The 144,179-nt window shown below is 36.3% G+C and overlaps 2 protein-coding genes across 3 annotated transcripts; one reads left to right on the top strand and one right to left on the bottom strand.

Moving 5' to 3' along the window:
* Positions 1 to 2,022: 2,022 nt before the first annotated feature.
* Positions 2,023 to 16,230, bottom strand: LOC149828554 (uncharacterized). The gene is made up of 6 exons (XM_090016875.1): positions 15,876 to 16,230; positions 15,490 to 15,607; positions 12,627 to 12,711; positions 11,758 to 11,843; positions 2,498 to 2,552; positions 2,023 to 2,365 (listed from the first exon to the last, which is right to left on the bottom strand). The coding sequence occupies exons 1-6, from the start codon at positions 15,939 to 15,941 to the stop codon at positions 2,317 to 2,319; spliced, it is 459 nt and encodes a 152-aa protein (XP_089873001.1). The 5' UTR covers positions 15,942 to 16,230; the 3' UTR covers positions 2,023 to 2,316.
* Positions 16,231 to 54,589: 38,359 nt separating this feature from the next.
* On the top strand, positions 54,590 to 111,366 carry LOC149828553 (ELF3-like protein 2). 2 transcript variants are annotated; one of them, XM_090017644.1, is made up of 4 exons: positions 54,590 to 55,086; positions 95,908 to 96,884; positions 109,986 to 110,037; positions 110,150 to 111,366. In XM_090017644.1, exons 1-4 carry the CDS (start codon positions 54,850 to 54,852, stop codon positions 111,188 to 111,190), a joined length of 2,307 nt encoding a protein of 768 aa, XP_089873770.1. In that variant the 5' UTR covers positions 54,590 to 54,849; the 3' UTR covers positions 111,191 to 111,366. The 2 variants fall into 2 exon arrangements, with proteins under 2 accessions (XP_089873770.1, XP_089873771.1); XM_090017645.1 differs by having other exon boundaries at positions 54,972 to 55,086; positions 95,975 to 96,884.
* Positions 111,367 to 144,179: the final 32,813 nt, after the last annotated feature.

The raw sequence follows: 144,179 nt of genomic DNA, 5'->3' as shown, positions 1-144,179 counted from the left end.
TGGATATCGGATCCTGGATCGGCTCTCGTGCCAACTCTGTCGTCATTTTGGTATCAAAGCTTTCGTTGTCGCCATTAGATACGGCCGCGAAATTGCCCCTAAAATAGGTGTCGAACCGATATTGCTGCCCTTATTCTAGCTAAAAATACCTACATTCTGAGTACTTGCACCAAAAATCAGGAAAATTTGTCTAAATAACATAAAAAGAAAATTATGTTATCACGCAACCATAATTGCAATAATCTGATAAGCGATTGGGGACATATGCTTTTGGGAATGCAAACTAGTCAGTTGGTTTTCAAAACAGAAAAGTGTTGCCACCTGATTTTGAACCGAAAAAATGGCAACCCTAGAGGGGCTTCCTGTTCCGACTCAAAACTGAATGAATGCATATCTAACTCTTAGCTTTCCAACAAGTCAAAAAATATGAATTTTTGACATAAGAAAACTGAGATATTGCTGAAAATGCAAAACTTTTTAGTGAAAATTAGTCACCAAAATTATTGTTTTCTATTGTTTGGATACTGTAAATGAAGAATCCAACGACGATCCGAACATGACAAACGAGTTCGAATGTAGGAGCCATCAAAACTCAAGAAAATTTACGAAAGACAACAAATATGAAAATATTAGTTAGATCTAATCTTTAAAAATATATAAATAAAATTAAATACAAAAAGAAATAAGAACCAAGTCTCACATCGAGCTTAGGTAGCCTTTTCTACAATGTTGACAAGTACAAAAGAGCACGGGAAGCACCTCGGCTAGGCGCAGACTCTGAAGGTAATGAGACTAGGTTGATCTAGACCCTATGCCAGGTTGGCTAGGTTGGGAGGGCGAGGCTTCGCAAAAGGGTTCAGCAAAGTATAGGTGTTAATTCTTAAATTTCAAGATCTTCTAAATAGAGGAGAATATGTCCTTATTTATAGGTTTTGAGGTAAATCCAAATACTTTTTTAGCATATTCAGGATCCATCTAAATTTGCGGTTGAGATTATGATAGGTTTGAATGAACGGTTTAGATGAGGATAGGGTCTCATTTTCTTAGAGAAATTTTCGATTTAAGGCAAGAAATTTTGGAATGGATAGTTTTTCATTCTGGTTTTTAGAAGGTTTATCTGTCTCAAGGGTTTGCAAAATGGCGACTGATGACGAGTTGGCATCGAGGTACGTTAAAGACAAGTTGCGCTGACGACAACTAGCACTAACGATAAGTTACTCTAACAACAATTCATGGTAAAAAAAAACTAAAGACACTTTAAAAGGCTCTAATGGTATCATAGGTTGTCATCAACGCTCTTGAGAAAAAACACTAACGACAACCTGACTTGTTGCCAGCGAAATTGGGTAAAACAGACCCAATAAGCTAACTTGTTTCGACCATAACTTATTATATAAATGTGTGTTTGAGATAAATTTTATTGTGTTTGAAAGCTAACATCATCAACTTTAATTGATCTTGTAAATGAAAAACCAAATTCAATCTTTTTGGTAGTCAAAAATGTGTTGAAAGTAAACCCTGCCTGAAAAAATAGTTTTTTTACTAAACAAGTCGCCTTGTTTTTGTTGTAACTTTTTAATCGGATGTCCAATTGAATGACTTTTGATTTGTTAAAAAGATGAAATCATCTAGTTTAATTTTTCTTTTGGAAAAAAACCTTGAGGATGCCGTTTTAAAGACCAAAAATGAAGTTAAAGCCAGCAAAGCTTTACAATAGGCTGAAAGCACTGGATTTTAGTACGAGATTATGACATGAAATTACTCGATCAAAATTTATGTCTCTACAACTGGTGCAATCATTGCATCAGATTGCACCAGTGAAAGCAAATTGTATGCTCCAGTTAAAACAATTTTTACTGGCGCAAGTATGCACCAGTGAAAATCTTTTTCACTTACCAACAAGGCTTTCACTGGCATGACTTCTGGTGCATCGATTGCGCCAATAAAGCCCGTAACAATTATGAAAAGAAAATAACAAGCATAGCAATGGTATTTTAAAAGTTGAAGATGCAATGAAAATGACAAGAGAAAAAGGAATTTGTGTTAAATATTACTTCGCCCCTAGAGAACCAGTTACCAAAATGCTACAGTCATTTTACCACTACATTCTTATGATCTAGATGCACCCACAAGTTTCACAGCAAGCCACAGGCGGTACATTTGCTTCACGTTCCAAATGAATGGTGGATCATCTTCTTGAAAGTCTAGTGACAAATAATAAATTACTCAGTCACACGTTCATATGATCAATCCACCATGACATGGTGTGGCATGGAGGTCTAACTCCAGTGGATCATATGGAAGGATCTTTCCAGTTCAGTCGCAAATGCACCCTGGTTCAGACTTTAGAATAGACAGCAGAATACTGTTGCCAAAGAAAGATTTATAAGACAGTTCTTCTAAAGTGAATAGCATGCATCAACATCAAAGCACATTAGCAGAATATTATATATAAATGAAAGGAAATATATACATACATATATGTATAAGTCCTTACCTGGAAATCCACCCCAATGCACTCTCCCTGGTCATTGCAGGACCAGCACTATTTCCTACGAGAATGTCAGGTACCAAAGGTGTTAGTTGGCATAAGAATAAAAATCCAAACAGGAAATATTTCAAGCATTAGGCTGCTATATGCTAGTACGTAATATTATAAATCTTTGTTTAACCAAAGGACTTCAAAAAGCAGAAACATAGAAGGTAAAAAATCAAGTAACCAGCATTGATTGCAGCATCAATTTGGATGCCAAGCAAATCGGTTGCACCGTGAGCATATGATGCTTAGGGATCAAAAAGCACTGTCAGTACCTAAAACCTAATGTTCAATAAATAAAACATAGACATTCTCATAAATCAACTGTGGTACTGTGAAAGCATCCAGGTCATAAAGACATAATATTATGTTTCAATAGAACGAACATAAGATTCTAATAATGGTTCAAGCTTGTATGTTATCAAGATATCACAAATTACACAAACGCTCAAAGTTGGTTAACATGTTGAAGATTAAACCGAGACTGAAACCACTGTCACAGTGTCATGGCCTTTCACAGACTTAAATTGATTTTCAAGGAGACCAAAAGGCAAGAAGCAAAGTCGAGGAATATTTTTTACATGCTGTAAGAACAGGATTCACATGTCAACCTTTGAGCAGTATGCCACTGAAATAATTAATGAAAACTAAATGATGGAAGGAGCACAAGGAGGAGAATCATGAAAACCTATAGTTCATTAAAGAAAATGGGAGATTACAAATGATGTATATGTTATTAGAGATTCACTAGATATACAAATAACAAAAACTTAAGTAAAGGGCTAAAAGACGCCTCACTATAAAGACTACAACTGAAAACAAGCACAAGAATGTAATCAGCAAATTTAGCAAAAGACAAGACAGTGAGACACCCTTCACAAACACTAGCAGATCTTATACATAGTAAATTCATGTTGATCAACCATTGGGCCTATAGCTATGAGTTAGCATGACATGTTTTACATTGATCAATAAATTTTCTACAAGATCCAGAAGAATGTGGGACCCACATTATATTTCATTGTAGTTTATGTGTGTGTGATCAAGCTATAAATGATGAGACTCATGGATGTGATTCAACATGGGTCCATTGCATGAATATGAACATAAAAACAAAAGATTTATCGTTATAAGAAGGCAATTTATAAACTTGTCACAAGCTCATTGTGCTTGGTATATAAGATTCTCCAAAGCATATACTGGACTGCATCCATTCATGTATTAGAGAAACATACTAAGATAACATTTAAACAAAGACTAATCATTATTGATTTTCTTGTGAAGATTAGGCTTGAGACCCTGACATGAATCATTATGTGAATTTATCTCTCCATGAAAAAAACATCATCTCTTAGTCTAGGAAGATAGGAATGTAGCAAAGCTTGACAGTTGAAAGTTTTCATTTTCGTACCAATCTTCTAGGCTGATTTTTTTTGGAGAGACTATATATAAATTTTATATATAGAGAGAGAGAGAGAGATCAACTAATACAAAGAAAACTCGGTAGATTTATTATCTTTTCAAGCAAGAGTAATGGATGAAAAAGGAAGGAATTAGGAATTATATTATCATTGAGTTGTTTCTATGAGAAGAAGGTGAAACCGATAGTCATGATCAAAAGATGCCTTAATATATTTACACACACACGTGTGTGCAAGTTTGTGTGTTGTAAAAAGACCAAAATTAGACACCAAATACAACTAATTATTTGGCAAGCATGCATAAAATCCATGGCTCATTACCTGATTCCAAGCAGAATTATTTAACACATCTTCAAGCAGTTGATGACAATACTCAAGTTCATTTTCCCACCCACCTAATGCTTGGAGAACTCATTGCATGAAAGACAATTTCATTTCAAGAAATACCTTAAACGCAGAAATATCAAGAATTAGGACTAAGACAAGTAAATGATAATTCAAAAAAACACACCAAATGGGACAAGAAAAGACAATTAATCTCTCAACACTAGCATGTTTCACATTAAAAACATTCATCCTCGGTTCTTCAACAAGAGGCCAACAAAGTAACAGGATCATAAGAAGAAATTCAAAAAGTAAACACCTTACCTGCCTGTGAGACCAGGCATGATTGTAAAGTCCACAAATTTTCTGGGTTTATCAGAATTAATACGGGGTTATCCCCAATATTTTATGAGAAATTCATCATTAATGAATCAATCGATGAACTTTTGGGTGTTAAAAAGGTATAGAGCTTAAACAAACTCATTTTAGAGCTGCATCTCGACAGGGGATCCACAGGATCGACCTCCGTGAAACCCAGTTTCAGCGGTACATTGACACTTATCGGATTCGTTGAATCTCTTAAGTTAATGTATGCGGATCCAGTATGGATCCAGGCTTGTAAAATTGTATAAGGACTCGGATCCGTTTAGTGGATCCGGTCCGGGTTCAGAACAATTCAGAGCCGGAACTCTAAATGGAATCCGGAATGCCCCAAAACCTGTTAAACATAAGACTGGATCCGTTAGATGGATCCAACCTCGAATCAGAATTGAATCCAAATGAGATCCAAGTAAATAAACATCTCAAGTCCAGAAGTGGTTCAGAAATTTGGTCATTTCTCAACATTACGAAAACATAACTATATATATATCAAAATATGTTGACACTTGTATTTTTTGGACCCAAGATCCAAAAGAGGCCTAAAATGGGGTTCGCATAAACTAAGATAAGTTGTTGGTCCATTCGGCCCCAAACCAACTAAGAACACTTGCACCAAAGCACAAGTTGGAATTGGATTCCGAGTTGAATCCGATCCAATAGTTAAGTCTTAGCTTTTTGTTTGTTTTGATTTGGATCTTCATAAGATCCAAATCCAAACAACCCTTTCATATATATATATATATATATATATATATATATATATATATATATATATATATATATATATATATATATATATAAGAACAAAGAATTTAGTTCACTCTACATTGGGTCCCTTAATGTCGACACCACCATGCCAATCCCCCCCCCCATTTGCTTCTATTTAAATCCCTATGTGGGGTTTCCTTTTTCACTCAAAACCTCTCTCTCTCTCTCTGTGTAAACCGACAACACCCCTCTCACTCACTCTCTCTCTCTCTATCTAATCCCTCACCTCATTCTCTGAGAACCTCTCATAGGCCCTCGCCAAATCCGCCTCCTGGCCACCACTGAAGCCTGCACCCCCACCACAGGTGATCTCTCTCTCTCTCTCTCTCTCTCTCTCTCTCTCTCTCTCTCTCTCTCTCTCTCTCTTCTCTTCTTTTTCCTTGCTAAGTTGTTGTGCCTAGCACCAGTGTTATTAAAAACGCGCCTCGAGGCGCAAAAAGCATGCCTCGACTCAAGGCGAGGGGCTTTGTGCCTTGAGGTGCATGTACAAAGCGCAACGGCCATGAGGCGCACGCCTCGAAGCGAGGCGCGTCTCAAGCCGAGGAGTACACGCCTTGAATTTTTTAGTCAAATGAGGGTCAAAGCCCTCATTTGACCAAAAAATTAAGGTGTTTTTTTACGCAGTTTTAACTAAGTTGCTAGTAAAAAGGGCATTTACTACATTGTTCAAGCCCGCTGACCGTAAGTATGCCCGGCAAAGCCAACACAGCCAGGTCTTTGATCCTAGGGGTGGTTTCTATATGTAAATATAAAAAAAAAGGGCATGATAAATGCAAAGGCAGTGCCAGGTACGGGTGTCAATGGGTTAGCGTTACGAAAACCGCGAGCAAGAAACAATTGAAGGAAACAAAACACAATAAAAACACAGATTTACGTGAAAAAACCTCCCCTCAAATCCAAGAGGGAGGAAAAACTTTATTGCTCTTTCTCGACAGATACAAGAGAGAAAGAAAAGAAAAAATTTATACAATGCAAGGGCGACAACCCTAAACCTAAACAAATCGGGTCTGATCCATAAGACACCGGGTCTCAAACATAAACCCCAGTGGGACCCGCGGCGGGGGGGAGCCCCCGGACCCCCCTTACTGCAAGGGAAAAAACTCTGAATCAGGCTCCACAACTCATCAGTTGGACCTATGTTAAAATGAGTGGGTCCAAACCTGAATCTGACTAAGTAATGTAGGTATCAGATCAAGATTCGGGTTGAACTGGATTTTTATAAGAAAAACTATACCCAGATCTGATAAAAATTACATAAACTAGACCCAGTCCATACCTGGCAAAATAATATGTTTAATTATTTTACATTGAAAATTTGAGAATCTTAACCGAAACTCCGGTCAGTCCGGGTTTGGTATAAAATTTTATAAACCATACCCAACCCATATAATAATCGGACCTCATGGGTCCAACCTGAATAATTAATCAGAATTCCTTCTTTGCAACCAAACCCTGGACCTATAAGATCCAATATGTGTCAGGATCGGGTCATACCCAATCCATTGACACCCTTAGTAGCAGGTTCACCAATTTGCAGTCTAATAGACACTCAAAGCAACCACGTTAATGAAATCATTGAGATTAGTTGCTTCATTTCACAAAAAATTAATATCACTGTGTCAACTTGTTCAATGTATTCAATTTCATAGGAGCAAAAATCTCTTCTAGAATGTGACGTTAAACCCTTTTAGTGGCAAAATCAAGTCATGCAATTACATGCAGTCACAATCCTATATATATATATATATTAACATTTGGTTATTAATGCTAAAATGCATTTTCTAATTATGACATGATATTGTTAATGCTGATATGCATTTTGTTGTTAATGTTAATTTTTTATTTAATGAATGCTCATGTTTTATTTCTTAGATATTTACATAGATCAAGTTGTTGCATTAATGTTATTTTTACATGTTAATCTCATAATTTTATCAGTATTTATTTGAGATTTTTTATTTCTTGTTGGTTGTTGCTTCATCAATAAAGATTTTTTTATTTATTTATAATTTTAGATATTTTTATAGTTTTTTTAAGTTTTAAACAAAACTTTGAGGCTTACGCTTTACGCCTCGCCTAAGATTTTGGTGGAGCACCTCGCTACGCCTCGACGCTTTTCACAACATTGCCTAGCACCCACTCCTCCGTTTCCTCGTGGAATCAGGAGCAGCTGAAGGCTACTACTGTTGTTTCTGGTGGGGCGACCGGGAAAACAGAGTCACCAAGGTGGTGGCTCTGTTCCGCCGCCTTCCACCCTGCTATGACCACGACGGTGCCACCTACGCCACTGTGTCTCTCCCCCCCCCCCCCCCCCTCGCTCTGCTTTCGGCAGCAGCAGGAGTCGTTGTTGTTGCCCCAAAGTCGAGGCACCCTGAGCCATGGTGACCCACGCCATACTACGCTCAGGGTGCCTTGCGGGTCGGTGGGGAGCCGACAAAGCTTGACTCAGTCGAGTCCCCACCATGACCCCATCCCTTGGGGTCTTAGGTCGACCGCCGCCTACCCTAGGCGTCTAGGCTGAGGCATGACCCTTACCACGCCCTTGCGGCGGGCAAGGAACCCGGCCCAAGGAGGGTCGCGGCGGCATCACCTGCACTGGCGTCTCCCTCGGGTGTCCTCAGCAACAGCAGCCACGTTGTTCCTGCCCCTCGGTCGAGCTTGGCTCAACTAAAATTGAGTCAACTCGGTTCCGCCATAACTGAGCCTGGCTCGGTTGGTTCTAGATTGAGTCGGCTCGGTCTAACTCCCTTAACCAAGCCCGGCTCGGTCAAGGGTTCTCTCGGCCACCTTGTCCTCCGAGCCAGCTCGGGTGCGTCGAGCCTGACTCGATTTCACCAAACTCCACTCGGTTGTGATGAGCCTGGTTTGGCTTTACCAAGCCACCTCGGTTAGACCCTGTCGGTCCCCTTGTCTCCTTTAGAACCGAGCCTGGCTCGGCTTGTTAGCCAAGCTGGGTTGACTTCTTGGCACTAGGCCTAGCTCGATAGAAGCCTTTTTATTCTCTTTTCGGTCCGACTGCAACTCCTCCTGGAGTCGTGGTTGTTCGGCTCGGCTCGTGGTCAACCTGGCTTGGCTTCCTTGAGCCTTGCCAAGCCACTCACCCTCTCTTCTTGTTTTGGCTTAAGCTAAGCGTAGCTTAACCAAACCAAACTCGATTCGGTTAGCGTAACTGAACCAACTCGATCATGACTAGCCTGTTTTGGCTTCACCAAGCCAGCTCGGTCGGACCCTGCCGGTCCCCTTGTCTCCTTTAGAACTGAGCCCCGCTCGACTTGTTAGCCAAGTTGGTTCAACTTCTTGGCACCAAGCTCATCTTGGTCAAACCCCATCTCGGTCAAACCGAGCCTGGCTTGGTATAAGCCTTTTTTATTCTCTTTTCGGTATGGCAGAGGCTCCTCCCAGAGCCATAGGTGTTTGGCTCGGCTCGACATCAACCTAGCCCGGCTCGCTTAAAACTATTCGAGCCACTCACCCTCTCTCTTTGTTTTGGCTTACCCAAACAAAGCTCGATTCAGTTAGTGTAACCGAACCAACTCAGTCATTTCCAAAACCAAGCCAAGCTAGGAGCGGGTCACGATTCCAAGCGTGCACGGCTCGGTCCGAACTGCTCGAACTAAGTTCGGGTTCAACTCCTACAACGCAATCGCCGCCTCTTCTGCAAAAAAAAATGGAAAATTAACCTCGTTCATGTAGTACGGAAATTAACTTCGTACCTTTGACATGCACACCGAGGCACGAGCAAGTTAAAATCCTATGCTCAGAATCGTCAAAGATTCAGACCATATCCAAGGTAGGAAAAATTTGTATACAATGACGGTGGTTGAACATTTCATATATATATGTATTTATATTTATGTTAAATATAAATATAGCATTAATATATATGTATATATATATATTTAACTCAAGGATGCAATTTTGTGTATTCGTGTCCTATTTAAATTACGCATTTAACTCAAGAATGCAGTTTTGCGTATTCTTGTCCTATTTAAATTATGATTTATTTCAAGTATGCGGTTTTGCATACTTTAGCTTTATTTACGATAGTCTTTTGGCCAACACTGCTTTAATATATATATATATATAGATATATATATATATATATGTATGTATTATACATATGTATATAATTATTCAGAATATGCAGTTTTGCATGTTCTTTTCTTATTCAAATTTGATTTATTTCAAGTACTCGTGTACTTTCGCTTTTATTTACGATGGCCTTTTCACGGCATTGCCTTAATATATATATATATATATATATATATATAGTACGTAGTTTTGCGTGCTCCTGCTCTATTTCAATTATGCGTGCATTTCTTAAGAGTACGTAGTTTTACGTACTCCAACTTACTTTAAATTACACAAGTATTTATTTAAAGTCGCACATTTGTGCACCCCTGCTTTAATTCAATTTCAAAAGAGATTTCATGCGAGATTTCAAGTTTGCATGCCTCGATGTTTTGTAAAATAAAATAAGTGTTTTACGTTCGCATGTTCGTGATATTCGATGTACAGATGAGTCACTTATCTTACAAACAAAATAATGCTCTCATGCTTGCATGCATCAAAGTTTTTACGTTCGTTTTGATGAGACAATTCCCAAGTGTTGGAATGCTCTTCGAAACATCATTTCAACCTGGTTCGAACTTTAAATAAGTTGAGACTGACACGATGCAGGTATTCGCAATTGAGTTTTCTCTTCGAACCGATAAAACGAAAGACTTTGACTACGTATACTACGATTGTACTTACGTCAACTCCTTTCGTTATGCATTCAGAAATAACTCGAATATGCCCCCGATCTAAGGTATGAGAAAACATGAATTTCTAGAGATTCAATTGGTGTTCTTTTTGGAGGAACCAATTATATTCTCGTCGTAGTAGTACTATCAGATAAGCATGACATGCTCGTATGCTAATGAATGAATTTGAGGTTTATAACAAACCTCGTTGTACGATAATGCACCGTATTTAGGAAAAATCACGTAAACATACATGATGCTCGATTCGGTTTAAAAGAGCAGAGCATAATGAATGGCTCACTAGATAAAAGAAGACCTGACACACTCATTCATCCTTTAATTATGTCAAGAGAGATGATAAGAGGTACAAACTCCGATGGACAATGTTGTTAACAACTACGCCCCTAGAGTGGCCCACTCATCGAAATTAAGGGACAGGGCTACCAATTATTATCCTAGGTGGTAGATCCCACAAACTTTTGCAAAAGTTCAGATGCATCTTTCATTTATTCCTGCCTCTGGAGAATTCTATGTTGGTCTCTAAAACTGTCCCTTTTGGAGTGGACTCAACTAGTCGTTCGGGTTATAAATTTACATAAAATAATAAACCTCCGAACGGTCTCAGTTGTTTCTACGTTTTGTCCTATGAGTGCCCACAAGTCGATAATTATCGAAACAAGATTATGATGTTCACTTTGTTTCTTTAAACTAAAAGTGATACACCGCTTATATCAATCTGTGGTTTGTTCCAATTGGTTACGATCGAATGTTGTGAAAAATAATAATGCATATATTAGTTTTGTTCTCTTGTCTGATGTTGTTGCACCTACCAGGCTTTCATAAGTCTGACCTGTTTTATGGGATATAAGTGACGATTAGACAGATGTTGCAAACGATGGCGTGATGACATAATGATATCAATAATTCACTCTCTTTGTTGTTTGCTCCTGAGTACGTTTTATAATTTTGTATAAAGACTTTTGTATGACCATATTTTTATCTAAAATCTTGTTTTGAATATTCATGATTTTGCATGGATGTATGAAAATGCGGACCCAAATCCAAGACATTGAGGGACCCAATTTATTGGTTGAAAATTTCACCCGTAATCCGTCCAAGGTTCGTTGACTTGTTCTTTTCAAATATTGTTTCCGCTGAACTATCGTTTTTAAGTCTGAAAAGGGATTGATTATTAAAATTTCAATTTTTTCTTAAAATTTACAAGTTTGGGATTTTGGGGCGTTACAATGATAGTTCTTAGCATCACGGGATAGTATATTCTTAGTAAATTCTAGTTCCTTTTTTGTTGCTTCAGTAACAACTTTCTCAGCAGCCCAACGGCAGTGATGCCAGGAAGATCTATCATTCAGATTAATGTTCCTTGCAGCCCAGATAGAAAAGCTATGTTTTTTTGTTTTTTGTTTTTTGTTTTTTGTTTTTTGTTTTTTGTGCTCAAGCTGCAACAAAAAGAGGCAGCAGAATACCCTCCAAGATATGAAAGACAATTTTATATTAATGACGAAAAGTGCTAGAAATAACACTGACGAATAGAAAACATGCAGAACACCAATAGTGAACTCACTAGATCTTGTAGTTCTTTGAGTTACTTTCTGCAATATGTTCAATGAAGCCCAACTCATCATGCAAGTTAACACCAAGCATTTGCTCCTGGCCACCGAGTTTACAGAAATGCAGCTAATATTAGAGACCAGAAATCCTTTGGTGACAGTTATTTAGCCAATCTAGAATAGCATAAAATTTTCAGGATCACCTAATCAAATAAGTCTCTATGCTATTCCCAATGAAACCAAATCAATTGTGTTATTTTCATGAGCCCCCTAGCGAAGAGATTACCATCATTGTCATTGAGATTTTGTATGAGCCTACTTGTGGTTGTTGTGGCTTCTATCATCATTGTCATTGTTTTTTTGTTTTTGGTGTTTTTGGTGTTTTTGTTGTTATTGTCCATAACAGACTGCAGAACAAGATGTAGACCATTCATAGACACTATCTGTTCTGGCTTGTTTCATCTGCAGGTCCTTGTGGAGGTCCTAACCATAATACACATAGATATACAAGATATCACTGAATGTCCCTGCTCTTTTTTCTCTTTTCTTCTGTAAGATGGATTTTGGTCCAAGACCCCTTTGAAAAGATGCAGCAACTCCAACCCCCTGTTCAGGGCAGTACATACTCCAGTCTCCAGCCAGAACTACTATTCAAGTCTAACCTCAAAAATCAACTGCCAGAAAAAGGTAGGATTTTTGAGTTTATGACTAATCACTACCTTCCTACGCATCAGCAGGTTTAGAATATTTTTTAGTTCTTGATCTTTCTCCTTTAGTGAGCATAGAGTTAAGTTTTATTGAATAGATTAATTTAATAGAAGCAGTAAGTTGAAAATTCTATTTAGAACTGTCCAAGGACAAGAACTTGATCTTTGATGCATACCACTTTCTTAGCAGGGTCCTCCACTTGGCTTCCAATACCAAAATTGGCTCTTTCAGATCTGCAGGTTCCTTTTCATTTGCCTTATCTGTGTCAAGAAGAACATGACTAGAATTAAGTGAATTTGGAAACAAGAATTTGAATCACTTAGAGTGAATAGCATTCATTTTTTATTAAAGTGACTCGCTATGGACTTCAGGCAAATAAGCAAAATAGACAGTGTCTAATACCTGAATTGTGTTAACTGAAACTACATTCAAGTCATGTATACTACTGGTCTTAACCAATTCAATACCGATTCAAAGCAAGTCCGTAACGAACACAAAGGCCCGATGAGCCAGTCTTGTGTCCAAAAACTCTTCAAACATATTTAGGGCATATAAAAGTTTTCTCCAAAAAAAGCAAAACTAATGATCTTGTCTTATCCTCAACCTCCAGCTTCTTCGTTGCTATTCATTCTCTCCCAAATCACCAGTCCAGATAGTTGGACCCACGTTGCAACCACTAACATAGTAAGCCAACACCCTAATCCTAGGTGGTATTTGCAACACATAAAGAAAAGTTTGAAATATATGGACCTTTTGTTTCAAATAAAAGGCTAAGGCTAGGATAGACACATGATCTCAATAGTGCCCATGTAAAAACAAGTTCCTGATCATACAGATGGCAAGCTGCTTTACACAGCATATCTTATTCTTCAATGAATTTGAATGCCATTCGTGCTGCCAAGACTGCAGAAATTCTGGAGATCTGCATATTTTTGCCAGTTGCAGGAAGTACAGAATCTAAGAAATTTTTACATATACCTCCATAAACACCAGCTGATCACCAGCCAATGATTCAACACAAGGATTAATTAATTATCACAGTAACAAGTACCATTTAACAAATAATAAAACAAGAAAACGAGTGTGCAATTTCATCCTGCATCTGTAACAGAGACTTCAATCCCATAATAAACAAATCCAAAATCCACTAAGGATACAGACAATGAGACACATATTGCAAATGTGAATAAGGACCATCCCCTGAACTAGCAATAGTCTGTTTATACTAGCAATACTCTGTTTATACTTTTACTATGGTTCCATGAAGGTCAATTGCAACTCCAGTACTCTGTCTTTGCTCCTGTATTACTATTGACATGTATCCTCCTGGATGCCATAAGAAACACATGCTGCAGCATATCCTCACACAAATGCTTTCAAACTTATTTCCTCACATTTTTGCAAGAAAAACGATATGAAACCTATTATTTCCTCGCATTTTAAGGCAGTACCAGTAGGCACCAACTCATTCTGAAAGACTGCTTCCATTTGTAGTCTGTATTCATCAGAACTGTTGATTTTCTAACAAGATATTTCCAACAGCTTGCCAAAAAATATGCAAAATCCAACCAGATTTGACTGTAAAATTCACTTTTTCATTGGCACTAAGCAAAATAGCGCCAGTGAAAAGTTACTTTTACTGGCACGTCAAGGGGGTGCGTCAGTAAATCTGTTTTCTTGTAGTGTTTTGTACTAGGTTTCTGTGGATAATATTATTTTATTCAGTTGGGTTCTTGGATTTCATGAAATATTATAGGATATCACATAAAGAAGCAAACAATTAAGAAATCCAAAGGGACGAGGAAATGCTGTCCTGGCTATTCATATAACCTTTATGGAATTAACAGAAGCCTCCTGACTGAATTTTTGTATATAAGGGTGTCAAGGTGTTTAATTGGCATTAGCAAGAACTTCTTTTCTCCATCACATGAGAATGAAATTCCAGTGACTTGTTTCTTTAGTTTTAAAATTTTTATTCATAATGTCCACTTCCTTAATGGTAGATGTTTTGATCATCACATTGGTCGTGGTAATCTCTTATATGGGACAAAACAACTTCCATAGTGAGATCCTTATGTCCAAAGATTACCATGTGGATGAGCCCTTATTATTCAGATCCGTCAATGATTTGAATGTATTATTCAGGTAGAAAGTTATAAAATACTGAGTTTGGCTTATTGAAGGATTTTATGCTGCATATTGTTATGTCGCCTATGATCCACATTAGCAATCAAGCTTGTTAAAGCACTGGACATATGTGTTCACGTATCCAGGATAAGTGGAGCATCATTGACACGCTGAATAGGTGGAATGTTTGCAGAAATATCCAGGACATCAAATTTTTTCAACCATCTGGATCAAGTTGTCTACTAGGGATATGAAGATACCAAAAAGCTTCATTGAATAATCCAAATGTAAAATTGCAAGCAACTAGCGAAACCATTATGAAAGCTCTCATAGAAGAATGGCATGACTACTGAAGCTCAAGACTCGGAAGATCAGATAGCAATTGTTGTCTTCTCAACAAACTGTTACCCACTCCCTTAAACATAGACAGTTATACAAGCTAAAATAACATGTGAAATTTAGTCGTTCAAAAATATGTATTAACATAATAGGGCAAGCTTTATAACAGTATCCTTACAGCAGAATTTGTTGCAATTAAGATGAAAGAGAGGGGTGATGAGTACAAAATCATTTATAACCACTTATTAAAGCTAACATAAAATTTACAGTAATTAGGGCCACAACCTTTCCATGATGTGGCAACCTTAACGCAAAAATCAAGATGAAAAGTATGATCTCTGCCTTTTTATCCTAATCAAACCTGGGGAACAAAAATATTATACTTTCCAAAGAAACATACTTCAGTATAAGTACTAACACATGTTTCACCTATATAACAAAATGCCAATAACTTTAAACATTAGATAGTCAATACATTTCTGCAAGTAGCTCAAAATTTTGAAGATGTGTGTGGTGTAACAAATAACCCAAAGGCCAAATATAAAAATTTTCAAAAAGGAGGAAACATATACATTGGAGATGTACATGGTGATAATACAGTCTGATCCCCCAATGAGATAAATCATGGTTCTCAGGCTCTTTGCAGAATGGCGAAGCAGGTGGAAGGCCATCAGGCGACGACCGCTCCTCCTACACAAAAGGAAACCCTTTTCACAAATTAAAACCATAGATTATAAAAAAAGAAAGAAAACAAAAAACATCAAATCCGATAACAAAGTCGTAAAAACAACAACAAAAACCAAAAGCTTCAATGGCCAGTTGATCAATAACCAAAATTTGTCACAAAAACCAAAAAGAGAAAAGTTTCCAACTGATCACCACCACCTATGAACAGAGAGAAATAAAACAAAAAACATAAAATGCAGAAAATGATAGAAAAGAAGAAGAAATTATCGACCTCAAGGAAACCGATCTTGCGAATCAAGATATGGATCTGCTTCTGCTGCCTGTACTTTCCGTACATGTCGGGATAGGAGGGAGGAGTCCTAGGGCAGGGTAGCGGCAGGGAAGGGGAGGTGGAGGACGGCGACGAAGAACTTCCGAGACCATCTCCCCCAATTCCCTCTCCCTCTCATCCACAAAAAAGGAGCATAGTTGCAACTCGTAACCGAGTCAGCCTGAGGAGCAACCGAAAATGGTGGAAAAGGGCATCCGGAGGAAGGGTTTATGATGGGGGGCAGAAGGAGGAGGAGGACAAGAAGAAAGGCGTCTGGCGGGAAGGTGCGGCAGAAGGAGGAGGAGAGCGTCTGACGGTAAGGTGAAGCAGAAGGAGGAAGAGGAAAAGGGAGTTCGTGTAACGACCCTAACTTACCCTCGAAGTCAGACATAATAATAATAATAATTTAGATACTGAAAAAAAAAAAAAACATGCCTCGCATGTTTAACCTATACTAACAAAAAAAAACAGTGGATCTAATCAAAGAAAGAATAATCAACTTTATTAATTAATAGAATAAATGTTATAAAAACATAAATAAATAAATAAATAGTTTATCTCAAGAAGTCGCTCTCTCGATGTCACGCAAAACTCATACGCTCTATGTAGTAAGTCACCACGCTAATGAGCTCTGGTTCTTGAAAAACAGTTTTGAAATACCAAGAAACAAAGTTTTTTATACAAATTTCTTTAAAAAATCTGAATGGAAGACAAATGTATAAATCAAATTATGAACAATTTCAGAGAAATATAACAACAACAGTTTCCATAATAAACATATCATTCAAGCATTTAAAATAAGTTTCATGCAATAACAATTATTATATGAGACAAAATAAGTATAAATGTGCAAAACAATAAAAATACATTATTTAATGTACATGCATAAGTAACTTATTAATTTATTTATCAGAGTTATTTTTGCATGCATGTTCATATTAAATACACATAATTTTTATTTTTATTTTTTCTTACACCCGCTGATACTCAAAACAGACACAATATTTTCAAAATCCAAGTTAGGTTCTGAGTTATAGTTTAACACATAATTTATATTTTATTATTAGGTTCTACACTTGTTCATCAACCGATATCAGGTTTCCTCACCTTTTATCGAAACACTATAAATCATCACCTAATGTTGGAACATCAATAAAAAATCTCAACCATTGATGCCACTTTTTGGGAATACTAATAACTACAATTGAGTCAACAACACCACTCCCAAGTAAAATGATTGAAATCTTCCTAAAACCATGACCGATAGGTGAACCACCACATCGAGTTCAGGTGTACAATCGCACAAAGAGTTTTAATATCCTCACGGTCTCCATGACCGCTATCACGGATTATCACATTACGAAAAGGGCATCAAGAAATATATTAATTATATTGTTTGGTCTTGTTTACCTTTTTAATTAATTTCAAGATCTTTACACATGAACAGTTTTGCAAATCTATATGCAAAACTCAACTCTTACCTTTGCCCGCCACATTTTTAACAATGCAATTAATTTTGGAAGAACCAATAATTCCATAAACAACTTTTGCAAATGCATAAATTTAAATTAACAGCATTGAAGCAACACACGCTCCTGACCCACATGGCTTTCAATAGTTCACATCTGACCGCAAACATATCTCAAAATAATTTATACATCTTTTCGCAAAAACTTAGTGAACATGCAACACACATGTTTCAGAACATGTTCACAATACATATTCAATCACACCACAAGAATGTACATAAAACCAATTGCATAAGCATGTGAACAGAAGCTTCCAACACACACTATTATGATTTAATTCATGCATAAACTCTCAACTATGCATATAATCATATTTATGCAAACATCAAAATAACATCACTAATTTCATGCATATGATATGCACATTTATGTCAATATGATATTCAATTGCGTGAGCATACATAGCAAATCAAAGTATGAAATCGGATGCATAATCATGCAGCCAACACAACCTGAACATTGCGAAGTTGTTCTGGTTGCACAACACAAGACAACTAAACTTTGTTCCACAAGTGTAAACCTGTTCACACCACTCATTATAGAATCTGGTATTCACACATCACTCCGAGCATAGCAAAACATGCAATCTGGTTTATATGCAAAATCGTGCACATTGAAATATGGTTCATGTGCAAAAATTGATTTACATATAAATATAAATTATCTTGCACAATGACATGTCAAACAACATCACTGCCGCACTAAGGCAAACAACGGCATGCTCTCAATAGCATGTTGTTGTTGCCAACAGTGCACAACAATGTGTTGTGAACTGTTGGCTGCACAAAGGTGCAGCTCGGCTGCCCCTGTAAGACCCATAAAAGTTTGAAGAAATATTTAAGACAATGGAGACTTTTAGTACATGTATATATATATATATATATATATATATATATATATATATATATATATATATATATATTTATATTGAGTCTCTAGATTTTATTTTAAATGCCTAAATCCATTGTATTTTAGACACTTTGACAAGAATTTTGGTTTTAAAAAACTTTCTCAAGTCTTTGCATACATTTAAAAAATTTATTTCAAAGGAAACAAGACCTATCTGTAATTTCAAAAGAAAATGAATTTTTATGAGAACAAGGCCAAATTGAAATTTTAGCATAATAAGTAAAGGAAATTTTTCCTATTGGATGTGGCATAGGGCCAACATCACCGAGGCATGGGCGCACGCTAGGGTGCAGCCCACGCCTAAGCTTTGATGTAACTTCAAAAAAAATGAAATGACATGACAAAACAAGAGGGGGCATGCCCTAGAGGGTCATTATTGAAAAGTTTTTCCCAAAAAAAGAAACCCTAGAAGGGCATGTGGGGGTTGTAGAGGGCTATTTACGAACGTGTCATTGCCTAGAAGGGCGTAGAACTTAAGTGGATGGCTCACAACCATCCATTTAATTGATTAAGTCTCAATCCTAGATCTCCTAAACCCTAGGCTATATATATGTTTTGAGAAGAGGAAGAGAGAGAGAAAAGTCATCTCCCTCTCTCTCTCTCTCTCTCTCCAAACCGTGGAGCATCTCCACCCTTGAAGTCGATCTTCCCTCTCTTATGTGCTAGGGTGTAGCGTGGGGTACCGAGTGGGACTCCCCTCTACACTAAGAGCCAAGGAGATTCGCATTTTTTAAGTGGTGTGCTAGTTCCAAAAAAATGCACGGTTAAAGTGAGACTTCTCTCTTCTCTAACTTCCACTTTTAAAAAAATGCAAGCTTCTAGCATGAATCCATGCCTCCCATGGTGTTTTATGAAACACATGGGGCTAAGTGGATTTTGGAATTTCAATGGAACTCATTTCTTCCATGCATGTAATGCACAATGCATGAACACATACACAATATTCTTTTTGTATGCATTGTGGTCCTTGTATTCATTTCCTTTTCGTTATTGTGAAAGCACGGATTGGCTTTTCAATCTTGCGTGGGGAGGTCCAGCAGCTTGGGGGACTTGATCGATTGCTTTGAGGCCTCTTTCTTGTAGTGTTGAGTGCAAGGGAAGCCGTCTATGGCACCCCCAACTTGCCATATTCCTTGTCCATGGGTTGGTCTATTGTCGGGCGGCCACACTCCTTTTCTTCCCCTCTTTCTTTCTCTGGCGTGTTGAAGTCTTGGTGCACCAAAAGCCATCAATCCCGGTGCCGACTAGACCTGGGTTCTGCCATGCTATGGCAGCAACCCAGACCTATCCATTTTGGTCAGCAGGTGGGCAACTTGATGCCTGACCTCTAAAAGGTCGTGAGTTGCCTTGCGTTGCACCATAACTCATGCAAGTCTGGTTGTGAGGGTAGCATTTTTTCACATATACGATGTTTTCCTTTGCATACCCGAAGGAGTAATCAATACAGAATAAATAAACTAACTTGCTAATTGCTGACTCTTTGGTTATATGATTATTGTTTTAGTTCATTGTTAATTGCTTAATTACACTTGATTATGATTTTGAAAGCATGCTATTTATTTGATAATGCCATTCACTACTTATTCTTATTTCTGCTGTAAGTGGTACTTTCTTGTTTCAGTTATAGCTGCTTAATATTAATTACTGCAATGTATAATGTTTATATATGCCTATGCATGCTAGATGTACTCTTATTTTTCATTAGTGACAAGTTATGGTTTATCTCACCCGCTCACAAGAGTTTTGACCCCGTTTTATAGGGTGCAGGTGGTGCGATGGAGTTAATGCATCGTGAGGAATGGATCCCCGCTTTTAAACGGCTCATGTGATTCTGGTGATCATTTGGGGGAAATATCCCAAGATTGAGACACTTTTTGTAAAAGTTAGTAAATCTTATGTTTCATTTTGTAGTAGAAAGATCATTTTATATTTTTGCATTTGCCAAACTCCTTGCCTGTAACCCTCTCAAAGATTTCCAATTGTTTCTCCTTTTCAATTTTTTCGCTTTGCGCAACCTTAAAAAAATAGAAACTCATTTCAAAAAAAAAATAACTAGTTTCTAAATGGCTCGGACAGTCCATTCGGTATCTGTTTCAATCCACCGCCCTATATTTCTCAATTCGAGGTCCAAAACTCGAATATCTCCTCAAAATTCCGAATTCAAACCCGTTTTTAAAGAAATTTCAAAAGATCCAACCTGAATTCTCAGAAAGCCTCTCTTTTGTAAATATTTTCAGGTTTTTATAAAATTAGGTTAAAATACTCTATTTTTCATTAGACTTTAGAATTTTATTTCAAAAACACCAAAAAAAATATAAAAGTTGGAGAAAATGCGAAAAAATTAAAGTTTAAAAGTCTTTTCGTAGTGAGGACCATCTTTTGAGAAATCTTTTTAGAAAGGACCCCTTTCTGAAAATTCAAAAAAAGTCCCAACGGAACCCCCATCCGCCTTCTCCCACCCTCTCTCGCACACTCGCCTTCTCCTTCCTGAATCTTCTCTTCCCCCACCAACCACCGGATTCACTCCTCTACCCTTCATCTCTAACGGTCTCTCGCCCTTTTTCCTCTCGCTGCCTCGATCCCCCGTTCGATGGGCATCCATCACGCCTCTACCCTTCGATCGACGATCGCTCCATCTCAGCCATCAACGCCCAACTGTCACCTGCTTCTCGATCATTCCTCTCTCTATAAAAACAGGCGCGCAGGAGAAGGTGAGGGGCATCGACGGTGAGCATATCGATCTCCAACATCCCCATTGCCCTCTTCTCCTGCAACAGGAGAGAACTTTCCTCAGAAGAAGAGCCGACCCTCCTTCCGGATATTTGCAGAATCAAGTAAGGCCCTAGCCTTTCCTCCTTGATTTTCTTTGAATTTCCCTTTTTGTCTTCCTGCTTTTACCTCCATTTACGCGCCAAGGATAGTGTTGGATTGCACATAGCAATCTCAATCCATCCCCTGCGCAACATCAATGGAATTCTCAGATTCCAACATTTTCCTCTCTTTTGTTTTTGTTTTTTTTTTGTAATTTGTTATTAAATTTCCATAGTTTACATGTGTTTATACTGTTCAGTTCAGTGTTCCCCTGTAGCAGCTCCCAATACTTTGTTGTTAGCATTAGCAATCAGTTTTGTTGTATTTTACTATATGGATCACATTAATTTCTATAATCGATCGATTTTAATCTGCATTCTTTGTGCTTCATTTGATCATCATTTCCATTTTTACTACGCATTTTCCCATCTTTGTAATTTCATTCAGCCACATTTTTGTATTAGCATCAGATCATCACCATGCTTTCCCATTTTCGTGCTAGTGATTCACGATACATCTTTTTTTTATTATTATTATTATTATTGATCTCATTTTTTATTTTTTTTTCTGTGTAACATGTTCTGCGTCCTTCATTGCTACATTGTATTTCACGTTCTTATATACATATCGGTGTATTTTCATTTTATTATTCTATATCCCCTCTGCTTCGTGATAGTCCCTATATCCCTTCAGCATCAGATCTGTAAGCTCCTTAGCTTCAGATCTGTGCTGAAATCCCATTCACCAGTACTCCACTTTAATTGATTGTTCAAATCTCTTGACAAATCTGCAGCATTTCTTTTTCTTTTTTTTTACTACACATGTATTGATGTCCGATTGTTATTTTACATCTGACTATTTGCATCTAAGGCATCTTCATATGTCAGCCTCCTCTATGCATTATGGTTCACGATATGTCTCTGAAGAGTGTGTTCATTGTTTCGAGAATAATGAACAAATTAGACGTGTGGAATGGCTCCTTCTATAACGAATGGACGCTAGAGGCACTTCAAGTCTCTGACCTGCCATTTGCTACTTGGTTTATGCTTGGAATTGTATACGCCAACATTTTCTGTTATTAACCAACTTTTTGGTGTTGCCTAAGTTGCAATAAGATTGATTAGGTACGCGACCAAGGCTCAGGTGTATTCCAGAAGGCACAAATAACCACCACCTTGTTGTTAACAGGTAAGCCGCCCTAGATTAAGTCCATAGACTCATTTCCCCCTCCCGATCTCTGAGCATTCGTTCATCTTCATCATGTTTTATAGCTCCATATATATGTGTTTTCACAATCCCGCACCATCCAAGTTTTTTTTATTATTATTTAGTTTATTCACCTGTTTAGTCACCATGTGTTGAATTCTCTTCTGTATCCAATCTGGCATCATCAGTATCATCAATCTCATATTTGCATTTGTAGTTATATTTCCACCTCATGGAATCTGCATTTTAGAGATTCTCTGCGCATTGAGTTCACCATGTTTGCTTCATCCCCTGCATTAATTTGCTCATTATCATGATATCATAAGTCCAATTCAGATCGGTTTCCAAGTTATGATAGATTACTGTAAAGGTTTACTGGCAGTGGTTGCAAGAATTAAGCCTTGCAGTAAAGTAAACCCCCCCCCCCCTTATTAATCAGCTGCTAGAATCAAGAGGTCACGATTTGTTGTTGCAAATGGCAGTAGGTCATTAAAAATAGTATCTCTGGACCCTGTTGCCAAGATATTGCTCTCAAAATGTTGGATTCAACTCTCCTGCGACAAACAGATGCACTTTCCTTTTCAGCAAATTTTGCATATATTTGCATATGTGCCATCTGCCATTCTTTCATTAGATCTTGTATCAATCATGCCATACTTAGGAAAGAGGCTGGAAGTTCAACCTATTGAAGTTTTTGTTGAGGTTGATTGACTGAACTCCTCTGGGAATTCACCTGTTGAACCATGCCGCCAATTAATTAATTGTTGCTGAAGGTGACTCACCAAGAGGTAATACTGGGATGGATCAGCTGGGTAAATCAGGTTATCCACCTGCTAAGGCTAACTGGTTAATTTGCCTGTGCGTTTCAGGCACTAGCTGATGTTTGCTTATCGGCATTTACACCAGATTCAATATTTGCACATTGGTCACCCCATTTGCTCACTTATATCTTCGTTGCATTTTGCGCCCAGCATATGAGCATTCGATCGTTACTATGGGATGACATATTTTGAACCCTCTGCATCAAGTTCATTGGTCTGTTTATATGATTACAGCGACCTGCGTTTCATTCATAGGCCTGTGTTAGATTTTGAATCTCCAGGTCCTTCCACGCGTGAGATCTGAAAAACAGAGAGAGAGAGAGAGAGAAAGGGAGAGAGAAGTTGGGAGAAACCGATACCCCTTCAGCAATAGGGTCGGCTGCTGTGTATTCCTTCATATTAACAAGTGATTACAAAATTTTAGGGTACTAAAATACCCCTCATTACAATAATCAATATTACATAATGCCATTAATGAAAAAGTGGATGTCACGGGTCCTGGATCTTCAGATCCATGACCCGTAACCGAGAAAACACTTCTTTTCACCCTCCCTCAAGTTGTGCATGATCTTGAATCATGAACAACTTGCCTTTTAACATCCAAAATCTGTCTTTTGTCAATCCTTTTGTAAATATACCTGCCACTTGATTTGTAGTTCGAACAAATTCAGGCTCAATCTCTTTCTCTTCTACCTTTTGTCTCACAAAATGCTGGTTTATTTCAATATGTTTGGCACGACTGTGATGGATTGGATTAAAAGACATACTAATGGCGCTCTGGTTGTCACACAGAAGAAGTGATCGAGATATCGATTCTCCGACTTCTGTCAGTAGATGTCTAACCCAAGTAGCCTCAGCAGTGGCGGCTGTCATTGACCTGTATTCAGCCTCTGTACTGGATCTGGCAACAGCCTTTTGTTTCTTACTACTCCAAGAAACCAAATTCATCCCAACAAATACACAATAGCCTGATACTGATCTGCGTTCATCTGGATCTCCCGCCCAGTCCGCGTCAGAATAAATAGTGATCTCATGTGCACTTTGCCCATTTGTCTTTCGCTTATATGTGAGACCATCCCCAACCGTTCCCTTCAGATATCGTAGTATCTGTTTAACTGCTTCCATATGCCCTTCACATGGGGCATGCATAAACTGAGAAACTTGATTCACCGAGTAGACTATATCAGGGCGAGTAAAAGTGAGGTATTGTAACATACCCACTATGCTACGGTACTGTATGGGATTATCAAATGGATCTCCGTCTTGAGAGCTAAGCCTTTGATGAAGAACGCTAGGAGTGCTCAAGGGCTTGCAGTCTTTCATACCCGATTTATTGAGAACATCAATGGTATACTTATGTTGAGTGAGAGTCATTTTTTCAGAGGAACTGTCGACTTCAATTCCAAGAAAGTACCGTAGTTTGCCAAGGTCCTTCATTTTGAACCTCTGATTCAAGAGATGTTTGACTTCTTCAATGTGCTCATTGGAACTGCAGTGATGATAATATCATCCACATATATCAACAACAGAGTAATTGTGTCTTGGTTCTTAAATATAAATAAGGAGTGGTCAAGAAGAGATTTCTTAAAACCATACTTTTGTATTTCAAGAGAAAAGTTGTCAAACCAAGATCGAGATGCTTGCTTCAATCCATATATCGCCCTTTTTAGTCTGCAGACATATTTTGTAGGATTACCTTCTGCGTAACCAGTGGGTTGTTCCATGTAAACTTCTTCTCTCAAATCTCCATGAAGAAAAGAATTCTTCACATCAAGTTGGCTAATGGTCCATTGGTGTTCAATGGCTAAAGAAAGTATGACTCGGATTGTCCCCATCCTCACAACTGGACTAAAGGTTTCATCATAATCCTGTCCTTGCTCCTGTGTAAAACCTTTGGCTACAAGTCTCGCCTTGTATCGCTCTATAGTCCCATCCGGTTTATACTTTATTTTGTACACCCATTTCGAACCAACAACGTTTCTGTCAGGTGGTCTTGATACGACATCCCACGTACCACATTCATGTAGAGCTTCCATCTCCTCATTCATTGCTTCAATCCATCTTCTGGAATTTGATGCTTGAGAGAACGTTGTGGGTTCATCTTCTTTATTCAAGGCTGTTAGAAAGAGTTGAAAATCTAATAAGAAATTTTCATAACTGACCCACCTTTCAATTGGATGGCGAGAACGTGTGGATCTTCTAGTATCAACAATGTTGGATGTTGAGGATGCGTCCATATCTGAATCAACTATGGTGGGTGACTCTCTTCCTCGTCGACTGTAGACAAGACCTTTATACCTTCCTGGATTCAAAGTTGAGTCTGTATTTTCATGATCAATCATTCCATCAGTAGACACAAGTTTCTTATCCTTTTGAATGCAATTTGAGCAAGCATCACTAGCTCCTGAGAGAAGTTCATAATTCAACCAAGGATAATAAGCCTCAACTCTATGTTTTGATTCTGAAGAACTAGTACATCGACAATCAAAATTCAATTCATCGAAGATGACATTTCTTGATATTTTGATGCGCTTGCTCACCGGATCATAGCACCTGTACCCTTTATAGTCATCAGCATAACCCACAAACCTGCACTTTAAGGCCTTGTCCTGAAACTTATGTCTCCTTGAACTATCAACATGAACATAACATAAACATCCAAAGACATGCAAATCATAGTAGTTGGGGTGTATACCAAAAAGAGACAAGTAAGGAGACTTGTTTTCCAAAATAGTCATGGGCAATCGATTTATCACATGAACTGCAGAATGAAAAGCCTATGTCCATAAAGTGATCGGAAGATTACTGTCATGCATCATGCTCATCGCACTCTCAACAATATGGCGATGCTTCCTTTCAGCAATCCCATTCTGCTGAGGTGTGTGTGGGCAAGACACCTTTTTTCTTATCCCATTACTTTGAAAAAAATTAGTAAAGTCAATGGAAGAGAATTCACCTCCTCCGTCACATTGGAAACTTAGGATGTTTTCAGAAAATTGGTTTTTGACAAAGGAATGGAAGTTACGGAACAACTTGAAAGTCTCAGATTTATGTTTCATGAAAAATATCTAGGAATATCGAGAATAACTGTCAACAAATAAAAGATAATATCTAGTTCCAGACATGGAAGCAACTGGAGCAGGCCCCCAAACATCAGAACAGATAGTCTCAAAAGGTCTTGAAGCTCTTTTATTGATAGAATGAAATGGTAAAACATGACTCTTACATAAGAGACAACTAGAACATTTATTGTCATTGACATTTATTCCTAGACTTGACTTGGGAATAAGATTATTCGAAACAAGCTTTTTAATGAAACTACTACTGCAGTGACCTAGACGACCATGCCAAAGATTTGGCTTATTGATTTCAGAGACACTAAAAACGCAGGTAGGATTTTCAGAAGACAACGATGATTGGAGCTTCAAGTTTGGATCTGCAGAGCTAACATGTGCTGAAGGATCTTCTTGAAAAACATACATATTGCCTTGTCGTTTTCCTCTAGCGAACGTCTCCTTCGTGTAGAGATCCTTATCAAGAACAGAAGAAGGAGTAAATTCAACTGAGGCTTTGACATCATCAACAAGTTTAGAAACTGAAACAATGTTTTTCTTGATATTAGGAGCATAAAGAACATTTGAAAGATTGATGGAAGATTCGGGCAAGGGTATGATGGAGTTTCCAATATGCGAGACAGAGTGGTGTGATCCATCTCCAGTAACTATACTACTTCTACCAATGTAAGGAACAAGTTTTAGGAGCTTACCTGCATCACCAGTAACATGAGTCGCTGCGCCAGAGTCCACATACCAAGTACCTTGCTCATTCTGTTTCAGATTCAATTCTGCTAAGGCTGACAACAACAACTCTTTTACTTCTCCATTGGTCCTTGTACTGTATGTGCCTCTTTTTGCTTCAGTTTGTGTTGATTTTCCTTTATTTAAGGGATTGAACCAGCAGTTGGCTTTGATGTGCCCCCTTTTATTACACAGAAAGCAAGTAGGGATTGGCCTCTGTCTTTGTGAGTTGGTATATGAGTTGGGTGTAGGCAATAATCCACGACCGCCATGGCTACTTCTCCCTTGTGCTCCTTTTCCCTTGATATCATAGCTTCCTCGTCCTCGTGCATAAGTAACCCCTGTAGCAAGAACTTCTTGTGCCCCAGTTTGCATAGATGATTCTTCAGAAAATCCCTTTAGATTCATCTCATATTGTAACAATTTTGCGCGCAGATCTTCAAAGTTGGGCAGCTCAGGTAAACATAATAGAGAAGTGACAATCATATGATAGTCGTGTCCCAATCCACTGAGGAATCTACAACATCTTCCAACGGAAACTCAAAGGTTCAACGGGCACAAACAAGGCTCTAGCCTTCTGTCCGAAAGGTCTAGATTTGGAACTACAACTCTCACAGGAGTTGACAGGGAACTAGCTTGGGAAGCTACATCCTCAAGCGCATCTGCATTTTCTTTTCAGTAAATCTACACCAAACTTTAACTGACACTCATCTTCTATGTGTCCTCTCATGGGCCACATGGTGTAAATTGTCGCCCATTAGCTGCATTGTCGTAGCCTGCTAGCCTACCACCTCGGCCAGATTATGCAGCGTCTCCATAATAATGTTGCAACGGTTTGCCCAAGCCATATGTTTGGGTAATAAAAATGTTGTTACGACCTTAGTTATAAGTCCATGAAAATATAGTATACAATTATACATTTTTTGTCTCTACATTATGAAAACAACATTTCTACATACTTACAGAGCCATCGCGGTCGCTGGAAGAGTCAAGATCTCATATTTTTTAGTCCTGCTCTGATATTAAAGCTGTAACACCCTAACAATTTGGATGTGAAAATTTGATTTTTTTTTTTTTTGAAAAAAGCGAAAGTGATAAGTCCAAGTGTCGGGCGAGTTACAGGGTAAGACAGAGAAGTACTGAAATCATTTCATTCATTCATTAAAGCATTAAATACATCTCATAAATGAAAATATTATTCTAACTACTCATAGTCTAAACAGAAACATTACAAAAATTGAGATCTCTTGACTACTTCCATATGCGATGCCCACGATGCTCCATTTATTCGCTACCTGAAAAATTTTAATGCAGAAAGGGTCAGACTCCCCTATCTGCGTAAGAAGCATTATATTTATATGTTGTGCTCAGTGTCCTGTGTACAAATATGTGCAACATTTGCAGATATTATAATTATAAAATTATGGTCAATATAACTTGCTAAAAAGGAAATTTCTACTCAAACATACATGGTTTTTACTTTTCTATTAATCAAGAAAAGTACCAGATACATGCTCATTCTTACATGCATTATGGTTTTCTAATCTTTATAAGATCCAATACAAGGATTACAACATTTACTCACAAACAACTACGAGAACAATGTAAATTTTTTATGTTTTTCTTTCAATTACCCTGTCGGTACGCACAAGCATTCGACATCGCATCAGACCGAGACCATACGGGGGTCTATTATTTAATAACCTGTATGATTAGCCGTACTGATATCCAAAGAGAATGGTTTGTGACCGAGGGAGAACGCCTCAGTGGCTAGAATAAGAATTAGGATACACATTTGACACTTCTGCAGAAGACTGAGATCTACCACCTATGACACATTGATAGCCCCGACCTCCTAACTCTGAGGAATGAGGACCGAGTGAGACGCCTTGCTCTCATAAAAACACTATTGTCCCATGGAGTTTGTATCATCTACCTATCTAAGGTAGAACATGGGTCCGGTAACATACACCATCTTTCAAGTGTACCCAAAACCTAAAGAATCTGGTAACATATACCCTCTTTCAGGTATACCCAGAGACCCACAACTTGATATATGTGTATGCATTAATCCTTTATTTATTTATTTCTTTGTGCAAGTCATCGCACTACAAGGGATCTCCAAAATCCCAAACCCATTCATAGGTTTTCTTACAATATATGCATCTTACCGTTAGGGTGCCTAATATGCACCAACAAAACTTTTTTCCAAAATTTGGCTCAACCCGAAAGCCAAGCACTTCATTATGTAGACACTCATTTTTCTGAGTTTGGGTGTATGCCCCCGTACCCCAAACAACATGCTTCACTTGCTATAATTTCTTTTCATGTGAGCTCTTAATATGGTGTCCAAGAATGATAGCATGTACTCGAGCTGCCATGAGCCTTTTCGTGTTGTGGCCTCGTGGCTGCTACCATGAAGGTACGTGACCAGGGTAGTGTCTTACCCGACGCCCATGGTCGGTGAGGAGCTGGACCCATCGGTCCCGCCTGCCACACTTGCACGTGTGTGACCCCAACTATCCCCCGAAATGGGAGATTTCATTGGTTGCAAATATTCCCGCGGTTCGTTGGCATAACAATATTATATATATATATATATATATATATATATATATATATATATATATATATATATATCCTTTTCGACCTATACAGCATGTGACCGACTTAGGCGTTTAGGCGCATGCTGTGTGACTATCATACCTATATAGGATTAGGACTATATGCTGGAACGTGAGTTTCGGTGCTACATGTGTTGGTAATATGTTGCAGGTGATCATGACTATGTAACCGCCTAAAAAAATATCAGACAATGAAAATATAACTAGCTGGATGTGCACGGTAGAACACATTTTTTTTTCTTTGATAGATTATGTGTGTGCATGTCGTGCTCTAACTTATGCATCGAAATGGAGCATCAACTATAAGTCAAATTGACCATTGCTCTATATGCTGAAACAGAATTTGTGTCATGTATACAGATTGAGTGATCGGGTCTATGCTCGATCCGATTGCTCAACACATGTATACTTTATTTTTATGTTAGGGATAACATTTGACAGTCTAAACTTGTTGTGTGTGCAGATGTCGTATACACGGATCTGCACACTTGCAAGGTGAAATCAAGTTATTTATGTAACTGCAATTCATGAAGAATTATTATAAAGGCTAGCATGTACATAAACCTCATCCAGCACTCATACGTAATTTCAAATACAACATCACCATCAGATTTATAGTCAAGAACTTTTTTATTGGGCAGATCAATCACTTGTGCCACTATTCATCGGCTTTCACCCAACAAAAGAAAAGATACCGGCCTATTCATTTGTTTTTCTAAAACCAAAACATAGCACTCTAATATTATTTCCTATATGACAACTTTTAAAAAGGTAATCAAATTTTTGGAATAGTACTTAAAACAAATCCAGAACGTTATATGAAAGAAAAAAAGGAACACCCACGAATGATGCTTGAAGAAAAAAAAATATATAAATAAATATTCCTAAGAACCATGCCGTAGGGACAGTGATTAAAAATGCATGGACTCCATGCTTCAATTACCTGCATACATCTATGCATTCCTTTGAATAACAACAGTTTTTTTTTAAATGAAGATTAATGCTTTACAAAGAACAATTTGTATGCATACAACACGTCTTCACATGAGTAGCATTTTTTTTTTCAAATACGGGTTTGCAAAATTTCAATTGTGCAAACAACTTCATCTAGCGTCTACCATATTGTAGACCCCCAATTAGCCCTAACTAATACCAACGTGCAAGCGTTTCAGGTGAGTTATATTGAGTGCTAAAAAAAACTCTTTGTCATATCCATGTAAAATAACGTAAATAGAAAGATAAGAAAAATGATGGGTAGTCTTGAGGGCTGTTATGACGGCCATAACCCATCTCATGCATGTCATACCACTTTTGGTACAGACCTGAACTAGTCCTTGGACTGACCATATTCACCAACCATCCAAAATTTTGAGAATGTTCAGATCTACGATCCCCTTAGATCCGCACATTTGTTTCAGCCCCTAACCTACACATGACCTCCATCCAAATGGTTAGCATGTCTTCATATGCTGAAACCACATGTTTCATACATATCATCTACAAGATGCAATATACTTGTACTACAGGACATCAAACACACTCATGAAGATATAGTACCCCTTACCTTGTTCGAAGCTTCAACCGGCGACAATGGTGGTTTCTTCTTCACGTTGGAGCAACACTTCACCACGAGGAAGAAGACCTTCACAGTCCAGCAATGGAGGTTGAGCAAAGAGAGAGAGAGAGAGAGAGAGAGAGAGTCAAAATCGTGCATCGCGATTTTTAAGCCTTCTTCCCTATTTTATCTTCACCAACTTAGGTGGGTTTTCAAACTTCAAACTCAAGTGCATCTCCCTCAATCCCATGATTTTTTTGTGGGACAAACTCCTCTTCGGATAATACCCCTTACTCCATGTATTACATTTTCTAACTTCCACCATGCCAGTTACTAAACTCTTGTTAAGCAAATCGTTCGAGCAAGATATTATTGAAAGACCATGCAACAAGACTGCTATCGCTTTGTAAAGAAATGTGTTTAATGTCAAATATATGCACCTTTCATTCATGTTCCAACAACATATTTGCAATCCGTCGTATCTCCATAGCCATTTTCTATGTGAGCCTTTGATGTTGTGGGTCTGATTACTCCTGCTTCAAATGGCCACAACTATTTTCTTGCTGCAACAGAGTACTTCACCAAATGTGTGGAAGTTGTCACTCTACGCACAGTGGAAGGTTGACACGTGGTCTCGTTCATCCACAAGAATATCCTTTGTCGTTTTGGCATACCGCATGACATTGTGTCAAACAATGACAGTCATTTCAAGAATGAAAGAATGAAGACATTCTGCTCGAAGTTCAAGATCCATCATTATTTATTCGCTCTCTATTATCCTCAAGGGAATGGTCAGGCGAAAGCCACCAAGAAGATTCTGATCCGCATCTTAGAGCGAACTGTGAAAACAGACTGTAACTAGCATGAGAAGATCCACGATGCTTTATGGACATATAGAACCACCATTCACACTCTAACCAATGCTACTCCATTAGAGCTTGTTTATGGAACCGAAGTAGTATTGTCCCTACATGTTTAGAAACTCGCTCTGAAGTTCGCATCACTTATGGAGCTCAATACCAGCAGCAACGATTGGTACAACTTGATTTACTCGATGAGAGAAGGCTCAAAGCAGCGGAGCATGTTCAATAATATCATCAAAGGATAGCCAGGCAATATGCTAAATCTCTCATTTAAAGAAGAATCTGGGTCAACGATCTAGTGCTCAGATCCACGGCTTATCTCAAGCATCGCCCAGGCGGTAAATGGTCACCAAATTGGGAAGGACCCTATGTCGTCAAAAAGGCATTGCCTCGTAATTCATATCATCTCATCAATGCCGATGGGGTGGAATTATCAGGTTTCATCAATGCTCGACATTTAAAAAAAATCTATACCTAAAACATCTATTCTTCATTTTATAATTCTTAATATATATATATATATATATATATATATATATATATATATATATATATACACACATATTCAGCATAAAAAAGGAAGAATTAGATGCAGGAAATCGACAACATATACATAAATCCAAGAATACTTAATGTTAAAACAATGATTCAACATAAAAATTGCTAGTAAGATTTGTTGAGAAACTATATTTTGATGACACATAATATGATACACTGTCATATTTGATTTTATATGATATGATAATATGTCTTCTTGAAAAATGTTATATTATGTCCGAATATGTTTTGCCATAAATCTAACGAGTATTTGATGCAAGGATATCTCACCCAAAAAGGATGGAGACCTCCTGTTTAAGTACAATTGTGGTGCAATCATACTCCTTGAAGAAAAAGCTTGATGAGCCATGCATTCCTAAAGATCATCTAAAGAGATCGGCTTCCTCAAGATGAAGATTTTTTTCTTCTTTAGAGTCGTATATAACAGAACCTTCAGAAGCATGCATATTGCATATTACATAAAAGTCACTCATTCCCAAAAGCTATATTTCATAAAAGTATACGATAGTTTCAAAAAGCTCCTTTTTGAAAACAAATAATTGTACCTTCTTACAACCCTTTATGAAAAAGGTATTTTGACATGATTTCAAAAAGTAATAATTGTACCTTTTATCATATACAAGACAACTTGAAAAGTAATGATTTTAAATAAGTAGGAAAAAGACAAAACATGGAAATCTGCTAGACAAAGAAAAACAAATATAATATGTTTTGAAAAGACTTTAGTTACCTTTTTACAACTCAAAGATGTTGACTTACTTGAAGTCATCATTCTCTTTGTAAAACATTAAATACCTCCTCTAAAGATCTTTTTAAATAACTAGTTTAATCCTACTTAAGAATGTCGACTTGCTTAGAGTCTTCATTCTCTCTGTAGACATTGAAAAACACATCATAAAGAAAACTCTTGATATGACTATGTACAAATAAAGATCTCAAAGCATTTATTGTACTTACACTCATTTAAGTAAAGAAGTGACAATTTCTAAATAAAATATTTTAGTACTACAAATCATTAATTAGTATAAAGACAAAACTACATGATGGCCTACAAATCCAACGTTCAATGTACTATTGTAAGAAATAGACTTTTTACATAAAATATATCATACCTAAAAGGTTACAACGACTAGTGTACCCCAAATATTACTTTTATGGAAAGAAGACTTTTTTGTAAATCCATAAAGATGTTTTTTTTAAATGACTTTACATCTCACATCCCAAAAAGACTATCATTTCAAAAAGGCAACGACTATTTTTCTAAAGGCTATATAAACACAAATCAAATAACTTATTTGACATGGACATGTGAGCTTACAACGAGAAAAATTCCTATTCAATATTTGAAAAAGAGCCTAGAAAAAGAAAGAGAAAAGAAAGAGAAAAAGTCAAGAATAACTCTTTGACAAAGAGTATCTTCTGAGTGAAAAGAACAGAACATTCTGAGAATCCTTCATTCGTGCATTCATATCATTCTGAAGGTTCTATAGGAAGTATTGTAACTTTATGTTATTCACTGTATTCCTTCTTTGTTGAAAGAAGTAGACCTCTGAGAAAGAGGGTGTTGTCCTTCTCTGTTGAGAGAAGAAGACCTCTGTGAAAGAGGGTGTTTCCCTTCTCTGTTGAGAGAAGAAGACCTCTGTGGAAGAGGGTGTGGCCCTTCTCTGTTGAGAGAAAAAGACCTCTCAGGAAGAGAGTGTTGTACTATTTATCCGGTAACTCAGATGTTATAGTGGAAAGCCTAAGTGGTTTGCTTGGGGACTGGATGTAGGTCAGGGTTTTGACCGAAACAGTATAAATTTTGTGTTTATGTGTTGTGCCTTTATCGCATTATATTTTTAATTTATCGATCTACTTAGTATTTCACTATTCAACCCCCTCTAATGGAATTTCATTTGGTATCAGAGTAGGTTTGCTGGTTTTGACATAATAAGTCTTCCAGCACAAATGACATCTACCTCTTATGCTCGTGATATTGAAGGTCAACACGCATCTCGTCCTCCTTTCTTCAACGGCTCCAATTATGGATACTGGAAATGCAGAATGACTATATTTCTCAAATCCATAGATTTTGCTGTATGGAAAATTGTTGAGCATCCATACACATCTCCATCCACAGACTATAGCTTATGGTCTGACGAAAAAAGAAAATGGCAAATCTAAATGCAAAGGCTATGAATGCCTTATATTGTGTCATTGATCAGAATAAATTCAATAGAATTTCTATATGTGAATCTGCATATGATATTTGGCATTCTCTGGAGGTTATTTATAAAGGAACCAACAAAGTAAAAGAAGCCAAAATCTCATCTCTTGTCAGAAAATATGAGTTGTTCAAAATGAACAAAGATGAACCCATCACAGAGATGTTCACCAGATTCACCAACATCACCAACGATCTGAAATCTCTGGGTGTAACTCATTCCCAGACAGATAAGGTGAAGAAAATCTTGAGATCTCTCACAACTGATTGGGAAAAAAAGACTACTGCTATTGTAGAAGCTTAAGATTTATCCAAGCTGACCCTGGATGACTTAATAGGCTATCTTATGGCCTATGAAGTCCATATGAAGGAAAGAAGGGAAGAGGAACAACCTTTAATGAAAACTCTAGCCTTCCCAGCTCTTTCTGAGAATGATGACTCAGAAAAAGAAAGTAAAATTGCGCTACTCACCAGAAAATTTCAGCGCTTCATGAGAAGGAACCAGCTTCCAAATAAGCACAAGGAAAGAAAAGACCCTAAGGAAGATTTCATGTGCTATCAGTGTAATAAGCCAGGTCACTTGAGACGTGACTGTCCTCTTCTCATAAGAAAATCCAAGACTGAGGAACCAAAGAAGAAGTTTTTCAAGAAAAAGGCTCTGCATGCTCAATGGGATGATTCAGAACCATCCACAAGTGAAGAGTCAAGCGAGGATGAAGCAGAAATCGCAACATGTGCTTTATGGCAGAAAGTTCTGTAAGTGAATCCCTTGATTTCTCCTTTGAAGAACTTCAAAATGTTTTTCAGAAACTTTTTGAAGAATCAAGGAAAATGATTCTAAAAAATAGACATTTGAAATCTGAAAATCTAGAGCTTATCCTGAAAAATGAAAAACTCAGTATTGAAGATTCTTAGTTACAAAAGAAATTTTTTTTGATTACTTCTGAAGTCTCCTCTACTAGCTCCAAGACTAAAAATCTGCAAGTAGAAATTTCAGAATTAAAAAGTAAAAATGAGAACCTTATGAAAACGGTTTTCAAGTTTACTAAAGGAAAAGAAAACTTGGATAAACTCCTATCCTCTCAAAAAGTCTCTTTCTACAAGATTGGTATTGGCTACTCTCATTTCAACAAACCTTCTTGTATGAATCAAAAGACCACTTTTGTCAAAGGTTCTTCTGAACCTAAAAAAAAGTATTATATTTTTAATTCCTTAAACTCCTCTAAAGTTATAGACAAACCCAAATCCAAATGGACATGGGTTCCAAAGTCTAACAAAAAGGGACCCGACTGGATACCAAAAAGAAGTTTTACTTAATGTTTTGTAGGCTCCAAAAAGGAAGAACAGATGGATACTAGACAGATGGATACTAGACAGTTTTACTTAAGGTTTAGAGGATGATGCCCCCTCTAGATAACTCATCTAGGTAGAGTTCTACTTTATGTAGAACTCCACCTTATCTAATAAATAAATTCACAATTTATTTAATTATTATATTTTAATAATTATTTAATATTTAATTGTGAAATAATTTATTTTAAGAGTATTCCAGAGGGTGTCGCCTCCCTCTGGAAGTCTCCCTCTAGTAGGATTCTACACAATTAACCTTTAAATTGGTTTTAAAGTTTTAAATTGGTCGGATTTGGATCCAATATCCAAAATCATATTCAAAAACCATATAGATCCAATATGGACCAAATTCTAGTTAATATGGGTCCTAGATTGGGTCCATATCCATATCAACTTGGATCAAATGGATTGAATCCAATCTAGAAAAAAGGTAAAAATAAAGGCGGGTCATTTTTTGAAAAACATGATTTTTGAGCCAACCATAACCTGGTTCCAAAAAAATGAAGCACCAATGTTCTGAGAATTATGAGACGCATCTAACTGTATACTTACCTGCTTTTTGCCTTCGAATTTTGCATGAATTTTGCTTGAATTTAAAGGTTAAAAATGAAAAGTTTTAAAACTATTAATCATCTTATTCAGATATTGTCAGTGGGCACGGTGCCATGCTTAGACCCGACTGACGTCATCTACTTTTAAGGTTAGTTTCCATAATTTTTATCAATCTCATAAAATACTTAGCTAAAATTTCATAGTTTTTAAATTTAAAACCCATGGAAAAACACATGATATTACAGTCCAACGAGAAGGTGGGGCAGAAGGAGGAGAAGGGCCTCCGACGAGAATGTGTGGCAGTAGGAGGACGGTGTCCAGTGTAGGGCATCTTCGTTTTGGGGATTTAGAGAGGGGATAAAAAGAACGAAGGGAGCCCCTCACGAAAACATTTCACGAAGATCTTCAGTGGCATACTTTTGTAGTGCGTCAGTAAAAAAGGAAATTACTAACAAGAGAATTTGAGTTTTCACGAGCACACTTTTAAATTGTGCTAGAAAAAACGAATTTTACTGGTGTTACTTAATTCGACAGTAAATTTAACATTTTTAATGGCACTAAGCAAAATAGCACCAGTAAAAATGTACTTTTACTGGCACACCAACGCGGTACACTAGTAAATCTATTATTTTTTGTAGTAAAACTACTTAAGAAAATGATCAACATTACCATAGTGAGTAAGTAAAAAAGTTATTGTTGATAAGTCATTATACTTGATGATGCATGAAATGCACATTATTCTTATTCAATATTCATGCATTTCACATGTTTTTAATGGTTTAGAACCAATGAATGGATGTGTTTAGATGCAAAGATGTCTCGATTTGAATTTCACTCAAATTAGATCTAAATTATGAAAAATATCATATTTTTGGGGTTTCTGGATCGATTTTCTATGCAGAGCGGAACCAGATCCAATACAGAAGATCAAATGGATCTTGGACTGGATCCAAACCTTATTTTTACCCAAAGCCACATGATCCAAAGAGTTTTCATAAATATTTTGCCAAAAACCACCTCTTGCTAACTCGTTTAAGCACCTAGATGCAAATAACACACAGTTTAGTAATTTAGTAAAAATAACTTTAGAATTAGGTGGCTTTTTGAATTAGTGCTAACTTAGCATATAAATATTTGAATTTTTTAGAGAGCACATTTTTTTGGACTTGGAAAATCGCCCTTCCCTCTCTACTTCGCACGCCAATGTCGTGTTTCTTCCCTTGTCCCTTTCTTTTTGTTTTGTGTATTCTTTAGATTTGTTGATGTATTTTTCTTGTAGGTGTTGCACATCAATGGTGAAGCTTAGCCTCGGTGGTGTGCTGTCTACACCACCGGTGGCTGGTCGTCTCTTCCCCCGTATGGTCTTCTTCCTCTTCTTCTCCTCTCTTTCTTCCATTTGGTTCTCCAATGAGTGCAACAACAAAAAGGGATGCACCAAATCATCAAGGAACATGTGGGCGTATTCTTTAACTCCAACTGATCACTCTACCTCAACCCTTCCTTCGTCGGATCTCCCTTGAGATATGCCTTCCTTCTTCCCCTTCTTTTAGTGTAATTTGAGTCCACCATTGTCCCTTCGTTTCATCCCCAAGCCATTTTTTATTTTCTGAAGTTCTTTGATAGCAAAACCAGTGTCTTAAATCTGTGTTTTCTCTAAGTTTGAAGGTCAAGTCTGGTCTTAGGTTAGGCGTCAATCCATTCCAATCGTTTGTTTTAGCCAAAGCTCAAAATCGGCTAGATCTAATCTAGTCGGTTTTGATGTTTTGCATCTTTTCATTTTTTGATTTTTATAAGTAGTATAGTAGGTTAAAAAATGTGGTTTTATGCAGTCTAGAGTCTTAGTCTAGTCATGGGATTAACTTGGTTTTAATTAGATTTTTATTGGTTTTATTGTGTTAGTATAGAAATTAATTTCTTTGGTGTTTTGTAAAAATCAGTTTGTATGTGTACTAAGAAATTTGTTTTGGTTGTGGTTGTCATCTTCTTCACAGAAATGGCAGCCATGGCTGAAGTTTAGAACAGTAGGTTAGGTTAGGAAAGTAGATTAGTCTTCTCATTTAGCCTAGATTCATTGAATTTCATTTTTTTAGTAAGTTTTGGTCAATAGTGATTAAGTTAGTTTTTACAAATTTCTTTTGCAGTAAGGTTGACGTGTTTTTCTTTTTAGAAGGGTTAAATTAGCTGTAGCAAGTCTTTAATTGGTGTTAAATGCATTTAGGACATGATTTCTTACTATGAATAAATTAGGTCATTAACATAGGTAATCTCAATTAAGGCAAAATAGTCATTCACGTGTGTTAGTGTTATTCCATGTTCTGGCCCAGCCTTAGTGATGTTAGATATTATAGAGACTATGTTTTAGTTGGTATAGTTAAGGTAATTCAAATTTAATTTTTAAGAAAGGGTATTGTTGACATTTCAAGTGATAGATGTTTTTTTCCTTCTTGGTATTTAAGTGGATGCTCAATTTGTGGGATTTCAAAGTTGGAAAGCATTGGGTCTCCTCTAAAGATGCCAATCTAGAATATCTTCTCCTTGTGTGATTTAGGAAAGTATAATATGTTTCAAAATTCTTTCCTTTGTATAAGTTACATAAAAGGATAAGATTTCCTTTGAATTTTAAAAAAGGGATTCAAACCGTGTGGGTCCCATATGGCTGACACATTCTTGATTTAAGGAAAGTGTATATAGATCCACCCTGAGCTCATTCAGCCTATTTAGTTATTAGCCCCTTCCTTGATTATGTTACTACCGCTCATAGTATACCTCAAGCAATTAGTTAAGTAACTTAGACATTTTGTTGTGCTACACGACATGTGTTAATTAACTTTGCTTATTTGTTGTGTCAATTAGGTGTTTCATGTGTTGTAGATAGTAAGTATGTCCACTAAAGGGGGCGTGATCATATGCCAAAGTCAAATTCCAAACCTACCACCTTAGTGTTCTCATTAGGTTAGCTAACCCTAGTTATATCAACTAACCCTAGCTAGGTTAAGTTGGTTGTAATTTCAATTTAACTTTAGTTTTAAATTCAATTCTTTTTTTTTTCAAAGTAGGTAGTGAGTTTACATTCAATTGAGTAGATTAGGTTAGCTCATTTCATTAGTTTTAATATTCTAACTATGAGTTGCGTTTTAATTAAGTTAGTTTAGCAATAGCATGCAACACAGTTTTGATTTAGAATTAATTGGTTTAATTTATTGTTAGATTATCTTAGTCAATTTAATTGCTTCCATTACTGATATTTAGATTAGTATTCAGATAATAATGTCTATTTTTGTATGAGCTTAATCTCATAGTGCATAGATGAAACAATCGCATGTAAATAGTGCATTGAGTTTTCGAACAGAATTTTGCACCATTTGTCAATCATTATTTTATGTGCAATTCTTTTGAGTTTTTCCAAATTTTTCATTCAATTCTCTTCATCTAAGTGTTAACCGACTGAAAACCAAAAAACAACTCATTTTGAGTTGATTTGGTTTGGTTTTTAATCATTTTGTACAATCAGGTTTTTCTTCATTTTTAAATTTCGGGACAAACAATTTCTAGATTTTTTACAAACTTGAAACGCTTATATCTGAAGCTTCGAGATAAATTTTTCAAATCCGTAAAATCTGACAGATTCTTGAATCTGTCAGACAGAGAACAAAAGAAAAATCAGTGAATTCGAACTTTGTTTTCCTTTTCAAACTTATTGTTTTCAAAAAGCTATCAGAATTCCATTTTGCACTACACTGAGGGCAAAATAATCATTTAGCTAGTTAATTGATTTTTGGTAGTTTTTATTGTTTTTATGCATAATGTTAGTGTATTAACAATAGTTAGCTTAGTTAAGATTAATATCATTAGCTAGTTTAATTTTATTTTGCATTTTATTTTATTTCTAGCTTAATTGTACTTTAGATTCAATAAGTAATTTCAAAATTAGTTTTAATTGTAAGTTAGGATTAATTATTGAATTGTTTATTGACTTTTCTTTTTTGTTGTTTTAGGTTGATAAGTTCAATACAGGTCAACAAGTGTAATCAAAATGAGAGTGTGAATGCACCTGTGGTGAAAAGATGAAAATGCCCCTAGCGATCCGTAGAAGACTTAGCACCAATTTTTAGTTGATATTTATTTTTAGTTTGTAACTTAATTAGATTTGTAATATTTGACTTAGTTGTAAACACTTTTGTTATTAATAAATTACAATTTTTAGAGATAATTGTGAATATTTCTCGTTTCCTAAGGATTCAACTCGTACTTGCCACGAAAGTGAAAAGTCGGTTTTTATATTTTTTGTTGACTATTTTCCAAATAATTTTATTGAAAATAATGTTTTAAAAACACCACTGCAAAAGTTCAACCAATACTTCTATGTATACAAATATAATCATGCAATAAATATGAATAACACTATGATAACATGCAACATTTGAACGTTTAACATTGTTATAACATGCAACATTTTAATTAAAAAACATTTAACGTGCACAAAAGCAATATTGAATATTTAGCGTGCACAGTCAAGATGACTTATATATAAGATGTGATTTGTGAAAATGCATAATTAAACATTGAGAAACATTTTATAGTCCAACCATGCAACCCAAGACCGCACTGACTCCAAACCATACCCAACTATGAGTAGGATCACTCTAAGGTATAGGACACCAATTATAGGCTCTGATACCAAAAATTATGTGGGGCCTTATCAATGGTGATGCTTCCAACCGGGCTAAGCACTAGGTCCCCCACCTGAGTGCAAACATGAACACATATTAGTCCACTAAAATCAAGTTCGTGAATGAAATAATCAAGGACAAGAACCCGACTCAAAAAATGAGTATGTTGTGAAAATACACACCCTAAGACACTAAATGTACAACTTAATAAGACTTATGCATGATTTAGGACAAACCTAAGTGCCTGGTCTAATGCGCAAATACAAACCAAACCAGTTATACCAGTAGGACGTGATTTAGGGCAAAATGAACAACAATAAAATTAACAAATTTATATGTCAAACTTATCTTTTAATGTTAAAGAGTTCAACCTACAAAAAAATTACTTCTAATGGTTGATTCTACAATTTGAATAGCCCTTCCGCCAATCCTAGCTCTTGTTTGTTTTCTAATTCAATAAACATGCATATATTGGTAAATATAGTAAAATCCAAACATGAAATTTAAGATCAAGTAATCAGCTATGGTTCGACAACCTTGGGAATGTCAATAGGGTTTTGATGGTAGTCCAAACACAACTAGGACTGAGCTTGGTTTAGTCCATAATGAGTAAGACACAAACATAAATTTTATGTGTCAAACTTTTGGCAAAATCGATAATTAAACACGAGTTCTCAAGCAACATTCAAGCATTAAAATGACAAACACATAGGACCAGCAGCTACACTCAATCCATGATTGTTTTACACCTTCAAACAGTGTGAGAACATACCTCACATCAACTACAACTATGGTTAAAAATTTCACAAACAAACGCAAGTTGAATGGCTCAAACCGAAAGAACCAAGCCACCAAACATCCACTTGAAGACCGGTCAAGCACACCGGCTATGGGGACGGGTTCCACCACCAAGTTGAGCTCCATGACAACTCACTACCACGACAAAGAGGACCTCAGCTCGGCATCCCAACTTGAGAAGACATTGAAGATGATGTTGTCGCTCTTCACGTCCTTCATCACTCTCAACTCTCTCAAATCTCACTCAACCTCATTAGGTTTCACAGTTTCAACCTTCACTACATTCTTTCCCAACTCAAAGCACTTCACAAGATTCAAAAGTAGAAAAAAATTAGCCTTCACATTTTTAGGTTTGCTTAAATAGGGAGGAAAAGGGGGGCTTTGCTCTTATTGGCTCTTATTAGAGGCCATAGTTGGCAAGGTCGATGAGTTGACTCAGAAATCGCCTAAGTCGACTCAAATTGAACCCCAACTCGGTCACGGTTTAGGTGTGCCTATCCAACCCATTAAATATAATTTTTTTCATGTATTTTATTATTTTAATACATAATTCTTATATTAAAGACACTTCTTATGAAGAATCTAATATTTTTCAATGAAAAAAAGTTAATAATCATGTATAATTATATGTTTTTTTAACTTATCTATTAACATATTAGCTTGAAGTTTAGTTATTTTCATATCTTATGTATGTGCTTATACTATAGAATTAGAGTCTTGACTTCTCCGAGTTGACTTAGTGACCTAGTAGAGGTCTGATTCAAGCCTGAGTCATGACTTTTCCAACTATGTTAGAGGCCACCTCACTTGAGGGCCAATGAGAAACAAGGTCAACTCATTTTGTCATATTCTCTTTCACTCGTGACCAATGGAAAACCCCTAAGGGTATTGGGATTGGTCCTCCACACCTTTGGCCAATGGAGAGCCAATGAGTTGGCCTTTCTTGGATTGGCTACTTCACGAAGCCACATCTTCTTTAGCCAATGAGAATAGTCTATTATTTGGGTGGATTGGACCTTCTAAACCTGAGGATAAAAAATGATGTAAAGTCTATATCCAATGTTGAACCAAAATACAAACTACCCAAGCTACCCCTACACTCTCTATTATCCTAAATGGATCCTAACGAATACTAAAACTATCCAGATCCATAGAACCCAATACCTACTAAAATATACAAAAAGATATTTTTATAGTTAAAAAAACCTTAAAAATTAAAACTAAGCTAGCTAAATAAGTTTTTGAAATATTAGTAATGAAATATCATAAATATAAAGAATAAAAGAATATCCTTATTTCCCAATTTGGCCCAAATGGGTTATTTTTGCCTTAAGTATGCGCAAATATGATTTTTCAGAGTGAGACTTCAATGGTGGATCATCTATATTGACCTTCAGCTTATTGTATACATCATATTGGTCAAGATGCGTTTGTTGTTATTGTTCCATATTGCCATGTTTTTCCCTTTTTGTTCTTGATGTATATACTTCTTTGGCACTCTTCAGTGTCTGTATATGACCTTTTGGCTTAAGAACTTCGTATATTGGGCCCCTCTCTCTCTCTATTTTTATGTACTTTGCTTACAAGTTGCTATAAAGAACTTTTGTGCATCCTTGCTTCCTTGCTCTCTATCTACTTGTGCATGCACGTACTCTTGCTTTCGCTTTTGCGTGTGTATTGTGAGTTTGCTTGTGCAATTAAAAGACCTGCCTTTGGTGTTTGTATCTACCCGAAGCTATGTCACGGGGGCCTTCGCTTCTAAGCCTGTGACAATTTGGTACCAATGCCTTGTCAACGTTGGGATTGATGATGGCACTGAAGAAAAATATCATGTCTCCTTCAGGTAATATGGTTCCTCCTGAAGAAGAGTTCTTGGTCGATGATCCTATGTCAGCTATTACACATGACGTCACTGAGTTGATGGGGACAATGACCAACATGGAGAAGTCAGTTAATGGGAGTTGTGTTGCTTTTATGGATCTCAACCTGGAGATCAAGAGTGCAGTAGATGCAGTGAAAGACTCTATGGAAAATCTTTCCACTAGATTTGGGGATTCGGTGGATGATCTTGCCACCAAGTTTGATAATTTGCTATGATTGTTCAATGTCATGGATTCATAAATGGATATTGTCCGACGAAAGAATGACCAATTGGAACAATAATTGAGGATTGTCCCAACTGGTGGAGCTGTGGCGCATGTGGATAGGTCGCGTCTAAAGCTACCTGAGCCCACAAAGTATAGAGACAATCAGAACTTGAAAGACCTTAAGAACTTTATTTATCAGATGAAGCAATATCTTGATGCTGCTAGGGTGGAGACGTTATTTAGGCGATGTGCGACGTGGATTTGTCCTGGTGGACTCAAGGGAGGACCTTAAGAGCGAGTTATGCAACTTTTTTCTGCCCAAAAGTGAAGATTGGCCCGCAATAGGTTGCTCACATTAAAACAGACAGGGTTAGTTCATGACAATGTTAAGGCATTCTCCTCGGTGATGTTGGACATCATGGACATGAGAGATGCATATCAGTTGTTCTACTTCAACCACAAATTGCAGGGGTGAAAAGCCACAAGACTCATTCAACATGATCCTCCAACTCTCGCTGCAGCGCTTGCTATCATGGAGAAGTCAGTCGAGCTTGATAGGCACAATACAACATTTCAAGGTAGACATCATGGAAATGTCTCTAACTACAATCGAATGAATGATAATGGGCAGAATGCCGACCATGGGAACCAGTTGAATCAAGGTCGACAAGATGGTCAAAATAACAATAACAATCAGAACCTGAACAACGTTTAGGGAAACAACTACCATAGCCGTGATTGTCGTATTTGCCATGGCGATCACTTGGTCAATACGTGTCTCAATAGGAATCACGGTCAAGGGAATAGAGATAACCATGCACCCCAAGCTATAAATGTTGTTCAGGGTAAGGAACTTTATTAACCTCTAGAGGCGCCAACTATTGGAGCAATGCAATTGATGAATACAGTGAATGCGACAACTACCATGGACCCACTTGTATGCAAAGAACTAATGTACTTGGAACTTCTGCTCAACGAAAGACTCACCAAGGCATTGGTAGACAGTGGTGCTACACACAACTTCATCTCTCGGAAGAAGCAAAATGCTTGGGATTACAATGAGAAAAGAAGAAGAGACATATGAAAGCAGTTAACTCCAAAGCAAGAGTCATCTACGGTGTTGTCTGTAATGCACCAGTGTGAATCCATAACTGGTTAGAAAGGACCACACTCTCAATCACATCGATGGATAATTTCAAAGTCATCCTTGAGATGAAATTTTTGAGAAGTAATAAGGCAATGACGATGTCTCACCTTAATGATGTCAGCTTTAAGGGTGAGAAACTGCCCTGCATGATTACCACACTACCTGTAAAGAAGCCTCGAGAGCGCTTGGTGTCCACGCTCCAACTGAAGAGAGGCATGAAAAGTAGTGATGAGACTTTTCTCGTCACAATCTGAGCAACAAATGAAGCGAGAGAAGCCGTTTATGTCTCAGGGGCCTTAGTGCTCGTATTGAAGAAATTTGACAATGTTATGTCCGCCGAACTGTTGAAGAATCTACCTTCGAGGCGTGAGGTAGACCATTCGATTGAGTTAGCGCTGGGTGCACAACCACCCTCCATGGCTCCATATTGTATGGCAATTCTTGAGCTGTAGGAATTACGCAAGCAATTGGAGGATATGCTCGAAGCAATGATTATCCAACCGTCTAAAGCTCCATTTGGAGCGCCCGTGCTATTTCATGCAAAATACGATGGGTCAAAGCGTCTGTGCATCCACTACAGGGTATTGAATAAATTGACAATAAAGATAAAGTATCCACTTTATTTGATCAAAAAACTTGTTTAATCATCTTGGAAAGACCAAGGTCTTCTCTAAATTGGACTAGAGATCAAGTTATTGGCAAGTAAGAGTTGCCAAAGGGGATAAAACAAAGACCACTTGTGTAATGCGTTATGGGGCGTTCAAATTTCTTGTTATGCCATTAGGCCTGACGAATGCACCCACAACCTTCTCAACCTTGATGAATAAGATTTTCTATCTGCACCTTAATAAGTTTGACGTCGTTTACTTGGATGACATAAAGGTGTACAATCACTCCATGGAGGAGCATATTCAACACCTTCAAATTGTGTTTTAGACTCTTAAGGATCACGAGATGTACGTTAAGCATGAAAAAATGCCAATTTTGTCAAGGAGAAGTTTACTTCTTTAGCCATATTGTGGTAGGAGGCAGATTGAAAATGGACTGCAAGAAGGTTGAAGCTATTCAAGCGTGGGAGCTGTCTGGTGAGGTTCTAAGTAATGTTGCTTCTTGGGACTTGGCAATTACGATCGATGATTCATCAAAGGGTATTCTCAAATTGTCGCCTCACTCACTAATCTGCTAAATACATGTCATGGCTATGGTCTGATGCATGATAGGAAGTATTTGGAAAGTTAAAGCGTGCCCTATTAGAAAAACTTGTGTTAAGGTTGCCAGATTGCTAGCAACCATTTGACGTGCAGAGTGATGCATCTGACTTCGCAATTGAAGGGGTGTTGCTCCAGGAAGGACATTTTATTGCATTCGAGAGCCGCAAGCTTAATGACGTTCAACATCAATATACTATGCACGAGCATGAAATATTAACAGTCATGCATTGTCTTCGCGTATGGAGACACAACCTTTTGGGGTCACAATTCATTGTGCGCTAACAACGTTGTGATCGGCTACTTTAAAATTCAAAAGTAGCTGAGTCCAAGACAAGCCCGCTGACAATATTTTCTGGTGGAATTTGATGTGGTCCTTGAGTACAAGCTTGACATGACCAATTTTGTTGTTGGCACCATGAGTCAGAAGATAGAACTTGCGGCACTGCTCGCTTGGGACAATAACGTTAGCTAACGAACGAGTGATCTTCTCGAGCAGGTTTGAGAAGCTTTGAGGAATGATCTGACAACCCAATAGCTGATGACGTTGGTAAAAAAGAAATGACATAAAGATTATGTTTGGAGAACGATTTGATTCGCTTCATGATAGATTGTTTGTATATTCAGTGGCAGGATACTCTATGAAGGCACTTAATGCATGAGTGCCATGATATCATTTGGGCAGGTCACCCAGAGCCACAAAGGACTTTGGCATTGTTGGAACGTGTGTTCTATTGGTTGTAGATGTACGACAATGTAGATGCTTATGTGCAGACTTGGTTGATCTGCCAACAAGACAATCCCATAAACTATAGACCTGGAGGATTGTTAGAGCCTCTACAAGTGCCAAGTTGTCCATGTGAGGGCATCACCATGGTCTTCATCGTGAAATTGCCAAAAGCCCAAGGTTGCAATTCAATCTATGTGATTGTGGACAAGTTTTTGAAGTATATCATCTTCGTGCTTGCCCCTACCACCTGCTCAACTACCGATACCGCAAAAATGTTTGTGCGGAATATGATTAAGTATTGGGGAATCTCTAAAATCATCGTCAGTGATCATAGCGCTCGCTTAATTGACAAATTTTGGTGAGAAGTATTTTGCTTGATGGGGACAAACTTGAGCTTTAACAAAGTTTTCACTCCCAAACCGATAGGCAAACTAAGATAATCAATGGCATATTGGAGGAATATCTGCAATATTTCATCAGTGCAAATCAAAGAAATTGGGTTGATTTACTTGATGTTGCCTAATTATGCTATAATCTTCAATAGAGTGAGCTATCCGGCCACAGTCCATTTGAAGTTGCAATAGGACAACAGTCGCACACTCTGCACTCTCTTGTCGTGCGAAGACATGACAAAGCGCCTTATGCATACCAATTTGTTAGAAGCTAGCAGAATCAGACGAAGTTGGCAAAGGCATATTTGAACAAGGCGACCAAGCACATGAAGAAATGGACATACAATAAGCGTCAGCCAACAAACTTTCATATTGGAGATAAGATATTGACGAAGCTCTTCCTCGACCGCATAACTATCTTTCGAGGCCACCACCGAGGCATCATTTGCAAGTATGATGGCCCCTTCACCATTAACAAGTGTGTTAAGAACTTGGTGTACAGGCTGGACTTGCCATTGATTTTTCAAGTGTATCCGGTCTTCTATGTGTGCAACCTGAAGTTGTTCCACCAATATTAAGAAGACCCTCAACGGATCATGCCTCAACGTGCTCCTATTTTGTAGCGCATACCATCAACAATCATCATTCTAGGTAGAGAATCAAAAGTCATCATCAAGCACTCTAATAACTACCTTGGAGAAGTAAAAAAAGTACCTGGTGCAGTAGAAAGGTCTACCAAAATCTAAAGCCATCTGGGAGAAAACTACTCATATGTTTCAGCATTGTCAACTTGTGGAGAACTACCATGAACAATTGGCATCGAGGGCGGCGCCAACTTTTGCGAGGGAGCATGTTTCTGACCACCATGTTCTTTCATTTTTGTTCCTTATGTATGTACCTCTTTGAAACTCTCAAGTGTCGTTATATGGCTTTTTTGGCTTAAGAACTCCGTGTATCGAGCCCCTCTCCCCCCCCCCCCTCTTTATGTACTTTGCTTACAAGTTGCTATAAAGAAGTTTTATGCATCCTTGTCCGCTTTATGCCTGTACATGCACATAGTCTTGCTTTCGCTTCTACGCATGTAATGTCCCAAATTTTCTAAAAAAAAAAATACATATCAACTTTTTTTTAAACACAACGAAAATATTCTTTAAATTGATCAAACAAGTTAGGTGAGTTACAAGTGTTGGGAACAACGAACCATACCATGTGAAAATTGAAATAATTTATTCAATACTCATTGTATTCATGGTAAAACAATCAGAGTGGTAAACCTAAAACAATGACACATGTCAAGATTATTTGAAAAGGATTAGATGGTTTGCATGGCTCATTGTAGCAATTTCGCAACCGCTCTGTACCTCATTCCACAACATCTGTAAACTAGTAATATCAGAGGGTCGGACTCTCACTCGAATCTCAGTAGGAAATTACATTGACATTGTATGCATACACAACAACAAACATACATATACATGTATAAAAAAATATGCAAGTCAATAAATAATCCTCTAATTATTCGAATAACTATAACAGTTGAATTCAGGAAAATACCTTGTCAAGACATATCATGATGTAACAGTAGTATCATCATCATGAAAACATTAAAGATATGTGCACAGATAAAACTGCATGAGACCTAAAATGAGTCTACTCCACAAATGCCTTGTTTCAGTTACTTATAGAGTGACTGTCTCGAGCATACGAGAAGTATACAAGCTTAATCCATAGAGTTGCATATATGCTCCTTATATTATGTCAACTCTCCATCAATATGACATCGGGCATCACACCAAATATGCTATGTTCAGCAAGGTGAAACAACATGTTGCACTGCCAGCTAGGTAGCCAATTGAGGTTTGGCAGACCCCAGTCAGTCTGCCATAGCATCTTCTTCTTTTTTTACTGTGGTAGTCTTGGTGACTATCGCAGCTAAGCCCGAACCCAGCAAGTTGGGGGTCGTGCATACCCCAACCAACCTATTTATGGCATGCTGATGTGAGCATCAACAACACCCAAGAGAGTGTTGCACTTCTTGCTGTCACGTGCTACACTCGGATGCACATGGTACATATCCAGATCCGGCCAGGTTAAATCAGCCTGGTTTGGTCAGGTCTGACTGACATGACCCAGGGGTCAGCACAAAGGTAAGGGTCTGGGTTGTGTAGGCCCAGTCGATCCCCCCCCCCCCCTCTCTCTCTCTCACACACACACACAGACACACACACACACACACACACCTATATATATATAGGTTTGAAAAAATATATATTTTTATTATTTTTTTTCTCAAACTTGTTGGTACTTGCACATGTGATCAGTGGTTATCCCATCATTCATACATGCTTAGATATGAAACTAACATAAATTGCTTGCATTGAAATTCAGCATAACTGAAACCAACTTAGTAAATCCGAAACTTACCAAAAATAAAAAAATCAGATTAACCGTATGCCTTGACAATAGTGTATTTTGTAAAAATCTTCATATATCGAATTAGGTTAAATCAATAACAACTATATAAATATATAGAGAACATGATCAGAATTGGAGTTGTATTGCTTTAGAATTTGAATATATGTAATGAAGGTACATATATTGTTAGAACATTTTGATTTTTGTATCACATCTACATTAAAATTCGATACTCAAAAGATGAATCCATAGTGGCACCTTGAAGAACGTCTCATCCCATAAACAAATGAAAGGGAAGAAGAATAATCACGCGGCCTAGTCCATGATTTAGTTAAAAACAAGTTGATTAAATGTCATAGGTTCGATCACCGTTATAGATTTTTGAGAAACCAAATCACCTAATATTTTGACGATCTTAGGTGAAGTAATAAAAATATATTCTAATGGAACATGGATTTTGCGAAAAGGTCGACTGGAACATTTGTAGATACAATGGTATTTCCAAAAATTCTTGGACAGTATGCAAAGAAATATTAACTCCCCATTCATATGCATCAGATTTAAATTAAATCCAATAACTATGCATAATAAAAATCATCACATATATTGTTATATAATAAATCATGGTTTTTTTTAAGGCTTTTCCTAAAAACGTCTTTCTTGAAACAACTATACAAATCATGTCAAGATCTTTGCACATCAGTTATAACATGAATCACAGACATTAAATATTGATTTAACATAAATAAAACAACAATGAATCCTTTAAAATCATTACAATATATACAAATGGATCTTAGTGTTTTAAAACTCTTCTAAAAAATGCTTCTAAAAAAAAAACTTTATACTTCATTTAAAGCTTTCAAACTCTTTGGAATAAATTCACGGCTCATGTTTAGATCATAACCAGATCTGGAACATCCCACATGCACAAGCACCCTTGGTACCATGCATGCAAACAAAGCAATGTAAAACCTACCTCAGATCGTTAGAAGAAAATGGAATTCGACTTTCACGTGTTTAGGTGGGCTAGACAGTTCAGTTGTTGGTCCATCCCTTGTAGCCGCTCCTTCACATAAACAACTACTCCTTGAAGGTGAAACCCTTATCCTCAATGCCTAGCATGACCCAGACACCAAGCTATCCTCCAAAGCCCAAGTATAAAGCGAGGAAGAGAAGAAAGAGAGAGAGAGACCCCACAAAAACTGTGGGTTTAGATTTCTTTTGTTTTGGCAACTTCAGATTATCTCTTGGTTCTCTGCCAAAATTTTGGATTCTAGAAACCATCCACCCTCTTGGTGAGGATAAGGGTGATCACAATAACTTAAGTTTTTCATTTTTTATAGAATTATCAAAAATGATAATCCTCGTTTTCCCCCTTCTCATTTCTTATTTTGTGTAATCTTAAAAAGAAAATATGAGGATGAAAGAGGAAATAATGACTTTCTCTATTTAAGTTGTTCAACCTCCCATCTTTTCTAAAATGCTATCTTAACCCATAGAAAGCGTGTTATATACGTGGAAGATCTTTCACGTCTTAAAAAAAAATAAATTCCAACTTTTTGTCCAAAAATAACATCTATGTATATATATAAAAAAAACCATGTGCATGAGGAGATTTGAACTTGGTTCATTCCTAAAAGAGGCAACAGACCTCTCCAATGCACTATCATTCATTTCGTTACAAGTTATGTCTATTTTAATTTATTTATATCTATGTACGAATTTTATTATTGCAGCTAATTTTTCAAAAGGCAATATATTACTTTCTTGCCTAAGTCGTGCGTGCGTGGTGGGATTTGATCTTGGGTTGCCTCACAAGGTGGCAATACACCTTACCATAACACCACTTCTCATCTTATTGCATTTTTTTATCTTCATTAATTCCTTTATATACAAATGTTTTTTCGAACGTATCTCAAATTTGAGTTAGATTTTAAAAATGATCAGGTTCATTTTTTAATGAATGTAAGAGCATGTTCATTTTGAAATGACTGTATGTATAAGGAGGTTCATTTTGAAATGTATGTGAATGAATCCAAATTGAGATTCATATTGAGGGCAAAAATTCATGATTTTTTATATACATTTATGATTGGAACCAACATGATACCAATTATAACATTATAATATAAAAAAACAGTTGTGCATTTGTTTTTACACAAGTTTTATATTGTTTTGGTATTTGAATCCAATTTAAGATTCATATTCAGGGCAAAAATCCATGAGTTTTGACATAAATTCATAATTGGATCCAATATGATGCCAATTATAAAACTAGAATATCAAATAAATGATTGTGTATTTGTTTTTACACAATTTTTACATTGTTTTGGTATTTGAATCAAATTTGAGATCCATATTCGATACAATAATTCATGATTTTTTATATACATTTAGAATTAGAACCAATATAATTCCAATTGTAACATTGGGATATGAAAACAATAGATGCGTATTTGTTTTTATACAAGTTTTATAATATTTTGGTATTTAAAACCAAATTGATATCTATATTTGAGGCAAAAAATGCCATTTTTGACATGCATTAATAATTTAATCAAATATAATACCAATTATAATATTGAGATATCAAAAAAATGATTCATATTTATTTTCACAAATTTTATATTATTTTAGTATTTAGATCCAATTTGAGATCTATATCCAAGTTTAAAATCTATAATAAATATGTTAAAATATATATTGATGGGTGGATCATGTCATATGATCCAAAATGAACTTATCCTACCTATTACCTACAAGTTGGCTGCACATCATAAATCAAGCAGACATAACAAAAACAACCTCGATCCCAACAAAAGTTGAACTTGCTAGAATTGTTGTAGAAAAGTATGAAGCATGTTATATATTTTCCTTCGAACACATAGGTGCATCTTTGAGGGTCCGAATGAGTGCCACATATATAAGCATGTGGGGCTCGTATCCTCGTGTATGTTGGCATCAACTAGCATCAGAGTCCGATGTGGTTGCAAAGACTTAAGTACCCTTTTTCGCCATTCTCACCATAAAACGATAATTCGAGAAAAGGACAGAAATGTCTTCCATCCAAAAAAGGGAAGATGATCTTAACTCTTTAAAGTTCAAACGTTATGTTTTCGCCCTAAGCAGTAAACTCCTCTGTTGTAACAGAAGCTTCTCGCAATATTTCACCCTAAACATTCTGGATCACCCTTTGACAACGCACCATATGCTGTAACATGAGCTTTCTTTGACGACACACCCTTTGTCATTATCTTCTATCATCGGAGCACCCTACGCTATCATCTACTATCGTCGGAGCACCCTTTGTTGTCATATGCTGCCGCCGGAGCACCCTTTGTCATTGTCTGCTCATGAGAATTAGTTGAACCATCGGAGGAATTGACATTTTGTCTATTGTTCATCATGATACTAGGGTTCAAACAGAGAATAGCGATTTATAACAGAGATAGTGGAGACAACATCAAACTGATTTCACAAAGAACAATATTTTACAATAGATATTAGATCAAAGAGTAACGATTTACAATAAAAATTAGATCAGAGAGTAACGATTTATAATAAAAATCAGACCAGAGAGTTACGATTTGCAGTAAAAAGTAGATCATAAAGTAGCGATTTACAATAGAAATAAGATCAAAGAGTGATGATTTATAGTAGAAATCAGATCACAGAGTAGCGATTTACAATAGAAATCATATATGAGAGTAACGATTTACAATAAAAATTAGATCAAAGAGTAACGATTTATAGTAGAAATCAGATAAGAGAGTAACGATTTATAACAGAAATCAAATCAAAGAGTAGCGATTTACAGTAGAAATAATATTAGAGAGTAGCGATTTACAGCAGAAATCAGATAAAAGAGTAACGTTTTACAGTAGAAATCAGATAAGAAAGTAGCGATTTACAATATAAATCAGATTAGAGAGTAGCGATTTACAACATAAATCAGACAAGAGAGTAACGACTTACAGTAGAAATCAGAACAGAGAGTAGCGATTTACAGTACAAATTAGTCTAGAGAGTAGTGATTTACAACAGAAATCAGATTAGAGAGTATAAATTTACAGTAAAAATCATATCATAGAGTAGCGATTTACACTAAAAAACCAGATCAAAGAATAAAGATTTACAATAGAAATCAGATCAGAGAGTAGCGATTTACGGTAGAAATCATATATGAGAGTAACGATTTACAATAAAAATCAGACCAGAGAGTATCGATTTACGACATAGATCAAAGTGTGCTCCAATGGTAGCAGACGACGACAAATGGTGCATTGTCAAAGAAAACTCCTATTACAACAAATGGTGCGTTGTCAAAGAAATATGTTCTTTCATTTTCATTTGGTCAAATGGATAAGGCATCAAACAAGCTCTTATTGCAAAACACCTTTTTTTTATAGGACAACTCACACCACTAATTAGGGTTTAAGACACGACTGCCTCTCACCGGTCAGATATTTTTTTCTCTCTCTCGTCCCCTATGTAGCAAAAACAGCTTAAGCAAAACCCCCTTTCCCCTTATTCCAAATCCCATCTTTCCAACTCACCTCACTGGTCCTCTCTCTCCTCACATATTAGCTCTCTCTGCCTTCTCTCTCTCTGCTATCCTTTTGTTCTTTTGGGTCTTAGAGATTCTATGAAAACGGGCTTCGTTGTTTGGGTTCTTCTTGTTTAGACGGCCAAAGAAGAAGAAGAAGAATGAAGGGTGGGAAGGATGAGGGGAGAGAGGGGGAGAAATTGATGGGCCCTCTCTTCCCTCGGCTGCACGTCAATGACACTGCGGACAAGGGTGGGCCGAGGGCTCCCCCAAGGAACAAGATGGCTCTCTACGAGCAGCTCAGCATCCCCTCCCAGCGGTTCAGCTCATCCGCCGCGTCGGTGTCCATCCCCCTTCATAACAACGGCACTCTCTTCCCTTCTGCGTCCTCCAGCCAGGTGAACCACGCGTCTTCCACAAATTCGCGTCTTTTCCCTATTTTTTTATGATTCCTCCTATTGGAAATCTCATGTCGGTGCCCGTGTTTCTGATTTTTGTTTATCGTTCTAAAGGTGGACGATGATGTTGAGGTTCTGTTTTTTTTTTCAATTTGACCGTCGAGAATTTTGGGAGAAAGCGGGTTGTTTCTGAAATGTTGGTCTCAACCGTTTTTGGTTTTGTTTTTTTGTCACTGAATTTTGTGATGGTATGGTTCCGTTTCTTGAATTTTGTTCGGTGAGAATTTTGGGGGAAAGTGCGTTCTGAATCTGTATAATCGTCACTAATCTATTTCTTTATTGAATTTGGGGGAGGGCAGCGTGCGTGTTGTTAATGTTGGTGACTGTCTCTTTTGTTGTTCTGTTACCCTGAATTTTTATCATGGTCATGAATTTTTATGATGACATGGTTTGTTTCTTCAATTCTTGGAGAATCTGGGGGAAATTGTGCATGTTGTTATTGTCGGTACTTGTCTTTGTTGTTGTTCTACCTCTGGATTCATATTCATCTTGATTTTTTATGATGGTTGTAGTTTTTTAATTCAATTATGTTCATTAAGAATTCAGATGAAATTGTGCGGTGTTGTTAATGTTGGTGCCTGTCCTCTTTATTGGTCTATTACTCTAAATTCGTATTATGGTGTGCTTCTTATTTGTTGCCTATCTTCCTTTGGGAGCTTGGCGGATAATAGGCATGCTTCGCCACTTTCTCTGTAACGCCCCCAAAATTTTAACCTTAATTATTTTTCTACTATTCAGATTTCAAGACATTTTTTTTTATGAATATAAGTAAATCAAATCTTATAATGTAGGAAGGATTTTAAAAAACGGTTAAGACTATGAGTGGGGTCACACTAAAGGTAACAATCAAATAAAAATGTATGTGATATACGTATTTCAAACTACGTACAATACATGATTGAAATATGAAAAGTTTTAATTTTATTTCAAATCAGAGTATAAAAACAATGATTCGGTCTCTACATAATCAAGTATTTAAAACAAAAAGATCACGTCTACTAAAATCATAAGGTAAGAGTAGACCCTCGAGGATGCAACTCGACCAGTTCTTCGCTTCAGCTATTCATCATACTTTACCTGCATTACCTGACCCCCATAAAATGAAGTCAGACTCAGTAAAGTTTGGTAGGACAACCCAAACCCAAACTTGAATAAAACATATCAAACATTGTAAGGTGAAAATATGATGTATTTTTCATCAATCATTAAGTGATAGACAGAGAATCCTTTGGGAACAATTCCTCAATGGGTACCTTATTGAGTGAAAACTATTATTATACATGCATTAATACAATTGACCACTTTTAAGGTCGATAGCCACCAATACAGGCACAAACATGTATAAAATCAATTAGAAAATTACAAGATTTTAAGTTATCACTTTAGGGCACCAAAACCTATCAATTCAATCAACCGAACACAAGGTCATGAGCCCCTATCCGGGTTTGAACATTCAATTGATATCAATAAGATCTATTGCATATCTCATTTCATGCATCAATCAACGTGCATCACATCATATGCATGATATCGCTAACAAAATTCTAGGAACTATAACTCACTATTGTCCTTAAACATTTATCAAATGCATTCATAATTTCACATAATGTGACATTTAACAACATATAGATGCTTATCATAACATAATCATATGAAATCATCAAGTTTTATCAAAATTCGCACATTCGTAGATTAAACCTCACAACATTCATCAACAAAACATGAATTCTATTCATGCGTACGTGAACATGTACATTTCATAATACGAAGCAACTAAACCTCGACATACATAACTCGTACATATTTTTGAAAGTGCAGTAGGATCGAGGCAACGAGCACTAGAGGGGGGTGAATAGTGTTTTTAAAAATTGTTTGCGGAATATTAACAAATTTTGCAATTTGAAAAACAATCACACAAAGGAACACAAGAATTTATTCTGGTTCGGTCTTTCCCGACCTACATCCAGTCCCCAAGCAAAACCCGCTTGAGATTTCCACTATCAACCTTGTGTAACTACAAGATCATACACAGACCAAATCCGGTCTCACGTCCAGTAACACACCTACTAAAAGCAAACAACTCCTTTAAACCAAGGAGTCTTTTATTTTACAGAAAATTGAAACAAGTAACAACTTACAATACAACCTATGAGCCTTTCTTTTGAATGCAAATGAGATGCAATTGACTTTTGAGGTTGTTGAAATACTCTACTCACGAATTCACTATCTCTCAAAGGAATTTGAGTGAAAAACTGAAGTGAAAAATATCACGTGAGTGAGAAAACAAATACTTGAATGAGTAAGAGTGAAAAGCAAGAAGTAATTCGATTGGATTTTATATATTTGAGTGTAGAATGCACTTATATTTATAATTGAAAGTTTCCATACATTGAGGGTATGAAAGGGTGTCAAAACAGTCCATTTTGAACGATCAAAACGTTTGAAAAATAAAAAGACACGCCTTTTAGAAGTTTCAGGAAAAATGGCAAAATTAGTCGACTGAAACAGTAGTTAGTCGATTAATAGTTAGTTATTAGTAGACTGACAGTTATCGTCGGTCGACTGATCTGTTAATCGAGCAGTTTGAAAATTTGAACTTTTGAAACTTAGTCGACTAGAGATAAAATTAGTCGGCTGATAATATCATCAGTAGACTGAAAAACCTTTCAGTCGACTGTTGCTAAAATCTTTTGAAAAACATACATTCTGTCCGGTCGACTGATAAAAGCATTAGTCGACTGCTACTAAATTTCCAGAAAACACATGTTCTGTCCAGTCGACTGATAAAACCATTAGTCGACTGCTGCTAATTTTCCAGAAAACAGACATTTTGTCCAGTCGATTGATAAAACCTTCGGTCGGCTAATTTGACAAAAATGACTTTTTAGAAAATATGACGCGAAATGATTAGTCGACTGGTAAGTCTATTGGTCGACTAATAAACACGAAAATTTAAGAAAAAAGTTTTATAAAAAGATTTTCATGAGGGGTTCTTTTAGAAAAGTTTTTCTAAAGACTTTTTAGGTAAAATGCAACCTAAATATGCACTCTAAGTAAGACTCTTACAAGAATCTAAGACTTTTAATAAATTTAACATTTGCACACTAGTCTTCAAAGATTCTTCATCGAATTCGTCAATGTCCTTATTGCCTTAGCTGAAATGCAGTTGATTTCACTTGCTCATCATCAAAACCTTGTACTTGAAGTATCATGTACGGCTTCATTGTCGTAACAATCTCTCCCTTTTTGATGATGACAAACTTAATGAAAGATGAAGCATTTAGATGCATAAATGGAGATTTTACTCCCCCTATCAATATGCTGCAAAACATTAAAAGTTAGCACATTTAAAGCACATATATCACATATTGATTAGTTTGCATTTCCATTAACACATATATCACATATTGATTGGTTTGCATTTCCATGTTTTTTTTTCTCTTAATTTTGCATTTTTCATGCAAAATGCTATCTTTTTCTATCTTTTTCTCTCTCTTTGTCATAATAAAAAAGAGTAAGGGTAGAAATAGCATAAGCAAAATGGAGATACAAGTTTAAAATATTACAACCCATAAAGTATCAAACTTTAGTAAAGACAGAACATAAAGATCAGAAAAGTGAGTTGAGCAAGTCCTTGATTGAAGTAATCTCTTTCTGAATCAAAGATAGTTGTTGAGTCATATCTTCACGAAAAGTGCGTTGATGCAGCTCCAAGGCTTCCAGTCGCTGCAAAACTTCATCATTGTCTTGACTTGTAGAAAATTTCTTTCGTTTTACATGAGTTGAAGGTGTCGCAGAAGTTGGTGAAGGTTCATAAATTGATGGTTCAGTAGGATCAGATGGTTCAGTTTGATCAACATTTAAAGGAGGCAGATATTTAATTTTCATTCTTTTAAAAATTGTTTGATCAAAGAACTCTTTTTGCTCAATATATTTTTCATTTGTTAAAGGAACTTTGAAATGTCTAAAAATACGAGTTAGAAGACATCCATAAGAAAGAAATGGTTTTTGTTTCCACAAATTTGTAAAATACACATTGGCCCAATTTACAGAAATATTTTCAAATGAAACATAAAGAGTCGTAAAAAGATCTGTGGAATAATAATCAAAAGAACCAGTTTTAGGTAGAACATTGTGGGCAAGGATTCATCCAGCAATGCGTGCACGAGTTTGAAGATTAGTATTTTTGAAAGAAGGGCAGTGAGGTGCACCTGGAAGAAGAATTTGTTCAAAAAGTCTCTCATCATTCAGTTCAACAGTGTTGAAAAGAGTGTCTGAAGATGAAATTTCTAGGATTTCTCCAAGTAGTTTAAAATCAAACTCGATTTCAACATCACGAACAAGATAGGACAAAACTCCAGTTTCATGATCAAAATGTAAATTCGTATAAAACAAGTGAATCAGAAAAGGATAGTGAAGGGTATCTGCACAGGCATAAAAAAGATGTGAAATTCCTGGAAATAATTCTCTTATTTTGTAACGAGAAAACATGTGAAACAGTACATTTCGGCTTGGTAGAATAGGTAGTGCAGAAATTGATTCAAAAGTATCATATAAAAGAGGATTTCAGAGTAATCTGAGAGAAAATCCATGTCTTGAAGAAGGTGTAGGAGGAGGAGAACCTAAACCTTTTGCAGATGCAGACTTCAAACGAGGCATGGTTAAAAAACAAATTTACCAAAAAGAATGTCGGCTTCCAAACGATGTCCGACAGAAGGAAGATGCTGTCCGGCGTTGTGAAATAGAAATAGAGGAGGATACGGTGGCTGACGGCGGGAGAGAAGGCGACCACAAGGGGATTCCGGCAATGGCTGAAGATACACCGTCACGGCAAGAGGGTTCCGACATGATTTGAAGACGCACCAATTACTGCAAGAGGATTTCGGCGTTTCCCGGTGACGGCTAGAAGATTCCGGCGTCTCCCTGTCACAGCAAGAAAATCCCGGCGAGGATAGGATCGAATGACACTCCGAGGGTTTTTTTTCGTAAGAGAGAGAGAGGAAAGAGAGAGAGAGAGGGTTTCGTTTTTTTCAAAGGGTTTTGTTTTTAAGAAAAACGAAAAGGTGTGAAAATAAAATGAAACGATGCCCTTAAAAAAACAGGTGTTAAAAAATCCAAGGGGTATCGGGTCCCTTCAGTTAAAATTTAAATTTTTTTTAGTCGACTAAAACTTTATCGATCGACTAAGAATGTGCGACTCATTCTAAAAATTTTAAAACATCAGTCGACTAGAAATATATCAGTCGACTAATATGGTGCGATACATTCTAAAAATTTTAAAGCATCAGTCGACTAAATTTTTATCGGTCGACTAATATAGTGCGATTTTGAGATATTGTTAAAAAACTAGCATTTTTATAAATCCAAAAACGAGCAAATACCTAGTTCTCTCCTAATTCTCATAAAATCTTCATTTTTAAGAGGTTTAGTGAAGATATCAGCATGTTATTCTTTAGTGAAAATAAAATTTAACGAAATATCTTCTTTTAACACATGATCTCTTAAGAAATGATGTCTAACTTCAATATGCTTAGTTCTTGAGTGCTGAACGGGATTTTTTGAAAGATTTATAGCACTAGTGTTATCACAATAAATAGTTGTTGTGGAGTAATTCAAACCAAAATCTTTTAAGGTCTGTTTCATCCATAGTACTTGTGAACATGCTAAACTAGCCGCTATATATTCTGCTTCAGTTGTTGAGAGTGACACTGAATTTTGCTTTTTACTAAACCAAGAGACTCGTTTACGGTGGTTTGGGCATATTCGGCGAAGGCCTAATGATGCTCCAGTTAGAAGGTTGGAGAAATGAGAAAATATATTAGTTAAAAGAGGTCGGGGTAGGCCTAGGAAGACTTGGATGGAGATGATAGGAAAGGATATGAATGCTTTGAACCTCACCGACGACATGACATTGGATAGAAATGATTGGAGGAAAAGGATTCATGTGGAAGACCCAAAATGAATTTCTTTTTTTGGTTCATATCGCTGACCCCAATTGTTTTGGGATGAAGGCGTAGTTGTTGTTGTACTAAACCAAGAGACTAAAGAATTTCCTAAGAAATGACAAGTTCCACTAGTACTCTTGCAATCAAATTTACTTCCTGCAAAATCTGCATCACTATATGAAACTAAATCAAAAGAAGATGATTTTGGGTAAAACAAACCGAAATTTGAAGTATCTTTCAAATAACGAAGAATTTGTTTTACGGCAGTTAAATGAGATTCCTTTGGATTAGCTTGAAATCTTGCACACATACAAACACTAAACATTATATCAGGTCGACTAGCAGTTAAGTATAATAGAGATCCGATCATACCTCTGTAGAACTTAGTATCTACATTTTTACCATTTTCATCTTTATCAAGAGAAGTAGTTGTACTCATAGGATTCCTTCTTGATTTCGATGAGTCCATCCCAAATCTCTTGAGATGTTCTTTTGTATACTTAGCCTGATTGATGAAGATTCCTTCTTCAGTTTGCTTTATTTGAAGTCCAAGGAAGTAGTTTAATTCGCCTATCAAGCTCATTTCAAACTCTTCCTGCATAGCTTTAGCAAATTCTTTACAAAGAGAATCATTAGTACAACCAATATTATGTCATCAACATAAATTTGCACAATAAGAATATCTGAATTAAGATTTTTAATAAATAAAGTGGAGTCTACTCGACCAATGGAAAAACCAGATTGTTCTAGAAAATTTCGTAGTCTTTTCTACCACGCTCTTGGTGCTTGTTTAAGTCCGTACAAAGCTCTTTTTAATTTGTAGATTTTTTCTGGATATTTCTCATTTTCAAAGCCTGGAGGTTGCTCTATATAAACTTCTTCATTGATGTGTCCATTTAAGAATGCACTCTTAACATCAATTTGATATAATTTGAAGTTCATGTAATTAGCAAAAGCAAGCATCATTCGAATTGACTCCAATTGAGCGCTGATGCATATGTTTCATCAAAATCTATGCCTTCTTCTTGATTATAGCCTTGTGCTAATAGCCTTGCTTTGTTTCGAATGACTTCGCCATTTTCATCCAGCTTATTTCGGAAGACCCATCTTGTTCCAATTACGGGATGATCCTTTGGTCTATCAACTAGATCCCAAACATCATTCCTAGTAAATTGGTTAAGTTCTTCAGACATGGCAAAAAGCCAAAATTCATCATCACAAGCCTCATTGATATTCTTTGGTTCTATTTTAGATATGAAAGCAACATTTGCAATATATTTTTCTAATCGTCTTCTAGTTTGAACACCACTTGTTCATGTGGATGATTAGAAACTTCTTTACAAACAGGTTGAAGAAGAACATTTCTTGAGAAATATTCTCTATCAAGGGTTCTTCTTGTAGTATTACTTCTTCTTCGCTTAAAGGTATAACCTGCTCACAATTCTCATCAAATGCAACATGTAAAGATTCTTCGATGTAAGATATTCTTTTATTGAAAATAAAATAAGCTTTACTTCTAGAAGAATATCCAAGTAATATTGATTCATCTGATTTTGAATCAAACTTATCAAGATTATCTTTGGTATTTAACAAGAAGCATTTACTACAAAAAATTTTGAAATATGAGATCTTTGGTATACGATCATAATACAATTCAAAACATGTTTTATGTAAGATTGGTCGAATAAGAACACGGTTTAAAACATAACATGCTGTATTTATTGCTTCAACCCAAAAGTATTTTGGTAAATTTTTATCTTGAAGCATGGTTCTAGCATATTCTTGCAAAGTTCTATTCTTTCTTTCAACAACTCCATTTTATGGAGCCGCTGTAGGAAAAGCAAAGTTGTAAGATATACCATGTAAATCACAATACTTTAGAAAAGATTCATTTTCAAATTCACCACCATTATCACTACGAATTTTAATTATAGACGTAGATTTTTCATTTGTAATTCTTCTACAAAGTTTAGAAAATTTTGAAAAAGCATCATTTTTGCTTTTTAGAAAAATCACCCATGTAAACCGAGAATAATCATCTACTATAACAAAAGCATACTTGCTACCATTCAAACTTTGAATTCTAGATGGTCCAAATAGATCTAAATGTAAAAGTTCAAGAGGGCGTTTTGTTGAAACTATATCTTTTGCTTTAAAAGAACTCTTGATTTGTTTACCCCTTTGGCAAGCATCACATAAGTGATCTTTCTTATATGGTATTTTAGGTAGGCCTCTTACAAGATCATTCTTGGATAACTCGAAAATAATTTTAAAGTTAACATGTCCAAGTCTCTTGTGTCATAACCATTGAATTTCATTTGAAACAATAAGACATTTTTCATTAAAAGTGGGTAACTCATCTAGATATAGTTCATACACATTGTTCTTTCTTTTACCTTTAAAAATGATCTTTTTAGATTGTAAATCAAAAATTAAGTATAAATAATTTTCAAAAGAATCATGAAAACCTTTATCACATAATTGACTAATAGATAATAAATTATGCATTAAACCATCTACTAAAAGAACATTTTCTATCAAGGGAAATTTTGGATTACCAATATTACCAATACCTATTACTTTTCCCTTGTTATTGTCACCAAAGGTGACGGTTCCTCCATTCTTATTTTGGAGGGTGGAAAATAACTCCGGCCTTCGAGTCATATGTTTGGAACAACCGCTGTCCAATATCCATTTGCTCCTTATTTTGTGTACCTATAACAAAATTAGAAGACAAAGCATTTGACACCTTTCTATTTTCGGGTCCATGAGAGTTAGTCTTAGGAACTCATATCCATTTGGATTTTGGTTTCCTTTGATAAAAAATATTCTTTCTATAACAAGCTTTAACATTTCTAGAGTAATCATGTCTAGGCTTATAAGCATTATAAGTTCCATGATTAGATGCATTTCTACTAGAAAATTTAGTTCTTTGAACAAATGGTTGAGAATATTGTCTTTGTTTTTTCACAACATAGTTTGGTCTATTTTGGGTATCAAAGAAGCTATATCCCAATCCGGTTTTATTAACCGAACACCTTTGAGAACCAAGAAGTCTTTCTAGATTCTCTTAACCATTTGTATATTTGGTCACTATAGAAAGAAGATCATTTGATTTTTCTTTTAGACTAGTTATTTTTGTTTGTAAGAGATTGGTTCTTGTTCCAATTTCTTTTATCTTAAATGCTTGACAAGAGTTTTCCTTCTTAAGATCTTCTATCTCTTGATGTAACACTTTGTTTTGAGAGTCAAGAGTTAAATTTTCAGTTTTTAACTCTTTGTTTTTAGAACTTAGACTCTTAAATTTAACATATAAATCATTGAATGCTTCTAACAAATCATCATAGTCAAATTGACTTACCGAATCTTCTTGTTCTACAAAACACATGTTGGCGACTTCTTCATTTGATTCTTCATCGGAAGAGGAGTCACTATCATCCCAACATGCTTGAAATGCCTTTTTCTTCTTGAATTGGTCTTTGGGCTTTTTTGAGAAGAGGACAATCTTTTTTGATATGTCCAGCCTTTTTGCAATTAAAACACTTGACTTCATTGGGATTGGAAGAATCCGCTTTCTTTACCTTTCTTTGAAATCTTCCCTTTTTGATGAATCTTCTGAATTGCCTTGTAATGAGGGCAATATCTTCATCTTCTTCTGAATTTTCTAAGTCAGAAGTAACCTTAAAAGCAAAAGATTTCTTCTTGTCTGTCTTGAAGTTGGACTTCATATGCCATTAGGTTACCAACCAAATCTTCAAGAGTGAGAGTGTTTAAATCATTTGCCTCTTCAATTGCAGTGATTTTTCTCTCCCATTCAGGAGTTAAACACCTTAGGATCTTTCTGACTAAATCCACTTGTGAATATTCTTTTCTAAGGGATTTCAGAGTGTTAGTTATATCGGTCATTCTTGTTACCATGTCCGATATAGATTCATTTTGCTTTATTTTAAACAATTCAAATTTATGAATCAAAGAAGCAATTTTGGATTCCTTTACCTTTGACGTACCTTCGTGAGTCACGAGAAGGGTATGCCAGATTTCATTTGCTGTAAAGCATTGAGAGATGCGATTGAACTCTACCATGTCAACGACACAATATAATGCATTCATTGCCTTGGCATTAAGTGAAGCAGTCTTCTTTTCTTTATCGGTCCATTGGCTGAAATCAGTTGATGGAGTTTGGTATTTTTCTGAAATAACTCTCCAAATATCGAGATCCATGGATTGCAAAAATATTGTCATTCTCACTTTCCAGTATCCATAGTTTGTTCCGTCGAAGAGAGGAGGACGAATAAATGAGCTTCCCTTTTTGTGCTTAGATGTTGTTGTTGCCATGCTAGATGATGATCAAATCAAAATAATAGCAAACCTGCTCTGATACCAAATGAAAGTGCAGTAGGATCGAGGCAACGAGCACTAGAGGGGGTGAATAGTGCTTTTAAAAATTGTTTGCGGAATATTAACGAATTTTGCAATTTGAAAAGCAATCACACAAAGGAACACAAGAATTTATCCTGGTTCGGTCTTTCCCGACCTACATCAAGTCTCCAAGCAAAACCCGCTTGAGATTTTCACTATCAACCTTGGGTAACTACAAGATCATACACAGACCAAATCCGGTCCCACTTTCAGTAACACACCTACTAACAAACAACTTCTTTAAACCAATGAGTCATTCCTTTTACAGAAAATTGAAACAAGTAACAACTTACAATACAACCTATGAGCCTTTCTTTTGAATGCAAATGAGATGCAATTGGCTTTTGAGGTTGTTGAAATACTCTACTCACGAATTCACTATCTCTCAAAGGAATTTGAGTGAAAAACTGAAGTGAAAAATATCACGTGAGTGAGAAAATAAATACTTGAATGAGTAAGAGTGAAAAGCAAGAAGTAATTCAATTGGATTTTGTATATCTGAGTGTAGAATGCACTCATATTTATAATTGAAAGTTTCCATACGTTGAGGGTATGAAAGGGTGTCAAAACAGTCCATTTTGAACAATCAAAACGTTTGAAAAATAAAAAGACACGCCTTTTTGAAGTTTCAGAAAAAAATGACAAAATTAGTCGACTGGAACAGTAGTTAGTCGACTAATAGTTAGTTATTAAGACTGACAGTTATCGTCGGTCGACTGATCTGTTAATCGAGCTGTTTGAAAATCTGAACTTTTGAAACTTAGTCGACTAGAGATAAAATTAGTCGATTGATAATATCATCAGTAGACTGAAAAACCTTTCAGTCGACTGCTGCTAAAATCTTCTGAAAAACATACATTCTGTCCGGTCGACTGATAAAAGCATTAGTCGACTGCTGCTAAATTTTCAGAAAACACATGTTCTGTCCAGTCGACTGATAAAACCATTAGTCGACTGCTGCTAATTTTCCAGAAAACAAACATTTTGTCCGGTCGACTGATAAAACCTTCGGTCGACTAATTTGACAAAAATGACTTTTTAGAAAATATGACGCGAAAGGATTAGTCGACTGGTAAGTCTATTGGTCGACTAATAAACACGAAAATTTAAGAAAAGAGTTTTATAAAAAGATTTTTATGAGGGGTTCTTTTAAAAAAGTTTTTCTAAAGACTTTTTAGGTAAAATGCAACCTAAATATGCACTCTAAGTAAGGCTCTTACAAGAATCTAAGACTTTTAATGAATTTAACATTTGCACACTAGTCTTCAAAGATTCTTCATCGAATTCTTCAATGTCTTCGTTGCCTTAGCTGAAATGTAGTTGATTTCATTTGCTCATTATCAAAACCTTGTACTTGAAGTATCATGTACGACTTCATTGTCGTAACAATTTTGAGTTTGACACACAAGATAAAAGTCAATATGCATGTTTCACCATATAAATCGATATGCAAAGCAAGCATTTCATGCATAATGTTTCTCACACATAATATATATATATATATATATATATATATTATGTGTGAGACACATTCACACAAAACATGGTTCATTCATGAAAGCACGTGATGTATCAGTCCCTGCATAACGATACTTGCATAATCCTATCATAACATCATTCTATCACACATGCTTTCGTGCATGATTTGTTCATAACATAGATGACATGTTTCATAAAAATATTGTTTATGACAAGCAATTCAATTTAGTTATGTTATCATCTCAATCATGCAACATTCATTTCAATAATGCATGCTCAAACACGTATATGCAACAAACACACTCCATATTCCGCTAACTACAATCATGACAAGCATGATATCCTGAACAAGAACAAGAAAAACACTTCTATTCCCATACATTCAAATCATGTTCAACATGATCTCCAAACTACAATTATAACATTTCTAGATATCCATAACTAAGTGCGGTGTGTGCACATAATGGTGTTGCATACAATAAAATAAATTATTGTGTGATGCATTTGCATCACATATACTTACCATGGGTTTTGATCCGATTTGCATTTTGCATTGCATTTAATTCAATACACACTGGCTTATAGCCGTTTTGATACTTAGCATAAGTATCACATTTTTTGTATTTCCTGCACTCAAATCAGTTAAACGTGTATGACAACTTATGCATATATAACAACCTTAGATATCTACAACCAAGTGTGGTGTGTGCGCATGACTTATATTTGCAGTTCATTTAAGTATTTAGTGCAATAACATCTTGCTTATACAATTAATACCTACATATGCTCTTTACAAGTTCAGTTAAGGTATCTTACCTTTGTAAATTGATGAAAATAAGTAGCGGTCCCCGAAAATCAAAAGCGTCGTGAAACTGCAACGATTTGTCACTTAGGCAAATCAATGAACACTTTGTGTGCGACACACAACACCAAGCAAAGCACGTCAATAATAATTCAGCTGGGCATCCTCTCACAGTGGGTGAGTGCTACCGCATTGCACACATTACGATAAACTTGTCGAAATATGCTTCCACATAAAAACAACAAAAAGGTTTGCACACTGTTCAATGCACACCCACAATGGATGCACAAAAATGGAGGCACATGATTTCCAAGGAATATCGATTTTTTTAGAAAACTGCCCCGAAAATGAATGTAATCGAGAAAGGAGGAGGTGATATCGATGAAAACTAGGTTGCTACTGATGACAGAGGTGGCGTCAGCTATAGGGCACAGTTCCCAATGTTGGAATCAAGCACGCAAAATGAGGAAACCAAAAGCAATTAAAAAAAGTGATAAGAAGAGCTCCAATTCGAAAAAGAAAACCACTATAGCGATTAGGATTACATACCTAGCATGCTCGTGGGATCGAAATGGGCATACTCTGTTGGGCATACGTCCCAGTGCAGGGATGTTATTATGCAAAATTTTACTTTTGCTTTCAAACTGACCTTTTGAAAAGGTTTAAGAAAACTCGCATCCGTTTTGAAAAATGTGGGAAAACTTGAGAAATTGGGATCCGTTTGTCGGTACGAGATTCAACCGTTCATGTCGCCTTAACAAGGGGTAATTGAACCAATGATTGAACAATATATCTTGTTTTGTTCAACTGTCTAAGAAATTATTCTAAGTCCTAGAATGCAAAATGAAATCATACACGTGACATGATTTGGAAAAAATTATTGAAAAACATGATGCATGCCTGAAACTGCTTTGAAAATGAGATATTTTAAGAAATCAAATTTTTGAAAGGAAGAACCAGATGATTGAGCGTGTGGCCCTATGATGTAACCTAAGTCTAAATGATACATAAATGCAGTTTTATCAAAATTCTTTTTCAAAGATTTGAAAAAAAAATCTTTTATAAATCCCTTCTGTTTTTAACATTTATTTTGAAATAGAAGGTTTTTTTTGTGCCTTATAGAATTTGAATAAGATAAATTGGCCACATATCTATGACTATGGCCACATATATGTTTTAAATATATCCTATTAAATCCTAATGGGAGAGTTTTAGGAAATACTTCAAAAGCTTTTGAAAATATGCAATGATTTTGGAAAATAGCCTAAGAGTCTAGGCTTTTAGTAACTTAAAAGAAATTAATAAATTTGAATTTCATTCGTATTCTGACTATGACCACAAATACGAATTCGACTAAGTTTATTAACTTCTTAGAAGAAGGTGCACCAGCCATTCGTGTTTTTACCATTGCGGAATTTTGAAAATATGCATATCAATGATAATCTATATCAATTAATAATAAGAAATAAACTATATGCTTATGCAATTCTAATCTATGCAGAAAAGTAAATTTCCACTATTTTTGATATTTCATTATAATTTACATTGAGAATTAAATAATGAAATAAAGAAAGGAAAGAAGAAATAAAGAAAAATAACATCTTGAGCTTTTCTCTAAAATCAACAAACATGTTAATAGAAAAATGTAGGCTTTCGGGATTTATCCAACAATATCTAGAAAATGAGGAATTTTTATCCTGAAATAAGCCTTTCTCATGCATTCATCAAATAAAAATTCTAAATAAATTAAAGGATGATGCATGATTTAATAAACTATAAAACTAAATTGATTATAAATAAAAATTTTGGAATTGAAGGCAAAATGACAAAAATACTGTTGGAAATTGACATTAATTACAAAACATTGTTAAAAATCAGGGTTTCAGAAAACGATTTTTAAATATGCTTAATCCGAAGACCAAACAAGTTTGAATCGATGCCAAATCGGGTGGAGAGCCCTCTGACATGATCAAAAAATAATAAAAATATAAAACCATAAAAACTATTTATGAAAATGATGAAATAAACAAGAAAAGATTGAATTTGCTCGTATTTCTGCAGAAAAAGCTCTACAAGAAACCAGTTCTTGGAAAACAGCGAGATAAAATATCAAATGACCTCTAAAAATTCTGAAAATCGACATGGAGACTCTTAAAAATTTAAAAAACAACATGCAATCAAGAAATAAATTTAATAACTATTCTGGAAAAAAGATATTAAATTAAAAAGTGGAAACATGCTACGTAAAAGGCTATTCTGTATTTGTCACGGTTTCAGATCAGAATAAAATATCAAACAGAGATGAGAATTTATGGATTTTTCCGGAGATAAACTAGACATGATAATGAAGAGATCCCTTTTTACGGATCGAAAAAATCATTTTCGGTTAGGGAGATACGACTTCGACAAGATGCTCCTGATTTTGGACAACGTCTGACGATGTAAGAAGAGCAGGTTATGATTTTGGGTTAAAATAAGACAGTAAACAATCATTAAAAGTTCCAAAAATCATCCGAAAGAAACTAGACATGCAGACAGAGAAGTCACTTTTTACGGATCTGAAAAATCATCTCCAGTTAGGGAGATATGATTCTGGCAAGATGATTTAGATTATGAGCACAGTCTGACGATTACAGAAAAACAGGTTCTGATTTCGGGCTAAAATAAAATAGTAAACAACTATAAAAAATTACCAAATTTAACCATAACAAAATAGACATGCAGACGAAGAAGCCACTTTTTATGGATCGGAAAAGCGATCTCCAGTTAGGGAGATATGATTCCGGCAAGTTCACCTATGTTCTGCACAGTGTTTTGACGGTGCAGAAAACATGTTTCGGTTGTTGATTTTAAAAACGGATCAAGCAATGTCCAAAAATCATGAAATTTTGTCAGATTCCTGTAAACATATGAATATATCTCTCATAAAAAAATCAGATCGACATGATAAAATACACATAAAATAACGATGCTAATGCGAGGCTATATGGTTGGGTGATCTTGATGCTGTATGGATGAAAATAATAATGTAAACGTAAATCTAAGATGCATAAAAATAAAATAAAAATAAAAATAAAAAGAATGAATGCATGAGATTGATTTGCTGTAGCTGATTGAAGGTGAGACTCGGTTTATGAAAAACAGGGTTCCTACTTTATGTGGCTGTAAAACAAAAAGAATAAAAACACAACAGGTATAGAATAATGAAATAAAAATAAAGGAGAGAGTGAGAGGGATTACCTTGATCTTCCCTTGTTGCAGCAAAAGAGAAAGAAACGAAAAAGAAGAAGAGGAAGGAAGAGAGGGGCGACACTTAGGGAAGAAAAGAAAAAGAAGAATTAAGAAGAGAGAGAGAGGGAGCGAAGGTATATGACAGAGATGAGCTGATGGAAAAGCATGCTGGACGTCCCCCCTGTTAGCAATTAATTAGGGGAATTAGAGAAATCGATTTTCTTAAAAGCGTCCTATTTGAAATTATTTTTTGACTTTTCTTATTTCAAACTAATTGAAATTCTAAGTAAAAGAATCCAAATGTGGCACCACCTAGGTGGGGTCCACATTTGATTTTAAAGCAATTAAAATAAAGGTTTAAAAACAAAGTTAAAAACAAGAAGATAAAAGTAACAGTTAAAAATTGAAAATGAAGTCCTAAATCAACTAGGTTTCTGAAATAACAAAACTAGAAAAACCAAATGGAAAGAATGATCAAGAAGTTGATGCCACCTAGGTGGGTCCCTTCTGGAGTGAATTGGATCTAGGATCCATCTTGAAATTCGAGCCTGATAAAAATCCAAATCAAAACCCAAATTGGATCCAGATCTGATATATTGTTTTTATGAAAAAGGCATTTCAAAATATCAAATGTAAAAACACTGTGTTTGGATTAAAATGTAAAAATTGATTTTGAACCCAGGTTTGAAATTGAAAGAAGGTTTGAATTCGGAACTGGATCCAAAACTTTGAATAAAAAAATGGATCTGGATCTCGAATAAGGGATGAAATAAAGGGAACGAGCCCCGAATGAGGAGTATGATGATCAAACTTTGGATATGAACAATAGAATGGATTGGATAAAAAGATCTAGGTCCGGGATAGAAATTGGAGACTGGATATTGGATCTCGTACTAGATCAATGAATTGGATCTCAGAAATATATAAGATATCATACACCAAAATTGATCCGAGTTCGAGCTAGAAATGACCCTGGCTCAACAATCGACCAGACTGCCCCTCTAAATGGCTCAGAGGGTGGGCCCAGTGGCAGAGTGAGTTCAGAAATGGATTTGAATTTTTTTGGGTGTTTACAAGGGAAAATACATAAAAACCCAAATAAGGCTTAATTAGGCAAATCGGCCACTGAAATCCACATTAACATCGATGAAATAAAAAAGGAAAAAGGGGATGATGTATAGAAATTTACCTAATCAGGCTAAGTATGAGGGAAGTGGGCACAAAGATGATAGGACACAGTTTCCCATGTACCAATGGTGCAAGGAAAACCAAAGAATCCCCAAATCGTTAAATCGGCCAATCATAAACTAAAAAAATGAGAAATAAAGGAAAAATAAGGAGAGAAGGGGAAGAGACTCACCAAAATGGGCATCGATGGTGGCTCTGGGATCAATTTTTCAGATTCAGCGTCAATGGTGGTCGGAGGGTGGCGCCAAACTCCAAAATACCGCAAGCAAAATCCGTGGGTGGTCGGCTATGGAGGAGAAGGAGAAGAGATGGGGTTTTCCAACACCCAAACTCCACATTGAGAGGGGCGACGACTCCGTGCTGCACGGGCTTTCGTCAATGGCAATGCTCCTACGGATGGTTCGTGCACGTTGGCGGCTGAGTTGAGGTGAAATGTGGAGAAGGAAAGAAAAAATGGGTGTTCGGTTGGGCTTTGAGATGGAAGGAAGAGAGTGAAGAGAGATATGAGAAGAAGTGAGGGAGAAGAAGAAGGTGAAATGGTGAAGAAGAGGGGTTGTTCGGCTGTTTGGGAAAAGAAAGAAGAGGTGAGAGGGGTCGGGTGCCCTAGTGGGCCCCCAGGACTCCCTTTTTGCTCTTTTCTCCAACAGGTCTCATTTGGATCGGTTTTGGATCCAAATGGCCCCAAAACAAAAAAAAAGATTCTAAATCCTATAAAATTCAAAACTAAAAGGTTAAAATTATATCTATCCAAGTGTGATTTAGACTAATCATATAATTAAATATAATTTTATTTACTATTTTTAAAACCCTTAAAACTTTACGTTTGGATCGATCAATTTGGATCTAACCCATGTAAACTTCCGTCCATTATAAAATCCATATATATATATATATTTCCAAAATAAATTCTTACTCCTTAATGCCAAATAGCTATACTAATACCAAATGGTTTATAATTTTGGTACTTTTTAAAATACTAGTTTATTCGATTAAAATATTTTCTGTATATTATTTTATGACCAAAATGCCCTTCATTAGAATTTCTTTTGAAAAACCACCAAAAGGTAACTAGTTAAGTTCAAAATACCTTGAAAACACATAGATGAGTTGTGACTCATTAAAATAATTAATTTTCATAATAATTTAAATATTTTAACAATATTTTATCTGAAATACTTCTTGAACTGATCATTTTACCCTTACTGGTCATAAAAGAATAATTGAGCATTTAAAATACCCATAATTGATGTTTAAAAGATAGAAACACATTTCTAACTCGCGGATCAAACTAATTTTATTTATTTATTTATAACATCAAAATTTTACAGGTTTTACATCCTACGCTCCTTAAAAGAAATTTTGTTCTCGAAATTTTTACTCGGATACAAATAATTGATGGTACTTTTCTCATATACCCGCTTCAGGTTCCCATGTTTACTCCTCGGTACCGTGATGTTGCCAATGGACTTTGACTAAAGGAATGGTCCGGGTTTGCAGAACCTGCTCCTTCCTGTCAATAATTTGAATCAGCCTCTCGATAATGGACATATCCTCCTGAATATCTACGTCCTCGTATTGAATGACGTGAGAAGGGTCGTGAACATATTTTCTTAGCATGGATACAAGAAATATATCGCGAATCTGCGATGGTAACCACACACGGTAGGCTGCCTTGCCAATCCTTTCTAAGACTCTGAATGGACCAACAGACTTTGGACTGAGTTTATCCTTGCCAAAATGAAATACACTCTTGGTAGGGGAGATCTTGACGAACACAAGGTCATCTACCTCGAAAGTAAGCTCCTTACGACGACGATCTGCGTAGCTCTTCTGACGGCTCTGTGTTGCACGCAACTGATTACGAATAATTCATACCTGATCTGTATTATGCTGATATGTGTAGGTGACTCAACACTTGCGATTGCTAACATCATTCCAGTAAATAGGCGATCTACATGGTTTCTTATAGAGTGCTTCCTATGGTGTCATGCCAATGCTCACATGATAACTATTGTTATATGCGAACCCTACGAGAATCACGTGACTATCCTAGTCGCCTCTCCAATCTAAGGCGCATGCTTAAATATTATCCTCGAGGGTCTGAATGGTCCTCTCAGCCTGACCATCCGTCTCAGGATGAAACATTGTGCTAAACTTCAACTTTGTACCCAAGGCTTGCTGAATCTGGCCCAAAAAGCGTGAAGTAAAGTGGGTGTCATACTCAAATATAATCGATATAGGTAAGCTGTGCAAACAAACTACTTCCTTGATGTAAAGATCTGTAAGACTCTCAAGAGTCTAAGTTGCACGAATAAGCAAGAAATGCACTGACTTGGTCAATCTATCAATGATTACCCAAATGGCATCGTGTTGACGACGAGTTTTGGGTAGTCCCACAACAAAATTCATAATGATCTCCTCCCATTTCTATTGCGGAATCTCGATAGACTGCAATAGACCACCAAGTCTCTCATGCTCGATCTTGACTTGCTGGCAAGTCAGACACTTCGAAACATAAACTGCAACATCTCTCTTCATGTCATTCTATCAATACCTCTTTTGAAGGTTCTTGAACATCTTGGTAGTGCTAGGGTGGATGGTATATCGGGATTTGTGAGCCTCGTCAAGGAGCTCACGCCTCAACTCGATGGTTGAAATTACACAAATGGTGATGATCGCCTTTACAGGCAAGATGCTCGAACTGGTTTGAAAGACCAAAGCATGTAGAATGAGTCTTCAGTTAAATAAAACCTGAGGTACCCATTCGCCTCTTTGTTTCTGTCAAGGGAGAATGTGGGATGATAAAAAAACTCTGATGGACAGGTTGTTAACAACCACCTTTCGAGAAAATGACTCGGTGTCCGCAGTCATCGGAGTTAGGGGACGAAACTACCAAAAATTATCATAGGTGGTAGATCCCATAGACTTCTGTAGAAGTTGGATGTATCTCTTGAACGAGTGGCCTTTGGAGATTTCTCTCTCGATCATTGACCATCCCCTTAGGAGCGAACTCAACTAGCTGTTTGGGGTATCAAAAATACATATCATAACAAACCCCTAGACAGTCTCAGTTGTTTCTATGTTTTTCCTGTGCATACCCTTATGCCAACTAATATCGAAACAAAGTTATAATGTTCATTTTACTTATTTTGACTTGCACACCACCAAAGGAACAAACATATATGTTAGTTTGGTTCTGAATTATGCTATTTATGCTCATTTCTGCATATTTTGAATTACATATCATGTATGAAATAAAGCAAGTGTTAGATTTGTCCTAAATTGTTATACTTGTGAACCTATCATTTTTTTATGAAACTGACCTGTCTTATGGGTACAGGTGATGATTAGGTCGGTATGACTAGCGATGATACAATTACGTGATGGTATCAAGATGAGACTCTTTCCCTGACGTTTCGCTCTTGAGGATACTATGGAATTTTGCATAAGGGTTTCTTTGAAAATTCCTCTTTTGTATAAACTGTAAATTATTAAAATTGCATTTCTTTTTAATCTATTTGGTTTTGAATGTACGGAGTTTCAAATCCATTGTGTAAAGGAAAGGTTTTGCAAGTAATGCGCCCAATGTCCGTCGACTTGTTATTTCAAAAATACCATTTTTTGATGAATTATTATTTAAAACTCTGATAAAAGAATGATTAGAAGGCTTTCAAAATTTTCATAAAAAGTTACAAGTTTGGGATTTTGGGGGCGTTACAACACGAATAGGTTCTCGCCCAACTGCTCACACAGAGCTCTGGTTCACGCCCAACAAGTTCACACGTAGCTCTGGTTTACGCCCAACAAGAGCTACGGTCTGCACCACGGTTTGGCTGTAGCAGGCTTCAACAAAATCGTCAAGGTAGGAGACCACCATGGGAGTTGCACCATGATTTTTCTTCAATAATTTTTTTTAGAGAAAAAAGAGAAGACCCCTGCACATTTTTTTCCAAATCTCTTAAAGCTCTACCTAGCTGAGTTAATGAGAAGAGGGTGTTTCCAAGACCACCTCTTACATGGCCAATGAAAAAACATTATTTGAAAATGGCCTTTACCTCTTCTTTTCAATAGTCACAAACGTCATAAAGGCCTACACGAATTTCTCAAAGCTCTTAAACCCTCTCACATTTTTTCTTGGAGTTTCATAACCATACTTCACTCTCTTTTCAGTTGGTCAATTCTTTTCAGAGGATGTCCATATTGGTCCAGCCCCAAGGGCGTCGATATGGATCTATATTTGAAGGATTGGATCTTGTTCAAGATCTAATACTTCAAATGCATCTCAAAATATATTTAAGTAATTTTAAATCAAACATAAATTTGCAAAAATATAAAAATCTACCAAAATATCCTCATACACCCTCTAGTGCCCTGAAATAATCCTAACGAAGACCAGAACTATCTGGATCTGTAGAATTCGGCACTTAAAAAAAATAAAAAAAATAAAAATAAAATAGAAAAATACATGAATGATTCCAACATTCACAAAAATGGAATCACAAAAATAAGATAATTTTTTGAGATAAATGAAGCAAAATTCTCAAAAAATTTAATTTTAAATGATCAAAATAACCCTCGACCCTAAGTGGACTCGAAACAGGTTATTTAACATGGGGTCGCGAGTCTTGTAATGCGGATCAGGTCTTTGCTCCTCGCTACTATCTAGATGCTCTGCATCACTCACGACAACGAATAATGGCATAATGCTTGTATAGCAGATCCATGCCGAGGATGACATCGAACACATTCATCTCAAACACAATAAAATTGGTAGACAAATTTTGCCCACCCAACTCAACAGACAAATTTGGGAAATAATAAGCACGGATACAGTTATCGACTACAGGATTGCTAACATCTAGCACATGCTTTAAAGATCTTATAGGCAGTCGTGATTGACTAGCAAAACAAGCAGAAATAAAGGAATTTGTAGGTCCATTGTCAAAGAATACCATGGCGGCTTGACTCGCAACCAGAATACTACCTTCGATTAGATCGCTGGCCTGCTGGGCACTTGTAGAAGTTGTGTAAACACAACCAGTTGCCTTATTATGCTCTCCTTGATGCTGAGGCTGCTTGCCTTTCGCTACCTCCTCAGCTGCTCTCCTTTCATCATTATGCTTCTTAAAGCAGTTCTAAATGAAATGGTCACCCTTGCCGCAATAATGACAAGTGGTTGAAGCTGCGGGGCACGACTTGCCCACATGAATACAAGAGCACCTACTGCACCTCTCGTCATTAGCAGGCTGCCTCTGAGTCTGCTGCTGCTGCTTACCTCCAACTCTCACAAAAGGTTTCTTTACAGGTGGTGTGAATCTTGGTCTGCCATAAAACTTTCTCTTCTACTGATATTGTCCTCCCTCGTACTGCTGCCCCACTGCCTTGCCTTGGACCTTCGAATTGGCTGCCCAATCCTCCTCAAGCACAGTAGCCACCTCAATGCCCTTTGCGAGGGTCCCATGATAAGTACCTTGGTTTGGAGTGCAGACTTCAAACTCATGTAAACTTCGTCGCTCTGTCTTCGTCTATGACATACACGTGAGGGCTGAATCGCTCAAGTTCCCAGAACTTAGACATATAGTCTGGCAAGGACATAGCTCTTCGCTAGAGCTCTAGAAATTCTTACATTTTCTTGGTTTTCTTGTGCTTCGGGAAGTAGGCCTCGAAAGACACGTCCGTCAACTGCATTCGTGTGATTGCTTCGCTCTCGAATTTGACCTGGTGGACTGTTTCTCACCATCGCAGAGGCTGCACCTTCAATCAATAGGAAACCCGGAGAACATAAAAAATTCTTTCCATTCCCTTTATCCAGTTCTCGGCTACAATAGGGTCTACCTTGCCTTTGAACACTGGGGGGTCCAAATCTATAAATTTCTTATATCCAACCTCCCCGTCTGCATTCTGACGTCTTTGTCAGGTTTTGTAAATTGGCCCCCATGGCATCCATGGCCGTCGACTGCCTCTGCATCACCTCAACTACGGTGGCTAGAGTGTCTAGGAGGCCGTTCACTCGCCCTGCCCACGCCATCTTGAGTGGCAATCAACCACACAACAATAGTGAGTCCTAACATAGTTCTAGTTTTTTTGGCAAACATCACCTCATGTTTTTCATAATTTATAACAATGCACCTCAGGTGTGCATATTCACAATATCTTACAAAACATATATTATACCTGCGAAGGCGGTCCTGCTCGCAACTTGAGGTCACTCTTAACTTTGCTTTGATACCAACTCTAATGCCTCCAAAATTGTAACCTTAATTATTTTTTTCAATATTGAGGTTTCGATACTAATTTTTTTTTATAAATATAAGTAAATCAGATCTTATAATGCGGAAACGATTTTAAAAAACGGTTAAGACTATGAGCAAGGTCACACTAAAGTAACAATAATATAAAAATGTACGTGATATACATATTTCAAACCAAGTACAATATAAAACTTAAATATAAAGAGTTTTAATTTCATTTCAAATAAGAGTATAAAAACAACAGTTCAATCTCTACATGATCAACTACTTAAAGCAAAAAAGATCATGTCTACCAAGATCGTAAGGTAAGAGTGAACTCTCGAAGATGCAGCTTGACCAGTCCTTTGCTTCAGCTGCTCATCATACTTTACCTACATTACCTGTCCCTCATAAAACCTTGTCAGACTCGCTTAAGTCTGGTAGAGCAACCCAAACCCAAACTTGAAAAAAACATGTCAAGCATTCAAAGGTAAAGACACGATGGATTATTCATCAATCATCAAGTGATAGACAAGGGAACAACGTCCCATAAGTTATCCATCCAAGCATTCAAATATAAGGCATTTAAAAACATTTCATCACTTAATATTTCATTCAACCTTAACTCACATCATAAAGCATAATCCATATGCATTCAAGACATACAAGTCATCACATACATATATACATATATACATATATATATTTATTTGTTTGTCTATTGCTTGGATTATGTCTATTGTTGAGAAAAACAAGAAGAATAAGAAGACATTATTTGTCTTTTGCTTGTATTATGTCTATTGTTGAGAAGTAGACATTATTTGTCTATTGTTTGTATTATATCTATTTTTGTTGTTAATTTTTTTGTATACATGATTTTATTATTATTCATTCACATTGTTAGTTGTATTGTTTGTTTATTCAATTGTTAATTTATTCTAATTTGTTTGATAAGGTTAAGGTTATGTAATATAATTGTTTTTCAGTGTTAGATAATTTAATTGCGAATCTAAAGATACAAAAATCAAGCAAATCAGAGATCGTATGACTCAGATACGATCTGATCAATGAGCCAAACCGGTACATTCTTGACTGTTCTCTCATTTCTGGGATGTTTTTGCCCGAAAAGACAACAGAATGAGAAAAATCACTAAACACAAAACTTGTATAAGAATTTACCACAATTGCGTTCATCTGTTAAGGAATCATATGAAAAGGAGGTAGGAGAGAGAGAATGCTAAAAAATGATAGCCACATAAGAGATGGCTAGGCCTAATGCTTTATTATGCAACATATATTACAAAGGGTTTAAAATACAACCAAATAACAAAGATGCCATTATATAAAGAAAACACTCTAAGAATAATAAGATGCACGAATCTGGATCCGATGACGTCAAAACACATTTTATCACCCTCCCTCAAGTTGTGCATGGTCATGGACCATGGACATCTTGTTCTTTAAGAACCAAAATTGATGCTTTGTTAGGCCTTTGGTGAACAAATCAGCAACTTGGATTTCTGTACAAATGTGACGAGGCTCGATCTCTTTGTCTTCAACCTTCTGACAGATGAAATATTGGTCTATCTCAATATGCGTTGTACGATCATGTTGTATAGGATTATAAGCAATGTTAATAGCACTTTGATTGTCACACAACAAAAATGATTGTGAGATTCCTTCTTCGAGATCTGCAAGAAGATGTCTGACCCATGTAGCTTCAGCTGTCCCAGCTGCCATAGACCTATATTTAGCTTCGGCTGTCCCAGCTGCCATAGACCTATATTCAGCTTCAGTACTGGACCTGGCAATAGCTCTTCGTTTCTTGATACTCCATGACACCAGATTTTTTCCAATAATTTTACAATATCTAGAAACATACCGCCTTTCATCTGGATCCCCAACCCAATCCGCATCAGTATAACTGATGATCTCATGTTCTTTATTGTCAGTCCAATTTCTTTGATAAAGAAGACCATCACCAATAGTTCCTTTCAATTTTTTTTTTCACGGCTTCAACATGACCAGTTCTTGGTTCATGCATAAATTGAGAAACTTGATTAACAGAATATACGATGTTTGGCCTTATAAAAGTGAGATACTAAAGCATTCTTACGATACTCCGATATTTGGTCGGATCATCATATAAGTCTCCATCATTAGAACTTAGTTTTTGATGCAGAATACAAGGTGTGCTTAAGGGTTTACAATTAGACATACCTGCCTTGCTCAAAAGATCAAGAGTATATTTATGTTGAGTGAGAGTTAAAATATCATCTCTTCTATCCACTTCAACCCCGAGAAAATACCTTAAGTAACCAAGATCTTTCATCTTGAAATTTTGCATCAATAGTTCTTTCACAATCTGTATATGATTGTTAGAACTGCCTCTAAGAATTATGTCATCAACATAGATAAGTAAAAGAGTAGTGACATCCTTATCTTTCAAAATAAAGAGAGAGTGATCAAAAGAGCATCTGCGAAAACTATAGTTTTGAATTTTGAGAGAAAAACTCTCAAACCAAGAACAAGAAGCTTGCTTTAATCCATAAAGAGCTCTTTTCAATTTACAGTCATAATCCTTGGGTTCTTCTTCAGCATATCCATGAGGTTGCTCCATAAAAACTTTCTCGTTCAAATCTCCATGTAAAAAGATATTTTTAACATTATAGCTGACTTAACTGCCAACTATAATCAACAACCAGAGATATAACAACCCGTATTGTTTCCATCTTAACGACATGACTGAAAGTTTCATCATAGTCTTGCCCATATTCTTTGTGTGAAACCGTGTGCTACAAGTCTTGCTTTATATCTTTCAATACATCTATTAGGTTCATACTTAATCTTATAAACCCATTTGCACCCAACAACATTTTTCTTTTCAGGTCTAGGAACAATTTCCCAGGTTTGATATTCATGAAGAGCTTCCATTTCCTCATTCATAGCCTCTATCCATTTATGCGATTCAATGGCTTGATGAAAGTTAACAGATTTATCATGCTTCTCTACTTGAGACATAAACAACTGAAAATCTATGAAAAATTATCACCCTTTCCGATATTCTCAAAGAAGATTGACTCATATTCTGCTCAACATTGTCTGTGACATTATCTCTTGCCCTTCTGAAATAAACTTGAACAGAAAATCTCTAGAATTCTCTAGGCACCTCATTTTCAGAAGAATGTCAAGGTTCGAGACATTGTTCATTTGAATTCAATTCTTCACAAAATAGCAGACGAGATATCTTTTCACTCTCAAATAGGTCAACCTAGTCATTTGTAGGCGTGATGTGTCATTCACCTATACGCTAAGATAAACGTCTCAATCATAACCTCGTATCAAGATCTAAAATCGATAAGGGTCTGATTCTTATATCTGAGTTCGGCATATAATCATGCTACAATAGAAAAACCAAATCTATAGATTCATAATTGACTATCTCAACCAACTAACATTTCTTTTAATCATAATAAATATTCACAAGATCCACGCCAGATCACCTGGTCTGGAAAATGTACAACCTGACAAGGAGTTACCGGCCTAGATGGATGGCCTGCATAGTCTTCTACAATGCACTTTCTCACAGGGATATACATAGTTGTCAAAGGCGCCACCTATGCGGCCTAGACGACCTAGGCGCAGCCCCATCGCTTGGGCGACCAGGTCTCGGCTGTGGGGCCCTATTTTGCCGCTTAGGCTGTCACCGTTTAGGCTTTTTTTTTTGGAGATTTTTTTTCGAAGGCATATCATTCGTTTTCTTCTTCGAGGAGGAGAAGACGAAGAAGAAAGAGAAGATATGTTATTTGTCTATTACTTGGATTATGTCTATTGTTGAGAAAAATAAGAAGAATAGGAAGAAGACATATTATTTGTCGATTGCTTGTATTATGTCTATTGCTGAGAAGTAGATATTGTTTGTCTATTATTAAACTTTTTGTATACATGATTTTATTTTTTGTGTATTGTTTATTCACATTGTTAGATATATGGTTTGTTTATTCAATTGTTAATTTATTCTTAATTTGTTTGAGAAGGTTAAGACTATGTAATATAATTGTTTTATAGTGTTCAACTGACATTATTTATCTATTGCTTAATATTGATTGATTTTATGTTGTATACATGTTTCTTATTATGTTTTTTTTTATGTTTTTTTTTTTTAAATTTTTTTATTTTGAGTATCGCCTAAGCATTTTTAGGGGCTCACCACCTAGGCTTCGCATAACGCCTATAACAACTAAGGGGATATACCGTCTTCGTGGGCTACCTGCTCTTCGACAATGCACTTCATCACAGAGACTTATCACTCTGGTAGGATTACCCGATCTGATCGTGCATACCCTCACAAAAAATCCTTTGGGAACAATTCCTCAACGGTTACCTTATCGAGTGAAAACTAGTATCATATATGCATAAATACATTGATCACTTTTAAGATTGATAGCAATAACACGGGCACAAGCATGTATACAATCAATTGGCAAATCACAAGATTTTAACTTACCACTTCGAGACACCAATACATATCAATTCAATCAACTGAACACAAGGTCATAAGCCACTATCCGTGCTTGAATATTCAATTGATCTCAATAAGATCTATCACATATCTCATTTCATGCATCAATTAACATGCATCACATCATACATTATATAATATGTCACATCATATGCATGATATGGCCGACAAGGTTCTAAGAACTATAACTTACTATTCAACTTAAACATTTATTACATTCTTTCATAATTTAACATAATATGTCATTTAATAACATATAGACACTTATCATAGCATAGTAATATGAAATCATCAAGTTTTATCAAAATCCACACATTCGTAGGTTAAACTTCGAAACATGTGTAAACAAAATATGAATTCCATACATGTTTACGTGAACATTTGAACATTTGCATTCCATAATATGAAGCAACTAAACCTCAACCTATGTCACATGGGTGCAGGTACGGGTGCGACACAATTTAAAAAATTTTGGACATTGGGGACTCTGTTATATATATATATATATAATTTTTTTAAATATATATATAAATATAATTATATATATAATAATAAATTAATAATAAGATTGTAAATTTTAAAGCATAAATAAAAAAGTAATTCTTAACAACACAAACTTACCAAAATATAATACATAAAGAAGCTTGTGAGTGTGATAAACAACAAAACTTATCATAAATCTGCCTCATCGTCTGAATTAGAGGGAAAAACAAGATCGAGGTAGTCTATCTTGAGAATATGCAAATCATGTTTTCCCTCCAAGTCAAAATCTTCTGGATTTACATCCCAATACTTGGATGGTCCACAACTGCATCAAAAAATGACTAACTTAGTATCTAACTTCAAACTTTGAATACAAATATTTAAATATGAACTTTGAATACAAAAGAAAAAAAGTACCTATACTTATCTTTGGTGTGGCGAAAAATTAATCGTAGATTAGAGTGAACATAAACCAAATCCTCTGCTCTTTTACTATTGAGTTTGTTTCTTTTAATGTTGTGAATTTGAGCATATGTACTCCAATTTCTTTCACAACACGATGATGTAGCAGGTTGGAATAACAACTTCATTGCAAGACGTTGCAGATTTGGTGTCTCTGATCCATATGTTGCCCACCAATTAAGGGGATCTTCCTCGTTCCTTGCCACGAGTGCTGCTAAAGAATCAAATCTCCCCGTAGAGAACTTTTCAAACTCACTATTTACAACCTTAAACATGTGAGGATCATTAAAAAGTCTTCCTAAACATATCAGTCTATTCCTTGATATCTTAGGATCTTCATTTAATTGTAAAATTTTGAATCATCAAGTGCAACATCTTTCTTCTCATGTTTAAAAATAATACTTTGAACTTTTTCAATCACATTGTCCCACATTTCATAAATTCTATGAAGCATGGGTATATCTCTATCAACTTCTCTCAACATTTCTCAAATAGGCTCTGTAAATTCAACAAAATATATAATTTTATCCCACTAAAAATCATCATAAATGCATTTTTTGATAGTTTGAGCCTTAACATCATTTTCAGTACGATAAAAATCCCAATCTTGATAAACCACCATCATCATCAATGCATTCTTGAGTTGCTTAATTCTTTTCATTATAACAATGAGAGAAGCAAAACGAGTTTCAACAACTTTCAATAACTTGAGATCAGAATGCCTATTAAATATAGAAAGGGCATGATGATGGTTTACAACAAAATTTCTAATATTTCGAACATCATGTTCTATTTCCTCAATCCATAAACACATTTCACGTGCATGTTCATCATCTTTTGATGGATTGCATATATTCTTAAGTGTCAAATTTAATCTGTGTGCTGCACAAGGAGTCCAAAAAATATGTGAATATGTATCTTTACTTGCCAAATTCATTTCTGCACGATTGCAAACTGGAGCATTGTCAGTAATGATTTGCACCACACTTTCTTCACCCACTTCTTTTATCACTTTGACAAGTAATTTCTTTAAATATTAACATCTTTATACTTCTCAGATGCGTCAACAGTCTTAAAAAAGATTGACCCATTAAGTGAGTAAGCAATGAAGTTTATCAGTGGTCACCTTTGTATATCAGTCCACCCATAAAAAACAATAGACACTCCATGTCGTTTCCATGCAAATTTTTGGGTCTCTAACAAGTCTTCAATTCTATTTTTTCCTCTCCAAGAATGACTGTTCTTAATTTTTCTGAACTAGAAGGCATACAACCACTCAAATTACAATTAGCCAAATCATATCTTTCCAGTATAGACTTCTAGCTACATTAAAAGGAATTGAGCTTGAGTAAAAAATTCGACCGATCTTTTTATCAATTTCTGCTCTTGCCATGTTTTTGAATGATGCTTGTATTGTTTTATTGTTTTCCATCTTTCTTTTCTTCAAAAGCTCTTCTTGTACATCACTAGCAATAGGAAAAGGCAGATTAATCGAATCGCTTCTCATCTCTGCAATTTTCTTCTTTTCAGCTTCTTCTTGTTCTTTCTTTAATTGCTTTAACAAGTCTTTGTCAACCCTAGAACATGCCCTAATTCCTTGACCATGAATATGCAAAAGATGTGCTTTCACACGCGTATAAGAACTCGTGAAAGCAGTCTTACATAGATTACAATAAAACTGCACATTTCCACTACCACCACTAGCTTTTATCCCTTTTGTCACAAGCCTCCAAAGTGGTTGAGAAACTTCTAATTCAGGGTTAGAACTTGAACCAACTGTATTGACATTGCCACTAGAACTCGCCATTATATCTGAAAAGTGAAAACTGAAAAGAAAATACATAAATAAAGTTAATAAACACTTCAAAAAATAGTAACAGGAGCTCCACCCATCTCACTGTGTGCCTGACAGAAAATAACAGATGCACCCTTTGCCGAAAAACTGCTTGTGGTTGCAGTGAGCAACACGTGCCACAGCTGTGTGCATCAAGAAGCGCACACAAGCACATGCTGTAGTGTGGCCTGCCAAACCGCATGTCCAAGCCCTTTGGCAAGATGCACTAGGAAACTTGCATCTGAGCTATTAACACCGAATAGGGGCACGATTCCACTGCGGCAAAGGGAAAGCAAACACAGAGACCCAAAAGGCACCAGCCGTGCAAACAAACATGTGCAAGCCCTCTGGCAAGATGCTCAAGGAACCTTGGAGTTGAGCTGTTAACAACGAGTAGGGACACGATTCCGCTGCAGCAAAGGAAAAGCAAACACAGATCTGAGGCAGGGGAGCCCCATGCCGAAAAACAGATCTGAGGCAGGAGAGCCCCCCTGCCAGAAAATAAACTAAGGCAGGGGCCTCCGCCCCCTACCGAAAAACACGAACGAGGCAGGGGGGCAGAGCCCCCTACTAGAACACATATCCAACGCAGGGGGCAGCCTCCTGCCGAAAAATATATATGAGGCAGGGGAGCCCCCTGTCGGAAAATAAACTATGGAAGGAGCCTCCACCCCCTGCCGGAAAACACGAACGAGGCAGGGGCTCCACCTCTTGTCGGAAAATAAACTGAGGCAAGGGACGGAGCCCCCTACCAAAACACATATCCGATGTAGGGGGCGGGCCCATGCTGGAAAATAGATTTGAGGCAGGGGAGCCACCTACCGAAAAGTAAACTATGGTAGGAGCCTCCACCTTCTGTTGAAAAACAAGAACGAGGCAGGGGGCTCCGCCCTTTGCCGGAAAATAGATTGAGGCAGAGGGCGGAGCCTACCAGAACACAGATCCGCTGCAGGGGCCAACCCCTTGCCGAAAAACACGAACGAGGCAGGGCTGCCGGACGAAGAGGAAGGACATAAGAGAGAGGAGGGCATACCTGAGACTGAGAGGACCAGTGGTTGGGGGAGAGGGTGGCTGGTGTCACCTGCGGCTACGATCGTCGGGGTCTGGGTTGCCGGCGAGACTGAAGGGGATGAGGATTGCTAGACGGCTAGGGGAGAGGGAAAGATCGACATGGAGGGGTTTGTCGTAAGCCCCTCCCCCTGTCGTAAGCCCCTCTTTAGGGTTCGGCCCCAATGCCGATAACATTTTGGATCCGGGTCGGGTTCGGACCCGACCTGAGTCCAAAATGAATTTCAAATATGGACCTTTATAGACTCTGTCAAAGTTGACAAAGTCTATAAAGTGGACGGGCTCGGCCCAGGTGCGTTGACCAAGTCCGACACTTGTTGACCGAGTCTGCTTCGTGTCCGAAGCCGCACCCCTGTCGGGCCGTGTCGACGCGGGTGCATCGACTCCCTAGCCGAGTCCGTGTGACATAGACCTCAACATACATAACTTCTACGTATTTCAAGTTTTGTATACAAGATAAAAGTCATATATGCATGTTTCACCACATAAATCGATATGCAAAGTAAGCATTTCATGCATAATGTGTCTCACACATAATTTATATATATATATTATATTAATCTCATTTACACAAAACATGGTTCATCCATGAGAGCACGAGATATATCTGTCTTTTCATAACGATGCTTGCATAATCCTATCATAACATGCTTTCATGCATAATTCATTCATAACATACGTGGCACGTTTCACAAAAATATTGTTTCTCACAAGCAATTCAATTTAGTTATTTTATAATTGTTGAGAATAGGTGGTTTTTAGGTTAAGTTCTCTTATATTAGAGGTTTTCTGAAATTTTATTCTCATAAGGACTTAGATGTAATTTTTCTTTTTTGCCTCTCTCTATTTAATGTAGAGAGAAGCCCTAATCAGGTTTAACGAGTTCTATTGTGTAGCCGTCTCTCTCTCTCTCTCTCTACACTCACAGGTGGTTGTACATCCCATCTCATTCTACATGGTATCAGAGCCCTCGATCTTGGGAGCGTGATCAACAGGGACTGATTTTCATCAACGAGGAGCAACAACCCTACAACTTCTTAAAATCAGGTTCGGTGGTGGTTGACTGGGGAAGATCTGATCACAGATCTGGGATGTTACCCAGATCTGTCGTCAGATCTAAGGAGAAGATCTAAATTTGTTCTCCTCATCTGGATTTCCTGCTGCGACCTAGTGTTGCCGAGACTTGTTTCTGCTATGACGTGATTTTTTTTTTGGTTCGTGAGTTGTCGAGGGGTATTCCTGATGGTTGGGAGTAACCGAATTTTTTTTCTGTGTTGCCGTGATTGCTGAGTTCTTGTCGAGGTGTGTTCCTGCTGTTTGGGAGCAGCAAGATTTTTTTTTTCTGTGTTGCCCTGATTACTGAGTTCTCGCCTGTGCTGATTGCGTGTGATCAGAATTCTGCCGTGAATGCAACTTTCTTTTCTGTGCTGATTACTTGTGATACTGATTGGATGTCGTGCCTTATATGTTGGAGAACAGCAAGTGTAGTGAATATTTTGTTTTGCGACTGCATTCTATCATTTATCGTTATGTGTTTGGGTGCAGCAATGTTCGTGATTTCTGTGGTATCAACAACAACTGAACTTTAGTTGTTTTTAGTGGGTTGGTTTATTTCAGAATGTGGTTTTCAGTGACTCCCTGCTGTGTCGAGTTTTTTTTTAAGGAAACATGGTAGCTTAAGTTACTCTTCTGTCGTGGAAAATAGCAGGTGTGATTTCCTGCTGGGTTGAATTTTATTTTGTGTGTGGGCTGCTGTTTGTTGTGGAAACAACAGGTGTGGTTTCTTGCTGAGTTGAAAATTCCTCTTGAACACTTGCTGTTCAAGTGAGGTATTCTGTTTTTTTTATCTTCAGTATGACTGAAACTTCGAAATGTGATTCCAAAATGGAACATATTGGGGAGTATAAGGCTTTTGCCAACCCCTTCTCGTATGGCTCTTACGTAAGGTTGAATGAAACCAACTATGCCAGGTGGTCCAGAACTTTTATGATGTCGGTATCTGGACATCGTCGAAAACATATTTTGTTGGAAGGCGAACCCATTGAGAAATTGGGAAAATATGTTACTTGGGATGAAGATAATGACATAGTTATGTCATGGATCATGAATAGTGTCGAACCCCATATTGCAGATGGATTGATCTACTATAATACAGCCAAACTAATGTGGGACAATCTTCGTGATACATACTCACAAGAAACGAATGTGAGTCGTATCCTGCAAGTTGAACAGGAAATATATAACTTGCAATAGGGAGATCAGACCTTGGCCCAGTACTATGCCTCTGTCAAAGCTGCGTTTGAAAGACTTAATGCTCACAGGCCTCTTTGTTGCTCGAAGCAAAAGGATCATCAAGAACAAACCATGGTTGCTTTTCTGTTGCAAAAGTTCAAATGTTGACTGGTTCAGATGTTCCCACTCTTGCTGATGCTTACAATCGTCTGAGTAGACTTGCGATCTCTCTGCCACAATCTCAGCCTGTGACTCAGTCATCTGCTCTTGTTGTCCCATCTAGTTATGGGTGTGGAAATATTCAGAATATCAGAGGACGAGGACGTGGACGTGGATGTGGTATGGGAGGCAAATGAAAGCTTCAATTTACATTCTGTGGAAAATCTGGACATTTAGAAGATCGTTGCTGGGATAAGCATGGTCGGCCAATCTCTTCTTCATCAAAGTCATATACCCCTAAAGCAAATGTTACTACTATTGAGGCAACAAATGCACAAGAGAATATCACTGCAAATGAAAGTAGTATCACCCTTAGTCGTGCGGAATATGATGAGTTGATTGCTCTTCGACCTTTGAGTTCCACCACTCCTGTAGCTGGGGTTGCCTATTCAACCGGAAATCATTTCCATCCGAATGATAGTAAGTGGGTTATTGACTCTGGTGCATCCAGACATTTGTGTGGAAATTCACGTGTTTTTTCAGATCTAAAGGTCATTAAGGCTCAACTTGGAGTCTCATTAGCCGATGGGAGCTCCTCCTCGGTTGTTGGTAAGGGAAATATTTCTATATCCTCCTCATTACAGTTAAAAAATGCTCTTCATGCTCCAAACTTTCCTCAAAGTTTACTTTCTGTTAGTTGCTTTATAAAAGAACAAAACTGTAGAGTAATATTTGATCCAATGGGTTGTCATTTTCAGGATTTGCTGACGGGGAAGAAGATTGGTGGAGGTTATGAAGAAAATGGAATTTACTACCTACATCATCCAATGGGTTCTGTTCATGCTGCAGTGGAACATTCATTCAAACCTGTTCAGTGGCATCGTCGTCTTGGTCATCCTTCATTGTCAAAGCTTCGGTCGGTCTTTCCTCCGATTCCTTCCACCACATCATTTCAGTGTGAAGCATGTCAGTTGGGCAAGCATCATCGAAGTTCGTTTCCTTCGAGTCAGAGTCAGTCTAGTAATAAAGTTTTTGAACTTCTTCATGCAGATGTATGGGGTCTTCCTACTAGGACTCAGTGTCGTTATTATCTTGTTATTGTTGATGATTTCTCTAAGTTATCATGGGTATTTTTAATAAAAGAACGATCTGAAGTTCCAAGTATTATCAAATCCCTAATTCTTGAAATAAAAACTCAGTTTGAATCTATTGTCAAGATTGTTCGCACTGATAATGCTCTCGAGTTGAAATCAAAAGGTCTGTTACAATTTTACCAAGATCATGGCATCGAACCCCAAACTTCCTGTGCCTATTCATCTCAACAAAATGGGGTGGTTGAGCGAAAACATTGACACCTCCTTGATGTTGCCAGGACCATTATGATATAATCTAATGTTCCTGCGTTATACTGGGGTGATGCGATTACCACTGCTTGCTATCTGATCAACCACATGCCTTCGTCTTCTGTGGGTGATCAAATTCCATTAGATATCCTAAAACCTAATGCCCCACTTTTTTCTTTCTCACCAAAAATATTTGGATGTGTTTGTTTTGTACACAAACTTGGCCCTGACCGTGATAAATTAGCCGCTCAAGCTACAAAATGCATATTTATCGGTTATCCAAAAAATCAAAAGGGCTATCGATGTTATGATCCTATTTCTCGCCGAGAGTATGTCAGTGCGGATGTATCTTTCTTGGAATCCTCTCCATATTACTCTAGTTCCGGTTCCCCGCTGCAGGTTGATCCAGCTGAGTCTTTTCCATTACCTATACCTCCTTTTCCTTTGGAATCTATGCCCTCCTTACCGAACCAAACTTTATCCTCTTCCAGATTTAATAATCCTCCATTGGTATATGTGCGTAGAGCTCCACTTCCGCAAGAGCCTTCATCTTCTTCTTCTCCTGAGGTAAGTTCTACTGACAATAGTGATCTTCAGGATGATGATAGCAGGCCTATTGCTCTACGAAAGGGGACAAGACAATGCACCTTATATCCCATATCTCATTTTGTCTCCCATGCCAGAATTGGACATCAGATGAAGTCTTTTATTTCAGCCTTGTCTGCTGAAACCATTCCTCTGAACTATCAACGTGCAACACTTGATAATCGCTGGAAGCTGGCTATGCAAGAAGAAATGACAACTTTGGTATCTCAGCATACCTAGGATCTAGTTGATTCCCCAGCAGATGCTGACATTGTTGGATGTAAATGGGTATATACAATAAAGTACAAATCTGATGGTTCTATTGAAAGGTATAAGGACAGATTAGTCTTGAAAGGGTATACTCAGACATATGGAATTGACTTCTTTGAAACTTTTTCTCCTGTTGCACGGATGAGTACCATCCGTCTTGTTCTCTCAGTAGCTGTTCAGCATGGTTGGAGCTTGTGTCAATTAGATGTGAAAAATGCATTTCTTTATGGGGATCTAACTGAGACCGTTACATGCAACAACCTCCAGGTTTCGAGGTTGAGGGGGAGTGTCAGAAGGTGTGCAGATTGAGAAAGGCGATTTATGGCTTGAAACAAAGTCCTCGTGCATGGTTTCAAAAGTTGTTTGAAGTGATGTCAAGCTTTGGCTTTAATAGATCGGCAGCAGATCATACACTTTTTATAAAGAAAACTAGCTCTGGCATAGTTGTTATGGTGATATATGTGGATGACATCATTCTTACAGGAGATGATGTGAAAGCTATTGAAGCCACAAAGGCTCATCTTCAAAAACACTTTGTTACAAAAGACCTTGGTTCACTCAGGTATTTTCTGGGTATAGAAGTTGCTAGAAGCCGTGAAGTGATGGTTTTGTCTCAACGGAAGTATGTTCTTGACTTATTAAAGGAAACGGGCATGTTGGGAGCTAAACCAACAAATATTCCCATGGACCATAAAGTTCAGTTGTTTGAAGAAGGGTCAAAACCAGTTGATAGCAAAAGCTATCGCTCCCTAGTAGGGAAGTTATTATATGTAACTGTGACCAGACCGGATATTGCTTTAGCAATAAGCAAAGTTAGCCAGTTCATGGACAAACCAACTGAGGTACACTGGAATGCAACCATAATGATTCTCAGATATCTAAAATCCTTTCCTGGAAAGGGGTTATTGTTCAGGAAAGGTGGAACTCTGGACATAGTAGCCTATTCTGATGCTGACTATGCTGGATCTGTAGTAGATAGAAAGTCTACCACAGGATTCTGTGTGTTTTTGGGAGACAACTTGATTTCATGGAGAAGTAAGAAACAAAATGTAGTTTCCAGGTCGAGTGCAGAATCAGAATATCGGGCTATGGCCCAAACAGCTGCTGAATTGATATGGGTTCGCACTGTTCTTCTTGATCTCCAGGTGAAGGTTTCCTCTCCAATGACCATGATGTGCGATAACAAAGCGGCAACATATATAGCAAACAATCCTGTCTTTCATGAGAGAACAAAGCACATTGAGGTTGATTGCCACTATGTAAGAGATATGATTCAAGCTGGTCATATCACTACAAAATACCTAAAGTCTGAAGATCAAGTTGCAGATATGTTTACAAAGCCTCTTGCTAGGCCAAATTTCTCCAAATGTTGTGACAAGCTGAGCATGATTGATATCTATGCTCCAGCTTGAGGGGGAGTGTTGAGAATAGGTGGTTTTTAGGTTAAGTTCTCTTATATTAGAGGTTTTCTGAAATTTTATTCTCATAAGGACTTAGATGTAATTTTTCTTTTTTGCCTCTCTCTATTTAATATGGAGAGAAGCCCTAATCAGGTTTAACGAGTTCTATTGTGCAGCCATCTCTCTCTCTCTCTCTACACTCACAGGTGGTTGTACATCCCATCTCATTCTACAATAATTATCAATCATGCAACATTCATTTCAATAATGCATGCTCAAACATGTATCTGCAACAAATACACTCAATATTCCGCTAACTACAATCATGACAAGCATGATCTCTTGAACCACAACAAGAAAAATACTTCTATTCTCGTACATTAAAATCATGCTCAGCATCATCTCCGAACTACAATCACTATAGTTTTAGATATCCACAACTAAGTGCGATGTGTGCACATAATGGTGTTGCATACAATTAAATAAATTATTGTGTGATGCATTTGTATCACGTATACTTACCACGGGTGTTTATCCGATTTGCATTTTGCATTGCATTTAATTAAATACACACTGGCTTATAGCCGTTTTTGATACTTAGCATAAGTATCATATTTTCGATATTTTACGTGACTTGTATTTGTAATTCAGTTAAGTATTTAGCATAATAACATCTTGCTTACACAATTAATGCCTACACATGCTTTCTACAAGTTCAGTTATGGTATCTTACCTTTGTGAATTGACGAAAATAAGTAGCGGACCCCAAAAATCAAAGGCCTCGTGAAACTGCAACGATTTGTCGCTTAGGGAAATCAACAAACACTTGGTGTGCGACACACAACACCAAGCAAAGCACGACAATAATAATTCAGTTAAGGGTCCTCTCACAATGGGTCAGTGCTACCGCACTGCACACATTACAATAAACTTGTCAGAATATGATTTCACATAAAACCAATGAAAATTACAACACAAATTGGTAACCCGATTGACGAAAAACAACAAAGCAATATACCACGAATCCAAAACAGGGTTGGACCGATGTGCTGGATGTCTCCACTGGTCTGCACATTGTCCAATGCACACCCACATTGGTTGCACAAAAATCGAGGCACATGATTTCCAAGAAATATCAAAATTTCTTAGAAAATCGCCCTGAAAACAAAGGAAATCGAGAAAGGAGGTGGTACCGATGAAAACCAGGTTGTTGCTGAGGACAGAGGTGGCGTCAGCTATAGGGCATGATTCCCAATGTTGGGAATTAGGCACACAAAATGAAGAAACAAAAAATTGAAAAAAGCGACAAGAAGAGTTCTGATTCGAAAAAGAAAACCACTATAGCGATGAGGATTACATACCTAACATGCTGGTTGGATGGAAACAAGCCTACTTTGTTGGGCATACATCCCAATACAGGGGAAAATGCATAAAAACCCAAATAAGCCTTAATTAGGCAAATCGGCTAGTGAAATCCACATTAACATCGATGAAATAAGAAGGAAAAGGGGGATGAGGTATAAAAATTTACGTAATCACGCCAAGTATGGGGGAAGTGGGCACAAAGATGTTGGGACACGGTTTTCCATGTGGAAATGCTGCAAGGAAAACCAAAGAACCCCCAAATCGGTAAATCGGCCAATCATAAACTAAAAAAATGGGAAATGAAAAATAAGGAAAAAAAATAAGGAGAGAAGGGGAGGAGACTCACCAAAATGGGCGTCGATGGTGGCTGTTGGATCAATTTTTCAGACTCAACGTCAATGGTGGTCGGTGGGTGGCTCCAAACTCCAAAATATCGCAAGCAAAATCTGTGGGTGGTTGGTTACTCCGTGCTGCACGGCCTTCCGGCAATGGCGACGCTCCTGCGGATGTTTTGTGCACATTGGTGGCTGAGTTGAGGTGAAATGAGGAAAAGGAAAGAAAAATGGGTGTTCGGTCAGGCTTTGAGATGGAAGGAAGAGAGAGAGATGAAGTGAGGGAGAAGAAGAAGGTGAAATGGGGAAGAAGAGGGGTTGTTCGGCTGTTTGGGAAAAAAAGAAGACGTGAGAGGGGTCGGGTGCCCTAGTGGGCCCCCACGACTCCCTTTTTGCTCCTTTTTCCAATGGGTCTCATTTGGATCGGTTTTGGATCCAAATGGCCCCATAAAAAATAAAGATTCTAAATACTATACAATTCAAAACTAAAAGGTTAAAATTAGATCTATCCAAGTATGGTTTAGTCTAATCATATAATTAAATATAATTTTATTTACTATTTTAAAACCCTTAAAACTTTATGTTTGGATCTAACCCGTGTGAACTTCGGTCGATTCTAAAATCCACATATATATATATATATATTTCCAAAATAAATTCTTACTCCTTAATGCCAAATAGATATACTAATACCAAATGGTTTATAGTTTTGGTACTTTTAAAAATATTAGTTTATTCGATTAAAATATTTCCCGTACGTTATTTTATGACCAAAATGCCTTTCATTAGAATTTCTTCTGAAAACCACCAAAAGGCATCTAGTTAAGTTCAAAACACCTTGAAAACACCTAGATGAGTTGTGACTCACTAAAATAAATAATTTTCATAATAATTTAAATATTTTAACAGTATTTTGTTTGAAATACTTCTTGAAATAACTATTTTACCTTTTCTGGTCAGAAAAGAATAATTGGGCATGTAAAATACCCACAATTGACATTTAAAAGATAGAAACATATTTCTAACTCGGGGATAAAGCTAATCTCTTTATTTATTTATAACATCAAAATTTTACAGGTTTTACACACACTCTCTCTCTCTGGTATGTACTGAATTTGGTGAATAATTTAGGATGTTTTTGTGGGTGATGATGCTTGATTTTGTAGTTCTCTATAAGCAAATACAATGAAAACCTTCCTAATTAGTTAAGAAGTAACCTGTTCTTTATCCTCCCATGTGAGCGTATAGTCCGTTTTCATGCTGCATGGCAAGTGGATTTTGATATTGCCATTCCGTAAGCTGCCTTTCTGTTGTTCCTGTTACGTTTTTGAACATCTGGTTTTGGAATATGGTTGCTCTTTGTTTAGGGTTGTGGTCATGAGTGAAGTCTGTTTACATCATTTTTTGTCCAGCAAGCTCTGTCCTATTCAACTGACAAGGTCCACTCTCGTTCGTCCGATGGGATAAATGCTAATGCAGCATCTGCCATTTTGGAATCAAAATTTGTGAAGAACATGGGTTTTAAAGTATCAATTGTCACTGGTCATCCGTCCTCAGCAGCCGAATGCACTTCTTTTCATCCACATGAGGTCTCCAATAAAAAGGATCTGGGCGGTAGAAAAATCAGGGATGAGGATGATTTTCGGGTCCCCACATTTGCTAACTCAGGAAGTGCATCAAGTGTGAATATAGAGAAAGCAGATCTTCCTCGTGCTACCTATTCAGGCCATTGCACTGCTACTGCAGTTAGTAGTCTCCAAAAACATGAAATTAGTAGTTGCAACTGTTCGGCCCAACTGTTGAAGCCTGAAGATAAATCAGCAAAAAGATCAAATAGTACAGATAGAAAATCGATACAGTCTGGTGAAGTTTATGGAAAAGGTCCAGCTGAAGAAAAGCAAAATGGAATGGTACCCATTATAGACTCCAAGAAAATTACATCATCTCCAAATACAAATGCAATACTTTCAGAACAACCTAGATGTGTGAAAAGCACGATGAATCAAGACTGCCTAAGTGGTTCCTTAAATGATGGTGATATGTGTAATCATTCAGAGTCTAATGCTGGACTGCTGTCAGGTGACAACAGATGCAGTGATGAAGCTTCAACTAAGACCAGATTCAAGACTGATTATGACGTTCTAGAAAGAGAAGAGTTTTTGAGGTTAAGAAGTGAACATAGGTCCAGAGAATCACATGAAAATAGTCATGAAAGTCCAACTGAGAAGAACACAAATGGTAAGCTCCAACCAGATGATAGGGACAGAAATGATGATGTATCTGAGACATCCATGGTAGACTCAGTTTCTAGCCTGGAAATATCTCCCGATGATGTTGTAGGGGTCATCGGTCCAAAGCAATTCTGGAAAGCCAGAAGAGCAATACTGAAGTGAGTGCCAAATTTCTACCAACCATTTTCATTTTCAGATTTGTCTAATTGCAGGCCCAACCTGCCACTCAATAAATGTCCTTTTTTAGTAGTTCTAATTAAGATTTCTTCTGACATATTGCTAAAATTGTTTTTGTACTTTTTGTGGAATAACTTGAGTTTCATAGTATCATGATACGAGACATTAGAGTTTCAAATGCATGCAAACAACAAGAGTGTATGATTCAATACTCCAATCTTCAAAGTTAAACTTTGAATGCCTTGCTTATGTTTTAGAAATTTCCTACTGTATGGAGCTCAATATTTTTGGGGTTGACGATGCTGTGATATATGCTATTTCTTTTGCAAATGTGATACTCATGCTTGTCATGCTTCATCTCAATTTCTATTTCTTACTTCATTAAACATCTAGGATTAATTGTTGCTTGTATACAAAAACGGTTACGACCGTGAAAAGGTGCATGAGCTGTTCTAATCAATGTTGTAAGTATCGTTACTATGATCAACAACAATACTATACACATTCTTATCGCGATACAAGTGTGTATTGTATCCGTATTGAGTATATCGTATGATACACCCCTGCATCGTACGATGCAGGGGGTGCATCGTACGATACTGGGGGTATCGTACGATACACATTTGCACACTTTAAAAAGGGCCGAAACTTATTTTTGATGTGTAGATTTTTTTATATTGGCACCTGTCTACATGAAATGTCAACCTGTTATTTGGCCACTTAGTTGGTTGAGGTGAAAATTTTCCATATCTATTGACATTAAAATATAAATGTCATTTATATTTTATTTTTCCTTTATAGCCATCTCCTACAATACTTCTATAAACTAGGACCTTAGTTTGACTTTTACAAAAAAACTAGTGTAACGAAATGAAGTATATTACAATTCACCACCCATTTCAACATCCACAAGATCCCAAGAATTTACAAACTCTTTAAATAACCTAATGCTAGGCCCACGGGACAATAGAGTTACTTTGAAAATGGATAAAGTAGTATTGAAATCCCCTCCCAATGTCCATCTACTAAGAAAGGATGCTTGCACGTTGGACAGTTCAACCTACCTCCCTCTTCATGGAGCTACTGTAAGGCCCATAAATAGCTTTCAGAATGAATGGGTCAGCAATTTGGTGAGGAGAAAATTTCACAATAATTGAAAACTTCCCAATCATCATGCAAACTCTCTGCATCTCAGGTCTCCATAGCAATATAATCTCCCTTGCCATGCCTATGGTAGAAAGGAAACAAAAGTTTACCCCACTCCAGAATTGACTAGTCATGGCTTGGGATGGAGTTTCTAGTTTGAACTCAATTAAACCAAAGATACGAAAATTAGCAGATCTGAGGAAATGGACAAGGAAAAGTTGGTTGTCCTTGCAATTTATGCCCCTGATATTCCATAATCCCAACTTCATAGATATTATATTCCATCAACCAAAGAGGTACTCAATTTGGAGACCAAACAACAACCTCAAGGCCCATCTAGCAGGCTTGCTCTGTAAGGTGCCAATCGAGAAGAAAGCCTCTCTTCATTGCAACAACCTCCATTCTAATGTCTTGAAGTGCTGTAGCCGATAGCCAAAATCCCAAAAGGCAGAGGGAAGGCTCAATTGTGGGTAGGAAGAGGGATTCTAACCTCGATCAACTAAAACAGAGGGGCGTCTACCTACAATTTCAAAAATGCCAACATGGTGGTTTGAGACCCACTAGCATGGTGCACGGGCGAAGGAGGACAGAGAGAGTGGCATTTCTTTTGTGAAAATGATAGGTGCAGAGGAGCATGACCTGGCGAGAAAGGCATACCCTAGAGAAGAACACAAGGGGTAAAAAGGGCAAAGCACACTAAATTCTAGGTGTCAAAAAAGAGGAAACCTTAGTGCATATGGAAATGCTAATGGATCTAGAGTAGAGGTCTAGAGATATAAGTGATTCAGATGACCCATAGGACCCACTGATATGGCCATTATGATGCCACTCCTCAGAGGGACTTGGCACTACCGTTGATGGTCCATGAGCTTGAGCCAGTGTGTACGACCAAAGATTAAGATTAGCGGTAAGGTACTTTGGGAATGATTGAAAACACGTCTAGTAGGCAGCTCGAGGTCTGGGCTGCAATGCACATGCAAAGTTGGTGAGGACTATGCCAACTGACGTGCGGTTCATGCAATCCCACCGAAAAAGTTGTCGGGGTCAGCCGAAAGAACACTAGACTGGTGCAAACGAGACCCTTATAAACTCCTAGAATGTCCCCTCAACAAAGTAAAAAATTCACCAAAATATATCCAAAGATCGCCTTCAAGCAATTGTCGCTCTTGAACCCTTGTTGGGAAACCTTCTGTGTTGTTGAATTGGTGGCGGCTGGTAAACTGGTAGCTTCCTCCATCTTGCGTGATGGAAGCAGAGATGGAGAGGTTGTACCAACTTCCAAAGTATCTGATCCCGTGACCCTATCCTTGCTGGCTAGGACTCGGTGTGAAGGTTAGGGTTGTTTGTGAGTCAAGACCTAGAGCAACGGAAGTAGGCTCTATGAAAATTGAAATGGTAGACTGCATTTCTTGCAAATCCAATCCCTTTCGTAACGTCAAAGAAGTCTCTCCACCCTATTGTAGCCCTTTGATTGGGCCACCATTCAACCCTCATCTTGGTGCACTCCCTCATTGCCACTCTGCCAGTTTCTTTCTGCTTAGTAAAGAACAAGGACAGAAATTAGCCTGAGTTTCATGTGACAAAAGCATCGTTCTATTAAGGCTCTTCAAAAGCTTCTCAATATCATAGAATGATAACAAATCATCCATAAGGCAGTCTCGAAGAAAATGTGACATGTTGAAAAAGAAATTGTTGGGCAGTCTTACACCAAAATCCCTAGCAAAGGTGGAACCTCTCTACAGGCAAGGAAAGCCTCTAGGTCCTAAAGGTAGAGGAGATTAACTGCTCTAGAGATAATTGGCTGGATATCTTACAAGTCACAATAGTAACTCTCATCCCCTCGATGAGGAGCTGGGGGTGTTTGGAAGAATCTCTTTGGCCTCGAACCTCTCCTCAAGGTATTGGCTTTCCGCCTTCCCAATCTCATATGCCTCAAATCTCTCTGTTCCATTTGCCTCTGCTGCCTCTGCTTTTCACATTTGCATAAAGTAGTAAAACAATTATTTTTTTCCTACCAACTGAGGTAAGTGGTCCTCAAGATTCAACTTCCTGAGCAGAGATTGTTATAGTTGACTCTTCAAGACAAAATAACTTGCACATATACCAATATGAGAATCATCTTCAGAACTAAACTACACATGACCACTTGAGGACAAAACATTAACTGTGCCCAAAATGATGATGCCACAAATTTCTTAAACCTTTATTTGAACTTCGGATCTAAGAATATACCAATATGAGAATCATCTTCAGAACTAAACGACACACGGCCACTTGAGGACAAAACATTAACAATGCCCAAAATAATGATGCCACAAATTCTTAAACCTTTATTTGAACTTCGGATCTAAGAAATTAGAACTTGTAATGAAAGACTACAACTACTAGATAAGGAACCTTTTGCAACATAGAGAGATTTCCTCTTTGCAACATAGGATTTTGGGTATGTTAAGGTATTTCCTTGTAATATAGGTAGATCAGTTGAGTGATTCATTAACCTTAGTATGATAAAAAATGTATAAGGGCAATATTCTAAACCAGATTGGTTCCTCAAATAAAAAGGTGTGACTTTGCACATTCTCATGCAGACCCCAGAAGAATTTCTCTTTCTTGTTGATCCTCTTATTACAGGGTGCAGTTCCCTAGGCAAAGACTTATTAACTCAAACTGGTTGATATATCTAATTATAGCCAGGGGTTTCTGCATGGATTCAATCCATCTTGGAACTGCAATGTGCAGACATGATGAGCTTGAGGATGAGGAACTTGCTGCTTCATGGATAAGAAAAAAGTCAGATAAAGCAGCAAAGGAAAATAAAGAAACCGGGCATATGTAAAATTTAGGGGCATCTTCTTATGCCAATAAAAATCTCTCTGTCAAGGAAAATAAACACCATAGAAAATCCCATCATAGCAAAATGATTTAGAAAAGAATTTTTTTTCAGACATGCGAAAGGAAGAAAGATTTATCAAATGAGGTTCTTTAGGGCAAACATGACAATTTGGTTATAACTATCAAATCTGGCATAAATTCTCATCATGGAAATCCAAGAATATGAAGTGCTATTGTTAGGGATGATAAAAAAGATGTATGGAGATTGCTCATCATCCATTGCTTATTAGCAAGAAGGTAACTCATAATTTGAGTCGCTTTGTGTTATTACCAAATATTTCAGGAAAATATAGATTTTGACAATTCGGCATGTGAGAATATTACAAGAGGTCCAATGCTATGTCACACACATCAACAATTCATTTAGGTGTGTGTCAGGCTGTCAGCACAACACAACATCAGATACACCGTGGCAGTTCATATTCACAGTCAAACCTGTATTGCACACATTCAATACACCACCCCTAACTTCATCTATTTCCTTTTGTGATCTTGTTTGTTCATTTTGTACTTGTTTGCATGATTTTCTTTCAAAATTTGTCGTTAATGAAGTTGCATATCAATATTTCAACTTGGATTTACTATAAATGTTTATAGTCATAATGTTTTGAAATTGTTGTTCAAGAATTTGTACCTAAGATGTTATTCATGCTTTATCGTTTTAAGAATTTTGAATGTGCATATATATATATATATATATATATATATATATATATATATATATATATATATATATGAGAGAGAGAGAGAGAGAGAGAGAGAGAGAGAGAGAGAGAGAGAGAGAGAGAGAGAGAGAGTCCATGTCATAACTATGTGAGCTGCATGAATAAGGTATATTTGGTACTTTCTTTTGCAAATCCAGCCTTACAGATGTGTTGGTATGGTCCATTTGCAAGGAATTAACACTTGGATTATGTTTTTCTGATGAAAGAATATGATTTTCAAGACTCGAATATTTATAGAAAATTTGGGCCATTGATTTTGAAACCTTATAAAAGCCTACCAATGTGTTGCAATTGAATGATCCAAGAGCTAATGCCTATGAAACCATGCATGTAGTGTAATGAAATATGCGGAAATAAACACAATGTCCTATAATGGACATTCACACATGGAATGCAAAGATAAAGTCCACAATGGACATACACAAAAGCCAAGCAAACATAAAAATGTTATAGAAGCAAGAAATGGGCTTCATGAAGCCTTACAATGCAAAGGGGTCTACCCCTTTATTTATAGACAAGAGAGTGAGAGAGAGAGAGAGTGGGAGAAAAGGGAGAAAGGAGTGGGCATTGGGGGGCCCAACAAGGAGTTGTTGGGCCCCCAACGGTCACAATTGTGACCGTAGGGGGTCCAACGACTCTTGGTTGGGACCCCCAATGCAACATGCATTTAATACATGTACAATAAAATTAAAAAAAGAAAAATAAAAATAATAAAAAGAAAAAGAACAAAAACATGAAAAAGACTAAAATGCCCCTATTGGGCAGAATTACAGAAATACCCTTGGTCGGGTATGATGGTATAAAATAAATAAATAATATATATATATATATATATATATATATATATATATATATATATATATATATATATATATATATATATATATATATAACACCCTCCCTCAAGCTTTACGGGGACATGACCGAAAGCTTGTTGAGAAGGAACATAAAACGAGGAGCAGCAAGAGCTTTGGTGAAGAAGTCCACCAACTGGTACTCAGATGTAACATACATCAAAGCTATAGTCCCTCTTAGATATTCATCACGAACATAGTGACAGTCCATTTCAATATGTTTAGTACGCTCATGGAAGGTGTGATTGCTTGCGATGTAAATGACACTTTTATTGTCATAGCACATCTTCGAAAGTGTAGAGATGATTATGCCCATATCACTGAGGAGACTTCTAAGCCACACAAGCTCTATAGTTATAGTAGCCATTGCACGATATTCCGCTTCCGTTAAGGACAACAATACTTTTTGCTGCTTCTTGCATCTCCAGGAAATCAGTCACCTAAGAATACACAGAAACCAGTAGTTGAGACTATCATTGGGATTTCCTCCCCAATCAGCATCAGTATAAGCAATTAAATCAAGTGATGAAGAAGAGGAAAAAAAAACTCCCTTAATTATAGTATTTTTAATGTATCTGATGATTCTTAAGACTGCACTCATGTACACGGTTGTAGGTGCATGTTGAAACTGACTGACAGTGAACTGCATGAGCTATGTCTGGCCGAGTGATGAATAAGTATGTTAGAGACCCAACGACTTGGCAGTAGGGAGTGGGATCTTCAAGAAGAATTCCATCATCCAACCTTATCTTTGCATTGATAACTTCAGGGCTTTCTATTTTTTTTGTCATATGAAATGCCAGACTTTAAACAAATGTCGCAACAAGTTTCATCTGAGAGAGAATGTACCCTCGTGGAGAGTATGCTACTTCAATACCTAAAAAATATCTTAAGAAACCAAGATCAGACATGTCAAAATTCTTTTAAAACTTTCTTAATATCACTAATTCCTTGCTCATCAATTTCAGTGATGATCATATCATCAACATAAAACAGTAGAATAACTATTGAGGACCCTGCACTTTTTACAAACAAAGCAGTGTCAGTATAACATGAACGAAAGTTTAAACTTGTCATTACATTGCTAAATTTATCATGCCAAGCCTTTGGAGCTTGTTTCAATCCATATAATAATTTGCTAAGTTTGAGAATTTTATATTTACCAGTACATACTCCTGGTGGAGGATCCATGTAGACCTCTCTATTTAATTCACCATTTAAGAATGCATTCTTAACATCTAATTGATAAATAGGTTATTTTTTAACTGAAACAACGTCAATAAAAGTCCTAACACTAGTCATTCTAGCTACGGGAGCAAAAGTTTCTTCATAGTCAATGTCGTATTCTTGGGCGTATCCTTTGGCTACCAATCGGGCTTTATAACGTTCTAATGACCCATCACTTTTAATTTTGATTTTGAAGACCCATCTACATCCAGTAGATTTCTTTCCAGTGCGTAATGGGGTTATTTTCCAAGTTTTTGCCTTTTCAAGGGCACTAAGTTCTAAGTTGGCTTCAACCCACTGGGGAATATTTTTGGCTTCATTATAATGAGATGGTTCATGAAAAGAGTATAACACAATAAGACACACTCTATATTTTGGTGTTAGAGACTCATAGGAAACAAACCTATTAGGAGGATTAGAGATTCGTCCGGATCTTCTTAAAGATGTTTCTTCTATGTTGGAACCTTGAGAGTATTTTTCTAAGGCACTTATGGGAACTTGTTGACCACGCCTAACATAGGTTTGAATTGGTCTACTTTCAATGACATCACTTTCATTTTCAATACTGTTAAGAGGAGTATCCTCTTGATCATTCAACAAATCATTAGAAACAACCTCTTCTTGAGGAGTCATATCTTCTTGAGGAAGAAGATTAAACAAGAAAGCATACTCGCTTTCATCTATATCTTTTGTTTTCTCAAAACCATTTTCATTTTCTAGGAAGGTTACATCTTTAGAAACATATTGTTTGTTGCTTTTGGGGTCGAAGCATCTAAAACCTTTTTGATTTTATCCATATCCTAAGAAAACACATTCAATAGCTTTAGGAGATAATTTGTCTCTTTTATGTGAAAGAACAAAGCATTTGCACCAAAAAATTCTTAATCTATTAAAATCGGGTGTTCTTTCAAATAGTTTTTCATATGAAGATGTATTTTGTGAGGATGAAGATATCATTCTATTTATCAAGTAAATTGATGTTAAAGCGGCTTCGGCCCAATAGTTTTTTGGAATTTCTTTGGAAATAAGAAGTGTCCTAGTGGTTTCCAAAATGTGTCTATGCTTTCTTTCAGCTAGACCATTTTGTTGAGGAGTTCTAGGACAAGATTTTTGATGACAAATTTCATTTGATTCTAAATAATTTTGAAATTCATCTGATAGGTATTCTCCACCTGAATCGGATCTAAGAGTAGAGATATTACTTAAAAATTGATTTTTGACTATCAAATGAAATTTCTTAAAAAAGGCAAAGACATCGGATTTTCTGTTGAGAAAATAAATCCACACATATCTAGTGTAGTCATCAATGAATGTAACATAATAGGAGTATCCTTCTTTCGATATGACCGAAGAAGGGCCCCAAACGTCCGAATGAACTAACTCAAATGGCCTCTTGAACACAAAGGTTCTATTTGGAAAAGGAGTAGATTTTATTTTTCCAAAAATACAATTCTTGCAAACAAAATGTTTTTCATTACAAAATTTCTTTTCAAAGGGAAATGAGTACATTTTTGAGAAACTTGGATGTCCAAGTCTTTGGTGCCAAGTTTTAATATTTTTATCTTGGACATGGTTACAAAAAGAGTTGGTTGGAATTTTCAAGTTGCTCATGTAATAGAGATCTCCCTTCCTATGGCCTTGCCCAATCTGCTTCTGGGACCGGAGATCCTCTATAGAGCAACCCTTAGTTAAGAAGGAGATTTCACATCCATGATCACATAATTCAGAAACAGAGGGAAGGTTTAAGTTTAGTTGAGGTACGACCTTCACATTTGGTACAAAGAAATCTTTGGAAAAACTTAACGTTCCAAAACTTTTGACTTGTAAAGATGTACCATCGGCGGTTGAAACATAAGAGGTTTGAGTTATTACATAAGCCAGATAGCCCATTCTCAAGAGGTGTCATATGAAAGGATGCTCCGGAATCAAGGATCCAAGAGGACATACCTGGAGGAGAAGAAGAAGCGATGGCGACACCCGAAGTTGATGGTAATTTAAGTAGAATTTGAAGTGCCTTCAATAGTTGAGCAAGAGAGAAGTAATCCTTCCCTTTGATGGACTCCTCTTTCTTTTCAGTAGTTTCTTCAACGGAAATAAGGGCAATTAGGTCTTATGTGACCCTGTTCTTGGCAATGATAGCAAATGGCTTTTCTAAAGTTGCCATTATAGTTATTTTGCCTTCCTAAGTGTGGAGTCTTGTATGCTTTTATATGATTGCCGGGTTTAGACACGGCCAAAACTTCATCTCCTCCTTTAATCATGCCAAGACAAGTTTTTTCTTGACATATCTCGGCTATGGTCTCTTCCAACGGAAGAGGCTTAGATCTATGAAGTAGAGAAGATCTAACTTGTTCATATTCGGGCCTAAGTTCATGTAAAAATTGGAAAAAGTGTTCTTTTTCCATTTGTTCTCTCCATAGTTCAATATCTTCACTAGAAACCCATTTTGGTTCTAGTAGAGATAGCTCATCCCATAAGGGTCCAAGGGTGCTAAAGTAATCTCTTACACCCATTTCCTCTTGCTTAATGGTACAAATTTTCTCTTGGAAGAAGAATTGTCTAGTAAGGTCCTTTTGAGTATACATACCTTTCATAAAGAACCATGCTTCGTTTGCCATTCAAAAATTTGCAATGTTGGTACAAATTTTGAGTTTCACATTGTTCATGAACCATGCAAGAATCTTTGCATGTTTGCTTTCCCAATCTTTGACTTTAGATTGGTGATCTTCAATGGCCTTCATGCGAGCATTTCCTTCAAGTGCTTTTTCTTGATCACCGTCCATCTTTGTGAGTTGGAGTTGTGGTTTCGGAATAGTACCCATAACATATCCCCAAAGCTTTTTACCCTTGAGGTTGTTCTCCATGGCAGCCGCCCACATATTGTAATTGGTACCATTAAGTTTAAAAGAGAGATTGATCTTTTGTTCTCCTTCCATAATGACTCAAGAAAGGATGACAAACAAAGAAAGAGAAGTACAATATGCAAACTATAACCAATCAACTAACTATAGCAAGAATCAAGAGCATGATACCATGTAATGAAATACGCGGAAATAAACACAATGTTCTATAATGGACATTCACACATAGAATGCAAAGATCAAGTCCACAATGGACATACACAAAAGCCAAGCAAACATAAAAATGTTATAGAAGCAAGAAATGGGCTTCAAGAAGCCTTACAATGCAAAGGGGTCTACCCCTTTATTTATAGACAAGAGAGAGAGAGACAGTGGGAGAAAAGGGAGGAGTGGGCATTGGGGGGCATAACAAGGAGTCGTTGGGACCCCCAATACAACATGCATTTAATGCATGTACAATAAAATTAAAAAAAAAATAAAAATAATAAAGAGAAAAAGAAAAAGAAGAAAAACATGAAAAAGACTAAAATGTCCCTATTGGGCAGAATTACAGAAATACCCTTGGTCGGGTATGATGGTATAATATATATATATATATATATTTTAACATGTAGATCACATTCGTACAGTCATGTTAGAAAAAGAAAAGAAAAAACAAGCCCCTCAAAATTCCCAGTTTGTATGGGAGTTCACATACTTTTACCACTCTCTCTCTCTCTCTCTCTCTCTCTATATATATATATATATATATATATATATATATATATATAGGAAAATGGGAACCTACTAAATGAAACATGCTATTGGATTTTCATGAATTTTGGTCTTTTTTTGAAATTCTGACTGTATAGATGCGATCTATATGCTTGTTTTTACAGGAATCACTTCTTGGAGCATTTGATTCTGATGCATGGATAGGTTTTTATAAGGTTTCAAAAATCAATGGCTTACAATTTTCATAATTTTTGAGGCTCCAAATACCATTTTTTCCATCCAAAATGCATGATCCAAGTGGTGATTTCTACTAAATCATTCATGCTGAATACAGCTATGAGTTCAGAATTTTGAAAAAAAATACCGGAGATCTATGTTTAGTAGGTTCCAATTTCCCTATATATATAGTGGTAGCTGCTTAAAGAAAATGCATGCGCACTGCGTGATGGACGATCATGGCGCAAAAGAAGCAAAATGACATTTTGCGGTGCTTTTGAAGCTCTGCTAAATGCCTCTGAGGGGGTGCACCCAGTATAAAAAAATTGTTTCAGCAGTGCTTTTGAAGCGCCACTAATTGTCGTTTTTGCTTCTTTTGCGCGTTGATCATTCATCATGCGGGAGTGATGGACGATCAGTGCACATCCCTTTTTGTTAATCATGGATGCGTTAAGCAACTATATATATATATATATATGTCCACCCACCAAATGGTCTACCCCTTGTCCTCCCCTTCAAAATCGATATCTTTGATATGTTTTTTGGCAAATCTGACCGTAAGAATGTGATTTCCATGGTTGAAAACATATAAATAGACTCTTGGATGAAAGTTTTTTGATATGTAGGCAAGTTTTATAACAGAAAATTTCAGAAATTTCAAAACTGTTGATTTTTGGATCCTGGTAAAATCCAACCTACACATAAAAAAAGTTTGATTCAAGAGTCGATTCATAAGTTTTCAACCATGGAGATCACATCCATATGGTCAGCTTTGCTAAAAAACATATAACATACAGACTTTGAAGGAGTGGACAAGGGGTGGACCATTTAGTGGGTGAACCATCCCCTCTCTCTTATATGTAAGGGGGTAGCTACCTACGGCAGCCTACCCATCAGGGCCGTCCATCTCAAGTGGTGGGCTGCCCACAATGCATAGTGCACGCCTAAAAAGTGCTTTTAGCAGTGATCACGTGCAGCGCTAAAGGCCATTTTTGTTGGCCTTCAGCGCGTGCACATTGGCCCGCATAGGATGGTGGGTAGCTAGCTACCCTTCTCTCTCTATATATATCGTCTATCTTAGCTGTGTTCATCTGATTGACCAAAACATCTTTAAAGGCATTTGCATTTTGAAAAATATATGTTTACTTTTTGGGGAAAAAAGTCATTTTAAGTTTTCACTTTTCATAAATTTATATAAAGTTCACCTTTTTACTTTTAGAAAAATTAACTTTTTGTTTCCCTTCAAAACAAAATTCATACTTTATAAAGTAACCATATATTTTGAAAATGTTGCTTTTCAGGGTGTTTTTTGGCCATGCCAATGTAATGCTGTGTCCTTGTGCCTTTTATTACAACTCATGTGTGCCAAACATGTCCATGTCGTGTCCTGTATGCCTATCTATGTCTATGATGTTAATAAGCAATCTTAATCAGATTACTTTTGAGTTTTGACACACTGGGTCAGGTTACGTGGTACAAATGCAGACAAAGCAAGAATGTTTGCTAAAACAAGTTACATGATATTGCTAAGATCATATTTGTGGTGTGCAATTAACGTGGCCAGATTAGTCTAGAGGACAACAGTGGTCGCAGCTATTGTTGAGGAATGGAGAACCTGATGAGAGAAGAGTTGGATAAAACAAATGTATTTTGGGTTCATGTGTTAAAGTAATTGTGGGTTTGAAAAGCAGTATCCATCTGCGAGAAACATGGAACCTGGATTCTGGATTCCATGGTGATACTGTTACCATTCCACTGAATCATCTAGCAGCTCTTTGTACCAAAAATGTCATATAGTTAGGTGTTATATGTGAATGTATTATTGAGAATGAATACTGTTTTCAAAGTGTTGCTGCAATGTGGTTACATTTAGAGGTAATGATGTCCTTTTCAACATTTCTATTGCTGAGCTATATCTGTATTTTTAATGCTTCATAAGCTGGTAATCCCTTTCTTCTGCATGTGGATAAACTAAGAGTTGGAACCACGTACATAACAAATTTCTTGTTCCAAATCAGAAATCAAGAGGGGTGGTTGGGGTTAAAGATGGATTGAGATTCACTCGAGCACACAACACCTTAGAAGCCCCTGTATAGACTGAACTTTTTAATTTAATCGTCACTACATTGCTACGCCTTGTTATTCCCGTGTTGCACTTCAGAGCGCTTCTGCTATACTGTTGTCCAGGATTTCAAGATTTATTTTCTTTTATTAATAAGAAAAGTTCTGAAACACAAACTTTCCCATAATAATGCCATGCACATTTCTTACTTTGATCACCCTTTTTGTATAGCAGTACCCTAGGTTCTGGATGTTTTGACTTCATGACTATGTTTATGGCTACCAGTCTAAGTTTATTTTTGGTTAACCTTTTGATCTTTTTGATGGTGGAACAGTAACTGCTAATTGCATAACCTGATCTAATCTCTTTCCATCTTCTGTGACAGTCAACAAAGGCTCTTTTCTGTTCAAGTGTTTGAATTGCATAGATTAATAAAGGTCAACTGCTTCACCTTGTTTCCTGATTGTTTTATTGGAAAGAAATGAACTTTGTTTTAGTTTTTCTTTTCTTCCCTGGTGCAGATCACTAAGCTGACTATTTCTTAAGCAGGTTCAGAAGTTGTTTGCTGGGTCTCCACACCTATTACTCGATGATGATCTATACTTGACAATTCCTTCAAAAAAGATGGCAGATAGTAAAGTTCTCGCCGATCGCAATTCAAGACCACAACCACCAACTCTGATACAGAAAGATGAGTCACTGAAACTGAACCAGAATGCCAAGTTCTCAGTTGATAATTCTGCAGGGAAGCCTGTCTCCTCTGTTGATAGCATCATGAAAAAAGGACTTGCGAGTCAAGCATCAAACCATGGACATTGTAATGGTAACCATTCAGAGGGTCCTGTGGTCGTTGATGGCAAAAATACAGCTTGGTGCTTTCCACCTATGGGTACTCAATGGCTTGTCCCCGTCATGTCTCCTTCGGAGGGTCTTATCTACAAGCCCTTCTCAGGCCCATGTCCTCCAGCTGGTGGTTTCATGGCTCCAGTTTATGGTGCCTGCACCCCTTTGAGTCTTCCTGTTGCGGGAGATATTGCTAATCCGGCTTACGGGTTGCCACCATCGCATCAACAAAGTGGGGTTGCGATTTTATCTGGTGCTCCAAGCTACTTTCCTCATGGCTTTCATGCTATGAACCCAATGCTTTCTGGCAGCATTTCTGAACAAGCTAATGCACCCCCTGCTAGCCTGTTACATGGTCAAGCTGAGCAGTTCTCTGCTGCAGAGGTTAAGGTGAACATGCACTCTCGAGGCTCATGCAACATGTCTAGCCAGAAAGCCGACAAATTCTCCTGTCATATCAGGAAGTTGCAGGCCTCGAAGGACAGTGAATTCCAAGGGAGCACTGCAAACACTCCAAGCAGTTGTGAAAAGGTCCGGGAGGCAGCTGGTCAGGCATCTGAAGGAAGGGACTCGTTACCATTCACCCCCCTCACTCCTGCACTAGAGAACTCTGACAGGGCACAGGCACAGAGTAATGAATGTCAGAGTCGGGTGATCAAGGTTGTACCACACAATGCTAGATCTGCAACAGAGTCCGTGGCAAGAATATTCCGGTCAATTCAAAAAGAGCGTCAACAGTATGACTAAGTGTAACCTTTACTTCTGGCAACGGCAGAGTTTCTGAAAGGGTAAACATTTTGTGATTTCACAAGTCTCAAATCCGTCCTTTCTCAGGATCCCTGTGAATATTGTAAGCCAGTGTAATAATGTATCTCAAATTGTTTATTTGCCTTGTTATAAAATATCTATATCTAAAATTTTTATGTTTAGATATATAAATGTGAATCGGTTTCTGTTGTATTATGTTATTGAACCAAAAATTTGAGGTGGAATTAGATCAACAAAAGGTTTTATTAATGCTTTTGCGTATCAAAAGGAGCTTCAAGCTTTTGTGCCTGTAAATGGGTTTTTGCTAACCAGTTTGTAAGTTATGTTGCTTGTTTGTTATAGTCTGCACTAGGTGTGTCAATGGGCCGGGTTTGACCTGGGCTGACCCAACCCGTACCAAACCCTATAGGGTTAGGGTTTGGTGATAAATAAGAACCGATTAGAATCCAGGTCAGACTCGACGATTAATACATGAAGCCGGGTATGGTTTGTGAAATTTTATACCAGACCCAGGTCTGACCTGAGTTCCGATTAAGATCCTTAAATTTTTAATGTGAAAATGATAAAGAATATTATTTTACCGGGGTTCTAGTATGGTTCATGTAGTCCTTATATGATCCGGGTATGGTTTCTCTCATGTTAGGTTCGATTAGACTTGGGTCCGAACCTGGAACCATCATCTCAAATTTGGTTTGAGTCTGGTTTCACCTGGGTCCGGACCAAACCCGACCTGTTGACACCCCTAGTCTGCACAATTGAAGACAGACTTGGACTAATGAAGAGCTTTTGATGGGCCTTTATGAAAGATTACTTTTTTGAGAAAATTAATGAGATAATTTGTTGAACTCTCTCTCTCTCTCTCTCTCTCTCTCTCTCTCTATATATATATATATATATATATATATATATATATATATATATATATATATATATATATATATATATGGGTCGGTGCTAAACTGCATGCTAAATAGATATTTTGGTCTTTTTTCATCATATTTTTAAATTCTGTCCGTACAGATGTGATCTATGTACATGATTTTATAGGGGATTAGCTCTTGAAGCGTTTGATTTCAAGACATGGGTGGGTTTTTATAATGTTTGAAAAATCATTTTTTCAAAATCTTTGTAAATTTTTAAGGCTCCAAACATCATTTTTTCATTGAAAACACATGATCCAGGTGTGAACTCTAAGTAAATCAACCATGCCTAACATATTTATAGGGCCTGACCGCATAACTGAAAAACCCATTTAGCACGTGGTTTAGCACTAAATGGGTTTAGCACATACCCATTACTCTCTCTCTCTCTTTATATATATGAGAACTAATGCGTGAACTGTAATTTTCATGGATTTTTTGTTCTTTTCTCTTGAATCTAACCAGTGGCATAGCTAGGATTCATGTGAGGGGGGGGGGGGGCAACCAGGGGTGTAGCAAAAAAAAAAAAAACTTGGTGTGATAGTCGGGGGCAGCGCCCTTGTTTTTTTTTTTGAGATAAAATAAAAAATGACTACAATTATTAATAAAAGTCTATTTCATATGGACAAATCAAACTATTTGCTGCAGTCAGAGCTGGGCTAGGATCCTGGACTGGGCTAAAAAAATGGATAAAAATCTATTTCATATGGAATCAGGGCTGGGCTTAAAAAAAAGAAAAGAAATTTAACTGTTTCGGGAGGCAGGACTGGGCTGTGGCCCCGCCACCCCCCCCCAGCTCCGCCTCTGAATCTAACTGTACTGATGTGATCTATATGGTTGATTTTATAAAAACTTACTCTTGAATCATCCCATTTTGATGCATGATTGAGATTTTTTTTCAAATCTTTGAAATCAATGGCTCATAATTTTCATAAATATTCATGTATTCAAAATTCATATTTTTTCATCAAAAATACACAATCCAATGGTTGATTCCTAGAAAATGCACCATGCCAAGTACATCCACATGGTTGAATTTGCAAAATAAATGTCGAAAATGCCCATATTTATAGTTCTCTCTCTCTCTCTCTCACACACACACATACACACACACACGCACACACACACACACACACACACATATATATATATATATATATATATATATATATATATATATATATATATATATATATATAACTGAACATATTAGGCCACATTTCTCGTTCTGCCCCATAGAATTTAATTGTTTTATGATAGATCTGAACCGTTAGATGTATTTAGCATGCTCAATTTAGTGAGAATCAACTCTTGGATCATGTCTTTTGACGAAAAAACATATTTTTATGAGTCAGAAAAATTTGGTACATTCATAGCCATTGATTTTGGATCACTGGAAAAACTGTATACATGTCAGACTCCGGCGATCAAAAAGCTGGTTCCCACTAAAAAACCTATAGATCACATCTACGGTATTAGAAGTGAGAAAAAATACTTAAAACTATGATTTTTGAAGGAGCCTAACGAGACAAACACATTACTCATATATATATATATATATATATATATATATATATATATATATATATATATATATATATATATATATATATATGTGTGTGTGTGTGTGTGTGTGTGTGTGTGTGTGTGTGTTTATGGCTGGTAAACATACTGAACGGCCAAAGCTTGCCTTGGATTGTTTTGCTTAATACAACACTTGAGCTCACACCCCCCGTGGGGTTGATCCAAGTTTGAGCAGACTCACTATGAGCACGAACCCTACGTGAGCTGGCTCATCTGAAAAAAGAGTTTGACAAGAGAAGAACAGTTGAACTTGCAACTTGTTTTTTGTAATATTTTGGTTTTCCAAATAAAATGTTAAAGAGTGAAGAAATGAGTGCCCTTTTGTAACTAAGGTAACGCTTAGAAATCAATATATCTACACATTAGACACACACGTGGGGAAATGTATTTGGTACCCTCATGGGTACTCATGGTGGGAGGCTGTTTTGATCAAATCTAACATCATGTAGGGATTGGCTCTTGGATTGTATTTTTTGATGTAAAATTATGAGTTTACGAGGGTTGAAGATTTGATATAATTTAGACGGTTGATTTTTCAAACCTTGCAAAAACTTATATACATGATGGAATAACATGATTCAATCACTTATTTCTACTAACCTACCTAAACATGTAGATCACATCTAAAAGGATGGATGTGTAAAAAACATCAAAAAATTTAAAATATTATAGTTTTTTACTAGGGTGTTCCTTACCCATGAGGGTAGCAAACATTAACCTTCCCAATATGATATGTGAGCAGGTTTTATAAGGTTTGAAAAATTGATGATGCAAAATTTTTATAAAATTTAAAGCTCATAAATAATATTGTAATCGAAAAGCCTGACTTAAAACATTTGAGTCCTAGCAAATAAATCATGCTAAATGCATTTGACGTCTAATTTGCAAAAAAACATAGACTTAAAACATTGAAAAGCAGTATTGTCCGCACCATATGCTAGGCAGGAAGAACTGATTCTTCTATCTACACACACTTCAGAATATGGTAATTGGAAATGTGAGAACTGGAGTGTACCGAGATAATCACAGGGTTCTGTTTTTTTTTTTCTCAAACTTGACTATATAAATGTCATCTACATGCTCGGTATTAAAGCTTCTGTCTCTTGAATTATTCATGCATAATCAGGTTTTCTAAAGGCTTGAAATTTGACAGTATAGAATTTTCATGAATATTCAACCATCCAAGCATCCAAATATCATGTTTTTTTGTCAAAAGGCATGATTCTTTTTCTTTTGAAAAATAATGATTCAATATATGATTCCTAGCAACCGGATCATGCAGAATACATTTGCAGAGTTGGATTTGCAAAAAAAAATGATTGAAAATGACTAGCTTACATTTTAGTTCTCATATATATGGTTAATTGTAATGCCCCCAAAATCTTAACCAAAAAATACGTGAAATATATACTTTTTAAAACCAAGCAAATGATGTAAGGCCTTATCTATAACATTGCTCTAACCGAACTCAGCTCTAAAGGGTTAGCTTGTGCGCAAACACTAGTGTTTAATAGCTCAATAAAACAAAATTCGAGATAAAGACAATCAAGGACAAAAAACCTATCCATGGCATTGCTCAGACTAAGCTATAGAGGGTCAACTTGTGTGTAAGCATTAGCATTTAATAGTACAATAGAACTAAGTTCGAGAAAGAGGCAACCAAAGATAAGAACTTTTTCATCAAAAAAACTAGAATACAATGAAAACATTTATTTTGATTTTTTTTGTTAGAAATCTTGGGCGGCTTACAAGTATTTGAAAACAACATTGGATTGAATCCAAATCCCATTTTAGACTTGGTTCATATCCAATTCATAATTTAGTTCTAGCTAAAGAATCCGAATCCGAAACATAAAAGATATCATACAGTCCATAAACCATATTTCAAACAATTCAATAAACATAACTGTATAACTCCAAAATAAAATTAACAATCCTAATAAAACATATCGTATGGCACAAAAAATTCACAAACTATCTTCAACTCTTCAATCGACACTGTTGTCAGCTCCACCAAGGTGACACTTATCAGGAAGGTATTGCATCCTTTCTTCAAATGCTTCTGAGCCTTCAGTGTAGAAATAACTAGAAAGCTTGAATTTTACCTTTGGAACCCCTTGTCGAGATAATACATCCTTCTCTTCCCAACATAAAATATTAGCATAATGCTCATCTAACCAGTCCATACCCAATATGACATCATACTCAGTCATATCGAGTATGATAAGATCAGTGGGTAGACTCTGTCTACCTAACTCTATTTCTATATCTGGTACATATATGACACACAAGGAATTATAATCAACAGGGTTATACACTTCTAATGTGTGGTACAATGACTCAATTTGCACCCTCAATTATTTAACAAACTTTACAGATATGAAAATATGAATAATACCATAATCAAATAGAACAAGAGTCGCTTGACCATCGACTAATACAATACCTTGCACAAAGTCACCCTTTTGCAATTGATCAACTGTGGTGGCATAGACATGGCATGCCACCTTCTTCTGGATGACCTTCTTTTGTTGTTAGTGCTGTTGCTGCTACTGTGGCTAAGCTCCTCTAATTGTTCGCTTCCAATCATTAACCTCCTTCTTGAGACAATGCCTAATATAATGACCCATCTTTATGTAAAAAAGACATGCTCCTGTGTCACGAGAGCATGACTGTCTATTGTGGGGATGGCTGCACTTCGTGCACAAATAAATCTGTCTCTACTATGGCTTGACTCCTCTGTGCCATTTTTGCTTATTAGCAGGTGGGGTGAACTTCTCACAGAAATTCTTCTTGAACACACTCCTTTGGTCACTAGACCGCTGCACGAACCTATTATGCTGGGATTTCTGTGCTTCCGCCCAGTTATCATCCAATAGTTTTGCTACCCCTATGGCCTCATCAAGAGACTTTGGCCTTCGGGTGTACACCTTGGTCCTCATGGGTGGCTTCAATCCATGGACGAACTTTATTGCCCTGTCTTCCACTGTCGTGTACACGTTCGATCAATAGCATTCCAGATCATAAAACTTGGTGATGTAGTATGCCAGAATCACCCCTCCTTGCTGCATGTTTAAAAATTCCTGTATCTTCTTAGTCCACTCATGCTTGAAAAATTATGCCTCATAAAATACCTTTATGAACTGTGCCAAAGTCACAGGTCCATTATGGAACTTGACCTCATGAGTAGTCTCTCACAATTTCTCCGCTTGCTCCTTTAGTCAATGTCCCAAAATTGACCTTGTGATCATCGAGGACCTTGAGCACACAAAAAATGCATTCGATTTCATAGATCTAATTCTCAGTAGTCTACAGGTCAGTCTTTCCTACGAATGCAGGTGGATCCATGTCTGTGAACTCCACCTACAATCTACTTCTACCAGGTTGTTCCCCATACAACTGCCTACTGGTTCACAACCTTAGTAAGGCTGTTGAATGTGTCTATGATGTTGTGGCATCTTGCCAACCACACCATCTATCCAAACCAAATGAAACAAAAAGATTACCATAAATTCTTGGGTCTAGTCCGACTACATAACCCGTAGTCATATCTATTGAGTGATGTCCTAGCCATTTTCTAGGTTTTTGTATACAAGTCAAGCCATAACAATAACACATACATATCAGAATCAAATAATAAGGTTGAATCATACTTGGCGATGACAGATTGTTGGACGGGCCATGAACAATTTTTTTTATCCCGCTCTGATACCATAATTATAACACACCAAAATCTTAACCCAAAAATACATGGAATATATTTTTTTGAAAGCAAAGCAAATGATACAAGACCTTATCTATGACATTGCTCTAATAGAACTAGGCTCTAAAGGGTCAGCTTGTGCGCAAGCACTAGCGTTTAATAGTTTAATAGAACCAAGTTCGAGAGAGAGACAACCAAGGACAAGAAACCTATTTATGACATTGCTTTAACTGGACTAAGCTTTAGAGGGTTAGCTTATGTGCAAACGCTAATATTTAATAGCCCAACACAACTAAGTTAGAGGAAGAGGCAACCAAAGACTAAATTTTTTATCAAAGAAACCAAAAATACAATAAAAATATTTATTTTGATTTTTGGTTAGAAATCTTGGATGGGTTACAGTTATTTGAACACAATATTGGACTGAATCCAAATCTTGTTTTGGACTTGGGTCCATGTCCAACTCGTAAATTGGTTCCAAATAAAAGAATTTGAATCTGAAACATAAAATATATCATACAATCCATAAACCATATTTCAAACCATTCATTAAGCAAGCATAACTGTCTAACTCCAAAATAAAATTGGCAGTCCTAATAACATCAAAATAAAGTTGAGTTTTAATAACATAGATAAATTTTAAATGAAGTCGCAGGATATAAAAATGATTAGTTCTTGGCACTGCTAGTCGCATCCTGCTATCACTCCAACAATACTCATTACTTAAAAAATGATTGTTATATGGGTCAGATTCATCGAGTCTCAGTAGGAACACACTAACATTGCATACTTATACAGAACTAAGAATACATATAATTCTACCTTAAGTCATGACACATGCATCTCAACATATTAATCATAACGCATCAGTTAAACAATTATAATAAATACTCATGCATTAGTGTGCAAATTAAAACATAACCATGAATAAGCATACAAATTATCAGTTGCATGCTTTCATTACATGAGTTCAATATAGATGCATACTATAACAATTTTAGTCAAAATCAATCTCACATGTGGCTTTCTCAGCAATTTTATATTTCTCTTTAATGTCATGCAACCTCTTTCAAAATATGCAAATATTTATGTTTGAGTGTTTGCATTATTAGGGTATATTTTTAATACATGTTTAACATAAAACAAATTTGCCCAAGTATAAGGTATTTGTTTCTCTTGCTTACCACGCTCATTAGGTACTTGTGAAAAAACATCGAGATAGATAAGACCACTTCGGGGTTTATTATACTATATATTTTAATTTCTAAAGTGACATACTGAATTGGATCCCTAAGCGGGTGGTTCGCGATCAAGAGAGACCACAAAAAGGTAACATAAAACAGGATGCACCCTATACTACTACAACAGTCATGAGACCTATCACCTATGACACATTGACAATCCAGGCCTCCTACCACCTGAGGACTGGAGGCCAGGTGAGATGCCTCACTCTTACAAAAATATATAACGTGGTCACTCGAGGGTTGTATAAACTACCCTCTCCAAAGTAAGCCAAGGATTTTCGGTAACATACACCCTTTCATGGTGTACCCAGAATCCCAGGATATCCGATAACATATACGCTTCCAAGGTATACCCAAAATCCTCTAATTAAGGTTAGATTTATTAAAGGCAATAGGTCAAGTCATATATATACATATATATATTTTTTTTTCCTCATATGCTATTTATAAATTTACCCTCCATGGCCATAGGGCCCAAATACCCCCTTTTAGGGTAGCTCTCCAACATTTTCCTTCCTCAACAAGAGCAGTAAACTGCCCACTCATGCAGTCACATATCATATTCACATAAATAACCTATTCAGTTCAATATGTCCATGATGCCCTTCTTGGACCACTTGCTTAATTATTTTCTTATGAGCATGCATGTGCACAATTATATTTTTCATGTTAAGTGCACAATTACAATACATGATATACTTTTCATTGACATTTCAAACACAAGCCACATCTCATAACATGCTTAGCATCATTAGTGACATGCTTCTAACACATAAGTTCAAAATAGATGCATGCTATAATAGTCAATCCATAATCTCACATGTGACTTTTTCAACAATTTTACATCTCCATTTAATGTCATGCACCATTTTTCAAACCATGTAAATATCCATGATTTAGTGTTTGCATTATTAAGCCTTTTTTTTAATACATGTTTAACACAAAATAAATGTGCTCAAGTGTAAAGTCTTTGTTTATCTTGCTTACCAATCCCATCAGGTACATGTGGGCATCAACATCGAGATAGGAAAACCCATTCAGGGGTTTATTATACTATATATTTTAATAACCAGAGTGCCTTACTGAATCGGGTCTAATGCGGTTCACGATCGAGAGAGACCCCACAAAGGTAGCATAAACTAAGATGCACTCTATACCACTGCAACAGTTGTGACCTACCACCTAGGACACAATGACAATCTAAGCCTCCTACAACCCAAAGACTGGAGACAAGGTGAGATGCTTGACTCTTACAAAAACATATAACGTGGTCACTCAGAGGTTGTACAACCTACCCTCTTCCATGGTAGACCAAGGATTTCTAGTAACATACACATTTTCAAGGCGTACCCAAAATCCTAATATATCCGGTAAGATATACCCTTTTAAGGTATACCTAAAATCCTCCAATTAGGGTTATCTTTATTAAGGGTAATAGATCAAATCATATATATATTTTTGTCATATGCCATTTATGTGCATCCTACCCTCACTTACCGCTCTGAGGTAGTTAGATAGTTTTATATGCTCATTTATGTGCATCTTATTCCCACTTACTATTCTGAGGTAGTGACATGGTTTTATATGCTCATTTATGTGTATCCTACCTCTACTTACCGCTCTGAGGTAGTTATACATTTTATGTGCTCATATATGTGCATCCTATCATCGCTTACCACTCTAAGGTATCTTTATTTTATGTGTGCATGTATATTCATTTTATAACTTGGTGCACTTTTAGCACCCAATGAGTTCTCTCAACCCTTTGCTCATTCATAAGCAATCTCATGTGCATGCATCATTTTCATACCTTATAGCACATCAATATAATTATATACAACATATCATATTAGTTCACTTATGGCACCACATTGGTTCCTTGAACTACAAGCTCGTTCATGAGCATCAGCAAGTGCATGCATGCATTTAATGTCTTATAGTACTACATAACAACATATGACTTTATGTTGCATACCATAACATTATGCTTCATATCAATATATCATTCTGCACATCGACATGATAACAACATATTAATTTCATGCTTAATATCATAACAATATATTAACATCATGCTTAATATTATGACAACATATTAACGTCATGCTTAACATCATGACAATATTTTAATATCATAACATATTAACACCATGCTTAATATCATGACAATATTTTAATATCATGACAACATATTAACATTATACTTAACATTGTGATAACATATTAACATCATGCTTAACATTATGACAACATATTAACATCATGCTTAATATTATGACATCATATTAACATCATGCTTAACATCATGACAACATTTCAATATCATGATAATATTTTAATATCATCATAACATATTAACATCATGACAATATTTTAATATTATAATAATATACTAATATCATACTTAACATCATGACAATATTTTAATATCATGATAATATTTTAATATCATAACAACATATCAACATCATGCTTAATATCATGAAAAAAGTTTAGTATTATGATAATATTTTAATATCATGACAACATATTAACATCATGCTTAACATCATAACAATATTTTAATATCATGACATCATATTAATATCATGCGTACATTAATTCATCACATATATGATATTTAAAACAGATTTTCTATGTACATAACTTTAACACATTTTCTATGCACATAATCCCTACACATACATCTTGTTAAAAATCAAATTTCTGTGTACCACAATCATAGCATAAACACATGTATGTAATCAGTTTTTTTGTGCCAAAAAACATAGCAGAACCACATGTATAAAATTCGATTTTCTATGGACTAAAATCATCACAAATACATGTATATAATTAGATGTTTTGTGCCAAAAAATACAACATAAACGCATGGGTATAAATCAGATTTTCTGTGCACAAAAACACAATACAAACACATGGGTATAAATCATATTTTTTGTGCACAAAACACTTCACAAACACATAGGTATAAATCAGATTTTCTGTGCACAATAACATATCTCCAAAACAGATTTTTTTGTACACAAAGACATTTCCAAAATAAATTTTTTTGTGCACATAAGCACACCATTAAAATAAAATTTATGTGTACATACACACACTATTAAAATAGTTTTTTTTGTGCACATATGCATACCATTAAAATAAAATTTCATGTGCACATATGCACACCATTAAAACTAATATTTTTGAGCACATATGTACACCATTAAAACTACATTTTCTGTGCACATATGCACATCATTAAATCTGAAATTTCTGTGCACATATGCACACCATTAAGTCTGAAGCTTTTGTGCACGTATACACACAATAAATTCTGATTTCATGTGCATATAAACCTTTTTACAAACACTTTATGTGCACATAGATCCAATATCCAACACTAACATAATTTCAGATTTGCATAAAACATAAATTCAACACAAATATAATTTTATATTTATATAAATCCAATCCACACAACATAATTTTAGATTTGTAGAAATCCAATCCACATATATAATTTCAGATTTGCATGAAACATAAATCTAATACATAATTTCAGATTTGCAGAAAACAATAATTTCAACACCAAAATAAATTTTAGAATTGCATGAAACATAACCCCAACATATATAATTCCAGAATTGCATGAAATAACAATCCAATACTTATATAATTTTAAATTTAAGAAAAACCTAAATTCAACATCAATGAATTTCATATTTGATAATTCTAAATCCATACTCAGATATAATTGTTAGAATGTACCCTACCTCATAAAAATGGTTGGAATTAAGCACAAAAAACAAGGAACGTTGAAATGTAGAGCTCCTAAAAAATGTTGAAATGGGGCTTCACAAAAAATTACTGGAATAATGCTCCACAAAATCGTTGGAATGGAGAGTCCTTAAAAACGTTGGATGAAATCTTTAAAAATAATTGGAAATGGAACCTTAAAAAATCGTTAAAATGGGACTTTAAAAAATCATTGGAAATAGAACCTTAAAAAATCGTTGGAATGAGGTGCTCCTTAAAAAATATTAGAATATAGCTTCCCCAAAAATGTTAATGGTGCCCATGCTAAGCACCACTTTTAAAATGGCCGCACCTCCCCAAAATTGTCAATTGCTTTTAGCACCAAGGGCGTGTGAGAGAGAGATACATTAGGAGAGATAGAGAATGAATTGCGTGAAAGAGGGAGAGGGAATGAGAGAGTCGGCTAGTGAGGGAGAGGGTGAGTGAAAATGAGATAGTGGGTGAGGGAAATGCATGAAAGAGAGAGGGTGAGTGAAAGAGAGTGAGGGGTAGCTAGAGAGGGAGAGAGAGCCCCTTCAGTCAAGGCCCTCCTACCCTCTAGGGTTGCCCTAGGCATAGGCCCCATATCTCAAGAGTTCTCACTTAAAACCCTCCCACTATCTTGTAATTCATTTAAGTCCCTCTCCATATTGGATTCTCATTTTCAATGAGTAAAAATCCATATTCAAATGTGTTACAAAAAAACTGAATCCCAATAGAGCATCCCATACTTGGGTCCCATTGGATCCAATTACTACATTGAGATCCAAAAAAATTTCCAAATGGGTATTTAAACCCAATTTAAAATTTAAATACCCTTTAAATACAAATTAAAATCTCAAACCACATTTAAGACCAAATTCCATCCTTATTTATCAAAATATTATAAAAAATTCATAGAAAATTCTTGGGTATTATAGGTAAATCCACCATAAAATCCATGGTAATATCCTCCCATTTTCACTGCACAATCTCTATTTGCAGCATCATTCCTCTAGGTCTCTGATGCTCAATCTTGATTTGTTGTCAAGTTAAGCACTTCGAGACATACTTCGTGACTTCACACTTTCTCTCATATTCAACTCCTTCTATGAAAACATATACTTAAGGCTTTTTGTGATCAACAAACACTTCAAACTTTTTTTCATATAAATAGTGTTGCAACATTTTTAGAGCAAATACCACTGTCGCTAACTCTAGGTCATGGGTGGGGCAATTTTGCTCATAGATTTTCAGTTATCGAGATGAATAGACAAATAACCTTACCATGCTGCATCAATACACAACCTAGGTTTGTACCTGAGGCATTAATTTAGACCACAAAACCACCTCGATCGAATAATAGGGTTAGTACAAGGGCAATTATGAGCATCTCCTTAAGCTTTTGGAAGCTTTTCTTGCACTTATCATTCCACTCAATTTTTACTCCCTTCCTTAGGAGCTTAGTCATAGGTAAGACAATTCATGAAAAACCCTAAATAAACTGCTGATAATATCCTGCCAAACTGAGAAAACTCATAATGTCTCCAACATTCCTCGATTGTTCCCATTTAAGCACAACCTCTACCTTAACAGGATCTACAAACACCCTTGTAAACACCCCAAATTTTCACTCACCTCTTCGACATTTCCACCAAACATCACAATTCATCCCCTGAAATCGCCGGAAAGCAAAATGGTCATTTTCTGAGCCCGAAACTTGCAAAAGTCTAAATTTCATCTGCAACTCTCAAAATTTCTCTGTTTTAGCTTAGATTTTCAAAGTTTTATTCCTGACAGGAGACAAGAATCTCCAACTCCTGGTTTAGGATTGAATTTTATAAGACATGTCTTTGCACATCATCGCATGAGCATTTCATATCATCACTGCACTGCACAACATGTCATTTCAAAATCTAGAACTCTCGATTTCAAAATTTTCAATCCAGATTCAAATTTCAACTCTTTTCAAAATCGATTTCAAAACCTTGGGTCTTCAAAATTGTCAATTCTTCCCATTTTAACCCCATGACTCTGAATTTCAAAAGATTTTCTCAGGAAAACGATCTGGATAGTTTTCAATATAGATTTTAGCCTTGAACTTAGCAATTTTATCTCAGATTTTGCCCTTTTGTCAGCAATTTCAAATATCATTCTTTTACAAAATCGCCCTACAGGGGCCACCTCTTTTCAAAATTTCTGCAATTAGGCCAAGTATTTCTTATTTTCCAGTTAGTCTAAGTTTTTATGAAAATTCCAAAAAGTGGTTTTAATTTCTTGCTTTTATTTCAATAAATAAATGATGTGGGGTCCACTCTGAGGTGGCGCCACATGGGATTACCTTTTGTAAAACTTGGATTTCGAAAAACCTAAAAATATAGGAGCCTTATCACTGAAGTGGCGCCATTTGGTGCTTTATTTCTCTCTCCTTCCATCCTCTGCCATGTGTCAATGTGGGGTTCACCCAGAGGTGGCACCACATGTCATTTTCTCTCACCTTCCATTTCTTTGCCACATGTCCCTTTCTCTCTTTTTCCTCCCTCTTGCCATATGGCACTGTGGGGCCACCTTGAGGTGACGCCACATGGCCACCTCCATCCTTCCAGAGCCAACCCAATTTGAACTTCAAATTCCTCCTGAGGTGGCGCCATCTGAAGAGCTTCCTTCAGCAAGCTGACACTTGTCAGGTGTGGAACCACCCTGAAATGCCACATGTCCAGACCTCCTTTCTTCAGAAAAAGTAGAAGCATATTCCCTCTGAGGTGGCACCATATGATTCCTTTGTTCTTCCTTCTGACACATGTCAGTGTGGAGCCACCCTGAGGTGGCACCACATGGCGGTCTCTCTTTCTTCCAGAGAAACAAGACTTTGAATTTCAAATAAAGGAAAACTCCAAGGTGACATCCTCTGAGGTGGTGCCATATGGGAAGCTCCTGCAGAGAGAATCAAGCAAACCTTATTTTTGAATATTTTCAAATCCAGCTGAGGTGTCTTATTTACAAAAATTGCATTTATATATTTCAAAAAATTCAAAGTGGCATGCTCTGAGATGGCGCCACATGGAGGGTCCAGATGATCTCCTGTTTGAATTTCAAAACTCCTTTGAAAATCTACAAATACTATAGCCCATGCTCAGCTGGAGGAGGCACTTTTCTTGATTTGAACTTCAGTCTAATTTCCACTTTCAACTTCACTTTTCCTCCTCTGAGTTCACGCCCCCCTAGGCCCCTCTGAGAGATTGCATCAAAATACTTACTTGGCTCTCACCATTCTAAACTCAACCTAGGAGCAGAAGTCGATTTTCATGAGCATTCTGAAGCTCGGTTTGAAAAGCGAGAGAAGCCATTCGTAGCCGCCCATTTCGAGAGTTCCAAAACAGCAAAAGAATACAAGGCGAGTTTCCATTCTAATTGGTTCTATTGAAATAATGTCCTTGTCTCGATTTGCATATTGAATTTTTGTTTTGAAGAAAGGGTTCGTCCGAATGATGGATCAAGCTATTCTCATAAAAAGACATATATAAAAAATAATTATGCTTCCTTGATGATTTTTTAGTATTCATGCATTAGTTAGGTTTAGTTCATATTTTATTTCGTTAATTTAGTATATTTTAGGAATTAGTTAGATTTTTTTAGCATTTATTTCAATTCTGTTTAGTTTTTGTAATTCTTTGTTTTTGTCAGTTAGTCCACCCATTATTTTATGTTTTTATTTTTATTTAAAAATGCCAAAAAATCATATTACGTGCACATAGCTGTTTCTGCTAATCTGCAAAAAAATCGAAATCATTTGAATTCATTTACTGCGTTCAATGTTCAAAATGCCAAGTCAGATTTTATGACCCGGGAAACGTTCAAAATATTTGGTCTCAAATTTAATAATCAAGATCTCCCTCATGTAAGATTTGATTTTCGATCCGAAAAATGCTCTGTACTTGGGATTAAGTCTAGTAGTTAATATGATTTTATCAGATTTTTCGGATGTTTTTTGCTGTCTGACAAAAATCAGAGAGTTCGAGACACGTGTCAGAGCCTAATTTGAGTCTTTGAGACTCTGGATCAACTTAAGTCGACAGTTTCTCTCTGGATATAGCTCCAAATCTAGATCTGTAAAAAATAAACTTTATTTCCTGAGTGTCCTTTGTATGATTTGGAAATTTTGCAATTTTTAGAACAGTCTTCATGCCAGTTCCGCATTTTTTATTTCAGTCTCTTGTTTCAGCATTTACATCTGCTCTTCTGGTTTATGCATGTAATTTCATATTTTTATTTTTCATCCAGTTAATCAAATGCCGACCCATACAAATGAAAGTTGTTTATATGCATGTCAGTAGTTCCACATTTAATTTTCGAAAATTTTGATGGTCAATTATTATTTTTTATCCATTTTCACAGCAGATCATGCTGATTTTAGTCCCGCCAGAACCAAATCTTTGCTACCGAACTCACCATAGGTCAAATCCTGAGGATGTAAAAGCCAAAGATGTTCATTTTCATGTCCTTTATCATCCTGCAATTATTAGACATTTCTATGTTGGATTTCTGCATTATTGAGTTAAATGCTATGTTTGGTTCGTATACGTAGGCGAAATTTGCCTATTTTAGAGTTTTCTTTGAAAATTTGCATTTAGGTCGTATCATTCCATGCATTTTATCATTCTATATTGTTCTTAAAGGTATAGGGGTGCTTTCTACCGAATTTAGCATGATTTAAGAACCGTTTGATGACCGGTTTTACCGTATCATCAAATCAGGGTTCCCGCGAGACCCTGATCCAAGCGAAAAACAAGCAAAATTCATTATTTTGGTCAAATTTCAAATGTTAATTCTGATTTTTACAATCCTATCATATTTAGTAGCATGTCATCATGCATTTAATCATCATTTGATTCCATTTGCATTTTAAAATCCCCAAGTTTTGTCAAAACTCCTTCAAAAACCTTGATTTTAAAGGTATAACCTCAATATTAGGGGTATTTTGTCATTTTGACCATAATTCCGAATTTCAAACCATTTATTACCTAATTTTCATGCATTTGAATCATTCAAACATCAAGAAAGTATGGAAATTGGGTTTATATCCAATTAAGTCCAATAATCTCAGGATATTTTTGGAAAATCTTGGAAAAACCCACATATTTGAGCTAACCCCATTTCAAGTTTGACAGAGATATTCAAAGGAAGGAGATGGAATCTGCAATTTTTCTTTTCTTTCATTTTATTTAGTGATGTAATAATTAAATTTTTTTTTGGAATAAGAGATTTACCTTTCTGCTTAGATTATGATGCATATCATATAGTTTGAATTTATGAAATATCCTGATTATGTGATTCATGCATTTTATTTCAAAATCACTATGGATGTACACGAATGACACATGCACCAACTCTTAGGGAGTTGATGAACTCGGTGGAGTCCATATTTATGGCCCTAGTCGAAATATGGACGAAACCTAGATTCAACATCTTTTTACTAGTCACACCGAGCCTACACTCTTAGGCTATCTTCCAAAATTCACTACATATCTTTGATTTTTATAAAATATTTTAGAATTAACTAAGTAAGTTACAAGCATATTTACGGCCATAGTCGTAATATATGGTAATCTTACCTTAGTTTAATTTTAAAATTTCATATTTTCCTGAAAATGTTTTCATAAAAAGACATTCATCCATTCAAATCATTTACATCATGAAATCACCTGCATTTCTCAAGCTTTTTCTCAAGAAAAATTTCATTCCATGGAAATCGATTCCTCCAAATACTCTAAAAATTTTCAAAGTTAGATTTCCCAAGTCAAGTTTTCCACGATTTTCCCTGAAAAATGTTCTTTTCTTAAGATTCATTTTCAAAAGGAGTTTCTCATCATCCTCAAGAATCAAAATCGATTTTCAAATACTTCAAGGCTAAGATTCTCAGGATTTCAATTTCTTGAGTTTTGATTTTCCTTCTCCAAAGAGTTTTTCTATAAATTTCCAATCATTTTCCAAAGAAAGTTTTCAAAGCTGGAGTTTTTCATGGCAAACATTTTCTCTTTCAATGTTTATCCTTTCTCAAGAATTCTCTCTATTTTCCCAGGATTTTCTCACATCCTCATGAACTTTCTTATGATTTTTAAATCCTTTTATTAGAGTTTTCCTGAGAGATTGATTTCCATCTTTTGCCTTAGAAACATTTTCCAAGCATACATCATGTTTTCCAACTTGCATTTTACAAAATTTCACAGCACATGCCTGAATTCTCTATGCATTTAGGAGAGAACACGATTTTGATAATTTAGCTAAGTCAAGCACACATTTGATCCTTGGTTCGATTACCCCTGTTAAAGGTGGCATGAACGGTCGAACCTCGTACCGACAGGTAGAGTCCCATTCCATGGAATATTTCCCGCTATTTTCAAAACGGAGGCGAGTATTTCAAAACAATTTTCAAACTTTGGTCAAGTTTGACTCGCGGAAGGTTTCCCCTCTCTCCCGCAGGGAAGGGAAAAATTTTGCGACGATAACAACCCCATCCTTTGATATCACATGACTTAAACAAACACCCCATCCTTTGATATCACATGACTTAAGAGCATGACTTTCTCAAGTTAAAATTCATATTCTAAGAACTTAGAAAATAGCTAATGTTCTTTAAGGGTCCCCAATATAGTTCTCAAGTGGTCCCTATGATGCCCTTCACTTTCTGAATACACTAGTATGTAGTCAATGAAAACAATCATGAATGAGTCCAGATCCATAAATGTTGTTGGCACATTAGTGAGTTAGAAAAACATTACCATGAACACATAGTGCCAATATCTTGTTCGAAAGACTGTCTTTGGAATGTCATCATCCTTGATCCTGAGTTGATGATACCCAAATTTGAGGTCAATCTTTGAAAATACCTTAACCTTTTGCAACAAATCAAATTAATCTTCAACACGAGGCAACATATACTTGTTCTTAATGGTGACTGGGTTGAGCATCCGGTAGTCAATGCATAACCTCATCGAACCATCCTTTTTCTTCATAAATAGTACTGGTGCTCCCCAAGGTGATATATGATCATGCATAGATTTTAGGTATATTTTACATAAAAACATGCATGATTTCATATTAAAATCAATTAAAAAACCCATCTATATGCTAGGATAGAACATTTTAATAAAAAATAAAAAAATAGAGAAAATAAAGAAAAATGGTTTTATTTTGCAAGTTAGTATACATTTTATATTGTTACTAAAATAATGTTAGTTTTATTTATATAAAAGAAGAAAAAAATTATTAAATATACATATTAGAGTAGTTATTTTTTTTAAAAAAGAAGAAGAAAAAAATAGTCAAATGAGTTTTTCTGCAAATATTTTTTGTTTGTAGAGTGTTTTTAATTTTTGAAAAAATCATCACAAACCGGTTTAAACCGGTTTGCCCTCTTTAAAAACCCACGAAAAGAAAAATTTCACGTCTTCACCCTGTGCGCCTAACTCTTTGTCTTCCCCCTTTGCCATAACCCTCTCTTCTTCCCCTTCCTCTCCACCTCTCCTTACCTCTTCTTCCCCTTCTCCCTCTTTCTCTCTTCTTCCCTTTTTTCGGTGGAGACAATCAACACGACGACAACGAAAGGGTGGAAGTCCACCTCTCTTCTAATCCCTCTCAAGTTACAGTGAGATTTTTTTTCTTCTTCTTCTTCTTTCTGAATTTTCATTCTTCGTAATGTTTGAGTTTTGGCTGATCAGCAATGTGGAAAAGATAAAAATAAAAAATAAAAAATAAAGAAAACATAAAAAGAAAGAAAATAAAAAATAAACATATGCAAAGGAGTTCCGGCGATCGACAGAGATCTGCCGGAATATTTTTTCTGATGAATAGTTTTGGTAAATACTTGCATTAATTTTTGATCAAAATATTGATCTGGATCTGCTGAATTAAGTTCTGTATATCGATTATCTGAATCGATAGAACTTTGTTTCTAAAGAAGGATCGATAAAAAAATTCTGGTGAATGTTTTTTTTTTTCGGAAATCTGTAATAAGCCAATGGAGACCTCTGATTCACGATCATTCTTCTGAAAAAGTATACTTGTATCTGCAGTGGAATCGTGATTGCTAATCACGATTCACTATGAAGCTGCCAAAATCCCTCTGCTCTCCTAGTAGATTTTAAAAAACAAAAAAAACAAAACAGAAATCATCTTTTGTGAAGCTGCCAGAATCCACTCTGCTTCGTCAGAATTCATTTTTCTTCACCATACAAATCAGTTTCACGGTGGAATGGCTTAATTGCCTAATTTTTGGATTGAATATCAGATCTCAATCGATAAATTACTATTTGATGTCTGTCAATGTCTGAATTTCTGAAGTTTTGATCGGTTGTTTTTGAATTCTGGTAAGTGCTCTATTGAGTCACAAGTGACATCCGACTCTTGTAAATAACGATCGATCATCTGGATCGATTGAATTGAAGTGTTTTATTTCTTGTTTTTTTTTTAATTTTTTTTTCTGTTATTTCATTTTCTGTATTTGCCTGTTTTACATATGTTGTTGTTCTTGTTTTTTTTTTTATATCGCATGCTTTAATTTCCTGTTTGTTCTTTTTTTCTGAATTTCCTGTATTTTTTCTGCTGTAATTTCCTGTTTTCAATTTTCAATTTCTTCTTGTTTTCTTTTTTACCTTAATTTGTTGTTTGTTTTTACAGTGTATCGTTAAGTTCCTGTTTTTCTATATTGTATTTTCCGGTGCTAAACCTTTCATTTTACTGTTTTGTTTTTTCATATTCCAGTTTCTAAAGTCATTTCCTGTTTTTCTTTTATTTCAGTTTTCCAGCCTTTAAAATCCATTTCTTGTTTTTCTATTATTTCATTTTCCAGTTTTTTAAATCGATTTCCTATCTCTCACACTTTTCATTTCCTGTTTTTCAATACATTTCAATTTCTGTCTTGTTAATTCTTTGTTTTTTTTATTTAGTAAATTCCAGCTTTTCTTACAATCTGATTTCCTATTTTGTTTAATTTTCTAATTCCCTATTTTTTTCATGCCGTGATTTTCTTGTTTTATCATTATATGCATTCTTGTGTCCTTCATTAAAACTTTTGTTTCTTTTTCTTCATCTTCTAATTTCCTGTGTTGCTTTACATTCCAGTTTTTATGTTTTCAAAGTCAATTTCCTGTTTTTCATTCTTTAAGTTCCAGTTTTTAACATTAATGTTTTGTTAATTCATTTCCTGTTGTTGTTAATTCATGTTTTTTTTTTAAGTTTTATTTCCTGTGTTAACTAGGTGTAATTGTTAGATTGTTTGATTAGTCAAATAAAGCAGTTATTCAATATTAGATAATGAAATTTACTTAGTTGTAATTGATTACTTAGTTGTTTTTGTTATATTACTTTTAGTCTTAGAATTGCTTAGTTAATTTTCATTAGTTTAATATAGTTAAAATTGTCATTTAGATTTCTTCCTGATTTCTTTCATGTTTTTAGCATTTGATTAGTATAGTTTGTTTAGTATAGTTGTTATTTCTATATCTTGTACTACTTGTGTTCGTTTGATTTATGCAGGATTGCACAGGAGTGGAGCTGAAGTGCATACGCGACAAAGAAGCACAAGAATAGAAGATTTTTTTACTTTTATTTTAGAATTTAGGAATTTGATTTTGGGTTTGTAAATATTGCTTTTTACGTCCTCTGCAAAGGGTATTCATTTGTTGTAATAGTTAGTTGTTTTTACTTTACTCATACATTTTACATTTTATAATTCAACAATAAAAAATAGTTTAGATTTGTGTGCTTGAATACAAAATATTCTCGTTCCCTGAGTTCGACCCAGTCTCATCCACTAGTGAGAACCAGTTTTTATTATTTGATGTCTAGTTTTCACATGTTCTTCATTTAAAAATCTTTTCAAAATTACAACGATTTCAAAATAGACATCAATATACTAGATCGAATAAATCTTCGCTCCAACAACTTCTGCAATTGCTTCTTTAACTCTTCGAGTTCTACCAGTGCCATACGATAGGGTGCCTTGGAAATTGGGAAAGTTTCAAGCATCTACTCAATACTAAACTCCACTTCACGATGATGAGGGAGTCCCGACAACTCTTCTAAGAACACCTCTGAAAACTTGCAGACTATCTCTAAATCCTCTATCAGTTTGATCATAGGTTTCACCAGGGTTACACTAACCAGAAAAGCAATGCCTCCTCTCCTTAGATATTTCTGAGCCTTTAACGTAAAAATGACTCGATCCTTTATAATAGGTTTAGACAATTTGAATTTAATCTCTAGAGGACCTGATCGAGATAAAACAACTTTCCCTTCCCGACATAAGACACTATCATAATGTTAAAATAACCAGTCCATGCCCAATATGATATCATACTCAATCATATCGAGTATGACAAGATTAGCTAATAGACTCTACCCACCTAATTCTATGTTTATGTTCGACACGTAAGTTACACACATAGAGTTATAACCAATAGGGTTATATACATCTAATGTGTAATGCATTAGTGTCCATCCTCAATTATTTGGCAAAATTCTCAGATATAAACAAATGGGTTACACCATAATCAATCTTAACAAAAGCAACTTGACCAATGACTAACACAATACCTTGTACCAACTCACCATGTTTTAATTGATCAGCTGCGGTGGCATAGACACGGCTTGCTACCCTCTTTTGGACTATCTATTGCTGCTGGAACTAAACTTCTTCGACCACCCGCTTCTCATCATCAACTTCTTTCTTGTGACACTCTTAGATGTAATGACCCATCTTTCTACAGTAGAGATTGGCACTCGTGTCACGAGGGCACATCTGTCTAATATGAAAATAGTTGCACTTCAAGCACTGTTGATTTAGCCTCAGCTGTGGCTTGGTTCCTCCGTGCTGCTTCTGCTTTTTAGCAGGTAGTGTAAACTTCTTTTCACAAAAAATTTTCTTGTTAGTACTCCTCTGATCACCAGATTGCTGCTTGGGTTTATTCCACTGAGACTTCTGCCCTTTGGCTCAGTCTTCTTCCAACAAGGTTGCTACTTGATGGCTTCATCAAATGATTTTGGCCATCGAGTGTACAATCTAGTTCCTAGGACCAGTTTTAATCCACAGGCGAACTTCACTGCTCGATCCTCATCAATTATGTATATGTTCGGACAATAATACTCTAGACTACAAAACTTGGTAATGTAGTCTACCAAGGTCATTTGTTCTTGCTGTAAGTCTATGAATTCTTGCATCTTCTTGCTTCTCTCATGCTTAGAGAAATATGCCACATAGAACACTTCTATAAACTGCACCCAGAACATAGGTCCATTTTGAAATTTGACCTCGTAGATAGTCTCCCACCATTTATCTGCATGTTTTTTTAATCATTATGTCCCAAAATTGACCTTGCAGTCATTTGAAACCTCAAGCACACAAAATATCCACTTGATCTTTCGTATCTAGTTCTTAATGGCCTCTGCATCTGTCTTACCCATCAACGTAGGTGGATCCATATACATAAATTTCTTGTAGATGACCCCTCCACCTATAACATGCCAAACCTGAGCCACTTATTATAGGTGGTTCACCATAGCTTGCATCGCGGTGCCTACTACATCACGACCCCTGTCAAGTCATTTAAAGTGTCCATAATATGGTTGTAGCTAGCCGCCCACACCATCTATCATAACAAAATTAATATAAGTTCTTAAATTTTGTAGTCATGCCTATTGAGTGATGTCCCTATCAATTTTTTCTAAATTCTCGATTGCACACATAAATTTTTATCAAGCAATATCACAACATACATATCAAACAATTATGCTAGAGCTTATTTACTGAGACATGCCAGATTGCTAGACAGGGGATGAACCAAAAATTTTATCTTACGCTTTGATACCAAATTTGTAACGCTCCAAAATTTTAACCCAAAAACTATACTTAAAATCTCTAATTTTTTTAAAGCTCTTTAGAATACAATAGAAGTATTCATTTTTTGTTCCAGTTAGAATTTTGGGTGGGTTACAGGTACTCTAACTCAGCATAGGTCTGGATCCATTCCCCTAACAGACTTGGGTCCAAGTTCAAATTGTAGATAAAGTCCAATCAAGGATCTGAAATCCAAGATGAAAACATGACATTATAATTCATGAACCAAATTAAGGCATTCATCAAACAAATGAACTATTTGTAAACATTGGACTCTAGGTCCAACAACATCATCAATAAAAATAACAAGCCTTAATAATCATAGACTATTTTTTAAAATGAATCCCGAGACTAAAATAGTTAGTTCTCGGCATCGCCTGCAACATCTTGCCACCACTCCAGCTCATTCACTCCATACCTAAATGTTTATGATATTGGGGTTATACTCATCGAGTCTCAGTAGAAATACTATAACATTGCATGTGTATGCAAAACCAAGTTATACAAGTTATCATACATCCTTTCAAAACATATACAATGCAACATAATAATCATAATGCATTCAAATAGACAATTATAGCAAATAAATTCATACAACATATTACAAAACAAGAACATATCAATGATTAAGCATTTGAATTATCAAGTTCATGCTTTCAATATAACACAAATGCATCCTTTGGTAACCTTCTACCAAAGTTTTTTCAAAATCTTACATGTGGCTTCCATAATATTTTCATATTTCTCTCCTTTATTTCTCATTAGAAAATGAACCTACTCAATTGTATTATAATATTTCTCTTGCTTATCATTCACGTGGATACGCACAAGACAATTCATCGAATTAGAGGATACCACTTACCATTCATGCATCGTCCTTGCATATACTGCAGTTAGACTTGATGTAGAAAACATCCTAAAATTTGGTTTTCTACCTAACTAGCATGGAATCACGATCAAACCACACCACAAAGCAAGGAAAATAGAACAATAATCCTGGAAATAAACAACCACCACTTAAGTGCAGATATAGAGCTTGAAAACAAACTACATGCATAATCACCTAAGATGGTACCCTAGTAGGTGGATTGTGCAGAAAAAGTAAACAGACTCTACGGTTTACACTCAATGTGGTTCTAACAGTCCTAAATATTAAACAAAAGCAAACTAAGCAGTCCTAGATATCAACAAGAAATTAAACTAAACAATCCTAATAAAAATACAAAAGCAAACTAATAATATTAAATATACATGAAAAAGGCAATAAAGTGAGTACACAGTTTTAAATCGTCGTTCCCCGGCAACGGTGCCAAAAATTTGATGCAACTTTTCTTGAAAGTACTCTAAAAGAGATTTTTTATTAAAATTTATCAGTGCAAACTGTGCATCAAATCTTAAATTAACCAGTTCACACTAGTGGTGAAGTCTGGGTTGAACTCAGGAAACATGTTTATAACTTTTGTACTCCACACAAGAACAAGCTTTATTGCCTTAACATTAAATGTAAAGAAATGTGCTACCCTATTACAAAGGTTTGAGCAAAAATTAAAAGTTATTACAACCCCAAATAAATTAAAATGGCTAGTGGCCCCCTAAAAAATAAAATTAAAGAAAAAGAAAAGTCCGCAGGTGTAACGTCCCTAAAAAATCCAACCTTTTAAAACTTTTCCAAACCCCAAATTTTGAAAAAAAATTAAAAGCTTTTTATTTATATAAACAATTCACATAGTTCCTGAAGGTAATATGCCAACAAGCTCATTTATGGCCACATCTCAACCGTTCCAAATACCAGATGACCCACCTGAGTGCAAGCGCGAGTGTATATTTGCCTCCCAGTATAAGATCCAATATAGAATCATTCATAAAAACAACTTGATTTAATTTATTACTTTAAGGATTCTCACATGTGGAAAAGACACTGAAATTCAAAAAACTTTCAAAAGTAATATGCCAACAAGTTCATCTATGGTCACATTTCAACCGTTCTAAATACTGGATGGCCCAATTGAGCACAAGTGTGAGTATATATTAGCCTTCCAATATCAGATCCAATACAAAATTATCAATAAGCACAACTTGATTGAATTTATTACTCTAAGGATTATCACATGTGGAAAAGATACTGAAACTCACAAATTTTTTAAAAGTAATATGCCAACAAGTTCATCTATGACCACATTTCAATCGTTCCAAATACTAGACGGCCCACCTGAGTGCAAGCGCGAGTGTATATTAGCCTCCCAGTATCAGATCTAGTACGAAATCATCTATAGATACAACTTGATTGGGACTATTACTCTAAGGGCTTCTCACATGTAAAAAAAGAAATGCAGAAGATAAAATGTATCAAGATTTAAGATAATTGAGGAGTTACGTAAAGATTTAAAGTTCTAAACCATAAGCAAGAACATAACAAGAATGAAATGAAAAAAATTAAAATTGTTCCCATTCCAAAATATTACACTTCTTTAAATATAAAGATTCAGACAAAAAGTAAAATTTACACAAGTTTTTAACCATCTCAAACTTTTGCCTGATCCCTCCAAGAATCGTAGTTGGTAAGAGTGGAGCCTTCAGACACACAACAATTTGTGCTTCTTTTCATTCCTCTACAAGGTCATCTTTAATATTGTAGGGCATCAACCACATGCCCATAGGAAACCAAAACTAAACTTAAAGAATGCAATTCAAGTTGAAAAGACGCGATCAAGTGAAATTCCCATCATTTTAGAAATGAGAGTCAAGGGAATCCACATTACAACAAGAACATGATATTCAATCACATATACCATTATTCATTTTATAACATTCACAATTATATCATTTGTATGCATGGAACTCCAAATCATATTCATTTTCATTCATGGCATTCAATTTTATAATTATTCACATCCATGACAAACATTTGCATAAATGTATAAAAGTGAGCAATTTATAACATGCTTTGAAGTGAAGTAAAATGCAATCTCTCATGCAATACAACCATTCATTTTCTTTATACTCAAAAGAAACATGCTCATGTCCAACTTATGACTAAGGCATGCATTGTTTTAATTATAAATTCACATGTCTTTTTTTAGAACATTTATACACTTTTCGTTCAAATATAATAATGAAATAGGTCCTATATCGACCCTTTCTGTGTGCCTCGCAGACACAAGCACCTCACATGCATCAACCATGCTCTTGGCTTGTACCAACAAGTCAAATTGCATGACCAATCATAAACATATTTTTTTCATTCACATGTATCAAATTCATATACAATAATTATTTAAAACCTTAAAAGTCTCTATATGTTCACAATATATGATTATGCATATAAAACCAACTATCCTAAAAATCTAATTAATTGTTTCTCTTGCTTATTCAAATCCATCTAGTACAATGGAGGGTATAGACATCCAAAAACAATATATGAGTATTTATTATTTGATGTATTTTTTATTGTCCTTCTATGGTTTAATTGGTTCTTTTCTGAGCGATTCAACCCTGCAATGCAGTGGTTGGGAGAACGGACCCATGGTCCCAGGTCTTGGCTTATGCCAAACCAAAATCGTCGGCAAAAAATTGAGCATGCATCCCTAACTTTGTAGAGCTGTGGTCCTACCACCCAGGACTTATTGGTAGACTAGTCCTCTAACCTCTGTGGGATGGGGACAAAAGGCACCTTCAGCCCTCAAAAACTCATATCCTATGAGGCTTGTACCGCTCTTCCCTCTTTCAGGAGGATAAAAGATCTAGATGAACCCAGCCATCTCGGAGATCCCGACTTCACCAACGCCTCAATTGGACCCATGGTCCGGGGCTATCTTTGTTATTAAGTCATAGGTCAAGGCCAAGAATTAACTCTCTCATGCCCTCATGCATGAATATCAAAGTCTATGCCACTTGCATAATTCAAACTTACATGCTCTCATGCATGCTATCAAAGTCTATGCTACTTGCATAATTTAAACTGACATGCCTTCATGCATGATATCAAAGTGTATGCCATTTGTATAATTCAAACTTACATTCTCTCATGTATGATATCAAAGTCTATGCCACTTGCATAATTCAAACTTATATGCTCTCATGTATGATTTAATTCTAACATGATTTCATGCATGATTTGATTTCAATATGCTCAACACAGAATGCTCTCATATGAGCTATTATGCATGCATAGATAATTCTATATTTTCATACGCAAAATATATCACATCATAATTGCACAATAAGTAGGATATGCAGTAAAATGCAAGCATATTCACAAGCATGATACATTCATTTTAGGCATGCTTTCATGATATAAATTTTATCATGCATAGCATACTTAATTTGAACATGATTTCATGCAAGCATTTAATACAATAATGTCCAACACATCAATTCATTCAACCATTCATTTTCCAAGGCAATATCAAACATGTACTTACAATAAACACACTCCAATATCCTACTAACTAAAATCATGACAACCACGATCTTTGAACTACAAAAATAAGATCACTTCTATTTTCATACATTCAAATCATGTTCAACATGATCTCTGAACTATAATTGTCAACAGTGCTAGATGTTCACAACTAAGTGGGTGTGTGAGCAGGAAAGTGTTGCATTCAAGAAAGTAAATAACTTGTGATGTACTTGCACCTCGAGTATTTACCTGATTTGCATGCTTTCTCATTTACATTTTTTTAATTCTTTTTGCATGGCATTTCTAGCCGCATGCGATGCTTAGCATTAAGCATCACACAATATTGCTCAGCTACGCACTTGCAAGCACACATTTATATTGACAATACAAATATAATTTTAAATATTTTCTAACAATGTGACTGTGCTACTAATTCAGTGCATATACAAATTAACTTTTAAATTACTATCAAACAACATGAATTACATTCTAAAATTTTAGTTTATGAATTTTACCTTTGCGATGTGATGAAAAGTAAAGCAAAACTTGAAAGCCGGAAAGTCCAGTGAAACTACCACACGAATAATCTAGTCGCCCCTCTCACAATGAGAGAGCGCTACAACTGCACATACAATGACAAACTTATCTAAATCCTCTCTCACATGTGAGCGACCAAAAAATTAAAATGCAAATCGGTAACCTAATTAACGAAGAAAATTGAGTAACGCACTGACAAGTACAAACAAGATTGGACAACCGTGTGGAGTAACTCCACATGTTGCACGTTGTCTAAAGCATCACCCCTCATGATGGCACACAAATTGATGCACTCAATTTTGAAAGGAATTTCATATTCCTTTTGGAATATGAACCAAAATAGGGAAAACACATCGAGGAAGGTTGGCAAAATGTAGGGTAGCCCTGCTGTCACGTGACAACAACCCAACATGATTCCCAATGCTGAGAAATCGAGTATGCAAGTGAGGCCATGACAATAATATGAATCGGCTAGAAAAGAAAAATGAAAATTCAGTGAACAAAGTTGAATATGATGCACATATATATCAGCCCACGGTAAACATGAAGAGCGATCCCTACCTGCTGGGCATGGATTTCTAAGCAAGGGGACACACAAAATTTTGAGAAAACCCATTTAGGGTTATGCGGTTAAGCCAAAAATATCATGTTGCAACATGAATGTAACAAGAAAAATTGAAAACCGAATTATAAGGCAGTAAGAAGGAAAATACATCAGACCTAAGCCAATCATATCCCTTATTTTAAAAAAGCAGTTTCCCCATGACAACAACAATGAATCCTATGACTATATGAGTTTTCCAAATTAAATTAAGGAAACCAACAAGGCTTACTATTGCGATTAAGATAGAAAAGATAGAAGAAAAAAAAAGTAAGGTAACAAACCTTCGGTGGAGGGTATCGTTGGGTCTTACAGTTGTTGGCGGTAAAATGGGCATTTGGCAGTGATTGCGGCTCCCGATGATAAGAAAATAACGTCGGGTCACAATGGAGGGTTTTGGTTGGCCTCCGATTGTCGTCTAAAAAGGAAAGAGGACAAGAAGGGAAGGGGAAGAAAAGGGGGAAATAGAAAGAGGAGGAGGTCACAACGGTGTCTGCCTCGCTGGTCTCCGACAGGCATCAACAGGGGAGATGGATGAGTCCCAGTGATGGCGATGGTGGCGCCCTTTGGTCGGCACCCGAATGGAGAAGGAATGAAGAAGAAAGGAAGAGAGAATAAGAGGGAGATAGGGGAAAGAACAAAGAGGAGGAAAGAGGGAAAAGAAGGAGATGCGGTGGGGGGCACGACGATGGCACCAGACCGACTGACGTCCGAATGGAGGAGGATGGAAGAAGAAAAATTGGGGAAGGGGGCTGCGAACAATAAAAGAAGAGGAAGATGGGGAAATGTGGGATTAGGGCTCACGCAGGGTATGAAAATGTTGGGTCCGTATTGGGTCTGGTTTGTATCCAGTTCAGACCCGACCCAAGGATCATTAAAATGAAAATAATCGTTTTACATATAAAATAATTTCTTTATAATAAATTAAACATAGAAAAAAATAGACATACACTAAAACTACAACTATTTGGTGGCTCATAGTCTTAACTTAGGCAAAATTTGTTTTTTAAAATAATGCTTTATTCACTTAAAATATTTCTCATAACTATTTTTATGATTAAAAAATATTTGTTTTGAGAATTTATCCTGAAAATCCTAAAAATGCCTCTTGTTAAATTCGAACACTTCAAAAACACCTAAATGAGCTTATGCTCTTTAAAACGATCAATTTTCATGACACTTTTATATTTTAATGATATTTTATATTAAAAAATTATTGAAATGACCATTTTACCCTTCTTTGTCAGAAAGATATAATTAAGCATATAAAACACACAAAATTGACAATAAAAGGTAAAAACATATTTTTAACTTGAAATAAAGCAATTCCTTTATTTATTTTCTCTAAAATTAATAGATTTTACAACAGGGTTTCTTTTTGCTCGTGTTCTAGCTTCCGTGGTTCGCGCTGGCATGACCCTTACTATTACACTTTCATCAACACGCATGAACCCACTTGCAAAATATTAAAATAAAAAAAAACAAAACAAACCAAATACTAGACTCTACTCTAGGTCAAGTTAGTTTGCAACATGTAAAGATTAAATCTAGACAAATACAAGACTCTAATTATAACTAATTCTAAAGGACTTCAAATGCTAAACCAAAATACAAAAAAAAAATTCTAATATAAATAAAAAGCAGAAAAGGAACTAACTAGGAGAAATGGTTACTCGCTTTTCAAACCAAACTCAATAAGCAATATGACCAAATGAGTTAATGATTTACACGCTGGTCGGTTAATTGACTAACAATCTGGTCGTGATCACGGTCAGACCAACATTCTATCACACTGACTGGCAGCAGGCTAAAAAAAATATATGCAAAGTGAACCTAATCTGTTGCTTACTTGATTTGGCAGATCTGTGGGGATGATGATAGATCGACTGTAGATTTGTCGAATATGGATGATAACTCACTAAATCTGATATGATATGATATGACAGATGCAACTGGTTGCTGGATGGTGCAGAAACAAGAATAAAGTTGATCGATCAGGTATGATTTAACAGGCCTGATCATCGTCTGTGCAAAAGAAAAATAATTAGGCCGGGTTGGCCAGATTCAATCCAGAAGATCAATCAAAATAATAAAAATGGATTTTTTTTGGATCATGACTGTTCAGCCAACGCGTTGACCGATTAGACCAAGTCTGAGCCCATATTGAGCATAGTGCAGCATGGTGAATCAAACCCCAAAACAGGCGCAGATCAGATCTGCCAAACTCAAACCCAACATAAAGGAACATGTGCACAGATCAGATATATGATGGTAAATCGATTTGCGTGCCTTTTGATCGAGTGGGATGAGTTCTACAAGTACACACTGATCTGATCAGCGTATCAGATCACTCAAAAAAAAATTAAGAAATAGCGATGCAACCTTTTTTTTTGGATTTTCTGTTACATAGATTTAAAAATGAACTACATGCTATAATAAACTAACTATAACTTTAATCAAAGTGCAGAAAAAAAATGCAAAAATCATAACAATCAATATGCAATGTCTAGAATATAATTGCACACATTTAGAAATAAAAAAAAACTATTCTACATGCATTAAAGTAAAGAGAAGGGGGAGAAGAGATGTACCTCGGGTCACCTTTGATGGAGTGGGGGGAACAAAGCGGTCTTCCTCAATGATTGCACACATCATGCTGCCCTCCGACGAGAGAAGAAAAAGGGGCTTGCTAGGATAAGGTGAAGAAAGGAAGAAGATGAGCAAAAAAGAAAGGAGAAGAGAGGAGTGAGAGGGAACCGACTGGAGGAGAGAGAGAGAGAGAGAGAGAGAGAGAGAGAGAGAGAGAGAGAGAGAGAGAGAGAGAGAGAGAGAGCATGAATCCCAAGAGGAGAGACACCCCCTTCTTCTAATCTATAATATTTATAGTCTGAATTAGGTTTTGGAGGTGTTTTAAGAAATTTTCTAAAACACCCTCCAAATTTTCAATAAATTCAAACAACCTCCATTTTCAAAAATAATTTTAAAAAAGACTGTTAATAAAAATTTTAGTTTTTCAAAAAACACTCAATTGGGTTCAACTTTTTCATTTTCTTTCTCTTTTTGTAATTAAAAAGTGCCCTGCAGGATCATGCCAAATATCAATTAAAACACTTAACAATGACTGAGTATTTATAGAAACTGACAAAGGACATAAAAGACTGGGACTATGTTGTCCCTACAGAATGACAGAAAAATAAGGAAAGAAAGCAGAAAAACTATGGCATTATGATAACACCCCAAATTTTTCAAAAAACTCAAAAATTCCATTTTTTCCTCTGCCCCCCAACTTCTGAGCAATTGGGTCAATTTCTAGTCAATTCTCGGATTTAGTTCCTAGTCGAAGATCCGAAATCCAAATTCAATTTCCATATCTGACCCAATCTCAGATTCAGATCTGATTTCCGAATCCAGTTCTGAGCCCTGATCTTCTATTTTCAAAAAATCAAAAATCAAAAATCAATTCTCTGTATTGGCTCAGATATTTTATCCAGATCCAATCTCATCATTTAAGATCCAAACTCGGTATTGTTCTCAAAATCTTGAATCCAAACCCATTTTGAAACCCACTTTCTGAAATTAAATCATGTATTTTCACAAAAACTCATTTTTGTAAAATCCTTAAATTTTAAAGGCAAATATTTCATAAAATCTTTTAAAAACCTCGTTTGGATCCCATTTGTTAAAATCCTCGTGTTTCTCTCATATTTTTCTTAAGTTTCTCCAAAAATATAAAAGAAAAAGAATTTCAGAAAATAACCTTATCCCCTTTTCTGAAAAACCTTGTAAAAAGAACCATCATTTTGAGAATTTTTAAAAACCTAAAGGACCATTGTTGAAAAAATACTAACGGTCTCACCTTATTTAAACGACCATCGGGGTCGCTTCCTTCTCATCCGCTCTCCACCTCTCCATCTCATTTCATCTGTCTTCACCCCTCCACTTCTCGCATCTCTCTCCACCTCTCTTCTCCCCCTCTCCTTCTTCTATTCCCCTCTTCTCTGGTTCCTCCCCTTTGATCGACTGAAGGAGCCTCAGTTCCAGCAACAGTAGTCAAGGTAAGACGCTCCCCTCTCCCCTTTTCTCAATTTCTTCTTATTTTCTCTGTTTTTTCATGATTCCACTTTCTCCTCTCTTAGCCTTCACTGTTCACCAAAAGCACGTTGTGTAGCATCGATCTGCCTATGGCAACATCGATGCTACATAGTTGCAACAACATCGTTGCCTACTGTATTTGAGGCTACAATGTATCCCATGGTTTACCCCTTTGCCTTAATGCATTGCTATCATTTTTTTCTTCTTTCTTTCTGTTTCCTGGTTTAATT

Source organism: Nuphar pumila, chromosome 9, assembly GCF_984573655.1.
Source record: "Nuphar pumila chromosome 9, dmNupPumi1.hap1.1, whole genome shotgun sequence".
Classification (NCBI taxonomy): Eukaryota; Viridiplantae; Streptophyta; class Magnoliopsida; order Nymphaeales; family Nymphaeaceae; genus Nuphar; species Nuphar pumila.
This window is presented reverse-complemented; position numbering and strand designations above follow the sequence as displayed.

Bases quoted from the DNA above. Each gene is read 5' to 3' on its own strand.
- LOC149828554 (XM_090016875.1), bottom strand. From the start codon at position 15,941: ATGTACGGAAAGTACAGGCAGCAGAAGCAGATCCATATCTTGATTCGC. The intron at 15,608-15,875 runs GTCGATAATTTC...CCTTTTGTGTAG, and splicing joins GCAAGATCGGTTTCCTTGAG to GAGGAGCGGTCGTCGCCTGA. The intron at 11,844-12,626 runs GTATGCATCAAA...CTCGGTGGCCAG, and splicing joins AGGACCCTGCTAAGAAAGTG to GAGCAAATGCTTGGTGTTAA.
- LOC149828553 (XM_090017644.1), top strand. From the start codon at position 54,850: ATGAAGGGTGGGAAGGATGAGGGGAGAGAGGGGGAGAAATTGATGGGC. The intron at 96,885-109,985 runs GTGAGTGCCAAA...CTTCTGTGACAG, and splicing joins GCCAGAAGAGCAATACTGAA to TCAACAAAGGCTCTTTTCTG. The intron at 110,038-110,149 runs GTCAACTGCTTC...TTTCTTAAGCAG, and splicing joins AATTGCATAGATTAATAAAG to GTTCAGAAGTTGTTTGCTGG.